This window comes from Podarcis cretensis (genome assembly GCF_951804945.1).
Source record: "Podarcis cretensis genome assembly, chromosome: 1".
NCBI classification, from domain to species: domain Eukaryota; kingdom Metazoa; phylum Chordata; class Lepidosauria; order Squamata; family Lacertidae; genus Podarcis; species Podarcis cretensis.
Window position 1 is genome coordinate 36,553,380 of NC_137170.1, and position 121,896 is coordinate 36,675,275.

General features: G+C 41.5%; 2 protein-coding genes and 1 long non-coding RNA gene across 4 annotated transcripts in view; 1 reads left to right on the forward strand and 2 right to left on the reverse strand.

The window, feature by feature from the left end:
- The window catches only part of AKAP6 (A-kinase anchoring protein 6), a 251,417-nt gene extending 231,359 nt beyond the window's left edge, over window positions 1-20,058 (reverse strand). The window contains exon 1 of the mRNA XM_079954227.1: window positions 19,948-20,058. The gene's annotated coding sequence lies outside the window, so the exon portion shown is untranslated. The remainder of the gene's footprint in view (window positions 1-19,947) is intronic.
- Window positions 20,059-62,665: 42,607 nt separating this feature from the next.
- On the reverse strand, window positions 62,666-102,526 carry ARHGAP5 (Rho GTPase activating protein 5). 2 transcript variants are annotated; one of them, XM_079954367.1, is made up of 7 exons: window positions 102,394-102,526; window positions 80,609-84,483; window positions 76,784-76,931; window positions 72,236-72,313; window positions 70,331-70,462; window positions 67,476-67,581; window positions 62,666-66,743 (listed from the first exon to the last, which is right to left on the reverse strand). In XM_079954367.1, the coding sequence occupies exons 2-7, from the start codon at window positions 84,308-84,310 to the stop codon at window positions 66,413-66,415; spliced, it is 4,497 nt and encodes a 1,498-aa protein (XP_079810493.1). In that variant the 5' UTR covers window positions 84,311-84,483; window positions 102,394-102,526; the 3' UTR covers window positions 62,666-66,412. The 2 variants fall into 2 exon arrangements, with proteins under 2 accessions (XP_079810493.1, XP_079810492.1); XM_079954366.1 differs by lacking the exon at window positions 102,394-102,526 and adding an exon at window positions 101,969-102,123.
- Window positions 67,588-70,112, forward strand: LOC307204479. The gene is made up of 2 exons (XR_013833709.1): window positions 67,588-68,297; window positions 68,763-70,112. It is a non-coding gene; the product is annotated as an uncharacterized lncRNA (long non-coding RNA).
- Window positions 102,527-121,896: the final 19,370 nt, after the last annotated feature.

Genomic DNA, 121,896 nt, shown 5'->3' on the forward strand with positions numbered 1-121,896 from the left:
GGTCCACACCTGCAGTTTGCATTTCAAAAAAAGAAATCCCATTGAAATATGATTTATTGATGCAATTTCCCAAATTAAATGCATCTCCTCTGTATATCTGATACAGTCAACATGAACCTAATGCTGATTTTAGGATTCCATTCTAGCCAGGACAGAACAAACTCTAGGGAATGAGAAGCAGGACCAGAAAAAAAGGTAATTGGTTCAATTCTTCTTCCGGCTACCAACAGCGCCCTTCTCAGGCACAGTACCCTGGCTGTGGAATGACTCCCCAGTGTCCACCCACCTCTCATGCTCCATTCTACAACATTGCTTTGGTGCCCCCTGCAGGGTGGCGCCCAGGGCAACTGCAGAGGTCACACTACCCTAAAACCGCCCCTGCTTTCTCCTTGCAACTCACTGCATCATCTGGTTCCACCAACGTACATTTCTAACTGAGCACTAAAATGCAGGCTTTCAAGTAGCTCAGTTCCACATCGTAACTAGTAGATGGTCTTTATTTGTGCTCCACTTGGTACAAATTACCAGCCGCATAATGTATCATGCATTTAACTACACATTGGTTTGACCTACCTGACACTGATTTCAAGCCTCTGAAAACAATCATTTGGTAAGAGAATACAAAAAAAAAAAACCCACTTTACATTGCAAAAAAAAAGTAAGTTAACTATAGCATGTGAACTAAAAACAAAACAAATTAAAGCAGGAAAGTCTTCATGCTAAGAAGGAACATTTTGGTTCAGTAAAAATCAGCTGAAAAGAAACTCAGTATGGAACTCTTATCTGACACCACTGAACTCACCTAATAATTATCATTATTTATTATTATTTATTGAATTTATATACTGGTCTATACCCGGGAGTCTCAGGGCAATTCACAGAACAAAATCAAGATATAAAAGCACAAAATACATAATAAAAATGAAAACAACAACCCAATAGCCCCCCCCCCCCAAAAAAAACACATTTTAAAAGGGCATAGGATGTAAATCAGATCAAACAAATGCCTGGTTAAAAAGGAATATTTTTTCCTGGCAAACCTCCCTGGGGAGATCATTCCACAGATAGGGAGCCACTGCAGAGAAGGCCCATTCTTGCATTGCCACCCTCCAGACCTCTCGAGGAGAGGTACACGAAGGAGGGCCACAGAAGATGATCTCAGGGTCCGGATAGGTTCATATGGAAAGAGGCAGTCCTTGAGGTATTGCGGTCCTATTGCGGTGTGAGTTCCTGCAGTGAATTGCCAAATAATGTGAAAGCCCCGACCCGATTCAAATCAGAGCTCAGCCATGAAGTTGGTGGCTTTAGGCAAGCCACACACTCAGTATTCTGCAGTATGGGAATACTACTGTTCTAACTTACAGGGGGGGTTAGGACCCTATTATAATGATGGTAAATATCATTGTGGTTAGCTGATAGATATTACAAGGGACATTTGAGAATACTTCATCTTCACAAAGAATAGTTCTGAGCTCACCACACCACAGAACAGAACAGTATTATACAGCTTTTGAGGGTATGCTAAGTCATTTAAGTTTCATAAACCTCTTAGAAGCCATCTTGGCATTATGCTGTACATATAAATTGAACATCAACAATAATGGAACCTAAAATGAGGCAGGCATATATTCAGCGCTGTTACAGTTAATGCAGGCATGGCTAGGGCACTTGCCAGTCGTAGAACTTAGCTGCAACAGAACTGGGCATTATTAAAGGAACAAAGCATTTAGGCTACATTCTGCTTTCTGTACCTATCTGTATTCGTACTGTCATCATCTGGTGAATACATTGTACATTGTGCACAGTCAGCTTGAGCTGCACACCTATATTGGTGAAATAAAGACAGACATAGAAAAAAAACTAACTTTAAAGGTGGCACAAAAAGCTCTAGATGCAGCTGTCTTAAATTTGTTGGCGTTAATTCCTTCCCGAGGGGCAATCATGTCTCCAAATTACATGCAGTTATGCAAGTGGAGTACAATATTTGGTTTTCTGGATCCAGGTCCAGATCACATTGGGTCCAGATTGATCCAAACCAAATCAGAGCTGGATCCATATTGCTGAGTCGGTCCCCAAATCAGATCTCGGAAGGGCCTTTCACAGCCCAAATCTGAATTGTTCCATGCCTAAGCGAAGCCAGTTCATTTTAATCTGTTGACTCTTTGCCTTTGTTTTAACAGTTACACTTGCTTGTACATGAGACCATATTTTGCTTTTTCTACTTCTTTTATTCTGGAGGACTGACAGGACACCAAAACGCCATTCGAAAAATACTTCAAAGATGCTGATGCTGCTCTGTGGAATAAGATTAGGGGAATCCCTGGCTTTGAGCCTGACTGTAATTGTTCGTAGCAAGGATTAAGCCAGACCTTTTGCCTTTTGACTGTTTCCCTGTTAGAATGAACATATGGTGTGTGAGATTTTCTTGTCTGTGACCCATCTGCCACTGACTCCTCTAATTGCAGGGCTTGCCTTTATCACCTACAGAAACTCCCCAGGGTTCTGGAACATACACAGGCAGAAATATTTGCTTTTCAAACCAAGGTTGTTGACTGGGGCTAATTTAACGCTCTTGAAATTAGTGCTATGCTGAAAATGTATTCTGCATTTTTTTTTTAATCCGCCAGTCTTCATCAGTTAAGATAGAAAAGAAATTGGATCTTAAAATTATTAAATGGAAGAGAGAGAGACACTGATGAGGTGCAGGGTTTCTGATGTGCTTACTTGACTTTTGAGCTGGTTGATGGTGTTTGTTGTACAATGATCTCACCAGTGGTTGGCACTCTGCAGCTTCCCTAGGTGCCCACATGTCAATCAAAGCCCAGAGGAAGACATCATGAAATAACTCCTCCCACTGGGCTTTCTTCAGATCAGGAAATGCAGTCATCTGTGGGGGCTACATAGTGCTAGATAAATTTTTACTGGAAGGAAAACTACATACAGCATGCTTGGCCACCTCAAAGCACAAAAATGTGACTAACATTCTGAAGAAAATTCTGAGGTACCCTGAGAGCGAGGCAGCAAAATGGGAGCCTCTTTTACAGAAAAAGAAACGGATACAGATTTCCACACACAGCTACTTGAAATATCCTGTAGGCAAAATAAAATAGCTTCAAAATACAACTTTTGGACACTAAAGAATGATTATCCAAGTGTTTTCTTTCATTCTTTTTTTGAATCATCAAGTTTGTCCATGTTGATAATTTAAAGATGAAACTTTTTCCATTTTCTCCCTTTGTGTGCTGAAAGGTTTTCCACAATTTTTAATAAAATTAAATAAAACCCACAAGTCTGAACCTTGTTTTACATGTTTGAATCCTGTGATTTTCTGTTTTATTGGTTTGTACATACTTTAATGCATTTACACATTGCTGTTTTATTTGTTTTAGACTGTGCATTCTTGTTTTTAATGTTTTAGTAATATATATATATTTGGACTATACACTGCTTAGAGATTTTTAAAATATTAAGTGGTTTATGAATGCTGTTAATCAATAGAGAAGAAAGGACAAATTTGGTTTACAGTAAGTAATCAGTTGTAATTCATTTCTGTGATAGCCATGATTTTATAATTTCTATAGAGTTTCATGAGACAAACAATATGTTTTCTCTTCTAAATATATGCCCTATAAACATGCAGCTCATGTATATTTGTATGTAAACAAGTTATGTACAGGCAATGACCGATTCACACATGTCCGATTGACACACGACTGTGCACATCACAGGGACCTGGAAGTGCTGTGGGGGCACAATGGGGTGAAGCGGGCTTGTGTGCACTCCACCAACGCATGCGGGGGTCAGGTACGTAACCCCCATGCATATTGGACATTGTCTGTACATCTGTGGGGGTTTTTAAATTGTTCAATGATAATTGCTTTAAATCGTTCTATGTATGTGTGTTGCTTAGGGATTCTTTGTTAAGCATCCTATCCATTCTTATTAATTACACAAACCAAAGGAAATAAAAACCTATTTATTGCCTGTTCCTATATGCAGCTTGTCCCATTATCGTCCCTCCAAAAACGTTTTAGCTTTTCAAAATGTACTGAGCATACCAGAGCAGAGGGGTGAAATTCATTTCTAAAGACAGGTGGCCAAGTAGTTGGTAAAGGTAAAGGTACCCCTGACCATTAGGTCCAGTCGCGGATGACTCTGGGGTTGTGGTGCTCATCTTGCTTTACTGGCCGAGGGAGCCGGCGTTTGTCCGCAGTCAGCTTCCGTGTCATGTGGCCAGCATGACTAAGCTGCTTCTGGCGAACCAGAGCAGCACAATTTACCTTCCCACTGGAGCGGTACCTATTTATCTACTTGCACTTTGACATGCTTTCGAACTGCTAGGTTGGGCAGGAGCAGGGACCGAGCAACGGGAGCTCACCCTGTTGCGGGGATTCGAACTGCCAACCTTCTGATCGGCAAGCCCTAGGCTCTGTGGTTTAGACCACAGCGCCACCCACGCTCCAAAGAACTTTGTGCATGGCTTAACAGTGAACATGAATGATGTTTGCATAAGCAATGGCACTTGGTTGACTGCCCCTGCTTAATCAGTGTCATTGCTTGGGTGGGGGGTTCATTTTCTTCCACTTGTACAAATTGTAAGCCAGATAGCAAATAGTATACAGCTGAAAGCAACGAACTATATATAATTCATTCTTTGGCCTCTGAAAAACATGCTGTACTAGTTTCTGGAGGCAAGTGAATTTTATATCACACATTAATTTGCCCTTTTTTATACTAGCATTTCATTATCACAAAGCAGGTATACACATTGGGCATTATCTCCCAAGCACTGCTGCTTTGCTATTTCCATTCTTTTCAATGGGATTGAAAGGAGGTCATTTGGAAGCAGAAGTTGATGGATTGCCTCCATTATGCTTAAAAAACTCCCCACAAATAATAATAAAAATACTAAAATCATGAACCCTTTTAGTGCTTTTTCATTCCCTCTCACTGCAGTCAAATGTCCTCACACAAGCCCTCGGGGTAAGGAAGAGAGCCATAACAATATATTTTATCTCCAACATGTGTAAGTGGCACAATGACCTGCAGTAAGCTGTGCTTGGAAAGGGACAATAATCTTATTTCATATTCTCTGAATAGGACTGGATTCCAAGGATGTATTTTGCAAATACACCAGAGGATTCAAAATGTACTATGATTATTATGCATTGCAAGAACAAAAACTATGCAGGGGTACCATTGCAAATTGCAAGCATCCTGGCAAGGTTTAAAGGTCTGTGTTTTGGATGTATTCAGAATTATAGTGCAATATAGATAAGCATTGCTTATTTCCATGTGTGTGTGTGTGTGTGTGTGTGTGTGTGTGTAACACATATCATAATAATATAGCCATATTACCAACCCACTTCAAAAGTCACTTCCCCCCTTTTAAGTAAATGGTTCTGTTCCTTTTGTATGTGTACCCAGTACATAAGCCTAGTTTATTGTTTATAACAACAGGCGCTTGATTTGCCCAGACATTTTGTACACCCCATAGATATATATTTTATATGAGTTTATGGTATAAAAAAGGAATCAAATTAAAATAAAATAATGGCATTCCTAAGCACTAGTAACTTTGCTTCAAAAATATTTCATTCAAAACCACAACTCTGGTATCATCTTACTCATTAATCATTTTACCCTTAAGCAACCAGGTTGCAATGAAATGGAAAGCTTTCAGCGCATTCTTTAATTCACTGAATGGAGTACAGAAAGGAGCATGAAAGAAAGGACCTATTCTTAGTTTAAGTTGTCTCTATACTAATGCACAGAGTGTGGGAAACAAGCAGGATGAATTTGAGCTCTTAATACAGGGTGGCAAATACAGTCTAATAGGCATTACTTAACCTGAATGGAATGTAGAATTTCAGGGATATAATCTATTCAAAAGGAATTGATGAAACAGGAAAGGAGGAGTAGCAGCATTATATGTAAAGGATATGCACACTTGTGAATAGATCCATGACTTGGAGCATGGAAGGCACATTGAGTGTATATGGGTAAAAATTGTAGGAGAGGGAAACAACAGTGACCTTACTTTAGGTGTCTGCTGTAGACTTCCAATCCAGACTGAACTTGAATGATGCCTTCCTAGAGCAGATTACCAAACATTCAAAAAGGAGAAATATAGTAATCATGGGAGACTTCAGCTATCCCAATATATGTTGGAACTCCAGCTCTGCAAGAAATTCCTCAATTGCCTGATTGACAATTTCATTTCCCATAAGATAAAATAAGCAATAAGGGGACTATTTATCCTGGACCTGGTCCTCACCAACAGGAAGGAACTGATTGATGAAATGGAAGTACTGGCAATCATGATAATGTCATCTCGGTTTTCATTATACAGAGGAAAAGCTGAGTGTAGTTGGACTCTGGACTTTAAGAAGGCTGATTTCAAAGAGCTTAAGGACCTACTGAGTGAGAGCCCATGGTCAGAAAAGGGATAGGAGTTTCTTAAAGCAGAAATATTGAAGGCCCAAATGCAGACAATTTCAACAACAAAAAGCAGGAGGCATCTAAAGAAACTGGAATAGCTGCATAAGGAGATTTTATATGAGCTGAAATTTAAGAAGGGCATGTATAAGAAAGGGAAGAAAGGGAAAAATCGTGAAACAATAGTATACAGGAGTGGCCAGCAATTGCAGGGAGAAGGTCAGGCATGTCAAAGCTCAGAATGATTTCAGGCTTGCAAGATAGATTAAAAATTATTTTTAAAGAGGTTTCTTTGGTTATGTTTGAAGCAAGAGAAAGAACAAGCAAGAAGTTGGTCCACTGCACGAATATGGAGAAATGCTTAACCAATAACCCCTCCCTCCCACAGACCCTATTCTGCATTAGCTCAGTTGGTAGAGCATGAGACTCTTAATCTCAGGGTTGAGGGTTCAAGCCCTACCTTGGACAAAAAGATTTGACTAGATGACCCTCGTGGTCCCTTCCAGCTCTAAGATTCAATGATAAACCTCTTGTTTTTATATTAGCAGCAGCTAATATCTCCATTGCTAGTCATTGGAAATCCAGCTTCCCCCCTCCCCTGGATTATTGGTTTGGAGGGGTATGGACTATCCCTGTCCAGATAGGGGCACAGCTGGGCCACCAACCAAAGCTAATGGAAGGTACTCCAGGCCACTTGAGCCTCAAGCGGCAGCAAAATATCCAGAAGTACCCCCAAGTACCCCCTATCCTTTGGACGGAGTGTAACCCCATCAAGAGGCGGCAACCTCCCTTCCATCCAGTCTAAGGAGCCACCCACCAACAATGCCTCAGTCTTATCTCAGTTTCGTGGCTCTTATCCAGTCCATTACTGAGTCAAGACAACGGTCCAGCATGTCCACTGCCACATCTGCAGATGCAAAGGAGTAGTAGAGCTGTGTGTCATCAGCATATCGCTGACAACGTACTCAAACCTCTCTCTAATGTACCAGTGAAGGCTTACTGCCAGGCAAGAGGTGGGAGAGAAACAGATTTTTTTTTTATTCAATTTGGTTGCTTTCTCTATCATTTGTTAATGCTGAATCAAATAGACACCAACCCCCAGTAGTCCAAATAAACATGTGCAGAGGTTATATGTCATTCAAATCTGGTACTATATGGTAAACTACTGCACAGTGCATCTACCTTTCAAGTAGCATTGCATGAAGAGTTCCCTTTCTCTCTTTAGTTGTGGCTGTTGTTGTTTAGTGTCAATGTAGCTTCGTAAGATGCAAGTGCCATCCACTTATTAAGAAACAATAGTCTTCTAAAGAAAGCAAACTGCTAATTTAGCAGGTTTTCAGGACTTGCTGGGTGTGTTTGTTTATTTTACAACGCCATGATTTAAACATTTTTGCACTTTTCAAAGGGACTTGCTGTATGTATCTTTACGTTTTATTTTTAAGTCATTTGCTTTCCTGTTCTCTCTGTCACATATGCATTAAAATGGCACTTAATAGCACTTTACATCTGTTCCTATGCTGATGTGGATACTGATGACTCTCGGACTCTCATTTTATAGCCATCTGGCACAAATGAGACACTCAGTCAAATCTTCTGACTATTGATGTAATAGCACCAGATTGAGCGCCTCTTGAGAACAAAACTAGTATAGGCCATGGACAGGCAGACTTGAGCCTTTTGGGATCTACTTTGTCTTGTTTATCAGAATCCTGAGACTCACCAAAGAGAGTCTGTAGCGGAAGACATGAATTTAGAATAAAATAACCTGGAGCCCAGGAATCTTATTATCTGCCCACATAAACACCCCCCCCCACACACACACACACTTCATATTAGATGTATAATTAAGGAAGATGTTTTGCTGTTGTCGTTGTTAAAAAACTAGAGAATCAGAAATCCTTGCTAATCTACTTCAAATCAACCAGCGATCTGACAGTAGATCCTGATCTTCCTCCGGTTTAGGGTGCCAGTCAAGGCATGATGCTAAACTTGAATCCGATTGTTAGGATGGCCAAGGTGTACATTTACATACTCACCACTAGAACTAGTTTAGAAGACAGGAACATGGGAGGTATTCAATAGTGTATGCGTTCATTGCATCTTTGCAAATAAGAAGCATTTGCAGCTTCAACTCCAGGACTGGAGAGATTCCCAGAATAAAACTTGGACCACCCTCTGTTTCAGCTTTCAGACAAGGTATGCAATCTCATCCCATTTAAAGCTTTACAAGGTAATGGACCAGACAAAATAAGTAGGAGCAAGTAGATATTAAGGATCCAAGTGTGACCACTGAATGTTTCAGGAGTAGAGATAGTCACCCAAGGGTTTTCTAGAGAATTCTATAGATCAGATGAGCAAAACAGAAATACAGAACAACTCAAGGAAAGGGGAGAAGATTAAGTGATGAAATTTAATGTACAATTAATGTGCTTAAATGCTTATAGAATTAATGGGAGTACATGGGAGCCAACTCCTAGGGGCCAAGGTCCCTTCAGGTCCCCCAATAAAATATTTGATGGGGCCGCACCCCAAAGCTGATGGGCATTGCCATTCAAATGGGGGGAGGGTTGCATGTGATCAGTTATGCAGGGCCCACCCCACTTACCTGACCCCCCACCAATATTTTATTCAAGTTGGCACCCCTGTGGGAGTATGTTACCTGTGTGATTTCTAGACTGTGCCCAGATGCACTTACGAAATGCAGTTACAAGCAATGATCTTTGCAATGCCTATTTGTATTGCTAATGCTGCACTTAGAGATGGGCAAATTTGTCAATTTCAGTTCTCCAAGTTTCATATTTTTCAAACCTTAAATTCAATTCTCCACATTTCTGCAACAAATTTACGATTGCTCCTTTAAATATCCTCCTGAAAAGTGTTTCCCCTTTACTTCTCCCAATAATAATAATAATAATAATAATAATAATAATAATTTATTATTTATATCCTGCCCATCTGGCTGGGTTTCCCCAGCCACTCTGGGCGGCTTCCAAGAAAACACTAAAATACAATAACCTATTAAATATTAAAAGCTTCCCTAAACAGGGCTGCCTTTAGATGTCTTCTAAAAGTTTGGTAGTTATTTTTCTCTTTGACATCTGGTGGGAGGGCGTTTCACAGGGCGGGCACCATTACCGAGAAGGTCCTCTGCCTGGTTCCCTGTAACTTGGCTTCTTGCAGCGAGGGAACCGCCAGAAGGCCCTCGGCGCTGGACCTCAGTGTCCGGGCAGAACAATGGAGCTGGAGACGCTCCTTCAGGTATACTGGACCGAGGCCGTTTGGGGCTTTAAAGGTCAGCACCATCACTTTGAATTGTGCTCGGAAATGTACTGGGAGCCAGGGAGCCAGTGTAGGTCTTTCAAGACTGGTGTTATATGGTCTCGGCGGCCACTCCCAGTCACCGGTCTGGCTGCCGCATTCTGGATTAGTTGTAGTTTCCGGGTCACCTTCAAAGGTAGCCCCACATAGAGTGCATTGCAGTAGTCCAATGCAGCTTTTGTATGCAGCTTTTACTAATGTGTACATTTTTGCAAGCAATTCTCTGGAATTTCCTCCCCACAGAGGAGGCATCTTCACAATATAGCTTTTGGCAAATGCTGAAGATGCATCTCTTTCCCCCGGCCTTTGACACCTGAGATGTGCGTCTTCAGGGCCCACCCTATTCCTGTGCTTGTAATTTCTTTAAATTGTATTAAATTCTATTAAATTCTGAATTTTTAATTGTTGTGACAAGTAATAAATTTAATACTAATAAAAATAGCAATAGTAATACTAATAGCTCACTGAGCTCCAAGCTAATAACTGAGAAGGGGAAATTTCAAGATGTTCAGATTGTGAGATTCTTGATTTGCAGTGTAAGACAAGCTACTATGGATGGAGAATAAATCTAAGAAATTAGCATGAATCAGTTCCAGGTAAGGAGTCAAGAATCAGGTTACAGGAAGTCTGGGCTAAATGCTCCTTCAGGCAAATGTTAACACTGTCATTAGTTGGAACTGGATACTACAGAATCCATCTTTTTAAAGCATGTGAACTCCCACTAAGCTCGTGGGAGGTGAGAAATCTACTCAGCAGCTGTTTCTAAAATGAGGACCATGGTTCCATGGGTGAAGAATTCCACAGTTCTCCAAGAAAAATATAGCCTTTGGTTCTTTTGAACACTGGCCAAGTAGAATGGGTGGAGGCCTATTGAAGCAAGAGCTTGAAATGAAACCATTGCAACTGCAGACGGATCAAAAGAAAAATACATTAAAAAAGAAAGAAAGAAAAAGAAAAATGCTGCAAGTCAAAGGAGCAACTTCCACATAGGCTCTGCACTAATGCTGCCGTTCCAGCTGTGCTGCATTCTTTGGAGCCCAGCCCAGCGCTTTTGGCTACCAAAGACAGAGAGTTTGAGTCATTTCTAGTGGACTGACCACATAGCTGAGACAAATGCATCTGTTTCTGCATGTTTTAAATGTCTCAACTACTGCCAAAGGAGGAAACTACTAGGTGCACCAGTCAGATACCAGATATGCATGATCAGGGCAGCAGGTTTGCTCCACCTTTTCTTCAGCAAGCTAAGCTATATGACCCTACCTCAACTGCATAGCTACCTAGTGTTTCTTCTGAGGCAAAATGTCATGGAAATCTTTACGGGAAAGGACTGTAGCTCAGTGGAGGAGCATTTGCTCTGCGTGCAGAAAGCCCCAGATTCAATCCTTGGCATCTCCAGGCAAGAATGGGAAAGACGCCTGTCTGAAACCCTGCCGAGCCTGTTTCTGTCAGTGCAGACAGCATTAAGCTGGATAGACCCAGAGTCTGACTTTGTATAAGGCAGCTTTCTGTGTTCCTAATTTGAGCCAAACATTGGGACAAGGGTCAAAAGGAACAATATACATTTTCCCAAAGGTGTGCAAACGTGGGTGTGGAGGAATGATTGTGTTGTCTGGGTTTTTAAATATCTCTATCCTCAGTGCTATTTTTCTAGAAAAAGAGGTGTTCTAACTCACCATGAACGGCTCCCTTGTTCTCTTATATAGTAGTACCTCGGGTTAAGAACTTAATTCGTTCTGGAGGTCTGTTCTTAACCTGAAACTGTTCTTAACCTGAGGCACCACTTTAGCTAATGGGGCCTCCTGCTGCCACTACGCAATTTCTGTTCTCATCCTGAAGCAAAGTTCTTAACCTGAGGTACTATTTCTGGGTTAGTGGAGTCTGTAACCTGAAGCGTCTGTAACTTGAGGTACCACTGTAATGGCAATGGCGCCCACCTGAGAGATGCCAGAACTCAGTTCCGGTGAGTGGAGGAGCATTTGCTCTGCGTGCAGAAAGCCCCAGATTCAATCCTTGGCATCTCCAGGCAAGAATGGGAAAGACGCCTGTCTGAAACCCTGCCGAGCCTGTTTCTGTCAGTGCAGACAGCATTAAGCTGGATAGACCCAGAGTCTGACTTTGTATAAGGCAGCTTTCTGTGTTCCTAATTTGAGCCAAACATTGGGACAAGGGTCAAAAGGAACAATATACATTTTCCCAAAGGTGTGCAAACGTGGGTGTGGAGGAATGATTGTGTTGTCTGGGTTTTTAAATATCTCTATCCTCAGTGCTATTTTTCTAGAAAAAGAGGTGTTCTAACTCACCATGAACGGCTCCCTTGTTCTCTTATATAGTAGTACCTCGGGTTAAGAACTTAATTCGTTCTGGAGGTCTGTTCTTAACCTGAAACTGTTCTTAACCTGAGGCACCACTTTAGCTAATGGGGCCTCCTGCTGCCACTACGCAATTTCTGTTCTCATCCTGAAGCAAAGTTCTTAACCTGAGGTACTATTTCTGGGTTAGTGGAGTCTGTAACCTGAAGCGTCTGTAACCTGAAGCATCTGTAACTTGAGGTACCACTGTAATGGCAATGGCGCCCACCTGAGAGATGCCAGAACTCAGTTCCGGTGAGTTCTGGCTGGGGGTGAAAGCCCCATTTATCCTCAAAAGTTCAGTGTGTGTAACAACATGTATGTTTCCAAATATCCTGCTGCGGGGAATTTATAAGGAGGGCACACCGCACCCACTCTCATGTTGAAGAAATGCTTACACATTTTGAGTAATAACTTTCTGTGCAGGAGAGCTATAGACTTGCTTTAGGAAGGAAGGAAGGAAGGAAGGAAGGAAGGAAGGAAGGAAGGAAGGAAGGAAGCTAGCTCAGCATCTTAGGCACCTGTCCAGGGAAATCAGGAAAACCCTCCACAGGCATCATGGCACCCCTGGGTGCCAGGTTTGGAACCCCTGGGTCTACAAGGATTCCAAAACTTTAATTTTCAGTTTTCTGAAAGCAAGAGAAAACACTGCAATACTATATGAAAAATCACTGTGATAGCCATGATGGAGAAACACAATGTGATATTAGCAAGATGTGGGGCGTGTACATTTTACTTTTATTAAACATGTTTAGTGTAATTACTATATTGCTGTTTTCTTCTCTCCCCCAGTCCTGTATTTAGAATTGAAGCAGTTCACAATTGGGAAAATAGGAGAGGAAGGGAGGGAGAAAGAGGAAGAGTTTTGTCTGAAAAGAGATAGGATAAAATATTCATTTGGAAAACATACCATATCTATGCAAAACAGACAGTGTTTGTAACGTCTTGTCTAAGAGACAAGATCCAGACATCGTCTGCTAGGTAGCTTGCTCTAACTTACAAGCTCTTTCTTGGACCTTTGAATGATAAAGGGCTGAGTCAGCCTTGCTAAGATTGAAACTGTCCAGGAAAGAGAAGTATTTCATCATTACATGAAAGAGGAACACGGTACTTTGGGATTCTCTCCCAGAAGCTGATTAGCCAGACTAAGCCACAGCTGCTGCTAATGTGTGTATGTGTGTCTGTGTGTGCACATGCACATGTATGAATGAGAACAGAGGAAAACACAGTAGGTGACAACTTTTGAAAGAGAAAGAGCTGGAATCAGCTGGCACTGGGGGTGTAACCTTAGGAGGAATGCATAAATTCTTCGATGATCTGCTGCCTGGTGAAGGAGTGCCTGTTTGCTCCCATTATGGTCTAGAGTGGTACCTCGGTTTACAAACTTTATCCATTCTGGAAGTCCATTCTTAAACCAAAACCGTTCTTAAACTTTTCCTAAAGAGGCCTCCTGCCACCGGTACCTTGGGTTAAGTACTTAATTCGTTCCGGAGGTCCGTTCTTAACCTGAAACTATTCTTAACCTGAAGCACCACTTTAGCTAATGGGGCCTCCTGCTGCCGCCATGCAGCCGGAGCACGATTTCTGTTCTCATCCTGAAGCAAAGTTCTTAACCTGAAGCACTATTTCTGGGTTAGCAGAAATTCTGTAACCTGAAGCACATGTAACCTGAGGTACCACTGTACTTGTAAATTTGTAAATAACACAAATATTACAAAGGATCACCTGCCATCCAGAGAAAACTAAACACCAGAACTACACACTGCTCAGAGGTTGTGTGGGCGTGGCCCTATAACTATGACAGACCCTCTAAGTATCCCTATTTTCCCGGGACGTCCCCAATTTAGAGAAGCCGTCACAATTTCTGATTTGATCCTGAAATGTCCCACTTTTCCTTAAAATGTCCCTTTTTTCATTGGATAAATTTTGGAGGGTATGGAGTTATCCAACCCCCAAGCAATCCTGTATAGGGAAGTTTTTAAAAAATGTTTAACGTTTTATTATATTTTCATGTACTGTATGTTGGAAGCTGCCCAGAGTGGCTGGGGCAACCCAGTAAGATGTGTGGGGTATAAATAGTAAAATTATCATTATGGAACAGGACGTCTCTATTTTCATCATAGAAATGTTGGAGGGTATGCTATGATTTTGGAATCGCCATATTGTTTCTTTAAAGAACCAAGATGAAGAAGATACCCCCTGCTGAAATCACAGCATTTCAGAAGACCTTTGGAGGAGATCTGCAAGCAAGCTTCAAAAGTCTTTAAACTAATTATTCAGGGAAGTTTGGAGGTGAAAACAGGGAAGAGGGGAAAACGTCATTTGGTTGGAAGTCACAAGGACTGGAAGCTAGAATGCAGGTTGACTTCCAGCCACTGGAAGTGGTTTTCACATGATGGAAGCCTGCAAGCCCTGGGAGCAAAACTGATAGGGGAGTTAGGAGGGCTTACAGGCATGTAGCATGAGTGGTTTCAATCTCCTTTTCATGCATTCTCACTTTTATTGCTTATTTGCTTTTGTTTTGCTTTTATTGATTGTTGGGGTGCTGAGCTTGCTGTTGTTGGCAAGGCCATCTTCTGAATAGAATTCTGCTCCTGTGATGCTGCTGCTGGAGGAAGTAAAACGGTAACTTTCATCCAAATCTGTTTTGGAGATTGACCCTCTGAAGCAGCAGAAGAGGTGCAGGGGGAGGGGGAGAATTATCTGCCTCTTCTGTCAGGAGCATCCTGTCCATAAATGGGACTGCAAAATGTTTTAAATAAGTATATTAATCTCATCTGGCAGATTACAGTTCCATATACAGTGGTACCTCGGGTTACAAACACTTCGGGTTACAGACTCTGCTAACCCGGAAGTAGTACCTCAGGTTAAGAACTTTACCTCAGGATGACAACAGAAATTGCACGCCGGTGGCAGCGGGAGGCCCCATTAACTAAAGTGGCACCTCAGGTTAAGAACGGTTTCAGGTTAAGAATGGACCACTGGAACAAATTAAATTCGTAACCAGAGGTACCACTGTAATGAACTGAAGCAGGCCTTAAATTAGCAGTTTGGATCCAAACACAAGTCAGCACAGGCCATGAATCAATGCAGGTGTCGGGGAGTGAGGCTCTCCACAACTTTCAGCAGATTGAAAGTAGTTTGGGGTCATACCAAGATCATACGATGCAAGCCAGGAGATCCTATGAAAGACACACTTCACCATAAGCTGAGTGCCCAGTTCAGATGCCCTCTCAATGCTTGGAAGAGAGTGCAGGCTTGTATGCTGTGTTCCCACCCCTGACATCAACATGCCCATCTAGCCCTGAGCTCTGCATGCTGGCTGGGGTTGATGACATCAAACAACATCTACAGGGTGGCAGGTTCCACCTTTAGTTTGGAGCAAACCAAACTTTGAAAACAATAAACCATAGTTTACCACAAACTAAAAGCAGAAGTTTATAATTTCCTCCATGTACATGAAGGAAAGGGAAGTTTTAGAGCAACATGTGAACCTCACTGTTGCTAGTTCTCGTAACTGTATTTATTTAAACCTGACTCAGATGATACAGAGGAATACAGCATGTTTTGCTGTTATGGCTAAACTAAGATAAAAGCATCGATCATCCCTAAGGAACAATGTATCTTTAAGGGCAACAGTAAACAGATGTTATGTAAAGAATGCTAGTGGAATGAACTAGAAAATTCCAGTTCTGCTATATATCCTTGCATCTTTTTTTATAATTATAATTTTCATTACTGAAGGCCTACAAAACTTGTCTAGCCAAATGACACCCATCAAAATATATGGCTGCTTACGTAAAACACCTGCTTTTTGCCAACACTCTGGAATTGCAGAAAACTGGCAGGATAGTCATGTTCCAGGCAGTTCAAAATGCATTTGGTCTGTTGAGTCATATGTTTGCAGATTTCCATTTACCGTAATAGAAATCAGTTTCTAGCTGGACATGCCCAGTCTAGAGAAGATGACAGTTCTCTGGACCAGTAATCCAAGAAATAAATTCCTAGCAAACAAGTTTTTTTTTAAGTTAACAGAGGAAGCTGCAAATTGACCTCTTATTTCAGAGCATCACTGTGTTACTTTCATGCTGATAGTTGCCAGATGAAGAGATTAAAGCATTTAGGCAATTTTCACCTTTCCTTTTAATTAATTGGTTAAAATAATTGATTAAAATAAAACAGTGCTATATCTTAATACAGGTGATATGATATTTAAAGAAGATAATTCTCTTATAATTCTTTTTTTTGGGGGGGGGTGGAGGAGACACACAGAATCTTCTATATATTCAGTCAACAGATGTGCATCACATAGTTCCATCAGGATAGAATAGCTTTTCCCATCTCAGAGGAAATTCCAATTAAAAACCCACACTTTTAGCTTGTGATTAATTCTACTAATTGTGATAATTAGTCCTTTTGGTTCTGCTAACATATGTTAACTTAATACCTACAAAGACAGGCTCCCATTTCTAGAAATTAGCACATCTTTTATCTTGAGCTTACCTGGATTCTTCTTATTTGGCCATAGGACTCATAACATTTATTTTAATTAAAATTACCGATAACATTATTAGCAAAGTAAAGGTTGAATAACCACAAATGCACCTCATTCTATAATATTTTATGCTGTCCTTGTGGCCCCAACAATGACTTTTTAAGAACACCTCAAGCTTTACTACTGACCACCTGAGTATTTCCATGTGTAAAAGAAATTGCCTAAGATCAAATACAGCAGTATGAAGAAGAAAAGTGTTACCTTCAGGACCAGTAAACGATCGGAAAGGACAGGATATCAGACTTGAGATCATTGTGTAAGACAGTTTGATGGATGCCAGGCTAATTGCTCCAAATAAGAGCCAGTTATTGTTCAGACCCTGTCATTATGCCCCACCCCAGCAGCAGGCAGCATCATGTTATTTCTAGAAACTTTCTACAGAAAGTGGCCAGCAATCAGTTTAAATAAAAACAAATGTTTGTTTTAAAATAGACAGAGAAATTAAAGTACTTGGCTCAATACTGGATATGATATCTTGAAGTTATTTTATCACCGATCTATTAGCAGTGGGTATTGTCAATGGGTAGGGACGCAGGTGGCGCTGTGGGTTAAAGCCTCAACGCCTAGGACTTGCCGATCGAAAGGTCGGCGGTTCGAATCCCTGCGGCGGGGTGCACTCCCGCTGCTCGGTCCTAGCGCCTGCCAACCTAGCAGTTCGAAAGCACCTCCGGGTGCAAGTAGATAAATAGGGACCGCTTACCAGCGGGAAGGTAAACGGCGTTTCCGTGTGCGGCTCTGGCTCGCCAGAGCAGCGATGTCACGCTGGCCACGTGACCCGGAAGTGTCTCTGGACAGCGCTGGCCCCTGGCCTCTTAAGTGAGATGGGCGCACAACCCCAGAGTCTGTCAAGACTGGCCCGTACGGGCAGGGGTACCTTTACCTTTTTTATTGTCAATGGGAAGTAGTGTCAAGAGAAAGACAATGCTTGAAAAATGAATGTGAATGTGTAGTGAAGACGATTGGCCATTTTATCACAGTCTTCTATAAAGTTTCTAGCGAATTGAGTCAAATAACTGTCTGTAAGTGTAGTGGCATTATGTAGCAATAAGGTCCTTCATGCAAACATGCAACTCTGCTTTCAGTCTATCAAGTAGAGATTCAGGAAGCTGCCTTATACTGAACCAGACCATAGGTCTAACTAGTTCAGTATTCTCTACACTGACTTATATGCTCCTTGTTTACAGAAACCTTTTCCTGCCTTGCCTAGCGATGCCAGAGATTGAATCTGGGATCTTCTGAATGCAAAGTGCATGCCCTACCACTGACCTATGACCCCAGTCCATTTGGCTACAAGGTACTTCACAATGGATGCACTCTCTCTCTGCTAGGGGAACCAAATTTATATTTCTGGAAAATGCAGCTTGCGGGGATTCTGTGGGGATGTTCTGTTTCTGACTATCCCCATCGAGTCTTACTTTGCTTAGTAGAATTCCAGTACTAAGTAGCATGCACTGGGCATCCTTAGTTAATCCTTCCATCTTGCCTGAAATTATTCTCAGTCTTTTAACCAAAAAGCTTCATAAAACTGGATGTACCCAGATGATGCAGGCTTGCTTTTCCCTAGACAATGTCTGCTACTTGCACATTTCATGTTTTTCCTCTGTCCCAGAGATGCACATCCACTGCTGTCAAGTGCTGTGGGACCGAGACAACAAGGGTGCTGCTTCCGAGCAGGTGCATCTGCTCTAAGAGCCAATTCTCAAATAATAACTTATTTGCCTGGGGTACATAATCCAGCCAGTAGCCAGACATTCCCTGTCTTGCTAACTCATGCCTTTTTTGCATCACCCGGTAGACCCCAGAGACTTCCTTTCTTAGGACAGTACAATGTCCCTTTTAAAACTGTCACAGTAAATAAAGCACTCCCTGATGTCGTTTTCCTGGTTTAAAAGGACAGATGTATACTTAGACCATGCCAGAAAACGCTCGGAGGTTACAGTGCAGGCGACCCAATTAAGATCAAAAAGACCCATTACAGATAATGCCAGATGAGGCCTTTGTGCTTATTACGATTATGAAAAACAATTAGCTCTTTCCTACGTTTTCTCGCTTATGCTTTGTATTAGTGTCCTCTTGCACTTTCGGCTGTTTGATCCAACAACAAAACTACCAGCAACGTCTATTCTTTAAAAAATAAGAACTATAATAAGCAAAGCAGAAATGGAGACCACTCCCTAATTCCTAGTGGACATATTGGTCAGCTAAACCAACACGTGTCTGGTATTTTCTTTACTTTTAACAGCAATAGATAAAACAATGACTCATCTAAACATTGGGAGACAATGAATTACTCTATCTCACCCACCCAGGTCCTACTGAAAGCTAAATGAAGCCCATGTTTTGGCTCCCAGGAGAGAGAGAGAGGGAGGGAGGGGGATGATTACAAAGCAAAAACATTGAGATGCCATCAATAAGGGCTCAAAATCACCCTGATGTTAAACACACAACTGACATTCTAAGAGAATATTTTGTTTTACCTTTGGTTAAGAGCCAGTTAATACAACCATAGTGTATACTTACTACATTTATGTAAGACTAGCAGGACCAAATGGGAACCTGGCTTTGCTGGCTACACCTTTACTGCAATTGCAGTGGAAGACTTGCTTTCTTTCCTCTAAGGAGTATACCCAAGAGTCACTAAATATTCCCTTCTACAGGTTCACAACAACATTCTTAGATGGGGGGACCCCATTCTCCTCCACGGATGGGGAGTTTTCATGCCTTATGGTTTATAAGCCATTAAAAAATAGCAGCAGAAAATCCCATTTAAAGTCAACGCAGTGCCAAGTGCTTATTCAGCACTGGTTAGCTTTTTTTTTTTTAACCTCCTCTCCTCCTATCAAAGCCCACCAGAGGTAAATAATGATTCTGCAAAACCCCCAAAGATTTTCAAAGATTAAGAATATAGATGCTCACTTCTCATTTCCAGGCAAGTGGCTGTGGACATTTTTAATATTTTTGAATCCACAACATAGGAATAAGCTATCGCTTCCTCACACGAAACCTATTGGAAAAGGTGCGCCACAAATTAAGGTGTGCAATTTACATACATTGTGGTCCGCTTCCGGAAAGCAGCTAGGTCAGTTACTAATATTTTGGGCTCCATGAGGCTCTTGTAGGCCTTTGTCTAAGCCTTTCTGCCTGAAAAATTATATTTAGACATGCAGCATCTTTCCTCCAAACCCATCCTCAGGAGGCAAAACTCAGACACTCTAAAAATAGGAGAGCCTCGTACAGATAAGGCAAGCGGCAGAGACAAATAAGAATAGGCGGATGTTTAACACTCACCATCTCCTGCTCACACCATCCTCTTTTGATGTTTACAGCACAATCTGTAGGATGCAATACTAGGAGGTGCCTTGTTTGACCTGCTGCATGATGCTGTGACATCAGTTCAGATGATGCAGCTCATTATGGGAAAGGCTGCTGTTGCCATGGCAACCGAGATGTGATAGGAATCCTTACTGCATTTCCAGGGGAGCCCAAGACAATACAGAAGGTTTTTAAAGAGACAGTAAAAAGGGAAAGGAAATGCAAGGGAGTATTGGGAAAGTGCAGTGTCATTGTATTATTTTTTTTAACCTAAGTATCGTAACAATATATTTATTATTCAGGGAAAATATTGCCTGAGCATTTCTCTCAGTGTGCAATTGCAAACTATGCACATGCATACATATTCAACACATATATTTTTTTAAAAAAGGTTTTTAATTGCATTTTTGATCTATACAAACTGTAATCCACCACTTTTTTTTTAACAGAGGAAAACATAAAATCCACACATTAATTCAGCATGGCTTATGAAAATTATCTTCTAAACATCACACTGTGCATAAGTTGTGCAAGCCAATTTGTGAAACACTGTTTACAGTGCTGAGGGCCCTTAACATGAACCAAGGTCTTTTAAATCCTGTCCTACACAAATTTGTTCCTATACTCTGATGCTTCTTCGAAATTCTATTTGCCAGTGTCTGCTTGGCGGGGTGTGTTTGTGTGGAAACTGCAACGTACATTTGGCAGCTATCCTGTGCCAGCTATTTTGCGAAGCTTTTTTAAAAATGGGGGCGGGGGGAGGGGGGGGAAGAAAGCTGTTTTCCCCTCTACAAGATGAGAACTTTCTAGCCAGTCAAGGGATGAAAACAAAAAAAACGCCCCATCATTTCTCAGCTGTAAGCTAACCTGCAATATCATCTGCATGCTGAGTAGCCTGCCTTTCATCTGTCTATCAGACAGACACACAAATGAAGATTCAAGGGAGGCTGCAAGCAATCTGTGTGCCTTCTGGGCCACAGTGGCACAGGCCAAGCAGGAGTACAGTAAACAGACCTTCCTTTTTAATTGTTGTGGTTCGTGATTGGTGGGGGGTCGAGGAGGGGGGGAGAGAGAGAGACCCATTACTTTCAGCACCTGGAGTCTATCTTCCATCTGAACATAGAGGGGAATGCAACTCATACTGGCTGTGTTGTGCACAATTAAAATAGAGCAGTGTGACAATTCACACTTAAACAAAGATGACACATTTCTGGCTCTTTGCCAGCGCTACTTAGATTAGAGAGGTTTTGGCAAAACTGCTTTTCCCATGCATGAAAACCCCCTTTCAACACAACAGAAAAGCTCTGGATTTTGTAGGCTTCATAGGCATATGCCCAAGAGAAAAACAAAAGGTCTAGAGAGCCTCTGAGCCTGAAGTATGCCACATAAGTTCATGCACCAATGTCTACAACCCTTGAGCACTTGTACTCCTGCATACTAAATTTGTGTGTGTCTGTGTGTCCTCAATTTGCAACTAAAATGCAAAGTTTCCAGCATAAGCTTAAAAGAGTAACTTCTCTAGGATTTTCATTACTTGTGAAGTAATGGGGTGGCGCTATGGTCTAAACCACAGAGCCTAGGGTTTGCCAACCAGAAGGTTGGCAGTTTGAATCCCCGCGACGGGGTGAGCTCCCGTTATTCAGTCCCAGCTTCTGCCAACCTAGCAGTTCAAAAGCACGTCAGAGTGCAAGTAGATAAATAGGTATCATTCCGCCGGGAAGGTAAACGGCGTTTCCGTGCGCTGCTCTGGTTTTGCCAGAAGCGGCTTAGTCATGCTGGCCACATGACCCAGAAAAACTGTCTGAGGACAAATGTCAGCTCCCTCAGCCAGTAAAGTGAGATGAGTGCCGCGACCCCAGATTCGTTCGTGACTGGACTTAACTGTCTGAGGTCCTTTACCTTTTTAAGATGTAAGATTAGGATACATTTACAGTGGTACCTCGCAAGACGAATGCCTCGTAAGACGAAAAATTTGCAAGACGAAAGAGTTTTTCGTTTTTTGAGTTGCTTCGCAAGACGAATTTCCCTATGGGCTTGCTTCGCAAGACGAAAATGTCTTGCAAGTTTGTTTCCTTTGTCTTGCAAGTTTGTTTCCTTTTTCTTAAAACCGTGCATTCAGGGGGTGCAGTTGTGACTTGACTTCGAGGAGCAACTCATAGCACGCGGTGTGGTAGCCTTTTTTGAGGTTTTTGAAGACTTTGGTGATTTTTGAAGCTTTTCCAAAATCCGTGCTTCGCAAGACGAAAAAACTCGCAGAACGAATTAATTTCGTCTTGCGAGGTACCACTGTAGTAGTCTGGACACCTTTAAGTGCACTATCAAGGTATAAGAGAAACTGTTGGGAGCAGATATGATCTTGACAGAATCAGGCTGGACATCTCTGGTGCTGTTTTATGGCCAAAAGCAATGTTGCAGCCAAACTCCTTACAGATTGTGTGTGTGTGTGTGTGTGGTTAGTTTGTGGCTATATCTTCCTTTAAAGGTTATAGCCAAAGAACTCAAACTGCGCAAGAGCAATTTTCAATTACACAGAAGGATTCTTTAAATGAACTATGGACATTGTGGCATGTATGAGATATTGCGTAAAAGTCAGGGACAAAAGAAAATTATTTATATATTTTCATTTATATCCCACCTTTCCTCCACAGAGCTCAAGGTGGTGTACATCATTCTCATTTAATGCTCAAAACAACCCCATGAGGTAGGTTCAGCCGAGAGTGTCCTGAATCCCTGGCCTACCTGGCAGCAGGTCAGTATGCCAAGCCCCCAGTCCAGGATCAATCCATGTTTCCAATTCAAAAGTTCAACATCCAAAGTTCAGGGTCCAAAATTCTAAGTGAAGCACAGTCCCACAGATATCTTGGAACATCCAAATAGAGGTCTTTCAACATGGGCAGTTGACCATACCAGTTCCTCAGCCCTGCTGCCCTTTTCTACTTTGCCTGCTGATTGCAGCATTCGGCCTTGATGAGACAAGTGACCCTCACCTGATGCAAGCCTACTTCAGCTGAGGAATCACATAACCGCTCCCAGAGCTAGCAAGCCCCACCTGGCCAAATAGTGAACTGGACTGTGAGCCTTTGCCTGACACAGCCTCCTGGAGTGCCCTGCCCACTGCTCCCTATGCCTCAGAGCCTGCCATGTTTGTGCTGACAGGGCCCCTGTGGCTCTGCTTATAGATCCTGCTGCTCCGGTTCCTGTGCACTGAAGAAGAGTTTGGATTTTATATCCCGCTTTATCACTATCCTAGGGAGTCTCAAAGCGGCTAACATTCTCCTTTCCCTTCCTCCCCCACAACATACACTCTGTGAGGTGAGTGGGGCTGAGAGACTTCAAAGAAGTGTGACTGGCCCAAGGTCACCCAGCAGCTGCATGTGGAGGAGCGGAGACACGAACCTGGTTCCCCAGATTACGAGTCTACCCCTCTTAACCACTACACCACACTAACCCCCCATCCCCTTGTCATCCTCCATCACCCTGTGAGTACTTCCAACACCAACCTCTCCTTCCTTGCCCCAGTATGTCCCAGTCCTGGCTACTACACCCCTCTTGGGGATCTCTTCCTCCTCTTTCCCCTCCCGACAGTCCTGCCAGTTCATGAGAGTTAACAATAGTAGTAAGAACCATCAACAAGTACAGTTTTGTTGTACTCTGCCATGAACTAATATCAAAGTGTAGAACCACCTGTTTCTAATGTAGCAGACTTGCCCTCAGGAGATACCATGGTGATGCATTCTAAAACAGGTTAAGTATTGTTTATTTGTTCATTCAATTTCTAAACCACTCTTTGTCAGTTATGATGCCAGTGTGGGCTACAATGTAAACATAAAAGCATTCAAATATTAAAATTCAACTAGCAATTTAAAACCAACTTTTTTAAAAAATGATCAGAATAGGACGCAGTGCCCGTTCAATTATTGTGAATCTTGTCAAATACCATGTGCAGGGTGTCACTACAGTGAAGGCATTACCCCACATCACCACCCCATGAGCTTTCCTGAACAGTGGGACAGTGACAAGGGCCTTCTTTGAATGCAACACTAAACTATGGTTTAGCACATGCACTATCAATGTTACTATGGTTTAGCACATGCCTTGGGTTTGCTTCTCATTTCCTTCCCCACTTCTCCGGAGTTACTAGTTATGTCCAAACCTAAATAAATTCTGGTTAGTTTAAACTATAGTTTGAGTTCAAACCAGCATTATAAGCCACCAACCAATTCTTGCCTGCACCAGCTAGAGTTTAGCCAAAGTTCTTTGAGTTTGGACATAATGAGGAACTTTAGTCAGTTTAAAAGTGAAAATAAATTCTTCTCATCTCATCATGGATGAGGATCAGGTAAGCCCAGATTTCACTACTGCTTGTGCATGCAATGCTAGTTTAGTATTAGTAAAAACATTTGCAAGGCACTTCAAGAACTCTGTGATAAAGCACATGGAAAAGCAAATGTAATAAAGAATAGGTTCTAATGTAGTGAATGATCTGATCCAGCAGGTGGTTGTGAAAACCAATCAAATCATCTGAGTTACATTTCGATTTAGAAGAAAAGGCTTTAGAGATTAGTCATTGTGATGAGGAACAAGAGGTGCTAATCATCATTACTGGGATTTCTTGAGGAGTCATCTGGTTCAATATAAAAAGACAGTGGGTGTTGAATTTCTGGGAAACATCCCTGAACTAAAAACAAGATGGTTCAGGCCAGTCTTTCATAACTTTTGCTTGAGGCAAAATGAGAAGAAAATGGAAATATACAGCCATGCTGAAGGCAGTTTGGGAAATGCTTATTGCATATCAAGCATAGTTTTGTATCTAAAAGTGTATGTCATGGTCTATATCAAATGCTTCGGCAGAGTTTAGTTTCACCTTTAAAGGATCCTCACTTAGCACTTAGCATGATCAGACCAGAGATCATGGCTGCAAACCATGGTTAGTTTCACAACAAGCCAATTTCAAACCATGGGTTATGAAGCTGGCTTGTTAAACTAGCCATTGATTGTTGCAAACTAGGATCCTATGGGTGCCAGTCACAAAATGGCTGTCCTGAGGCTATGGTATAACACAACATGGCTGCTGGGGGGGGGGTCTTGCATAACACACCACAGATGGCACTCTTTCCATCAGTGGGGAAAAGAACAGCAAGATTATCCCCTGTTGCAGTTGTTGTTAATAATAATAATATTTATGCATGTATGCCCTGCCCATCTGGCTGGGTCTCCCCAGCCACTGTGGGGGTTCCAAACAGAATATTAAAAACACAACAAAACATCAAACATTAAAAACTTCCCTAAACAGGGCAGCCTTCAGATGTCTCCTAAAAGTCAGATAGTTGTTTATTTCTTTGACGTCCAATGGGAGGGCATTCCACAGGGTGGACACCATTACTAAGAAGGCCCTCTGCCTGGTTCTCTGTAACTTCACATCTTGCAGTGAGGGAACCACCAGAAGGCCTTCGGCACTGGACCTCAGTGTCTGGGCTGAACGATGGGGGTGGAGAGGCTCCTTCATGTATACTGAGCCAAGGCCATTTAGGGCTTTAAAGGTCAACAGCTACACTTTGAATTGTGCTCAGAAACGTACTGAGAGCCAATATATATATTTCAGGACTAGTGTTATATGGTCCTGGCAGCTACTCCCAGTCACCAGTCTAGCTGCCGCATTCTGGATTAGTTGTAGTCTCCGCGTCACTTTCAAAGGTGGCCCCACGTAGAGTGCACTGCAGTAGTCCAAGCTACTGTTCAAAACAGAAGTGAGGCTTGGTATCTAATCCTGGCATCCACTGAAATGTGAATGTGTTTGAGAAGATCTGTTCGAAGTGGAGCATACTGAGCCAGTGCAAACCTGAATTGAACAGAAAGAGCAAATACTCTCTTATGAACTATGGATTTTTGAGGGGATATTATTTTGCAGGTGCCATAGTAGGTACAGTACTGGCAGGCAGTACTTTTGCAGACATCAGTGGCAGAACAAAGACTTGGTCTTGGCTGGCTGCAACCTCCATCCCAAAATCTGGAAATCTAGAAAACGCAAACTGATTGGCTTTTGACACAAGGCAACACTGATCCCTGTAAAATTCTGAAAAACATCTGAATCAGAGAAAGATAGCCTCACTGACAAAATGTATCTGACCTTCTGTTTTGTAATGTATCTGCTTATCCTTTTTTGCATAACTTTCCTTGCATAAATAAGGGGGAGTGTTTTGCAAAAATAAAAAGAAGAAGAAGGGCATTCTGCTCCTTACTCCTGCTTACATTATGCCCAGACACAGGTTGGATGTAAAATAAAGAGATGGGAAAGCAAGGGAAGTTGGAGCGGGCAAAGAATGCTAGCCCAATAACTCGCTGAAAGCTCCTCAAGGGAAAGGAACTTGGAGTCTTCCAGATGTGGGATTCCCGCTCCCATCAGCCCCAGCCAAAAGGGCCAGTGGGTGGAGAGAATGGAAGTTTTAATCCATAAACATCTGGAGGGTGTCAGGTTCCCCATCCCTGCTCTATATGTACAGCATTGCAATAAGCAGCAGCACATGCACACAGAGAGAGTATCAAATGTCCAGTAGCTTATCCATTATACTAAGCAGGACTCGGCTGACAATGTCTTCCTTGAGGCCCAGTTACTGGGAGAGAACTGAGGATGCATCCCAACCCAGAGTGTGCGCTTTTAGCAGCTCTACTGTGCAGTCCATTTCTGTCCAAAGTGCCTGCACCTCCAGACGGAACGATGCACAGTTGCTGGTGCTCTTTTCTCTCTAGACCTTAGGAAAGGCAGCATGTGGAATTCATTCAAAATGCTCTATAAGCAGCTGAATCAGCATCAGCATCCACAGCAGCAGACAACGGCAAGAAGGGTGAGAGGAATAAGTCACAACCCAAGAATCCTTCAGGGATTGCCGTTGAGCAAACAGTGTTGATCCTTCTTAGAGATCAGCCACTTGTCTCGAAGATTAATTGACTCAGCAGACCATGCAAACTGTTTATTAAACTATTCAAATGAGGCCCTTCTAGTAACAATGGCAATTGTGCCATATGCTTAAACACAAAAGAGAAAAAGACACAAACATTTAATTACTACGCAGCACCTAAATGTTGGTGTGCAGTTTATATTTTGGAAAGCTGTTTGCCTGTTTGCTATGCCTTTGAATGCCTATTAAGAGATGATAACCAAATTTTTCATGATGCTTCCTGAGATCAAGGAGCAGGTTTTCATCTATGTTTGGATACAATTGAGTGGCATCTTGAATTAAGATGGCAGGCTGAACCTTTAAAATTGGTGCTGATTTTAACCCTCGATTGCAAAACTGCAGTGATTTTTTTGGTTTGCAGCATCCCCAAGCAATGCTGGATACAAGGCTGTGGTTAATAGTAAGTATTAAATAGTAAGTATTAAAACTACTTCTTAGTTAAAATGTTGAGATCACCTTTCAAAAAAATAATAATCTGCAAAGTGATTTATCATACAACAAAGTGTACACAATGTGATGTACAATTTAAAAAAAAACCATTAAAAACCAACAAATTAACAATATTTCAGATTTCAAAACAAAATCATAAACAATCTCCACTAACAGGAAGCAACATAGAGAAATTGCAAAAGACACAGCCAGGCTGAACAGATAGCAAAAATATCAAAATCTTCATGGGACATAAATGTTTTGACAGGTCTCCTAGAACTATACAGTGAAGCAGCTGCATGTGACCCCTGGAGGGAATTCCCAAAATCAGGGGCCACTACTAAGAAGGACAAGTTTTGGGAGCTCAGAAACTGGACCTCCTGGAAGAAAGTAACCCTCAACAGATCCTCTAACTTAGCAGCTGGGCAGCTTCTAAAGGGAGAAGAAGGTGTTGCAAGAAGTATGCAAGCCAAACCCAGTCCTTATGGGGCCTTTAATGCATCATTCACATTGGCTTTTAAAGTATTCAAGCATTTTATCAGAAAGCTTTTGAAAGCATATTGAATGCCCCTTGCTAGATTGCCATAAAAAATTGCTAGGCAAGGTGATATATTTGGTTACATACATTCACCATTATAACAACGACAATGATTAGAAGTAGAGGCACTTTACATACCTGTCAGATAAAATTATTTATACGTTTGGACTTTTCTCTCTCTTTCTCTCTACAGATGTCAGCTGGCCAATAGCATCCTTGGTTCTTGCAAGCAGCAACAGCCAACTGCACAGTCAGCCCTTTCTATTTGCTGACATTTGCATGTACAATCAATGAGTTCCTTCTTGATGACAGTCGAATTCCGTGGCTTTAACAGCTGCCACCACCATGGGGCAGTGGCGTAGCGTGGGGGGTGCAGGGGGGGCCGGCCGCACCGGGCGCAACATCTGGGGGTTAGGGTTAGGGGGCGCAAATCCACGGGTTAGGGGGTGCAAATTACTTGCCTTGCCCCGGGTGCTGACAACCCACGCTACGCCACTGCATCGAACTCAGTATGGTCTACACTGACTGGCAGAAGCCCTCTAAGGTTTCAGATGGGGGACATTCCCAGCCCTACCTGGAAGTGGCGGGGATTAAATCTGACACCTTCTGCTTCCTCCTACCTCCCTCCCTCCCTCCCCCCCCCCTCTCTCTCTGTGTGTCTGAGAGAGAGAGAGAGAGAGAGAGAGAGAGAGAGAGAGAGAGAGAGAGGTCTGTGGAGTACAACGTTGTACTGGGTGCTGCTCTGAGAGGTGTCAAGGTGGCACCACTGACTAAGGAGCCGAACAAAGTGGCCAACCAACCTCAGCCCTGGCTTCTCCGCTCCACAGCAAGAGCAGTTTTCCGAAGCCCGACAGAGAAAGCGCAGTTTACTACATTGCAGAAGGTTGTGTCATCAAGGCGGGGCAACAGTCGCGGTCGCGCATCTGTAGATGTGCTGTGCAAATAGCCAAGACCCGAAAAGATGGACGCGCTCTGTAGGAAATAACTTTTTGTCCTATATAGCCTGGTAGCCACAAAATGCATTCATTCTGGAGTGAGTCATACTAATTTCTCCTCCCTCCCTCCTCTTCTTCCTTAGAGATTTTTAAAGCAGGTATTGGATGGCCATCTGTTGTGGATGCTTTCGTTGAGATTCTTGCAATGCAAGGGGTTCGGCTGGATGACCCTTGGGATCCCTACCACCTCTGCAATTCTATGATTTCGGTTAGAATAATGCGAATCATAATAAAGCCTCTTTTAAAAAACAACGAGGAGATTGTTGCATAAGTTTTTAATTATTATTTATCAATGTCTTTGAATAGATATCTAAAGCAGCACTTCTGTGCAAATTTACCTGGGAGTAAGTTCCACTGACCACCGTGGGGCTTACTTCTGAGAAAATATGCACAGGATTGCATCGCATGGGTGCAGGCCGTTATTCACAATTACTTAGCAAGTCCCATTGAACTCAACGGGTATTTACTTCTGAATAAACATCCACCGGATCGGGTTGAGCATCTATCTTCACGGTACCCCCAAAACCTTTTTGGGTTTTTTTTTTGCTGAACAAACTTAACACAATTACCCCCTATTTTATTTCTAGAGAGCTGCCTTTGTTATGCACGTGTACCCCAAAGTAAGTTGAGCAGGACTTACTCCCCCAAGTGTGTCTAGGATCGCAGCCCTCCATCAGATCATACATGTGTTCCTCGGAACTAAACGCCCCGGATGGCGTTGTTAGAGGTGGCGTGGTGGCAGTGGCGTAGCGTGGGGGATGCAGGGGGGGCCAGCCGCACCGGGCGTAACATCTGGGGGTTAGGGTTAGGGGGCGCAAATCCACGTGTTAGGGGGCGCAAATCCAGGGTTAGGGGGCGCAAATTACTTGCCTTGCCCCGGGTGCTGACACCCCACGCTACGCCACTGCCATGGGGCAGCTGAGTACTTGGATGTCACCCTCAACTGGTCCCCCAATTCACCAAACTAAATAATGGTTAGAATAAGGAGGTGGGATTTTACATATATGGCAAATTAAATATTCAAGAATGTGACAAAAGGAGAACGGGGTGAAAGATGTCTCACATGCAACAGCAGCCAAATGAGAGACACCTCAATAAATCCATTATCCATATGCCATCAGAGAAAACCAGGAGTGTAATGGTGACAAAACATTATCTGATGATAATAGGTGGTATCCCTAGATCAGAGGGATGTGGTTCAACCTGTTCTGAAAAGGCTCACACTCCCCATAAATGGAAAGGTGACTGTCTTGGGGCTACTTCTGAATCAGTTGCTGTTGTTCAAACCACAAGTGGCCTTGGTAGCACAGAGGGCCTTCCACCTGCTTTGGTTGGTAGCATAGTTGCAATTCTATCTGGACAGAGATCACCTAACTTCTGTTGCCTGTGCTCTGGTCTGGTTACCTCTAAGTCAGTTTACTGCAATGTGTCATCCATGTGTCATCCTTTGAAGATGGTTCAGATTCTTCACCTAGTACAGGTAGTGAAGAATTTAGTGGCCAGATAAGGTAATCTGAGCATATAACACTAATTCTGGCACATATATCCTGCCTACGAATTAGTTTTTGGACTCAATTCATAGTGCTGGTCTTGACCATTAAAGCCTTATGCTAGGGTTGTCATATTTCAAAAAGTGAAAATCCGGACACAAAAGTTGTTGTCGCTTGCTGTTTTTGAGCTATTTTGAGCTATTTTTAAAGGAAAATTGGCAAAAATGACAACATGGCTTGCCATATGTCCGCATTTTCCCCGACATTTTACAGATTTCTGCCTGGACACTGCTTCCAACTACAGTATTCCGGACATGTCCAGAAAATTCCAGACATATGTCAACTCTACTTATGCAGCTGTAGACCCTCATAGCTTATGGACCACCTCTTGCCATAAGAACCCACCTGGACACTGCTTTCATAATTAGGGACCCTTCTCCATGTGCCTCCACTGAGGGAAGTGTAGGTCATAGGATGTACAATGCCTACTGCCATGATCATCTGCTTTTAGGTACCAGTCTAATTCAGGCCTTTGGCTATTAATCTGGAGGGTAGTGAGTTAAGGGTGAGGGGTGTTGAGCCTGTTTTAGTGCACATCTTTTAGTGGGGTCAGCAGGATTGCCATTTAATAAATATTTTTGCATGAACATGTTTAGGTCCCATGCTTTATGACAGTTTTATACAGGGTTTTTAAATGTATTTTATGGTTTATGTTGCTTGGGGACGTTCTTCCCTGAGTGAAAATGACGCATAAATATTCTAAATAAGTCTGATCAAGCCAAAAACCATAAACATATCAAACAGTTTTGGAAAAGACGATGGAAAAAACATGCCATTTGGTTCCTAGAAAATAAGGACCATGATGCAACTGAGAAAGAAAGCCTTGTATCGCGCCACTCAATTCTCCTCCTGATTGCAAATGAGCAGAAAATGGCATCCTCTCATTGGTTACTGCTGATGGGAGCTGAGACTGCCTGATGACACCCCAGAATAGTATAAAGGGATTTTACGCATTATAGGAGGAGAGGGAGAACTTGACACAATAATACTATTTTCAGTAGCAATTACGTTCCCAATCCTAAGATGCTCCTTAGCTTTTATCTCTTTTATCTATGCCTATACACTACTCTCGTCTTTAATACTAGACGGAGAAAGCAGCAAAAGGCACGCTATTCCCTGAAGATATGATGTGCATTCATCTAGAAGAGCGCAGAGATGTTAACAACAGGCCACTTAAATACCCTTTCCCTCCAGTTCTCCTTTAGATCTTGTTTGTTCTCTAGCACTACTCCCTTATAAGGAAACAACTAGATGAAACATGAAAAGAGAAACACTTAATGATTCATTGTATTGGAGGCATTAGATTTGCTGCAACAACTTTCAAGATTTGTCTGGTTATATTACAAGTTTTATTTAAAAACAACAACCAGACATTCCATCCCCAGGTCATTTCCTGCACTCTTTTTACAATAAACATTATTTACGCAGTGACACTGAACTCAATTTTGCTCATCAGGTAGCTTTATGATAACTATTGAATGAAATCCAGGGATTTTTACCTGGAAGACGGATCCCTTTTACTTATTCCCACACAAGTCCCTGGACCTATGTGTCTGCAATTTGGCCAGTTTCTTACCCATGGACACATCTCTCATTTCTGAAATTTCCATCCAATTGCCCCCAAAACTCTAGGGAAGATTAAATAATTCCTTTATAACTCACTCTAAAATGGTAATGACTACCTTTTCAGGAAAACCAGTGCATCCAGCCTTGTGAATTTTGGCAGGATTCATGCTCTTGGAAGCATGCTCTTACTTGCCAAATTCATCCAGTTCTACCAAAATTATTTCTTTAAATAGACAAATGAATATTTTAAAGATGACCAGCACAAAAGCCCCTGTGCCTGCTTGCCTATAATTTTGCTGAATGTATCTTCTAGGCCACAAGGCCTACACATTTCACCCACTTCTGCCAAAAGGAAAAAAATTAAACTATTTTTCCAATAGTGGGGGGAGGGGCAATGGAATAAAGTACATTTTGACCTCCAAGTCAAATTGGGTTACCACCAGATTGTCTGAGTAAACTCAGATGGAAGAGCTAAAATGGAATCGGGACCAAATTTTATGGTAGACACACACAAATATTTGTATCATCCAAAATTGAGTGACAGCAAAGAACCAAGTGCTGGGTTCAACAAGAAGTCTGATTGTAAGTAGGAACTAAGGCTGCTATCAAAGAGTGCTTTCCATCAGTACAGTCTTCCCCAATCTGGTGCCCTCCAAATGTTTGAGACAACAACTCCAGCCAGCTCCAGTCAGCATGGAAAGCCCTCATTTGCAATAGGGAGAAACAAGACTCAACACCAGCAGAACTAGATTCACCTCTTTTCAGCACTTCTCAGAGGCTGTTTTGTCCACATGTCTTCTTCAGAGCCCTGGTTGCCTAAAAATGCCCGAGGAGAGGAACTGCAAGGAGATAAGGTGTAGCTACAGGGGGAGAGTCTGCAATCCTTACCTGTGAATCCCTTTTACTCCTTAAGACAACCACTCCCCACTTTCTATGCCTACTTTGGTTCAGACATGCGTATACAATTACATTAGATTTTCATTACAGTTGACATTGACAAAGCACAGATGACTTTGCAGGCTCCATTGAAAAGACACTGTAAGGAGGGGATAAACATAGGTGACTCAACCCACAGAGAATCTCACTTGCGTTATATACATCGTAGTTGTTCTCTTCCACTGAAAGGAGGGAAAACAGCTTTTCTAGAGGGGGAAAGTTACTTATCTTTTGATCAAAAGCATCCTGTGCTTTGCAAGAATTCCAGTGTGCATATGGAACAAGCTGTGAGAAAGGAATGTCGCCTGATCTATATATTTGCAGCAAGGGAGGGAGGTCCACTGGATCGACAGGAATAGCAGCAGATCATGCTATCATTCTTTACTTTTCCTGCTAATTTTTAGGAGTTAAGTGACACTTCTCCACAAGGTGGCAGAAAGACCACATGGTCAGCAAATGATAGTTGTTGCAGCCAGCCAGTCTCTTTTGAGGTGTCCCAGAAAGAGTCTGTAAAGAAATTATCTGTGCTGTGAAACTCTTGAAGCCATTTTCCATTGCACAATTAATGCAATGTAAGGATGAAATGGGGGGGGGGGATTCCAATTAAATCAAATAAAACAAGAGTTTAAAGGAGTTGCAAGGTCTTCATCTGCAAAGACTCTGTTCTCTCATGAGTAGTGCACACACTTTATATTACAGTACTGTTCCTCAAACAAATTGTAAAGAAAACTCAAAAGTAAATTTGCTTTAATCCCCCCCCCCAAAAAAAATCAGTTTTGCATACATTAAGTATTATTATTTGAAATATACTCAGAGTCGCAAAGTGATTTCATGCTCTTTATTCAGCTCATAGTGGTGAGGAGGAATGAATGAATGTCCCCTCAAAGTATCTGCTTTATATACATTATTTACACAATGGGCTGCACATGATTGGCTAATTCTGGAATTCTACTGTAAGCCAATCAGGTTGTGGATTCACCTATATCTGGAGCATGATTGGGTGGTTCCTGCCAACCAATCATACTGCTGCATTGTTCTAGGACCAATCAGACTGCTGCAATTTGGATCCTATTGTTCTAGGACCAATCAGACTGCTGCAGTTTGGATCCTATTCAACTCAGTACATAACATTATTATTTATGTATTTATCACATCTTTTCCCCAAGGAGCTCAACTATACATGGTTCTTTCCCTACCTCCAATTTATTCTTTCAATAACCTTCTGAGGTAGGTTAGGTTGACAGTTGATAAATTGCCAAAGATACCATGAGCTTCATGGATGTGTGCAGATTTGAACCCAGGTCTCTCCAGTTCTTGCCCAGTATCACCGCCAGATGACATTTACACACAATTTTTTGCAGGTGGTTTTGAAGTCCTACATGAAATTAAGTATTTGTTACATAGTTAGACAACAGACCCATCTGGCCCGACATAGCCAGTTGGTGCCCTCTATGTACTTTTGTGGAATGCCCTCTTTGGTAAGGTGTCTCTCTCTTATTATTAATGGAAACTAAACACATCCCTTTTTACTAGGGCATTTGGTAGCTGAAAGATACCTGGCACCCTTGAAATAATTAATCATGAGGTCATACAGGTTTTTTTATATGTTTTAAAAAAAATTACGTTTAATTTGTATTGCTTTAACTTCTTGGTGTTTGCTGCTCTGAGTTCCTTTGATAGGAAAGGCAGGATACAAATATAATAGAGAATAAAGAATAAAATATTTATTTCATAGAAATACTTATATAATGCAATGTCATTAAAAAAACCAAAGCATGCACATGCACCCATACACACACACACACACACACACACACAAGCACGGGTCATCTAGTCTAAACCCATTGCAGGAATCTTTTGTCCAACATGAGGCTCGAACCCACAACCCTGAGATAAGAGTGTCATGATCTACCCACTAAGATACATACACACACACACACACACACACACACACAGAGAGAGAGAGAGAGAGATCACCAGTTAGCTATTAGAAGAAATAATAATAATAATAATAATAATAATAATAATAATAATAATAATATATTATTTATGCCCCACCCATCTGGTTTCTCCAGCCACTCTGGGCGGCTTCCAACAAAATATTAAAATACAATAGTCTGTTAAACATTAAAAGCTTCCCTAAACAGGGCAGCCTTCAGATGTCTTCTAAAAGTCTGGTAGTTGTTTTTCTCTTTGACATCTGGTGGGAGGTCGTTCCACAGGGCAGGTACCACTATCAAGAAGGCCCTCTGTCTGGTTCCTTGTAACTTGGCTTCTCGCAGCGAGGGAACCGCCAGAAGGCCCTCGGAGCTGGACCTCAGTGTCCGGGCAGAACGATAGGGGTGGAGATGCTCCTTCAGGTATACTGGACCGAGGCCATTTAGGGCTTTAAAGGTCAGCACCAATTGTTTTTTAAAATACAGTGGTACCTTGGTTTACAAGTATAATCCGTTCCGGAGGTCCATTCATAAACCAAAACAGGTTTAAACCAAAGGCGCAATTTCGCCAATGGGGCCTCCAAAAAAAAAAAAAATTGTTCGTAATCCCAAAAAAATGGGTTGTAATCCAATTTCCCCCCGCAAACTGGGACATACCCTTCTGGGTTTGACATGTTTGTAATCCAAAACGTATGCAAACCAGACTGTACACAAACCAAGGTACCACTGTAATTTGAATAAGCATGGAGACAAAGAAAAGTTTTCAGCAAAGGTCAATATAGAAGATGCTTGCGGAAACTCTGTTCGAAGAGCATTCCACAGGGCCGGGCCAATGACCCTAAAGGCTTGGTTTCGTGTCGTTGTCAAATAACCGCACCGGCTCAAGGGACAACCAGGAGAGGGTCCTGCAGATTATCTCAGTGATCAAGGTGGGTTATAAGGGTTCAGGTGGTCCCTAAGCTAGACCTAGTTACTTCTGAGCTTTGTAAATTAATTCAGGGACCTTGAACCTGGCTTAGTAGGTTGGACCACAATTCCCATCAGCCCCAATCAACATGACCAATGGTGAGGGATGATGGGAGTTGGGCTCCAGCAATGTCTAGATGGCACCCATGTCGGATACCCCAATCTAGCCTATTATCATCATTACTTTTTTGTTACCTCGATTGGCAGCAGCTCTCCAATGATGTCCTTCCAATCTCTGATACCTGGCACTTTTATATTTCCCCCCAGAAGATGCCTGGGACTGAACCCAGCCCCTTTTGCATGCAGAAGGCTTTTCACTCAAGCTTTAAAGAATCCTCTATAATCCATGGAAGTCTCTCTGCGAGCACATTATCTTCAACTGAATGCATTTTAAAATGCATAATGGGAAATATTCTGGAAGGGGTATTATAGCTAATTGGCATAAGTGCATCAGAAAGAATGACTCCAGCAAAGATAAAAATGTGCTCACTCTGCTGAAGTGCGAAAGAACCCTCAAGGTTTGTTTCGTCATTTTCCATATCAATGTTAGTTTAAATAATTCACCCACTCTCAGCAAAGGAAATTAATATTTGTGCTGTCTCCGCCTCTCATGTCAAGGCAAGCTGTCATTTAGAATCATACCTACTCAGGATAACACTCTCGTTCATCATTGTCAAGAGTCTCAGAGACTTGATCTTTTCTGAGCTATGTCCCAGAGTAACCCTTCCACTCTGCTTGGAACTCAGTGGAAGAAGAGAAGCTAATTCATTCTCTCTCTCTCTCTCTCTCTCTCTCTCTGGTATATGATTGTTGCCCAATAACTTTCAAACAAACGGAATGTGTGTGTGTATTGTTAAAGGCAATAGCTAAAGGGAAATCCTTGAAATACTGGCATTTATTCTCGTGTTCCAGATGAAGAAAATCAACCGTAAGCTTTTGCAAGGAAACATACAGGCTTTTGAAAGCAAGCCCTTCTCATATGAAGATGCTTTTTCAAGGTTGAACCTGTACTATGTACGAAATGAAGAGGGCTGCTGCACTTAAGGTCTGTTTGCAGTCTTCCGGTATTCACAGCAAGTGCTGAACTAGATGAGCATTTGGCAGGGCTCTTCTTATGTTTAAGATTTAGTGGCATTCTGGACTGTGGGGAGCAATGGTCTACATCAAGGTGGTCCAACACACACACACACACACACACACACACACACACCTCAAGGCTTTTTTGTTGTTGTTGTTGTTGCAGCCCTCACGAACATTTGATGCCCCTTCCCGCAGCCCTCACGCTGCCTTCCCAAGGTCAGGTAAGTGATGCGCTGGGCTCTGGGAAGGTGGTGTGAGGGCTCTGACAGGGTCCTAGAGTCCTCCCACCTCTTTCCCAAAGCCTAGTTAGCACTTTTCCAGCTTTGTTGTTGTTTAGTCATTTAGTCGTGTCTGACTCTTCGTGACCCCATGGACCAGAGCACGCCAGGCACTCCTGTCTTCCACTGCCTCCCACAGTTTGGTCAAACTCATGCTGGTAGCTTCGAGAACACTGTCCAACCATCTCGTCCTCTGCCGTCCCCCTCTCCTTGTGCCCTCCATCTTTCCCAACATCAGGGTCTTTTCCAGGGAGTCTTCTCTTCTCATGAGATGGCCAAAGTATTGGAGCCTCAGCTTCACGATCTGTCTTTCCAGTGAGCACTCAGGGCTGATTTCCTTAAGAATGGAGAGGTTTGATCTTCTTGCAGTCCATGGGACTCTCAAGAGTCTTCTCCAGCAGCATAATTCAAAAGCATCAATTCTTCGGCGATCAGCCTTCTTTATGGTCCAGCTCTCACTTCCATACATCACTACTGGGAAAACCATAGCTTTAACTATCCGGACCTTTGTTGGCAAGGTGATGTCTCTTTCCAGCTTTCGGAAGAAGATAGGAGGGCTCTCAGACCTTGGGGCTGCAAGGAGGAGGTGGAATCAGTTGAACAACACCTTTGTTCCTGGGAAAGTCCACTAAAACATCTGATCTAGATCCCACTTTTTGTCAGGAACTTCTACTTTCAATTCACAGCTCATTTTTGCCCGCAACCTCTGCGGGAAATGGATTCCAGGCACTCTTGAGCCAAATAGGTGAACCATATAATATGCTGGGGAGACATTACTTAACACAAAATACACAGAGGTATTTTTTAGGCTTCAATCACTTACTCTGTCATTCACATGTGAAAAACACACAGTATTTCCTTATTTAGCTGCATTTGAAAAGCTAAGCACACAGGAATATTGCAACAGAGGTTGCTTTCTAATCTGTGATGTCATTAAATCTCAGTAAATCCTGCTGGGTGCTGAGCACACATAATGAATCTGCAGCAAGGGAGGAAGATTAGGAAAAGGAGGAAAGGAGTAGTTATTTTTAGCTAAGGAAACCCTTTGTCTTCCAGCATTAAAAGGTGCCAGATTAGCACCTGACAGCAGCAAGCCTGTGCAGTGCTGCCTGTGTTTTTTATTCCTGGTATACATCTGTTAAAAGAGAGAGAGAAAGAGAGATGAAGAAGTATTGAAGACTTCCAGTTTCATTGTCAAACAACCAATGCCTAATTCAATAATAAAGGTAAAGGTAAAAGGACCCCTGACTATCAGGTCCAGTCGTGGCCAACTCTGGGGTTGCAGCGCTCATCTCGCTTTATTGGCCGAGGGAGCCGGCGTACAGCTTCCGGGTCATGTGGCCAGCATGACTAAGCCGCTTCTGGTGAAACCAGAGCAGCACATGGAAACGCCATTTACCTTCCCACCAGAGCGGTACCTATTTATCTATTTGCACTTTGACATGCTTTCAAACTGCTACGTGGGCAGGAGCTGGGACCGAGCAACAGGAGCTCACCCCGTCACAGGGATTCGAATCGCCAACCTTCTGATTGGCAAGTCCTAGGCTCTGTGGTTTAACCCACAGCGCCACCTGCGTCCCCAATTCAATAATACTTTCCCTTTAATCAAAACTTTCCCCTTCTTCTTTTTCTTTTACAGATTTCCATCACTACCCAGAAATGTTCAGCTGATGTAGCAGTTTAAGGCTGTAAAATTATGGAGTCCCTGGTTGAAATATCACCCCTGCTGCCACCTCTTATCCCCAAAAGGCCCACTTACAGGATTGTTATAAAATTATTTAGACAGTGTATATCAAAGTTTCAAACACATAAAATGCATATGTCAACGTACCAACATTTTCATTATTTGTAGCACAGCTCAGCAGTCCTCTTAAGTAGTGGAATAGTTGTAACAAGGCAAGGATATCTTGAATAAATATCATAACAAGGAGGATCTAACTCATTTCGATAGACAAAGAAAACTGATTCTCTCGCTATTCATACACACAGTGTTAACCCTCAGCAATATAGTCATGTTAAGCCATGGAGTAAAATGAGTATATTTTAAAGCAAATTCAAACTCATTCATTTCAAAATAATTTTATCATTTTTAGGCCAGGGCGCAAGGGGTGTGGGGGAGGATGCACACTGTAAGCATGGGAAACTATTTTTATAGTAGCATGTGAAAAGCTTAATCCTGGGTGTTGCTTGGATTTAATTCCCTCTCCAAGATTTTTGTCAGCTTTATTTATCAGCGCAACACCCACACCAACATTCTCCCTGCCATGTATATTTTTTCTTGATGCTCTGTTCTAAATCAATATCTTATATGAGTTTTGAAGAAATTTGTAAAATAAATCTATTAATCCTACATAGAGAGAGCACTTGTATCTTTAAAAACAATGACAAAATGTCATTCTGAAATAAAAGAAACAAAAACAAGAAACTAGGAATGATTTTATTTGAATACTTGCACAATTTTATCACATTGATACAGACCTGGAAGACATTTATTCTATTGAAGTTTTAGTATCACTGCAGACCCGTGGATTAGAAATCTTCAGGTAGTGATGTTTGATGAATTTGATATTTGTAACTTCAGACACCAGCTGAATTTCACAGGCTTATGTGCAGATTGAAATACAGCTTTCCCGACTGATTTTGCAGTTTGTAACATTGTTTTCGGTTAAAAACAACAACAACCAACATCTATTTTTTAAAATACATTTGGAAACACCTACGTTGAGAGAAAAACAATTAAAATAAATATTTAAAATGTATTAAAAGGTGAATTTTCATGCCAATTTAACAAAGGATTTGCAGATTAATATGGAATGAATAATAGTGTGAAAGTGACATGAAGTGAAAACAGATGGTTGTGTGAATCCCTATGTTCAGATACTGTTAGCAAGAGACCCCAGTGCCAAACTAAAACCATATTAGGCGGTGGGGGGAAGTAATCAGCCATTAAAATAAAGTGCCAGGGTGCATAGAGGGTGCACCAGAATGGCCACTCTCCACCCCACCCCCCTCTGCCTGGTATCCATGTTAAATCCCCAAGGAAGGAGTAATGCAATGAAATAATAATAATAATAATAATAATAATAATAATAATTTATTATTTATACCCCACCCATCAGATGTCTTCTAAATGCCAGATAGTTCTTTATTTCTTTGACATCTGGTGGGAGGGCGTTCCATGGGGGGGGGTGCCACAACCGAGAAGGCCCTGGTTCCCTGTAACCTCACTTCTCGCAGTGAGGGAACCTCCAGAAGGCCCTCGGCGCTGGACCTCAGTGTCCAGGCAGGACGATGGGGGTGGAGACGCTCCTTCAGGTATACTGGGCCGCGGCCATTTAGGGCTTTAAACACTTTGAATTGTGCTCAGAAACGGACTGGGAGCCAATGTAGGTATTTCAAGACTGGTGTTGAGGGACTCCATGTGCTTTAATTGTATGGTGTTAAAGTAGTCTAGCCAAGCATTCTGTACCCACTGTTATATGCCATCCCAATCTTCAAGTGGACAGAGACTTCAGGAGTTCTAAGCAGTTTACCCAGGCCTCTGTTTCCTTAAAATGAAGGTCAGCAAAGACTGGGGTGTCCTTAAGCTATTTGGTTTTATTTGCACATATATACAACCTGAGCATAGGATGGAGGGGCTCACAGCATTAGCAGGTTCATAGATTTCGTTTCCCCTTTAAGTTTCCAGAGAATCCTCCCAAGTCCACCATAAGCTCAGAACAGAGCAAAACATGTCCCTGTGTATCTGGTTTTCAGCATCCCGCTTTTCCTTTCATACCAACATAACATTGTTCTTCTGCCTATTGTTCTTCTGCCTAATATCACAAAGCCACCAGCCAGGTGAGAAAAAGAAATGCATACCTCCTTTCCTGGAGATAACAATCACTTAGCTCATTAATTGAGATGCTGAGATACACTTAAGTAGCCAGCTAAGGCCATTGTCTTATAAAGAAACCTGTCTGATCGCTTCAGCAACCTCCTTTACTAGTTTCTAAGCCTTAGCAGATACAGGATCACAGGCCTGGAAGGGATCCAACAGTCCCATCCAAACTGACTCCCCAAACTCATGACGCTGCAATGACCAACCAGATGCCTATGAGAAGCCCACTGCCTCTGATCCTGTAGGTTGTATATAGCCATCATAACCAGCAGAAGCCATTGATGTCCTTATATTTGATTAGTTTCTGAACTGCAGGATTGCCATCTGGGGGTGAGGAAGAGGCCAACTAAATTCCAGAAGAAATTGTGGGGTAGTTATTTTGGTAGTACACATGAAATCTGTGTAGAGATGCCTGACCTCATCTATTATCTCATTAGCTGATGTGGTCTGAAATGCTAAATAGAATAGATAAATAAGACTATTCAACAGAATTGCAGTAATGCAGTGGCTAAAAAAGAGAAAGAAAAAAGTTAATTGTTTGTTAACTAACCTTATGGGACATTGTGTATTTGCTGACCATTAGAAGAGTAGCTAAATATACCATACAAAAGAGGCTTGGACAACATCCTGTCAAGGAGAAGGATCTCTGAAATCCACTAATACCTTGAACTTTAGCCATCTGTTAATGAGATACAGACCTGATCTGTTTAGTTAAGGAAGACAGCAAATTCAAACGCTTCTAAAAATACAAACCAAGTATTGCAAATCGCTTTGATCAAATGCTTTCTAAGCATTACAGCCTCACTGCTACTGAGGCATGGTTTTCTTTGGCCAAGCAGGACACTGACATAAGAACTTAATTAGCAGGCATAGACTAAACAGCAGACATACTAGTCTACCTAAACTGAGATACACCCAAGAATCATAGAACTGGATAGAGCACCAAGAACTTTTGTTTGATGGGGAGGAGGTCTAGCCACTTGATGCTTCAGGCAAGCCAGGTCTTTGATGTGAAATCCTGAAATGTATTGGAGAATACATTGTGGCAGTGGTTTTCAACTGGTGTGCTGTGGCGCCCTGGGGTGCCTTGAAGGATGGTCAGGGGTGCCGCAGGCAACACTGTCCATCTTTCCTTTCCTCCCTCCTCTGATGCCCTCACGCATCTCTGCCTCCCGGAGCCTTGCACAGTTGTTTATTGTAGCAGCCCTGGCTATAAGCTCCACAGGCAAATGGTGCCTCTGGGAGGAACCTCTCTTTGGGGCAGCGGGGCGGGGGGGGGGCGCAGCTGCTACTGCACAGAGAACACTCAAGGAGTGGGAAGAGGAGAGGAGGCTAAGGGAGCACTCCACAAGGCAGGGTGTTTGAAAAAGACTGCCAGCTCTTCAGACAAGAAGTAATATAACTGACCTCTTGAACCCCACAGGGGTGCCACAGAAAGAAAGACGTGGAAAGAAGCTTTCATCACACTTATACCAAAGACTGAAGTTGATAAAAAACAGATCAAGAACTACCGCCCTATATCATTACTTAATGTGGATTACAAAATTTTTGCAGACATTTTGGCAAAAAGATTAAAGAAGGTGTTGGTGGAGGAGATCCATAAAGATCAGGCAGGCTTTCTCCCGGGTAGGCATATATCTACTAATGTAAGGAATATAATTGACATTATAGAAATGTTGACAGTGAACATTAATACGAAGGCAGTTTTAATTTTTGTGGACGCGGAGAAAGCCTTTGACAATATATCTTGGAAATTTATGAAAAAGAATCTCCACGGGATGGGGGTAGGCCAAAGGTTTGAAAATGGTATAAGTGCAATTTATTCTGAGCAAAAGGCGAAGCTAATTGTAAATAATGTGGTTATGGATGAATTACCTATAGAAAAAGGGACACGTCAGGGGTGCCCAATATCCCCATTACTTTTTATATCGGTCCTGGAGGTCCTGTTAAATATGATTAGGGGGGACCAGCTGGTAAAAGGGATTCAGGTCGGAGCCAGACATTACAAATTAAAGGCTTTTGCAGATGACTTAGTACTGACCTTGCAAGAGCCAGACACTAGTACCAAAAGAGCTTTGGAATTAATTCAAGTATTTGGCCAGGTCGCAGGATTTAAGTTGAATAAACAAAAAACCAAGGTACTGGAAAAAAAATTAACAAATGTTGAAAGGGATAGATTCCAAGAGGAAACTGGGTTAGTGGTGGCAAAGAGTGTAAAATACCTGGGGATTAACATGACATCCAAGAATGTAAACTTATTTAAGGACAACTATGATAAGTGCTGGACTGAGATAAAGAAAGATTTAGAAATATGGTCAAACCTGAAGCTTTCCTTGTTAGGTCGAATTGCTGTAATCAAAATGAATGTATTGCCTAGAATGTTATTTTTGTTTCAGACATTACAAATTGTTGATAAACTGGACTGTTTCAAGAAGTGGCAGAAAGACATATCTAAATTTGTCTGGCAGGGCAAAAAGCCCAGAATTAAGTTTAAGATACTTACCGATTCTAAAGAAAGAGGGGGGTTTGCCCTGCCGGACTTAAGACTCTACTATGAATCGGCAGCTTTCTGCTGGTTAAAAGATTGGCTACTTCTTGAAAATGCAGACATTCTAGATTTGGAAGGATTTGATAATAACTTTGGTTGGCATGCATATATCTGGTATGACAAGGTTAAAGTGTATAAGGGTTTTAAAAATCATATTGTCAGGAAAGCACTATATAATGTTTGGATACGGTACAAAGATCTATTGGAAAACAGAACTCCCAGGTGGCTTTCACCTATGGAGGCTAAGGAGGTAAAGAAACTTAATATGAGAACCAATTGGCCGAAATATTCTGAGATTTTAGAACAAGAAGGTGGTGAATTTAAACTACAAAGTTATGAGAAAATAAAGTCTGAGGTACGAGATTGGCTCTATTATTTTCAAATAATGGAGGCTTTCAAACAAGACAGGAAAATTGGCTTCCAGGTGGAGAAATCGAAATTAGAAACAGAATTGTTAGAACCCAATACTAAGAATTTATCAAGAATGTACAACTTGCTGTTGAAGTGGAATACAATAGATGAGACAGTGAAGTCTGCTATGGTTAAATGGGCACAGGACATAGGTCATGACATTATGTTTGCTGACTGGGAGCAGTTATGGACCACAGGTATTAAATTTACGGCATGTAATGCCTTACGAGAAAACATTATGAAAATGATTTATAGGTGGTACATGACCCCAGTCAAGCTTGCGAAGATTTATCATTTGCCCGATAACAAATGTTGGAAATGTAAAGAGATGGAAGGCACCTTTTTCCACCTTTGGTGGACCTGCCCAAAGATTAAGGCCTTCTGGGAAATGATTTATAATGAAATTAAGAAAGTGCTTAAGTGCACCTTTAACAAGAAACCAGAGGCATTTCTCTTGGGTATGGTCGGCCAGTTGGTGTCGAAGAAGGATAAGAATTTCTTTTTGTACGCTACTACGGCAGCAAGGATTCTTCTAGCAAAGTATTGGAAGACACAAGAACTACCCACGTTGGAGGAATGGCAGGCGAAAGTGATTGACTTTATGGGACTGGCAGAAATGACCGGCAGCATCCGCGACCAAGAGAAAGAGACTGTGGAAGAAGATTGGAAGAAATTTAAGATGTATCTTAAGAATTATTATAAAACTGAGGAGTGTTAAAATGCTGAGGGAAAAGAAGACGTAGAATTGCAGCGATAATTGGGTTTAAATTTTATGGTGGAATAGAAAAAGAGGATGAATTTATATTTAATTGGGCAAGAAAGGTTGCTGAATAATGGTACTAAATTAAGGATGCAAAAAGGGAAAGGTATGGGGAAGTCCGGGAAAAGAGGGTTATGGAAATAAGGTTAAGAAAATATGAGTTTTTTGTTTGTTTGTTTTTATGTTGTTTTTTGTTTTTGTTAAAAAATTGGAAATCAATAAAAATCTTTATAAAAAAAAAACAGAAAGAAAGTAGTTGGTCAAGCGAGCCATAGACTAAAGAAATGTTGAAAACCTCTGCATTGGGGGCTTGAGAAATCATGCATCCTGTAGGGTTGAGCACCAGACTTGGGGCAAGTTAGCAGAGAGCTTAGCTTCTCCTCTGAAGCTTTGTGCAAACCAAAACTCAGTCCTCACTTCAAGAACCGTCTCAAAAATCTCGGAAAATACCCTTGTTGCTTCACCACTGGCACATAATGCCACAAAAATGTAATTATATTAATTCATCTTATTTCTCCCTCTCTTTCTGGGGCGGCTGCCTAGAAAATGAAGCAGCCTAGCTGAGGTATATTTCCTATATAGGATGTACGTTAATGGATATGCTCTCACAGACGCTTTTGGGCTCTTTCCGGTAAGGCATTGCTGAATAAAACTCTGACTAATTGGGAATTTGGTGTGAGTGGGAATTTGGTCCATATTGAACCATAAAGGGGAATTTTCTCTCACATGTGAAAGGCCCTCCCTTTTGTTCTACTACAGCACAGAGCAACTTATTTGGTTATCCTAAGTCACAGTAGTTAACTAATAAACCAAATCCATTAACTTGAGAAAGGAACTGGTGTGATACAAGATCCCAAGAATTGGAAGGGACCCGGGTTACCATCCAGAACGACCTCCCAAAAAACTCATAAATAAACGAATGAACAGGTGCAGGAAATGGGCAGCCAAAGCACTGAAAAAGCCTCCAGGTATTTCCTCCACTTTGGCATATAGAAAAACCAAAGTTATTTCCACAATGAGATCGCCCACTACAAAAATGTGCCAAAACATATACATTTTGTACTGTAACAGCATGATGTCATATTAGCCAGAAACAGCAGCCAAATGCTGGTTTGAAGTACATTATTTCCTCATTATGAGTGTTCTATGCATATTGCAGGGAGGGGAACACAAAACTGGATTAAATCAACGCACTTTTCCAGGCTTCCAGCTCCTTTTGGAAATTGGGGACGTTTGGATTCCTACAAAAGAAATTGTAATTTCCTTTCTCAGGCAGATTGAAAAGGGAAATCCATTACATATTCTCAGTTTGCTTTTTGGTTTGTCGCCAGCAAGCCTGTGAAAAAGCCCTGTCTATCGGCACACAAATTAAACCTCCCATAGCTTTCAAGACCTTTAAAAATGAAAGGCAAAAAGAGACAAGCCCTTAGCAGAGGGAGGATTAAGCAAACAGAAATTCAGTGTCTGAAAGAGCGCCCCAGTCATGATTTGGGCAGGATAGTTTGTGGAGTAAAGTCTTTGATAGTGACATTTGTTGTTGTTGTTTAAAAACTACTGGCACATGTTTAACAGCAGGGTTTCCAAAGAAAACACCCACATAAATATCTTCTTGCTGCAGGAAAACAGAATGAAAGGAATCCATGCAAATATAAGGGAGGAAGATGACATACAAAAGTTTAAATAATGATGCCTATTCAGCTTGGACCTTAACTGTTCTCTGTTAACGGGAGCAAAAGATGCTTTTAAGTCTATGAACAGCGGGTTTTTCCTAATACAGTGGTACCTCGGGTTAAGTACTTAATTCGTTCCAGAAGTCCGTTCTTAACCTGAAACTGTTCTTAACCTGAAGCACTACTTTAGCTAATGGGGCCTCCTGCTGCCGTCGCACCGCTGCTGCACGATTTCTGTTCTCATCCTGAAGCAAAGTTCTTAACCCAAGGTACTATTTCTGGGTTAGCGGAGACTGTAACCTGAAGCGTCTGTAACCTGAAGCGTATGTAACCCGAGGTACCACTGTACTGTTTAACATAGAAACCAGGAGATGGATGTAGAGAAGGACTCTCTTTGTGCAACATGGCTAAATTGGTTTTCTCCCCTCTCTGCCATGCTGTAGTTCCTGCACACACCCCAAAACCACCTCCTGATAAAATTAAACTTACTCTGGTTTCAGAGCATGGGTGTAGTAGCTGTTCCCCCAATCAAGGAAATACCATATTTTTCCATGTATAAGACGCCCCCTATTTGGGGGGACTCAAATTTAAGAAAATGGGGGAGAGTTGTTGAGCTTTTTGGGGGAGGATTGCCCAAAGTTGTTGAGTTTTTTTGGGGGGGTGGATTGCCTAAGGTTGTTGAGCTTTAGGGAGGAATGCCGAAAATCAGACTGACAACCGCTCGTGTATCCAAAGCACATAGCAACCAGCGTTCACACACCCAACTGGCACAGCAGCAGCCAATCCGAAGCAGCCCTTGCCGTAGCAACCAATCACCCACCAAATCACCGCTGACAAGTTCCTGCAACCAATCACCAGTTCCTCCTATGCACTATCCGTGTATAAAACGACCCCCGTTAGAGGAAAAAGAACCCTCGTCTTATACATGAAAAGGTAGGGTAAATAAAAATACTTAACTAACAGACCAACTGCACTGCAAATAACTTGGTTCTGCCCCCCTAACATAAAGCTACCCTCCTAAAATAAATCCTGACTACGCCTATGTTTCGGAACATGCTTACTTAAAGTTACAACACAACATTTTCCTGGGAGTAAGTCCTGTTGGACAGTAAGACAAACCTCTGATAGGATTGCACTGCACCTCATGCTTTTGCATATGCTATTTATGAACAGAGGACATGTTCTCACTTAGCTCAAAGATCATTTTAAGTTGTTCTTAGTGCTCCAAACGTACACTTTAAAAAACTGTGAAAAAATGTTTCCAGGGTGGTTTGATAGTCAATCTCTCTGACCAGGGAGCTCTGGGAATTGTAGTTTGTAAGTGGAACAGGTGACTCCCAACAACTGTAGTTCCCGTAATTCTTCAAGGGAAGTTATGACTGTTTAAAAGGGACACGGGTGGCACTGTGGGTTAAACCACAGAGCCTAGGACTTGCCGATCAGAAGGTCGCCGGTTTGAATCACCGCGACGGGGTGAGCTCCCGTTGCTCGGTCCCTGCTCCTGCCAACCTAGCAGTTCGAAAGCACGTCAAAGTGCAAGTGCCCAGAATTAAGTTCAAGATACTAACTGATGCGAAAGAAAGAGGGGGCTTTGCCCTGCCAGACCTAAAGTTGTATTATGAAGCCGCAGCCTTTTGCTGGCTAAAAGACTGGCTACTTCTTGAGGACACTGATGTATTGGACTTGGAAGGGTTTAATAATGCCTTCGGTTGGCATGCATATCTATGGTACGATAAGGTTAAGATTAATAAGGTCTTTAAGAACCATATTGTCAGGAAAGCAGTTTTTAAAGTCTGGACAAAATACAAAGACTTATTGGAAAATAAAACTCCGAGGTGGCTTTCACCTCTGGAAGCTAAGGCCCGAAAAAGACTCAATATGGAGGCCAACTGGCCAAAATATTGGGAAATATTAGAAAAAGATGGAGACAATTGGAAATTGCAGAGTTTGGAGAAAATGAAGGATAAAGTGCGAGACTGGTTACATTACGCTCAGATTAAAGAAGTTTTTAAAAATGACAAAAAGCTAGGGTTCCAGGTGGAGAAATCGAAGTTGGAAACAGAATTGTTAGAGCCAAAAACTAAGGTTTTATCAAGAATGTATAACTTGCTGCTGAAATGGAATACACAAGACGAAATGGTTAAATCGGTTATGATAAAGTGGGCTCAGGATATTGGGCATAATATTATGTTTGAGGACTGGGAAAGGTTGTGGACCACTGGGCTGAACTTCACTGCATGTAATGCTTTGAAGGAAAATGTAATGAAAATGATATATAGATGGTACATGACCCCAGTTAAACTTGCCAAAATATACCATTTGTCTGATAATAAATGTTGGAAATGTAAAGAACATGAAGGAACATTCTTTCACCTCTGGTGGACTTGCCCTAGAGTGAAGGCCTTCTGGGAAATGATTTATAATGAGTTGAAAAAGGTATTTAAGTATACCTTTACTAAGAAACCAGAGGCCTTCCTTCTGGGCATTGTCGGCCAGAAGGTGTTAAAGAAGGACCGAACATTTTTTATGTATGCAACAACGGCAGCAAGGATACTCATTGCCAAGAGCTGGAAAACTCAAGATCTACCCACACTGGAAGAATGGCAGATGCAGCTGATGGACTATATGCAACTGGCCGAGATGACTGGCAGAATCCGAGACCTGGGAGAAGAGAGGGTTGAAGAAGACTGGAAGAAATTCAAGATTTATCTACAAAAGTATTGTAATTTGGTTGAATGCTAAGAAGGATGCTAGATCATAAATAATCGCCTACCACTGAATTAGATTGAATTTGACGATAAGCGAGATTGAGGGAAACATAAAATTTGTGGAGAATAGATTAAATTAACTGAACAAAATTTAAGAATATAAACAAGATGATAAATTGCTGGAAAAAATTTATAACGATGTAAGTGGGAGTGGGAGATGCGAGGGAGTCCAAAGAAGTTCTGAAAAATGTGTTATGATTCATGTTACATTGTTTATTATTTTTGCATTTTGTATTCTAAAAAATCTTAATAAATATTTATAAAAAAAAAAAAAAACAAAGTGCAAGTAGATAAATAGGTACCACTCCAGCGGGAAGGTAAATGGCGTTTCCATGTGCTGCTCTGGTTTGCTAGAAACGGCTTAGTCATGCTGGCCACATGACTCGGAAGCTGTACGCCAGCTCCCTCGGCCAATAAAGCGAGATGAGTGCCGCAATGCCAGAGTCGGACATGACTGGACCTAATGGTCAGGGGTCCCTTTACCCTTTACCTTTTAAGACTGTTTAAAGTGGTGTGATATTGCTTTAAATGCATAGTGCAGAGAGGGCCTAAGACACCTCTGACTTTAAACAGTAATTTGGTTTGCACGTATGTGACTCTCCGTCTTCACTGGACTTGATTTGCCATTGAGATGTTCTGGTATCTGCAGGATAAGGACTAATACTTCCAAATCTCCTAGAAATGCTAAGTAGCATAATTTATTGAACAACCTGAAAGTCAACGAGAAAATATATGAAAAAGCCCAGCAGGCCTTTCATGTATAGACACACTGTCTGTGTTAGTTATGATATAAATGGAAAAGAAAGCCAGAATAGATTTTAGTCACTGTTTTTCATCAGCAATCGAATCCTCTTAAACACCTGATTTTAGTTACTTTTCCAATAAAAGTTACACTCTCGTTAGTTGATAAAACTGGCCAGTCCTAATGTTATTGCTGACTAGCTTTTGGGCTTTCACAAATTTATTTTAAAATGATTCTCTGTTGCTATTAGGGATTCCATCACGTTATGGGATTTTGCTACTTTAAGTAAGATTACTATGGCTACAACAAAGCAGGCAGAATCTGAATAGATTTGAACAAAAATTGGGTTGGGTTTAAGCATTTTTGGCACATCTTTTTCTCCTCTGGAGCTCTCCACAACCCCCCAAATTTGCTCCAGAAGGTCCCCCAACATTTCAGGGCTTTGGGAGCAGCTACAGGGGGGAAGGGAGAAAGAGGAAGCTCTGTTCCCAATTGTTGATGCCATGCAGGGGCGGAGGAAGGGGGGGTGAGGTGGGTGCGGGCCACCCCGGATGTCACCACTGAGGGGGGAGACAAAATGCCGGGTGGCACTCACCGCGGGGCCTGCAGCACACCTATGCCATGCGTTTCTCCTGGGAGAGACGCAGAGGCTTGGGCACATGCAGCCTCCACGCTAGCCAAACGGTCCGCCCACTGCCTCCCCCTCTAACTGTAGGGCGACTGAGTGGGAGGAGGCAGGAAGATGCTGGAGGCCCCACAGTGTGCCCCGTCTCTATGGGTGGCTTGGCCTACCCTCACCCTGCCCCTATAGGCAGCTCGCCCTGCTCCTGGGTGCACTGCCCCAGACGCCCGAGTGGCTTCCTCCACCGCTGGTGCCTGGGTGCTGGAAGGAAGTCCTGCTCCCTGTTGAAAGGCCCAGTTCCATCTGGGCTAGGGGGCAGGGCCCACACTCACTCTGAACAGCTAAAAGGCTCCTGGGAGGCCACCAGGACATTGCTGGAACAACTCTTGGGTTGGGGCAACTGGCTAAAATGTTTTACAATGCTTTAAATGGTTAAAATTTTGGTTCCTCTATTTTGTTTTTGTTGGGTTGGGGTTCGTTAAATGTTTAGTTGTGGTTGGCGGTTATCTTAAGTTGGGCATAACTGTAAACTGTTTATTGTTGCTGTTGGTTTCTATTGATTTATTGGTTTGTTTGTTACACACACACACACACACAGACACGCAAAACCAGCTGTCCATTGCACAAGGGGCCTGCCACAACTGGATATCACCCAATCTCTTGGTTTTCATCTACTCAACAAATGCATGCTACGCACTTGTGGACTGACTTAGAAATGCTCAAATCTCAAGACATCCATATTGGTATCACCCCCCCCCCACACACACACACCATTAAGATAAAAGGAACTTCAGCAGGGTTGGCATATTTCAAAAAGTGAAAATCCAGACACAAAAGCTTTGGGGGGGGGGGAGTTGTTGTTTTGCAAAATCTTGGAATAAATCGAAGTTTTTGAAGCTATTTTTAAGGGAAATTGCCAAAAACAACACCAGACGTATGACATCCCTAATTTCAGTTAGTTCTATCTGCTCAGTTTAGAACTTAAACTTCATGTGGCTTGGTTGCAATACACAATCCATTTTCTACCCAATACTCTTCACAGATTCGCTCGAAGGCAACTATTAAAGACCATCTGTTCAAGGCCACCTCAAAGCTGCAGTTTCTGGAACAGTGGTTGCCAATAACAGTAAAAAGTGCTAACAGGGTAGAAAGTTCAAATCGCATTGCAAATGCTTTTAATTTTATTTAATTTGCATTTTATTGGTTGGTACGTCCTAGAACCGCTGAATCCTAGTCATTTTCAAAGCAGTACAGGTTACCTGTGGTCTAGTTGTCAGCTTAAGTTTTCACATCAGAATAATAATATTTAAAACTTGGCATCAAGGGCTGATATAGCTAGGCACTTGTCAATGCTCTGCATCCCAATGGTGGTGGGGGGTCACTAACAAGAGACCTGGACCTGCTCCTTTTCATCACCATTGCAACCTGCTTGCCTGCCTGTCGATTGCATTGGCCCAGAGTGAATGAACAAATGAACACCAGTGGTGGTAAGGTGGGGCTGCCGCTACCTGTTTGTTCATAGGGTGTATCTGGAAAACAAGCAGGAAGTACAATCATGAGATAGTGGAGCAGGAGCAGCTACCAACAATGGCATGGAAGGGAGAGAATCTGTGGTATAGCCAGCCTCATATAACAAATATTCCTTAAGTCTAAATGCATGAAAGGGTTAAGACCATAGTGTAAGCTCTCCTGTCAGTCTTAGCTAGGTCACTCCTCCTCACCATGTGAACTCCTACGAGTAAAGAATTTTGAGTTGGTTTTTCCAAACTCAGACTGTCTGGCTTTGTGTTTCTATACAAATAATTTAGAAACTTTCCCCACTTTGGAGCCTAAGTTTTATTGCCTGTGTTTTCTGACTGCTGTATGGAAAAGCACATGAATCTGACCTTTGAAGAGTTTGTAAGTAAACTGCTTTTAACTTACCAAACATATGGTCTCTTTCTGTGCTAAGGGAAGAGGAGAACTTTGGAAGCAACTTAGAAAGGGATATTTTAAAGCTCTAGCTGCCTACATTTCCATGCCTTACTTAGCTGCACATCATGCGATTCTAAATCTCTGCCCGGGTTCTCTCACCAAAGAGTACTTGCCCCAAACCTAGATCTTGGCATCCAGGATTTCTCATTTTTCTACCTAGTTTTCCTTTAACCAAAAGGGAAAAAACCCAACAGAATCCCTGAAGCCACTAAGTATGGCATGCTAAAGACTCCTTCAAATCCTGGTGCTGGGGCTGCCCACAAGTTAACTTCTAAAGCAGGACCCCCCCCCCCGATGTTGTTGGGACTCCAGCCCCCATCAGCTCCAGCCAACATGGCCAATGGGAAACATGCACCTACAGGGCACTTCCATGGTGTCTGTGGGATCTTGTTCCCCCATTCCCCCCCCCAAAAAAAAAATTATAGGCTTGAAAGAAACCTTTTGTTGTAGACGATAGGTAAAAATAACTCAGAGAGTCCTGGACTGCTGTAAAAACATGGGTAAGTCAATCAGAAACACCGACAAACAAAACAATATGTTTCTGCAATGATTTTTATTTGTTTCATTTTCAGTCTCTGTAAAGCAGACGTCCAGTAATCTCCCCTTTGACATTGCCATCATGATCCTACTTATCCCCTCATTAGACTCAGTTACTCACCATCTGCTTGTGCTCAAAAAATCAGGAGGCAGGCATAAACTCCATTCTAATGTGCAAAGCAAGGTGGCATCTGTAGCTATGCGCACGGGCCAAGAGGCTATCTGGCTGCAACCCTGATATCAATTGCGGTAGAGAAACACACAGCTGGTGCCTCAAACTTGTTAAAAGAAGACAAATAACCTCTCCGTGTTTTTACTGGAGCTTATCATAAAGGCAAGACACACAGAGCAAATTTGCTCCAAAATGCAGAAAGAAGTCAGGAAAAGTGCCTGTTACAAACCCAATGGGCTAAGAATATGAGCGAAATATATTGGGCATGGTTATTGAATGGCACTCTCTTTTGTGTACTCTTTATGTGCATATTAAGAAAAAATTAATTAAAAGTATGCTCAGAAGAGTTGTGCTGAAATTTCTCAGAAGCTGCTTCGCTCAGAAAATTTGAGGGATTTTTTCCTCCTGGCCTCCCTAGGAAAAATAATATTCTCTGACTTTATTATTTCTGTGCCACTGACCATTCCCAGAATGACACTGGCAGAGCAATCCAAACCTTCCTTACTGGGAGGGGCAAGTGGAAGTATCCCTTTGACCAGTTCTCGCATTTTAGCTGCCCTCCCACCAGCTGCTACCATTTGAGTGGCAATGCCCATCAACTGAGGGAGGGAGCACAGGCCCCTCAAATATTTTATTGGGGGGTGAAGACCCCCTCAGTCCCTAGAAGTTGGCTCCTATAGTTAGAACAGCCTTTATCAACCTGGTGCTCCCAGCTGTTATCCAACTCCCCTCAACCCTTGCTGACATGGCCAAGTGTCAGCGATGAGGGTAGTGTAGTCTGGAGGTCATCAGGTTTGCTGGTGCTGATGTAGAAGCAGGACTGAGAAATGGGCAGGCCTTTGCTCTCAAGTATTTTAACAGACAAGTGTCCAATATCAGAAATACTAATTATTCACACTTGAGAAACCAGTGCATTTTAACCGAGCTGTTCAATCTGAGAACAAGCAAGAATCCGTTTACAGTAACATTTTTGAAATACCACAGCCTCTGCCAGGGATCTAGGGCTAGCTGACTTGGAGGCAGCCACAGCCAGTCTAGGACGGAGGAATCAGTGGTAATAATTCCCATGTGACATTTTAGGCAGGGGTGTGACTTGCTGAAACATTCTCCATTCTTGGGCTATTTAAACAGTAAAAGGAAAGTGGCGTGAATGCATTTTTTGCATTCCTGACCTGAGCTATTTAAGAGCTAACACTCTCCCTTTCTGTCAGAGAAAAGTGGGGTTATAGACTAAACAAATACACCTTAATTGATGGATTGGATGGCTAAAGAGTAATGGTGCTTGCCTCAAAACCTTCCATTAAGAGTTTGCTGAAGTTTAAAATCTTATCGGAGTTTATAAATTTAACAGCATCACTAAAATACTTCTTGGGTCCAAAATGCTGCAGAATATATATTACAGATTCCCGATCCTTCAGCCAGAAAGGGGGGGGGGACCCTATCATAAGCACACTATTAAAAACTAAGCTGTGATCTCACCATTCCCTACATTAAAAGACCCCATATGTAGGAGGTAACTCAGTGTGTGCTCTAGGAAAGTTTTGAGGGATGTGTCCTGCCCAAAATTCCTTTGGCATCACTTCTCTGGACTGCCTGCATTTCAGATGGTTAGACTGGAACAGGGCAGAAAACCTCAGGCTTGATGGCTGAATCCAGTCCTCCAGCTCTCTCTATCTGGCCCAGGCCACATTTCTCTCCTTGGTCATGTTCTTCATTGACCCTGCTTCATATCCTGTGTGCTTTTGTCCAGCTAGAATGTGAACTTCAATTCAGATAATGTAGGGCTGCCATATGTACAGGGATTGACGTCCAGGGGGAATTTCCAAAAGGTGGCATTTTAAGGTAGTGCAAGTGTTGCGGCTATATGGGGTGCCATGCTGCAAGGAACACCACAATGCTGTAACATGGAGTGCAAGAGGCAAGGGTGCTGAATTTTAGCACTGCACAGGGCACCACTAAAATTTGAGAGCCAAAAGTCCACCACTGGACCCACCAACCACTGGCATGTGGTACTTGAAATTTGCCCAGAACCCCCAGTGGGCCAGACAATGTTCCCACTCCTCTGCCAATTGTCTTCACCCCATCCAACACTAATTCTATGAATGTATTTTTCAGCCATGCAGTTCTACAACCTACTGTGAGACCCAGAACAATTTCACTTACCTCCTTTGTTTGACTGCATTAATTAGGCCTTAACTGTGCAGTTAGTGGAGGTTCACTGACAGGATTTCCCCCATCAGCTTCAGAAAATCCATTTTATCGCAACCCTAACTGCAAGTGAGGTCTTGGGGAGGTAGAGGAAATCATAGTTTTGAAATACTGGAACACAAAGCAATTGTGCTGAAGCTAGAAGTGTAACCCTAACCATATCCGTAACATTTATTTTGATGGTCTGCTATACATTGCCCATATGCAGTACTGAAAGCCTTTGCTTAAAAATGGGAACGTTTTCAAGAATTCAGCAGCACCACCAGCGGTTTTTGGCCGTGTTGCATTACATTAATATCAGTCTTGCTCTACAGATGTAGAATCATATAAGGAATATATGAACTCCAAAAAATGCCCAACAAATGAAGTTCTGATTCAAGCATCTCCAGCATCTGGAGTCATTAATGTGTTACTGCAGTGTGTCTTGACATATTAAGCCTATATGTCATTTCTCATGCATTTTTGATGGGACGAAATGTGGAAGAATGTAAATGTTTGCCTTGAACCCACCGTTTAATACCAGGGTATAATTGTCGCAATCCTGCACCAGCTGTTCTTTAAAGGCTGTTTTGTGACAAGGACAGTTGGCTCATGTTCCCGTTTCAGAGAAATCCAATGTAATATAAAATGCCAGCAATATTTTTGGTCCACCTAACCTTTATGCTCCTTACCACACTAAAACGGAAGCTAGAAATATTGCAAACGAAGCACTTCCCTTGAAATTCTATTGATGCTACAGAAATGAAACTTTCCTGAACAGGATATATATTCACTGTAAAGAACATATGCAAGAACTGAACATTTGGGAAAAAATGACATGAGTTTGCATCCATTGAATATATGCCTGTCATGGACAGGACAAAGTCATAGTCGAAATAAAACTAGACTGGTAAGTAGTCTGTTCATTATTTCTTCTTTGTGGTAGGAGGCAGGGAGAAAAGTATTGGAGCGGCATGATGCCATTTCCAATAGCCACACCCACACACTGCAGGTGAATGGAAGCACCATATGGAAACAGGTCTACTATGGCTTGGGCCATTTCTAGACAGCTTCTATTTTGGGGTGGGATTCAGTCACATACTGACCAATTCCGTTTGCACAACTGAAGCTGATTTGGAGCTCTCACGCAACAAGCCCGTTTCTCCCAAAAGATCGGGCTTTTTTGCAAGAAGGAAAGTGATGGGGAAATGCAATGTGAGATACCACTTGCTTTGACACAACATAGCCCTGCAAAGAAATTAAGAGTGGATGCTGATTAAATAGGCAGCATCACCTAATCACCCTGCTGACAAATTGGGCTGAATGCTCAGTAAGCAGGTCATCTGGAATGTGGGATGTACTCAGAAGGCCATCGTATTTGAAGTCACAGAAGTTCTCACAGGACCAAACTGGCTAGTAAATTTGGGCTAATGTGAGAGGATTTTCAACATGGTTCATCTTTCTCACTTGAATGTGAATTTTTGAAACAAAAAAGTACCAAAAATACTAAAATATTAAAAACTTGTCATGTGATGTTTTAAGACATGCTGGTTAAATTAATCTGAAAGATAAGCAGGTTCCAGTTAAAAATAACAGAGCACTGTTAAGTCTCACACTGTATTGTACCTAAGTATTAACCCCCCTATGGCACAGGGCTGGGTGAAAGAACAAAGCTTGCTAAAAACCACCTCAGGCTTGTCAGTATTTTAGCTCTATTAGCTGATATTTTAGCTCTATTAACTGCTACACTACACTACACTACACTACACTACACTACACTACACTACACTACATCACCTGTCACTATTTAGAAAACAATATATATTCTGTGGTGATTTCTTCATCTGGTTGACTAATCAAATAATAATAATACTAATACTACTACTACTACTACTACTAATAATAATAATAATAATTTATTATTTATACCCCACCCATCTGGCTGGGTTTCCCCAGCCACTCTGGGCAGCTTCTAACAAAACACTAAAATACAATAACCTATTAAACATTAAAAGTTTCCCTAAACAGGGCTGCCTTCAGATGTCTTCTAAAAGTTTGGTAGTTATTTTTCTCTTTGACATCTGGTGGGAGGGCGTTCCACAGGGCGGGCGCCACTACCGAGAAGGCCCTCTGCCTGGTTCCCTGTGGCTTCACTTCTCGTAGCGAGGGAACCGCTAGAAGGCCCTCAGAGCTGGACCTCAGTGTCCGGGCAGAACAATGGAGCTGGAGACGCTCCTTCAGGTATATCACACTCAGAATGTTTACTTTCTCTTACAATCTGTTCCAGCAGACTTAATACCTTGGTTAGTTTTAGACCTCACTTAAACAGGCTAGCGCTTACCTGTGTTAGTGTTTCGTGATATAGCCATCTCATTTTAAACCTGTTTCCTGCAAGCCATGTGCCATAAATATGGAGTCTATCAGCAGTGTGTACTTCACCAGCAGCATGCTGCCGCTTCCCGACAGTTCACTGCATGCCGTTAGCTCCTTTAAACAAACGCTCTCCACATATCACCAATTTGAAATTAGTCCCTGTAAAAATCTGAAGTCATATCCTTTTTTCTGAAACAGACTAAATCCTGCTCCATTTCCAAACACACTCAGTCTCAGACCTACAATAATATTTTAATTTGAGGAACCCTTCTCCCGCCAGGTTGTCTTATTTTGGCCTGTAAGGCAACGTTAATCCTGAAGGCAGCATTGCTCCACTGCCCTTGATGATATACTGTGTCAAGGTGCGGTGCTGGCAGATCAATGATTGTAAGTTGGAACACAAAGAGCACAAGCATTCATCCTCTTCCCAAGTGAAATTTAATTCTGTGTTTGTTGTTTTGCATTGACCTACCAAAGCCAGACAGTTCATAATACTTGCTAGTCAAGTGAAGACTTTCATAACTGCTTGTTTACAGTAGCCAATTTGTTATGCTATATATACTATTAGAATGTTTTGGCATGACATCTCAATAGATTAGGAAGCCATAATGCTTTCTATAGTAACCACTATTCACACCTTTTGAAGGAAAAGGCAAAAATCAGCAGTCAGGGGACAGTTACTGTCAAAGTTGCCACATTTTATAAAAATCATACAATCATCTAGCACTCATCTAGCACCTTGAAGTCTTGTGCAAAAACACAAGAGGCCACAATCTGCAAATATGACCAGAACCTGGCCAATTAGTTATATCAATATTAGTAGAATTACACCACAACATATTCCTGGAACAGACTGTGCCTTTTACATGCCAATTCCTTAATATGGTAGCCATCAACAGCAATATGTAATTGCATTGTTATTCATTATTTTCACCAGCCAATTTCAACATTACATCTGTCACCACAGAATGTCTCCTACGGAGCCTCATCCAAATAATGCATTCAGTGTCCTGACCAAATGTACTTTGGAGCAGCTGAGTTGCGATTTCTTGTCCAGGAATGACCAAACAGTTGCAAATAATAAATTGCTCAAACCAATTCAGTGCATATTTATAACTGCAATTTGAGTCGAAACATCTTATGCCCACTTTTCCAAGGCCACTGTGGTGCAGTGGGGCTGAAAAGCTGGACATAGGTGCCCAATCAACCACGAGGCTCTTGTTTGTTTGTTTATTATTTATCACCCACCCCTTTACTCTAAGGTCCCAGGGTGGGTATTTAAACAATACGGTGGTACCACGGTTTCCATACAGCTTAGTTCACGAACAACTTGTAATTCCAACAACGCAAACCCGGAAGTAGGTGTTCCAGTTTGTGAACTTTTTTCGGAATCCAAACGTATCCGGTTTGAGTGTTACACTTCCTTTTCCAGGGGCACACTTCTGTTTTGAGTGCCCCCGCTCCTGCTTGCACGGGAGTAGGAGCTGGATCGAGGCTGCTCAGCTGGAGAGGTGCAGGCTCCGTCACACTTTTCCACTGCGGGGTGCGTGGCTGCGTTCACCTCAACAGAGAAGTTTAAAGGAGCATAGCATGGCAATTTTGAGACAGCCCGACAGCTGCCTCAGCAGCAGTTTAGGGGCTCTCAGATGCAGCTGCCGGCCTGCCTCCACCTTCACCACCCCAGCAACTATTCCACCTGGCTGCCTTCAGGTGGTGCAGGGGCTCTGATGCTGAGGTAGAGGCTCCTTTAAACTTCTCCCTTGAGGGGAGTGCAGGCCCGGACCCCTCAATGGAAAGTGTGAGGGAGCCTGCACCTCCCCAGCTGAGCTGCCCCGATCCAGCTCCTATTCCCATGCAAGCAGGAGCTGACGGGGATCTCTCAGCTGGGAAGTGGAGGCTTAGCACTTCCCAGCTGAGTATTCAAAATTAAAATTGAAACTATCCAGAAAACCACAAAGGCAACGAATTTGCAACTCATGAAAAGCAGCAACGCAACAAATTGAAAAAAAGCAAACCAACCGCAAATGAATCGAAATCACAAAGCATAAAACAACACTGACCCTAACCCTAATTCTAATCCTTACCCTAACACTAACACTAACCCAATCCTAAAATTAACCCTAACCCTAACCCAGAAATGGTCTTGTTAGATAGTACAAATCATGCTAAAATTGCTGTTTTAGGGGTTGTTTTTAAAAGTCTGTAACGGATTAATCCATTTTGCATTACTTTCTATGGGAAAGCACACCTTGGTTTTGGAACGCTTTGGCTTTAGAACGGACTTCTGGAACGGATTTTGAGAACCAAGGTACCACAGTACTGAGATTTATACCACACTTTTCAATCAATTCCCAGGGCATCTTACAAGGAAGCAAAAATTACAATTAAATTTCACACACACACAAAAACCTAGCACAATTTTAAAACAGCAGCATGAAAGCAAACAAAGGTAGAAGCATGGAAAAATCAAGATTTGTCTTGGTAAGGCTAAAATGGCATTCCAAGCACCTTAAGGGGACATGAGGGAATGAACATATGGGGTGGGATTTCCCCTGAAGACACTCAAAGCAGCATAGATCGTGTTCCCTACCTTATTCTCACAATAAACCTGTAAGGTAGTTGAGGCAGAGTGCAACTAGTGATCCTCATGCAGGATTTGAACCTTGGTCTCCATTGTCTGGCCAAGACTCTAAACCACAATAGCTGTCTTGTATAAAGCATTACGTGTAAGTTCAATGTATGTGAAGATGCAGAGCAACAAAATTCTGAGTGCGCTGACATTCTAGCCACTATCGACACGTTTTCATTAAGAAAAAGGGTTTGAGAATTATATCACATCTTAGTAGTTCAGCCAATGTCTATGAGTTTTTTAGATTGGAAAGTAGCAGCCAATCTTTTTTTCAGTAACGGCTGCTCACACATTTTTGTGAACATCTGTACAGTGGTACCTCAGGTTACAAACCCTTCAGGTTACAGACTCTGCTAACCCAGAAATAGTACCTTGGTTAAGAACTTTGCTTCAGGATGAGAACAAAAATTGTGTGGTGGCGGCGCGGCAGGCCCCATTAGCTAAAGTGGTACCTCAGGTTAAGAACAGTTCCAGGTTAAGAATGGACCTCCAGAACAAATTAAGTTCTTAACCAGAGGTACCACTGTACACATAAGCATTCTGTACACATCAGATGCATGTGTTGAGTGCACCCTCCTACGACAGCATGTCATGTTCACCCAAATGACCCAATGTAAGGTTGGATGGTGGGGAGAACTCAGTAATTGTCCCCCCCCCCAATGCTTAAACAGAGAGGAAATTATAGATAGTACTTTTGATGAAGTGGAATTCAGGGCATACATTTCTTCAGTACATGCTGTAGTGAGCTTTCACAATTTTATGAAGAATAGTTTTTTCATGTTTTTATGAGACCAGAAAAGGGTTCCAACGAATAGCTTTTAACTATCAACAAGAAAACTACCGTGAGGTAATTTAGTCCACATGCATTTTCCAGTTGCTTGGGTTTGCACCCATTGTTGGCAACTACCAGGAAGTTGCAGGCAAACCTGAGTGCCCTGCATTCAACCAAAGCAATAATTCATTCCTTCTGTCCATTCAGATGAGTGAACTTTTGATATTACATAATATGAGTGAGGGTACCAAACACAAAGTAATAACCCAGCGAAAGTAATAACTAGGGAACTTGAGACTGATTTTCCTACTCAAAAAGACAGAGGGTAGATCAGATTTGAAGGGACAGCCCTCCCTATTCCAGCCAATGTCAATTTGCAGTTTCCTAAGTCCAGAGAAGGGAAAGCTGCCCAAGACAAGTGCATTTCTGCCATGAAAATTTGGGGGAAATAGCATGAGTTAGGCTAACACAGAATGCCAGAGAAAAATAAATAAATAGTGGCCAAACATGCAAAAGCTTATAAGCCCATGAGCTCCAACGACAAATTTAAAAAATGACATTTTTGCTTTACGTATCTATCAGTGGAGCCACTACTTGCTTTGTGTATAAAAAAAAAATTATAAAAGTCTAATTATCTTCAAAAGTCTGCTGATTTTTGTATCATGGTTATTTCACAAATTAAAATTAAATGAGTGGAAATAATTTCTTTTTGGTGGACGGACGCCTCACATATTGCAGCCTTAACAGAAAACAAATCTTCAGCAATGTGAAGTTTCAGTAGAAGTGTAAGAAATACATTCTAAAGGTTACATGCATAGAAGTCCTATCTTAGTTAGCAAGAATGGCAAATTTAAAGGATTTATGTCTGTCATGTTTTTTCAACAAGTTATCAGGGTAGCATATAACCAAAAATAAATCATATTTAGCCTGTAACCTATTGAGTTGGATCCAGACTTGCATAAAGCGAAACAGGTGTTTCTGTGGGTCAAATGCTATTTTCTGGCTGTTCTGCAGGGGCCTTCTATCTGCCAAAAGCCTGCTATGGAGAGTTGGGGAACACTCAAGAAAGTACGTGAGATGGTGCTGATAGCTGCTATAGGGAAGTGATTTCATAAAAAGCAGCCCCTTTCCTCCAGTGGCAGGAAGATCCACTAGATCTCAAATGCTTTTATTTGTGGAAGGGCAAGTTTGGATCCACTCCACTGTGTTCTCCTCTTCATCAATATACATATAAATCTTGCTCATCTATATTAAAAAGTAGATTTTCCTTTCTCCCAAATTGTCATACTACATTTAAATAAGGTAGCCTAAATCTGTACTGGAAATGCTTTACAATTTGTTAAAAGTGAATTTCAAAAATACCCATTGCAGAATTTCACCATTGTTTGCCCTTCAGAAGTTGAATATGCAACTAAACATTATACACAGTAGGCATCTTAATGTTTTATTCATTGCATTCTGCATACAGATAAGCTTCACCGATATTTAATTCACTGTAGCATTCTGTAGGTGGTGTGACAAGATTACATGAATTATAAAGAACTTTAAAAGTATATATATATTCAGCTGATATAGCATCACAGTTACTGTAAAAAAAATCACAATGGAAGCTAAGGCCTAATTTTTAAAGTTCTCCAATTAGTTCATTTCTTTACCATTTTAAAGAGAGATTAGAAACTAAACTCCAGTACCTCAAAAATAAACAAGTCAATGGTAGTTTCTAGCGACCAGTATTCAAGTAATGCAGAAAACATACAATGAGAAAAATTGTTGCTCTTCATTAAAGTTGTATACCTATTTACACTATGTTAAAATCCTTAAAGTTGAGTGTAATGTAAAAATAATCTGTAAAACATCATTTAATATAAAATACCACTTATAATGTATTATGTGTGAGACTAAACATACTCATAAAATGTTCAAATACGCATTAGACACACAACAGCATGATGCTAAGCACAGCTATTTAGAAATAAGTCCCACCAACTTCAATGGGCCTGACTCCCTAGTAACTAAGCTCGGGATCATAGACTAAGGCTATAATCCATGTCACTGATTCTCAATGGAATTTGCTCAAGCACAACTGTGCCAAGGACTGCAGCCTAAACTGTTTATTTCAGAAACACACAGAAAATAACAAAGGTCAGTATGAAGCATGAGGAAATCAAACTGACAACTGTTGAGCACTGTTCACATTACTGTAACTGACCAAATTCACAATATCAACAAATTGTCTAGGACCTGAAACATGGGGGCAGGGAGTAAGCGATAAAGGATTGCTTCACTAGCCAAAATGAGCAAGCCAAACTGCGGGATGAGTAATCATTCTGTGTAGGTCAGCTGTTTACAACATCTATGACATGCATAGGATTCTCACAGATTCTGAGGGGCACTTGGCCTCCAAAGACCATGTGTGTCTGATTTGCCTCCTGTTTTCCCTTAACAACCAAATGTTTTAAGCGGGTATGTGTGTATGAAAAGCTGCTAAAGCAAAAAAACGACAGGCAAAAGAAAAGCGGGTTGCTGAAAGCCTTCAGAGTAGCATCCGTAGCGCTTTAATTTCAACGTAAAGATCACAGAAGGAGCAAGTAGGTGACACATGCAAGTATTTTCCAAAGTGTTAACAAAGCTTGCAACCTAGGGGCACCATTGAGTTTTATGTAGCAGCAGGGAGTGCTAAAGTTGCCTTCAGATTATGGGATATGCAGATACAGACATACCTGTGCATTGTTGTATGCCCTGTGCATTGCTGTAAGGCTGCCTTCTCCACCCCAATGCTCTGCAGGTATTTTGGACTACAACTGTCACCATCCCTCATCATGCTGGATGGGGCTGATGGAAACTGGAACCCAAAACATCCTGGCAGGCACAAGGTTGTGAAAGGCTGCTTTGATGTGACAGCCATGACGGTGGATCATATTCTAGGCCAACTAAAGAACAGCATTCTAACTGGTTATAGGGTAAGCAGAAGTTCCTAACAAAAATAGGTTGTTTCAAATAGTTGTCTATAACGACTTGAAAACAAGTTCTGCAAACCTATCTGATAGGTAATAAAATAGTATATCAACACGGTGAACTAAATTACACTAGCTACAAAAAAATGGAATTCTAAGTGGAAAAACAAATCTCAACTCTCATTCTGTTAGACAAATTCTTTAAATGGATATGAATGAAAAATGTAAGCCTACTTGAAATAGAAATAAGCTTTTTCTGTACAGTTTGATGCTTTTGTTTAAACCATCTATAGTAGAAAAATAAATTCTTTAGCAACCTAGAAACAGTTTATAAAACTCTTGAAGTTTAATTTTTTTTCTTAACATGCCTATGTTAAACTGATAGCTATAAATAAAAGCTATTTAGACAAGAGATGTAATGTAAAACAAGTTAATGCTACTACGTTTATAGGACGAAATTTTATTCTTGTATTTATATCCTGTGTGCTTTGAATTTGAATAGAGGGTTTTTTGTGGTTGTTATTTAAAAAAGATAGTTGCAAGAATATAACACAAATATAAGATAATTTATAATATACAAATACTTAACAGCAGCCTGTTTAAGGAATCTTAGCTAGAATGATAAGCCAAGTCATAATTGGAAGTACAATACCTAGGACATAACAAGTGAAAAAGGCAATTTTTATTTTTGAGAAATGGAGCAAAACTCTTAAGAAACTTAATTCTTAAAATGAAAATGCAGATCAATTCTTAAGAAGGTTGAAATTCAAAATTGTTCTACTTGCTATATTAGATAGCAAACTGAATGAAAATTACAATAGTGTCTATAAGGTTTTCCCATCTACTCAAGATATCTCAGCAGCTGAAGAAATCGGGGTTGTTGATTTTTTGAGCAAGAAAGAAACTCAAAAAATATTTTTAGGATCTGCAATAATTTGTTGCATGATAATTAGCCTTCTATCACATTTACTGAACACCAAAGATTAACCAAGGATGTTTAAATTAAGCAGCATTCTTTTACAGCAAAACTTGTACCAATGTAAAAGAAAAATAATTTTAAAATGGTGCAAAAACAGTAATTTTGAATTTTAGTACAACAGATCACAGAAAGAAAACCACATGAATACATGTATCATTTTATGTACATATTAAGATGCTTCAGTACCCAAAGTATTTATTGCTATATATTAGCAATGCTTTTTTATACCTTTAAAGGGCCACAGAAAAATATATATAGCGTATATGTTAAATTTAAGTCCTAAATAGTTTGGTTTAGCAAGTTTACACTACAACAAAATTTTCATTTATGTATGAAAAGTTATATAGCCTTATATGAAAATGTCAAACTATTTTCTATATACTAGATGAATTCCCAGTGGGAAAAATTAAAATTTCTAAAATATATTAGATTAGGTTTACAAGACCATCAATGATCTTTCAAACATGCAGCTGTTTACAGAATTAACAGTATTACAAAATAAGGGAAAAATAGGTAATAGCAACATTTTTGCACAATGGTTAAACTCACTTTTACAATAAGCATGTCCTTGGTATTGTGCTGTAAGAAAAAATAATTTTATCAACCCCTCAAACAAAAATGTCCACAGGTTTCTTGAAGAGAAATGGAAGGTACAAGAGTGTGGTATTTATAACAGTACAGCTTATGCTCTTTCTGAAACAAATTGTACTGTAGCATAAGTAGTTTGGAATTTACAAATAAGATACAACTCTATTTTAGCTGTCCACAGCAAAGGGTTAAATGGGAATGAAACTGCCAGGAAAAAAGGACATTAAATAACAAAAACAGCCCTAAAGCAGGCTGTAAGCATTGAATGTTCCATAAATGATTTATTTAATCATTACATTTCTATAGAAAAGTTTTATTCACAATATATTGTGACAAACCGTCACAGGAATGATAGTGATTGCAATAAATGTTCATGCAACAGCAGCTTTGCACTTTAGTTATTTCTGGTTCTGTTTTTTTAAATTAAACCGCTCCAGTCATGCTAATCAGATAATTTTGACCTGCAGTGTTTAAGAAACAAGGAGTATAGTATGACTACAACAGAAAGGTCTGAGCTTGAATCCAGGTGTTGTCATAAGTACTATCGTTGCTTTTGTATCTTGAAACATGCATGTCTAGTTTTCCTTTTCTATCCAATGCCAAGCTGCCTACAATCATCTTCTTTTTGCTATCAGTTGTTATATTTAAATAATCCCAAGAGGATCTGCTTGCAACTGGGGTTGTATCAACTGAGGTTGTAGAGGTGGCGGTAACTGTAGTGGTATGATGGGATCCACCATCTGCACTGGGTTGGAAGGTGGAGGCTGGTGTGTCACACTGTCAGAGGTTTCTAAAATTTCTCCACTATAAAAGAAAAACTGGCACTGTTGAATGAATGTCTCTATTACGGACTGAAGGATCTTGGTGGTTGATAGAAACTCTCTGTTTTCAAAATCAGGTCTCATTAATGTTGGCCAGAAACAGATAGATAAGTTATCTGCAGTCATAAGATTGGTTCTGCTTTGTTGACTAACCCTACAATAAGAATAAAAATGTTGAAAGCATTAATTGTTCATAAATTAAAGTTAAGAAGATAAAAGTAAGTGCATTTAGAAATACTCCACACAATTGCTTTAAAACATCCAGCAGTAGCAACTTTTAGATATAGGTTCTGGTTAAACATTACATCCAGAATGCAAGATGAAAGAGAACTAGTCTTGGACTTGTGTCTACCCACACCCATTCTCCCCAAGTGAACATTACTACCACATACAGTTTTATACAAGAACTCCATGGATCTGCTTTGTATCTGCATGGATTGCTAGATTGCGGAGATCTATTAACATCTACCCAGAAAGAATGGGCTGGTGTTAATAAAACACATCAAAACCCATAGCTCAAAAACAGAAGTAACAGTTACTTACTACAGTACATATCCACATACATCCATACAGAACACTAGACACTAACAATGTGTTACAGGAATACTGCAGACAAGGCTTTCTTGTGGTGTTATCAGTTTTCAAACCAATGTTGCATGTGCTCATGTGTGTCACTGGCATATCATAGAACAGCAGTTTAAACAGGGCAAAATGGTATAAATAACTATTCCTTATAGATATTAATGAACAGTGCAATCCTCTGCATGTATATTCAAAAGTAAGGTATGCTGAGGCCAATGGGATTCACAACAAGGTATAAGTGTACAGGACTGTAGCCTAAATTCTATTAGCAATCATTTAAATAGATAATTTGAAAAACAAATACCTGTTCAGATGAGTTATTACATATCTGAAGACATCGTAATTCACTGGATGGAATTTCTTCACAATTTCTTTTAATTCATAGAGCCTCTCTGTTTTATCAAGGATTTCTGCAGAAGAAAGGATTTTTTTGCCAAATATTGAAAAAGGCTTTGAATGTGAACAGTATTAACAAAATTGTGAAGTTAAACAATGGCCATCTGCTGATCAAGTATTCTATGCTGTCAGTTTCTCACCCTCCTTCCTCATACAGTGGTACCTTGGTTTAAGAACAGCCCTATTTACGAACTATTCAGTATACGAACTCTGCAAAACCAGAAATAGTGTTCCGGTTAGTGAACTTTACCTTGGTCTATGAACGGAAGCCAAATGGTGGAAGGGCACCAGCAGCGGGAGGCCTCATTAGGGGAAGCGCGCCTCGGTTTAAGAACGGTTTCAGTTTAAGAACCGACTTCTGGAACGGATTAAGTTCGTAAACTGAGGTACCACTGTATAGGCTAATTTTGAGAGAGTTGAGAGAGAAAGAGAGGCAGCAAGAAATGCCAGGGACTGTTTCAATTTGAAAATGCTCAAAAGTAGAGTCCCTCTCTCAGAGACTTCTAAAAATACAGCAAAGCAGTGTATACCATACAGAAGATACAATGAAATTAAAGTATCAATAAAACATTTTAAAAATCCTTAAGTACTGGTTGCTGTAAAATAAATTCACTTTTCAAAGGCGCATCTACTAAACAACACTGTTTTTAGGTGATTTCTTTAAAAAGGCAGGAATGATTCCTGTTGAATCTGTACTGGCAGGAAGTTGCCAGGGCCTGCCACATTATAGGTCCTGTCAGGGAACTGCCATCGGTTCAGGAGGGAGAGAGGAAAAGCCAGATGGATTACAGAGAGCCCCCAAAGATCGTGGAAAGATCCCCCAAAGATCCTCTGCGGGGGAGAGTAACCACGCCTCCAGTGGAGAGGAGCTGCAGGGTTCGGAGGAGGCGAGGCGTTTCCAGGACACCTTGCCTGGGCAAAGCGGGAAGGGGAGAGGTCCACCGTTACTCACACCCTCCTTGCACAGTAAGGTTTCGCGCCGAGAGGGGAGGCGCAGACTGGGCGTCAAGAAATTACTTTGCTGGGGAAAGTTTAAGCCCCGCCCACTCACGGATTCTGCCAGTGAATGAGTCAGCCACGGGAGAGTGGTGCTCTGGACAGATAAAGTTTATTTTGCACCAAAAGCAGGCCTTCACAGCTGAGCAGGGAGGTATTTGCCTGCTTGCTCTCAAGCAACCCCTTGGAAACCTAACAGGTCCTTAAAAGTATTTTGGGCCCAAGTTGTTTGGGGTTTGGTGCATTAACACAAGAACTCTGAACCTGGCCCAGTAGCAAACTGGCAACCAGTGCAGCTCTCTCAGTAACTGGGCAACATGTTGCCAGTTGCCTCCTCCTGTGTGCAGTTTGGCTGCTACATTCTGCACTAGCTGCAGTTTCTGTAAAAGATACAAGGATAGTCCCACATAAAGAGCATTACAGTAGTCAATCTTGAGATTACAAATGCATGAATGAACATGTATTAAATGCTTTTATTGATTTATAGGAAGGCAGTACTGAAGCCACAAAATATTTTTACAGCATATTTTTTAGAGAACAAGCATATAGACAAGCGAGTGGATTCTCAAATGCAGGTAGCAACCTGGATTCTTGCCTAGTGATTGGTGGGGCTGAGAAAGAAGATGCTCAACTGGTACTCCAAATAATGTTGATAGGTTTTTGTGGGTATATCCAGGCAAGGGGGCAGGCAAGTTTCATAAAGTTTGAAACTATGTGTACAGAATTTTAGAACATTTATTCACAGTGGAAAGTTTCACAAATGTGATTCTTATTCATGGATGAATGTATTAATTTGTTCAGACTACAAAGCCTATTAGAAATCTCTCTAATTACCACACTCACTATTATAAAATGGCTGCATAAGTTATCTTTACAGATAATTTACAGGGAACTGTAAAATTCAGCTTTGTGGAAGAGCTGCTAGCAATATTTTTTAAATGCTTTAGTAGGATGCGCTTTACTAACTCTTGTTTTTAGTAAAATCCCTGGGAACTGAAGTCAGCAGTAAGTTATAAAGGATGTTGCTTCCTCATGTAATTCTACATTTAGCTATAAAATGGCAAAGATCTGTGCTTTTAAACAGCATGCATGGTTTTTTGCATGGGTGGCAGAAGCTTTACACATATATTCACAAGCACGTCTATGCTTTTCAGAGAAGACAGCTGGGAATGCTACATGCTTATAGTTTTCTGAAGTGCAGCCACTATGTTTTATATAGCCGTAATAGAGAGACAACCATCACCAATGAATTTTACTTCAATATTTATCACTATAAGCAGATTTTTCTATTTATTGGAATTTTCCAAAGATATTCAGAAACAAAATATATTCCAGAAGACTGGGAGTGGGTTCCACTCACTGAACACTCCTGCTAATGGAAAGACAATTTTAACCAATTTGTGTTTCCCTCATGAGCTACTTGCACCCACAGAAGTAAAAAATCTGCTCTGCAGTGGAGAGGGGGCCTTTGGAACAACATGGGAGATGGCTTGGAAGGCTGCCAAGCGAATAGGAATCAGCAAAAATAAACCCCCTGACTTCTATGAGCAGAATCCTCTACTGCATTGCTACTTCTTTAGCAAACAGCATGTTCAAAGACAACAAACAGGTTATCATACCACAGCTATCTGAAGCAGCATAACACATTCCTTTTAGAAAGTGATCAGTATAACATCTTACAGTTATTTCAATTATTTAAATTTTCCAAGACTTGGATTTAATGTTTTAACCAGTAAAACACGTGCCACCAAAAAAAAAATTGCTTACTTGATGCTTCAACTAATTCTGGATGCAGTGAATAAGGAATTAAAGGATCTGGTAGATCTGCAAAGAAAGCTTTCAGAGCTCCTGCCACAGCATTTACTGTCACATCCATAGATTCCAGACTGATGTTATGATCTGTAAAACAACACAAAACAGTATTTTATTAATGAGAGCCATAACTACACATTTCTAAAAATGACGTACTGAACTATAAATACAAATCAGCCATTCACTCAATTTAAATTACCCTGGAATAATGGGCTATTGTAGACTTGTCTGCCATAAGCACTGATCATAATTATCAATATTATAAATCATCTATTCAGATGTTATGAAAATGAGAGACTGCCCTGGGGTTTTATACACTCACACACCAACCATAATCAGCATTATCAGAATTTATCCCCCTTTCAGAGTTAGGAATAGGGACTATATATTCTTACACCATGACTAAGGCTGAAATCCAACATTGTGCAAGCAGACATCTGCTTATACAATGGTACTTTGCATATAGATTGCTGTTCCACAACCCTACTGGATCTAATTTTGTGGAGAGGGGGCATGGGAGGGAGGCAGAGAGGAACACTAACTCCCATCACATGAGAAGAAGTTCATTTTGCTGAGGCATGGACACCACTGGATGTTAGCCTAATTTATTTCCAAAGTTACACACTCTATTTATTTATTGTGCAAGTAAACTCTAACCTGGTACTTGAGAAGAAAAACCTTATGTTAAGGTGGAAATGGATTATTTATCACATCATCAACCTTCACACTTAAAACTGGTGAAGGAGGAGGAAACCACATATTCCAAAGTTATAGGATAACTTTTAAATAAATAATATAGTATATAAGACTAAAGCACTGACTGCCTTCTCTCCAACTCAAACCTTCTCCTTTGCAAGCAATACAAAAAGTGTATTTGTGCTAAATTACAAAAAAATTCACACAGTTACTAATTTTCTGATACCAGAACTGTTATATCATCAAAGTAAAATATTTAGGATACACAAATTTGGTGGAGAGTTAAACCACAAACCTGTGCATCATTAGTAGAAGTGCAAGGTTTTGAGACAACATGAAAGAATTATCATTTTTTGGTAAAATGGAAAATCTGGAATAAATTACTGATTTATTCATCAAATCAGGAGTCCACAAATTAAATGTCCCCGACGGCCAACTATGATTTGTATTAATTAAAAACTCTGCCCCACTCCATATTCAAGGGTGGAAGTTTTGACTGAAACACTTAAATAAAGTACAAAGCAAATCTAATGTCATGTTAAGTTTTGCAGGCACTCAGAAGCAGAAAGTCTTCCTAATCTTCTGAGCTCAGTAACAGAGAACAATGGTTTGAATGCAGAAGGTTCCATGCCCAATTTCTGGCATTTTGAGGGAGGCCTGGGGAAAACTGTCTGAAAGTTTGGAAATCTCATTTCCAAAGAATGAATCCGCTTCACTGTTAGAACCAAATTGACAGTTGTTACAGTAAAATTATGTTTTACTACCTGTACAGCTCAGTTATAGATCAACCACTCAGAATTTTTTGGGGGGACAAGTAGGAAACGGAAGGGGCGGGGTTTTATTTAGATGTTGCTGTTTTTTGATAAATTATTGTGACTTTCAAATTGAATTGGCATATTTTACTGTAATCAACTTTACTGTAATCAACTTGTAGAAAAGCAGGCTACAGATCTAAACAGTAAATGAACAAATTATACAATTACCACACTGCTTACCACTGCATGTTCTCAATACATTAACAGGCAAATCATAATTTGTACTTCATATAACTATACAAATGCACACTCTCCAGCTTCTATGATTATCTGTTTGGAATGCAAAAATTAGACTGCAGGGTTTGATACACCAAAAATTATTTGTGATATGCATCATATCTCCCATTACCTTGATCAAATTGCTTCTGAATGTTGTCTTGATCAGTTTTATTCCCACTAACACGATAGAGACCTTCAGTACATAGACCTTTGGGGGTGGAAAGCAAATGTCACATGGTGATATTTTGCAAACGAAAAGTTATTATTTAAGCATAAGCAAAATTCGTATTAAAATATCTATCACACTCATGAACATGAGTTCAACAAGTAGCCTGTTGAATACTTTACTAGACGGCCTCTGCTATAGAGCAGCCTTCCTATTCTCATACAGAGGAGGGGTCCATTTGGTTATTATGCCAGATGTAGATGAGAGATAGAACACTCCATCCCTCTTAGAGCACTCTACTCACATGCCTGCATGAAACTCCATCTTCATATTTGCGTGTAATTCCTTGTTGCCTGCAGCTAACAGGCTAGGGCTTAAATGCAAGACTTGCACTATTGATTTCTTCAATTAATATGGTTTGATTTCTTGTATATTTGCAATCCTAAGAATGCTTTAAGGAAAGCAACCCTCAGCTTCAATTCAGTGGGGATTACTTCAGAGTAAACAGTGGTTGTAAAAACAGTAAGCTAATTCTAATTCATAGTGCGATTAATCATCAGACTTTTAAAAACAAAACATGCTCTACTACTTGCTCTCACAAAGTTTTATATTTTAATCACCATTAAAAAAGGAAATGCATACATAATTTACAGTCTTAACGACTGTTATGAATAAGCCCTCGTGTCAATGTATGTGATTTGAATTCCCATAATCCCTCTTCACTTCTTCAATCCCACACCCTAACTCACATAAACCTAGTTAAAGGCTTGATACAAGAAAAAATAATTGTCAGCATTTACTGGAATCTACAAAGTCTTTTAGCAAAAACTTAACTAGCACGGACAGGTGCTGGCATTGTAATGCCCCACAAGCAACACTCTTGGCACAGTTTTTTGGTCAGAGGTCAGCAGCCACGTAAATATGGCTTTTGATATCTCCTTGCAAATTACAGATGTTAATGTTCTACTGAATCATGTGTACCAGTCCTTTGGATCCTGACAAACAGACAATATGGTGGCTAAATGCTTCAATACTGGAAGAAGTCACAGATAGTGTCTATGAGAAAGTGGCCTTCTATAAACATAAGATGGGAAATTCTCTGATATCTGAAATGTCTGAGCACCGTGTTGGTCTGGACCACCAACTTTTCTGCCCCACACTTCACATTCTCTCCCTTGTACACAAATAACATGTTGTATTGGTTTATAATGATTTTGTTTGTCTTGTTTAACTGTATTTGGTTATGCTTCATTTTGAAAAATTCTAATAATTAAAAGAACTACTCAAAGAATAAGCCACCTCACTTTACAAATGCTCCTAACTCAACACATATCATATGCACTGAATCACAAAAGGAAATACAAGCTTCATGGGGAAAAAAAGCTGTCAAAAACTGAACACAGGATAGATAAAAAGATGCTTTTTAAAAAAGACTTTTCTTAAATAATTACTAGGTGAAATATTCCAGATAGTTAACCTCTAATGTGAGTCACAGTATTATAGAATTGTAGAGTTGGAAGGGATCCCAATGATCATCTAGTCTAACCCCTGAGAGTGAAGGGAACTCCTAGCATTGGAAGGAGATGGGGGGCATTCCACTGAACAAGACTAAATTCTAAATGGAATGCATTACTTGGTATACCATCCTTAGAAAACTTCAGAATTGGTAGTTATTTAAATGTTAGCTATTATTGCAAGTGTAATAATATAAATGCTAGTTTTCATGCATTCTGAATGTTATTAAAATTACTGACTACTTAAAAATAAAACAATGGAGATAAAGGTTGCTGTTAAAACACTGCTACATAAGTTAGTAAAAAGGTAAAGGTAAAGGGACCCCTGACCATTAGGTCCAGTTGTGACTAAGCCACTTCTGGAGAACCAGAGCAGCGCATGGAAATGCCGCTTACTTTCCTGCTGGGGCGGTACCTATTTATCTACTTGCACTTTGACATGCTTTTGAACTGCTAGGTTGGCAGGAGCAGGGATTCGAACCGCCGACGTTTTGATCAGCAAGTCCTAGGCTCTGTGGTTTAACCCACAGCGCCACCCGCGCCCCCCACATAAGTTAGTATATGCTATCAAATTGAAAAACTTTGCAAGGAAATCTTGTCCAAAACCAACAAAGTGCGATCAGCACCTAAGCAGCTTGAATTCTCAAAATCTAAATTAGCACCTGGGTCAATTGATGACTACAGCTTAATCCCAAATGAAAACTGATCCTACAGAACACTGTTAGAATCACTGTGTTACTTTTTGCTCAGGCCTAGAAGCCAACAAACTGAGTCCTGGGCTGTATAAATCATGCTACCTATGAGTAGTGTAATATATTACATACAACAAGTGTACAATCTTTGCTCCTATACACAGAAATAGTTGAGCTGCCCACTCATTCAGTTATTCAAACGTAACATTTAACGAGTGCACAATGCAGCATACTCAGGTTTACTGCCAGCTAAAGGAAACTATTTCAGCAACACTTATTAAACGAGTCATTGAAGCAATTCCCTTTTACTGGCAACAAGGCAAGACATGCTGGGTCTGCTTTACTTCCTAAAACAGTTTCCTACCGAGGTTTACAATCAATGGAATGAGCTGTGACTGAAAGAGGAATGTTTGTTCATTTTGGCCTCTGTTATTCTTAGAGAAGGTATTGTTTAATTTGATGTAGACATTCACATCACAACTCCATACATGTTTACTCTGAAGTAAGTCCTATTGAGTTCAATGAGACTTACTTCTAGGTAGGTCTGTATACTGGTATCCATAAATGTATTGAATGTTTATATATGAAATAAATGGGGGTTGGGAGGGAACAAAATCTAAGCCACTTAAAAGATTATTTCAGCTGAATTTTTTCAAACCTGCAGCACCTGCTTCAGTCTTGAAGGCATTGTACAGTACTGATATAATTTAATAAGCAGGGTTGCATTCTTCTTATAGCAAAAGGGGAATGCTGTTTGTGCAATGGGACTTGCCACCCCTTCTCCAACTTTAGCATACTGCACCCCCCCCCAGCCTTTCTTGAGTTTGGGGGAATACTCGGGAAAGATCTGGGCTGCAGCACAAAGGGTGGGGGAAGCTGCTCCTTCATGAAGTGGGGCTGAATTGTTGTAAAAGTTCATCAGTAACATCTCTTCATTTCACATTATTTAGCTTTTATATAGCACTTTAGAACAAAGGTAGGCAGAAGACAGAAATCACACTAATCCTATAGATCCCAATTCAAGTTTCGTTGGAATCTTGCATGCTTACATTTGCATTAACAACATGTTTTAAAAGTGATTTTTCTGTATGTTAGATTTCAGTTTTTTCAGCAAACCTAAGTCTGTGGTTGAGGCCAACTGAGCAAAGTCAGGGAAATGTAGTCAGGTAGGGAGAGGAGACCACAAGACAACAGAGAAAAGACCATCAGCAGCATGTACAGGAGTAGAAGAAATCTGCCCTCCTCCGAGTTCCATATTCCAGGAGGCATAAGAACATTAGAAGAGCCTGCTGGATGAGGCCCATGGCCCATCCAGTTTAAAATCCTGCTCTCACAGTGGCCAACCAGATGCCTAAGGGAAGCACACAAGTGGGACAGAAGCACACTGCCACTAATAGTGGAGGCAAAAAGTATCTATCAGATTTAGTCCAGGTTATTTTTCATGAATTTGTCTTATCCTCTTTTAAAGTCATCCACACTGGTGACCATTACTGCCCCCAGTAGAGGTAATGTCCATAATGTACTGCATAATAAATGTACTGCATTTAATATTCTCTATCCACTTTCCCTATGCCATGCATAATTTTACCCACTGCTGCTCCAATCAAACCCTTGATCATTTTGGTTGGCCTTTTCTGAACCTTTTCCAAATGAACAATATCCAGTTTGTGATGAGGCAACTAGAACTGTACAGTATTCTAAACTGTCACACAGTAGGTTTGCACAACAGCACTGTTACATTGGCAGTTTTATTTTCAATTCCTTTCCTATGATCCCTAGCATGGACTTTGTCATTTTTTACATCTGTGGCACACTGGGTGAACATCTTCATAAAGCTATCTATTCTAACCCCAAAGTCCTGTCCAGAGTCAATATGATTTCAGACCCCATGAGCGTATATGTGAAATTAAGGGGTTGTTGTTTTTTAAGTCCAGATATGTATCACTTTACACTTGTTTACAATAAATTGCATTTTCCATTTTACCACCCATTCCCTGAGTTTGGAGCACTCCACAATCTTTATTTTTGTTTTAGTGACCCTAAAATTGTTTTAGTGACAATTCAGTAGCATCAGCAAATTTGGCTACCACATTACTTACCCCAACTCTACAATATTTATGAACAAATTAAAAAGCACTGATCCTTCAAGGGTTTGCTTTGGTAAATATGTGAAAGTATACAGTCCTCAGCGCACACTTGTTATTTCTGTTACCACATAGTATAAAATGATGAGAAGCTAACAAGACTTTTATAGTTAGCTACCAAGAAATAGTAAAATGTTATTGATGCTCCAACTTGTGTCCTACCTGTGTCTTCAATGAAATCCACACACTTCTCAACAAAGAGTGGTATAGGTTTTTCAGGTGTAACCAGATCCTGCAGGGGCATTCCAAAGTAATTACTTTCCCAATTTCTACGAGTTGGTGGATTAAATGTCTTGGTTTTCTTTTTTTGCTACAAGAAAACAACAGCATTCTTAGCCAAGTATGTCACTAATGATAGTAAAAAATTAATAATATCTACATAAAATCATACCTGTAACAAAAGAATCTTAGTAACAGAACTAATTTTGAATATATTAATTTATAATGTATTCAATAAAGAGAGCAAACAAGCTTTTCAACAATGTTAAAATCTTTCTGCACTCAAATTCATACAAGATGATAAAAAGCTACGCAACATATGGGAGGCTAGCTTTGATTGTGTTGTTTTCTGAAATTCCTTTTTTTTAAAGTTCCTTTGTAATATATGGAATATTACTTAGGTATATATATGGAAAGAATGGTAATTTTCTATATTATGGTTCAATGTAAGTATTTTCTTTTTTTAATAAGAAAACAATAAAGGGTAAATTAAATGTTCAAGAATAGGCAGAAATGCCCCCACCCCCTAGCTGCAGCATCTTATGACTGTCTTATCTAAATTGCTGGGCAACCTAGCAGGTAACACTGGGTAGAAAAGGGCTCAATCTCAGATTACAGCATTCATTGTTGAACAGTACAGGAGAATCTGTGGGAAACGTGGAAATGACTATAGGAACAATCCTGTGAAAATGTGGAACACTTTGTGAAGAGCTCGCTTGAGGGAAACTGGACAACTTCCAAGACTTCTGGACTTGGAGAACTCTGGCACTTGCAGGATTCTGTTAGCAACTGGACTTTGCACTTGCTACATAGACTTTGTTTCACTAAGGACTTTGTAAACTGGAACCATCTCTGGGCTCAAAGAGTGAAGACATCTTGTAGCAACTACAAATAATGTGTGTATAGCATGTGCATGTGCATGTTTGCCTAGTAAAAGCAATCTCAATTACACAGTTGCTTCCTGTGCTGTGCCTAACTGCTCAACTGAATATCCACAATACATAGCACTATATGCTTTGGAATACCATATTTAAACTTAAGGGTTTATACAACTGTGGCTTAAGCATCAAGGCGCAATCCATTTTTTGCCAGTTTCCATTTCCAACTGAAGCCCAACAGGCCACTTCTTAAAATGTTTATGACATATCTTTCCTTCTGTGGCATGCTCTGGCATGGCCTTTCAGGACACAAACAAGCAACAGTGGGGAATCTCCCCTTGTGCAAGCAGAATTTCACTTGTGTGCCTTTGGATCCAAGCTCCTATTTCTCAAGACCTACAATGCAAAACACTAAATAGTATGTTTCTATGAGGTGTGATAGCTCCATTCAGATGGGAAATACTTTAAACTGGTGAAGATTAATGATGGTTCCACCTTTTTTCTTTCCCACACTGTACAAAATTAAGTGTCCTCAAACAAATTAACAAAATGACAAGACAATATTAAGCTGTTTATAGTTAACCACAATGATAGCTATTTTAGAGCAAAAAACTATTTACAAAATTTCCTGCGTTCTCTATAATAATACTGTAAAGCAAGCCAACACTATATCCATTGCACAGATCTGAGGTTAATAAATGATGTCTTGCATTTAGGCCAACATACTATTCACCAGCTCACATTGGCTTTCTTTTAGAAATATCTGCACAAACATTTTCCCATTTTTGTGATTATTATTTTAAAAGCTTCACTCTTTGAAATGATCACACCTACTCATTTTGTTAATGTTGTAAGAAAGGGCATCATTCAACATTACTGTTTGGTACAGGAACTGAAGGAGAACCATTTTGTTGTACTCATGTGGAAAGATCTGAGGCTCATAGAAGATGTTGAGGAGCCTATTGGTAGCTGCTGGGAGATTATCTCACATGGCTCAGAATGGCATCGCAGCAGCTACCACTAAACTAAACTCATATTTGACCTTTTTTGCATTTTGCTAGGCTGTGTGTCAATTCTGATGTTCGTGCAAAGATTTGCATGAACAATTTCTTAAACTACTGTACAAGGCAGAAGTCAGGATAGGTATTAATGACATGCCAGGATTTCATCCTAATTTTTACTCAAATAACCTCCTCAGTAAATCATTTGCAAACCAATTGCCCTCTCCCTTTCCAGCCCTGGGAGGAGCGTGGGGAGCATTTGCGTGACACACTACACACTGCAGCCGACACACTAACATGTCGTGAAACACAGTTTGGAAAGCTCTGGCTATGGGTTACAGAAACTTTGTAAAATGTGAAAGTTTACAAGGAAGTAGTAATACACCAGGTTGACTCCATTTCTTAGGCAACCAATAACCAGTGGCTGCTTTTTCCACTGCTTGAGCTGAAGCAATTTCTGCAAGTAGTGTAACAGCTGTAAAGGTTGATTTCAGTATTTTATACAGATATCCTTCTAGTATCTCCTACTCTATCAATGCTGTCCAGAAAACTTTGCCCAAAGAACTTCTTTTATATAAGGATATAATCAGTACCAAGACAGAGCAATTCTATAAAGCAATTCTAAAATCTGACAGTTTGCCTGCACTATATATACTTTTAGAATTATTACTCTAAACAATATTTAATCTTTTTTAAACTGCTTCTCCGTGCACAGGAAATATTAGAAAAACCAGAACTAATCCCCACGAAAGTCCTTCGGGGCCAATATCTTTTCAAAACTAACCATACAAGCTACTAAAACATGTAGAAAGCTGGCAAAACGTTTTATCTGCAATGCACACTTTTATTCAGTAAAGTTCTTCAACTGCCTGTGTCAAATAATTATCTGAAGAGACAGCTAAATAGTGTTATAGGCAGGTTTTGATGCAGGGGTTCCTCCCTGCACAGTACTCTTTTGCATACAACACTCTTTCCAAAAAGTGCGATCACAAGAGTTTCACAAGTTGATTGCCCAAAGATTGCACAACAACCTAATATGCCCAATGACAATATACATCTATATAACAACACTGTATCCTGGTTATGTATAAGACTCACAGCTGGCCACTGCCAGGACAACACAACACTGGACTAGATCTGATCTAACACAACACAAGACCATAAAGGAATAGCTGATAATTCACAAATAACTGTATTACAATTTGAAGGGAACAGTTTCTCCTCCCACCCTTTCCACATTCAACATACAAAGTTCACAAAACAGTTATTTCAAATGTTGACCTCACTGACATCTGAAACGCTACATATTTATTATCTTTACAATGGCCAGTAATAAAGCACTGACTATGCTAAACCTGCTGTGCACTGAATACATGCTGCTTTCTAATTAAAAAACAAATCAAAAACCTGAGCCCGACAACAGCAGTGCATTCACCAATAGGAGTAACATTATCCTAGTCACTAAAATATGCCAGTCTGAATAGCCTTCTATATAAATTTGTCAAATCTAACCAGAAATATAGCTGACATTCCTAGAAAGATTCTGCGATATGAAACAAAGGCATTGGGTTGTAACCAAAACTGCATGAGCTGAAACAATCTATCCCTACTCCCCACTCCCCTTTATACCTCTGAAAAGCTTCTTCAGGCATCAAGGGGACCTACCAAACAAAGCACCCTGAATCATCCAAGGAAGAGAAGGAAAATCACCCCAAATCAGACTGAGGACTCTTGTGTCCCTTTGATGCAAGATCCCTCCATCCAATTTTCCTTGGGGCCTTTTCCCAGCCAGACAATGCAATCAACATTTGATAAGGCCAACTTGCACAACTCCAAAAAGAACTTAATGCATCGTTAAAATAAAAAAGTTAGTTTAAAAAATGTCTTACTTTTTTGTCTTCTTTTACTTTCTGAGTTTTCTTCTTCATCTTTTTGTCATCTAACTCTTGATCTGATGTAATAGCAGGGTTATCAATGCCACCTTTCCATGTTTCCACTGGGGACAGAAGGGGATCTTCTTCACTGCCACGATGTCTTCCTTTTCTTTTAGTTTTAGATGTTGTAAAAGCTTCATCATCACTTGCATCTGAATGTGCTCTCCTATAATAAGATTTGGCTTTGATGAACAGTGTTTTAGATTTGTATTTGTATTTTGAAGGTCTTCTTTCGCCGTGGGTCTTTGACATTCTGTCAGGAAATCCATTTTCTTCATCTCCTTGGGTATTATTTATAGTAAATGAGTTTCGAATTTTAATCATGCGATTCTGACTATCATCTGGAATTGCGTAGATATCATCAGTAACACCTCTGTGCTTGAAAATGGTGTCTATAGGTTCTGCATAATTATCAGATTGATCAAGATCATCAGATGGTGCCAGAGTTGTTCTAGTTTTTCTTGGCTTGCCAATACCTGCCTCAATAGTTTTTAACAGGTTTGGGTCTAGTTTTTTCACATTGGGCTTGAGTGCAACTGGTTTTGGCTTTATTGGAGGAGGCACTTTATGGTTGCGTTCATGATCGTGACAGTTAAGTGGTGTGCTATGAACAGGGTATTCATTACCTTCCAAATCGAATCGATCTTTTGGGATAAGCTGTACATCATCCCCCATAGGGCTGTAAGGAGGTGGGGCTTCAGTATCATCTTCTGAATCTGGATAGTAATTGTACGTAAGAGCACCTCCTCTGGGAGAATGCAGGAAAACATCCTCAGTTGTATGTGTTGCCTCTCTTGTACTATCAGACATATAAGAATTTTCAATCATGTTTTTCTTCTCTAAAACGTCACTGAAGAACAATGTGAAAACCTCAGTCTGACGATGATATTGAGATAAAGAATACAGAGCTGTAAATTTAGCTGTAATCTCAGTAGCTATATGTTCACCTTCCGTCATTAATTCTTTGATAGCCTCAATCTCAAAAAAGTCTGCCTGACTATCAGTAACAGCCACCAATTGGACAGGAATCGTATCTTGTACTTCTGAAAGAAATGCTCGAAGCATTCCCATAGATGCCTTCCGTTTAGCAGAGTAAACTAGTATATACCCATGAACAAGTTCATCTTTTCTTACACCAATTGAAGAATGATATGATAATATTGTTATCTGTATTCGCCTCCGTTTTTCACCTATAATTTTATCCAGCATGAGGGAATTATTCTGGCCAGCCTGAGCAGCACTACAGGAATGAGAGTCAAGAAAGGGTGAAAGAATAAGATCTACACTGAATGGATCTCCACACATGGCACACATTACAATTCTCAAATCAGCTTCCGAAAGGTCTTTAATTGTAGGAACGGGACTTACAACATCAAAATTGTGTTTAACTGCTTCCAAAACTCCCCGCAAAGCTTGTTTTATTTGAGCCTCATTAAATTTACGTGGGTAAGTACCAGCAGGCACATCTATAAAAGGACACTGCAACTTGTTTGCCAATTGCTGTCCTTGGTGTCTCAAAATCGGCAAGTGCTTGCTAGCACTGTCTCTTTGATTAGCCAGTATTAATGTAAATGGAAGACTGGCCATATATTTGTCTCTTCTTATCTGAGATGCTTCGGTCCTGATTTTAGTGATCGACTCTCCAATAAAAGCGAGTGATTCAATTGAATTAAACACACAGAAGCATCCATGTGGTTTGAAGGCAGAAGTCCATAAGTGACTTAGAAGATAAGGTGACTTTGCATCAACTGGCCTAAGATCAAGTTCATATATCTTTCCATCTAAGGCATACTCGTCATCCGTGGATTGAGTCCGAATCTCATTTGCCAGCTCTTGTGCCAGACCATCTTTACCCAAAATGAAAATATTAACTTTATCAATATTGGCACTATCATGATATAAATTTAAGCGACCGTGGTCCAATTGCAAGAGGCTTCTGGCAAGCAACTGTTCTACTTTAATGTCCATACAGTTTTGGCCACTGAGACAGGTTTCTTTAGTGGGATGATATACAAACCCTATGTGTTTTAATAGAAGAGATTCTCTATCAGGTGCAAGTTTCTGTAAAGCTTTGTATCTAGGCTCTTCACTCAGAACTGCATGAATTTCACTCATTTTATCAGAACTAGGTGTTGCATTCAAATCCAGGTCATAAAACAGTTCTGAATGCTCAAAGAGCATTTCCTGAAATTCCTCTTTGGCTTTTTCAACAATTTCCCGTTGATGTCTACTATATACTTCTCTACTATCTGCCTCTGTAATATATTTAAAAGCTTCATCCTCCATTACAAAACACATAACTTCTTCCCAGGGTTGCCCAGGAGAAATGAACTGTATTTTTTCAAGTGTTTTTTTGAACTTCTCCTTCATTTCAACTCTCCTTTTTTCTGATATTAGATGCTGCACGTGGTTTTGATAGACTTTTTCCGCTTCTAGCGTGCTCAAAAGGTCAAATGGAATTCTCCTGTCATTCACTTTATCTATGTGATCAGTTTCATCCCAGGGTGTTTTCTCCAGCACCACAAAACATAGTTGGAAATCTGGCCTTTTTTCCATTAATTTCAAAGCTTCAGACCAGCTCAAATGCTCAATCTCTTCAAGATTTGACAGAAGTGTGTTAAAAGCTCTTGGTAATGTATTGATGTATTCATCTCTTCTTTTTCTTATATGCTCTTGCTTAAGCTGCTCTATGTGTTTTGAAAATGTATTTTTGGCCTTTTTTGTTCCCTCTAAATTAATGTATTCTTCATAATCTGGGTGATTTTTCAGTTTATTACTAACCGTTTTCCAAGTGGCATGATAGTCTCTCACAGTCTGAACAAGTTTCTCAAATTTATCCGTTGAAGTCACAACAAGTTGCCTCTGTGTTTTATAGGCATCCAGATAGGGAATTATTTTAGGCTTACCCCGGGTTTTATCCATCATTTGTACCAGTGCAGTAAAACACGTCTCAACGTTGACATTGAATCTTGCTGATGTTTCTACTACCAGAAGGTTCTTCTTATTTGAAGCAAATGCCTGAACCTCTCGTAAATAGTGTTCCACACATTCATCACATTTAGTTGCTGCTATTATTATAGGCTTTTTAGATTTTGATAGCTGAACATAGAGGTTATTCACAAATTTAAGTTGGTCATCAAACTTCCTATTGCATCCTTGACTTACATCAATGCATAATAAAAATCCATCAATGTTTAGCTTCCCTTCAGGCATTTGCTTTTGCTCAAAGTCTTGCTCCAATCCAAGCTGATCTGTGCAAATATACATAAGTTTTTCTGCTGACTGCAATTTGGTTGCAGCTGCACGCTTTATATATGGTTGTAAGTTCGTACTCCGATGAGGCAGAAAAGTCTGATCATCAATGAACTCAGTCTGTTCAATAACATGAATCTTGCAATCTATTCCATCCTCTCCACATTGTGTTACGTCACCCCAGTACAAAAAGTGATCATTATTAACAACTCGTCCACCAAAGTCAATTGTGCTAAGCACAGAGGTATGTTCGGGGTAATATTCATCTGCTTTTGAACGCACAAATCTATTGCACAAACACGATTTCCCAACTCCACAGTTCCCCTTATCCTTTTCAGTCCCCGAAAGTCCAATCACACTAATAGCATAGGAAGGGGGACGAGGCTCTTTGTTCTTTGCCATCATAGTGTTCTTCTCATCCTTCTGTAGTTACCAACACAACCAGCTGTAGTGTTCATTCTTAAAAGTGCTTCTACACACTAAAAATTTATCTCCAATTTTTTAAAGGTATTTTCAGTTCTTCTTGGATTCTCATGCTTGCAATAAACTTATATGTTCAGATCAAGTGGTGCATATTTCTGAAAGGGAAAGAAGAAACACTCTGTTAATTACAGTTACCTATAGGTCTACTTTCAATGTTTCAATAAATTCAAACACACACACCTGATGCTTTTAACCAAGTTAGATATATAAAAATGGGTATGTAGCTCACATGTCCACACTTAAATGCACCTTACATGCATTTAGTGCTCTTATTTTAAGCACATTTACATGAAGAACATGTTCCATCAACATCAATGGCACTTGCTTCCAGTTAAGATCCCTGATCAAACAAAGGCAATCCAAGGAAACATACACGCAATTATATGTGGTCCAGTGTACTGGGGTCCAAGTAGGATTCTGCTGCTCAGAAAGAGTGGTCAATACTCATCAGTGCACTTATAATGCTTATACAATAATAACATGAACCCTATCCTGCAATAATTAAATAACCAATGTAAAGCTAACCATCCACTATGAACTTGTCTGGGAAGATAGTCACATAAAGCAGAATGAACGCAGACAGTTTCAACACACAAAGCTCTTTCTACTGCAATATTGCACTGATTTCAACTGAACTTATTTCTAATTAACGGCATTTAGAAACGGAACCTAAAATATGTTTAAAACGCATATGCTTCAGCATGGGTGATTTTTCTCTCCTTTCCAAACAATGAGGTTTCAAAAGGCAGAAAGTTAGCAAAATAAAATTATTATTTTTAAAAAAAACACTTCAAACAGAAACCTGGGGAATATATGAATAATTACAAACATTTAATAAATCTAACTTCCAAGTGTTACCAAATAAACAGTATGATGACCAATGACATCATTTGATCAAAGTATAAACCTCCACAGGAAGTGTGTGAGGGGAATGGAGTTGCAGTGATAACCTCCTAGCAGTGGTGCTACATTAACTGGGACAGGGCAGGAAAACGTGGACACAAGGTTGGGGGAACTCTGGGTGGAGATGGTGATACCATTAACCTTGTTAACACCTCAGCCCACCTACTGCCATTCTACTCCCATCCCCATGTGCCTCTGCAAGACCTCACATAACTGACTCCATAAATAACAGATTATTAAAAGAGTCTGATGTTTATGGAATGAAGGTGCTAATATTGATAATGATATCCAATACCTCAGTGTGTATATTCATCTAAGTGGTAACTGTTTCCACATACTGGCACAATTCCACAATGTGTGTTTACACAGGGGCCCCTTGTCAACAATGACATTTGAGAAGCTCTACTGTTCATTGAATTGCTTCTCCAAACTATATTTAAAGTAATAATCCTTAAATATATGTCAGTCCTTTCCCCCATAAATTCAGAAGATATTACAATTTTCTGTAAATAGTTCTCAAGAAATGTTTTCTCTTTCCTGCTCCTCTACCCTTAAAAAGAAAAGTTAACTAATATGCAATGTAGAGAATAATTTATAGGATGATTATATGAATTAGCAATAAATATTTTCCATATCACAGGGACGCGGGTGGAGCTGTGGGTTAAACCACAGAGCCTAGGATTTGCCGATCAGAAGGTCGGCGGTTCGAATCCCCGCAATGGGGTGAGCTCCCGTTGCTCGGTCCCTGCTCCTACCAACCTAGCAGTTCGAAAACATGTCAAAGTGCAATTAGATAAATAGGGACCGCTCTGGCGGGAAGGTAAACAGCGTTTCCGTGTGCTGCTCTGGTTCACCAGAAGCAGCTTAGTAATGCTGGCCACATGACCCGGAAGCTGTCTGAGGACAAACGCTGGCTCCCTCGGCCTATAGAGTGAGATGAGCGTGCAACCCCAGAGTCGGTCACGACTGGACCTAATGGTCAGGGATCCCTTTACCTTTACCTTTCCATATCACTGAAAACAATTACAAGGAAGTATTTATAATAGCACAGAGCAGCAATTTTTAAAACTATTGTACTGTAGACCACTGTCCTAGTTTGCTTGCTCTTACTAATCACAGAACCTATGTAATGGCACTTGACAACTATTCCAAGCTTCTTCCTAATTAAAATTCAGGCTCCTCTGCATTCTGATGCAGCTGTACTGCACTCTAAATGCAAAAGAATGAACACAAAGGGGACAAGAAAAGGGGTGAAATTATTCTAAGCAGAGGATAGGTACTGTTAGTGACAGAGAAAGGGACAAATCTGAGATGTTTTAGCATTCAAAACATTACTCAATGTAGATTCCTATAAATACAGCCATAGCATTGAAGGTTGAATGAGTGACTGAAGGACAGTGACTGCTCCCCAAGGCAGCTGCAAAGAGAGCCACTATTCAACTTTTACTAACCCTGCTGAGGGCCAACTAGCTCATTCTTTTATTAAAACTGATCATTCATGAATCAATTATGGAAACCCATACCCAAATAATCTGTTCTATCTGCTGATTTTATTATAATGCACCAGAGATAAGAGAATGAATGAACAACCAAGCACTGCTTAATAGATCAGTGGGTCCAATGGACCCCAGTTCCCATGAGCTAGATTCCATTCACACAGCACTCCAACTGGAGTGAGGAATGGGAGGTACACCTTGCATATTCCTCTTTCCCCCTAGAGTCCTCTGTATCTCCTGAAAATCTTCTCCGGAAAGTTCGGAGACACTCCAGAAAAGTGTGAGGAGTGGTGCCAGTATGTCGGGGGGAGGGGGCTACTGGTCCTTTCCATTTGCAAAGGGCAACCCTAAACCCTCTATGCTTAGCAGCTTTGAGCTACCTTAGAAGTAGGAAAGCAGGACAGAAATGTTGAAAATAGAATCTTCATGTGTGACTTTTAAATTGAAAAAAAAAATGCTGAGTATCCACATACGATAGGATCCAGAAAAGTACATGCAGAGCTCTTCCAATCCTTTCCCTGTTGTAGACTCCCATGTTTCACAGCTATCTGAATTTAAGAATCAGTGGACCTTCTGGACAGAACATGGGATGCTGCAGTGGAAGGAAGGGAATCAGCAGAATTCAAGAGTCCCCCTGCACAAGTAGAAATACTTTTCTGATCACACATGGTACCTCAGCATCCAACCCAAGGAGTTGCTGTTTTTTAAGTTTAATTTAGTACATGTGTTAATTACTTATAGTGGACATAAGCAAAGATAAGTCGTAAGATTGAAACACCAAATTGGTGTTTTAATTTGGTAACCTGACTCCAATAATATACGGTACCTATGCATATATGCCGTAAACAAAAACTTAGAGCAAGTCTCTAATTGACTGAGAGCATACACCTATCAAAACCAATGTCCTAAATTATAAATACAATAAAGCTAGAGTCAAGAATTCAATATGTATCTCAAGTTTTTTTTTAATTTCACCACAGCAATTCCCACTGCCAAGGCAGGAAAATATTGCTCAGTTTAAAAACCATCTTGCCTCAGTGGCTGCATAAACCACTGCACAGAAAACATACACTAATGAGTACTCAGTGCTCATCTGCACAAACATGTAACTTCTTTTGATTGGGGCCCTTATGTGACCCACATTTTGGTTCATTCTCTCCTCTCCTAAAATATACTGAGTCACTGGCTTAATAATAGTTTGCAATCAAGACTATCCTTTGTATTAATGATATACATGGTTAATTTTAATCTAGTGCCTCAGCAGTTGTCTACTGGGGTACTCAAAGGCTTTTTTTTCTTCTGAAACAAATATTTGGAGAACAGTTACTGTTCTGCTTGAATCTACATTTGAAATCATTTTTTCCTAGAGAAACTTGCTTGATATTGTGTTTTCATGGTTCAGAGACTAATTGCCATATTTATAGTGAGGAAGGACAGATGTAGTTTCCTGCGTGACAGATGGCCTGGTGACCACGGAGGACTGTTTTGTCTTCCTCTGTAGAATGGAGTGTTTTTACTGAAACATATTCCTCAGCCTCCAGCAAGGCATAATTTACTCATTCCTGCTCTCCTGTTGTAGCACACAATCTGGATTATGTTGGTTAATCTGCTCAGAATATCTGAAAGCATTCCAGTCTGGCACAGTTGTGATATGCAGTTTTCTTCTTAACCCTCTGACCTTGAAAGTTTAAGGGATGCTCCATATATACCACCCCAAACGTGGTAACATAAAAAATGCAAATATCCTTTAACTATCACACATGATTTGCTCCTTTAGCAAGCATCCTCTTTGGCCAGTCTAGTGTGACGCAGCTGCTACTCCCTTTCAATTCTCAATTTGTTTGGGCCTTGCCCTCTATACACATGTTGTGGGGAGAGCCCAGAGGCACTGGGCATAAAGAAGAGGCAGTAGATATATCTGCCTCACATCCAGTACTGTAAAGAAGCAAGCTGGGACACACAACCATCACACATTTCCTTATTCTTAATCAGAAGAACTGACACTCAAGTAGTCAGTGGCAGCTGTCTCACATACAGTTTTCTATTTACAGAACAGAGTACAACTAAAGCTGCAACTCATGTCCTTATTTTTTATATCTCAAGGACAAGGCCCAGAAGAACTGAGAATAAGGAAATCAGGGCCAGCTGAATCTGCCTCACAATTACTGCTGGGCTCCTGAGGGAGTACCAGGTAGTTAGAATGGCTGCCCTTGCTACTTGCCAACACCAGTCCCCTGTGCTGTTTGCCAATGCTATTGGTCACCCATCAGGGCCTAAGCAAGATCCAGGGGAGAATTTCTTGGAAGAAGAAGCATGGAACTCCATGGAGAAATGCAGCACAGCTAGGGACTAGGAAAGGCATATGCAAACTCGGCCCTCTAGATGTTTTGGGACTACATCTCCCATCATCCCTAGCTAACAGGACCAGGGGTCAGGGATTATGGGAGTTGTAGTCCCAAAACATCTGGAGGGCCGAGTTTGCCTATGCCTGGACTAGGATGAGCCCCACAGTCATAAGAGAGCCCAAAATTTCAAGTACTATGGACATCTCCTGGGCCTCTGGCAACCCCTCCAATCACATCCAAATCCTGCCTTTGATTCTCCACCACAAGCTGAACAGCAAAGTCAGCAGTGGACCCAATGTGAAGTCCAGAGTAAGAGTGCACATTTGACTGCCAGGAGGAGGGTCAAAGAAGATTTATCTGAGAGCAATAATCTAGCAGAAGTCTGTGAAAACGGACTGGTAATGAGGATGTAAAATATAATTAGGAAATGAGAATCAGTGTAGAGTAGTGGTCAGAATGCTAGACTAGGACCTGGAAGATCAGGGTTCAAATCCTCACTCAACCATGAAGCCCACTGGGTGACTTTGGGCCAGCTGCTGTTTCTCAGCCTAACCTACCTCAGAGGGTTGTTGGGAGGATAAAATGGAAAGGAGGGAAAGTGTCATATCAGTGCCACATAAGCTCTTTGGAGAAAAGATGGTACATACATGTATGTATGTATAAATAACTATAATTATCTCCATCTCTCCTATATTCATCCTAGTATGATAAGTCCTGAGCAAGCTCCATCTCCCCTTCTTGTTCTATTCATCTACCCCAATAAGTCTTTATAGTAAGGGGAATGTTCTAGGGAAACTACTAGGGAACCTTGCCCAAGACACTATCAAACCAGGTGCTGTCTATCAACCATAAAAATGGGGCTGGTGAAGGAGTGAGTTTCATTTCCTAGCCTACTGAGTTTCTAACCTTCAAAATGTTTTTCTAGCCTGTTTTTTACTCATAAGAAGGATTTGGCAAAGGAGGGATGAAGCACTTGGTCCATCCTTTGTCAGCTTCTCTTATGAGTAAAAAGCAGGCGTGTAAAATCTTTTGTAGACTAGTAATAAGGCTGAAATACGCAAGAAAACACAAGTTTAAGGATGGGGCGGTAGTGGCATATCACCCAGCAAAGAATAGTCGGATATCTTGGTTTGACTAAGTACAGCTAAAATAAACTGTATTTTCATACATAACAGGAAACTTTAGATGAAATCAATTCTGATTGAAAGACGATTTTTTTGCTCTTTTCTCTTATGCCTAGAGAGGGAGAAGGAATGTGACTCTAAGACTCACCATGGCTCATTTGTGATAATTTAAACCATGATGTAGATGCTTGGCTGGTTTAGATTTCAATTTATTTTATAACATTTTGGGGTTTTTTGCTGCAGCAAAAAATCTCAAACAATGTGGCTTTCACCAGTGCAGACAATGAGACTACTTGTGACCACAAGAGGGCACTTTTGCAAAAAACAAAAAAACACCACAACATGTCCTTCAGGAGGCACTATTACAGCATGTAAAGGCAGCTTTGGGGACAAGAAAGACAGGCATATAATCAACATGTCAAGCAGCACACTGGTACCTGAAAATGTGTTGGAGACTATTCTCTTGTGAGATATAGGTACAGAAATAGAAAGAAGTCATGAAGGATGGCATATTCCAGCATGAGTAATCAGTAGAATGATGTTTGAAAAAAAGCAGATATAGATGAGGCAAAAAGAGAGTAAAGTCGGTAGTAAAGCTCCAAGACTGGGCATCTTGAGTGAGGAATACGCAACAGGGATACAGAACAAAAAGTCTGTAGTCTAAACCATAAACTAATCACTTTTAAAATAGGTAACAATTCTGCTTTTTCTGAATGAAAAGCAGTCATCATTTGAATCACGGCCCATCACTGTTTCCTACCAACTGTTATCCCTGCTCCTGACTGATATTTGCCACCAAAGGTTCTATTTACTCTCAACAGCACAGAAACCAACTGGAAGTGATGTTCAAGCACTTCTCTTATGTTCCCAAAACAGCAGGTAGCAGTTATTTTGGATAAAATGCAATTTTTGAGTACTTTTCAACAACCCCAACCCCAAGTACATTGCAATAATCTTCTTTCTAGCATGGTTGACACAGGGCCACTTAAATACTGGCTCCTCGCTGCTGCTTTGCTCCTTCCCTTGTGCAGCTAGCGAAACAAACCAAGAAAGTTGGCTTGCAATAAACATTAGCAAGACATGGGTGACAATGGCAAATCAGCTATGCATCCAATAAGAGAGCTCGATCTAGGAGTACTCCTAAATATTTAACTGATTGTTAAAAGCAAGTGTTTTATCTAATCCAGAAAAGGACATCAACTACAGAGTCAACAGACCTCCCCATCATCAATATATTCAACTTCTCTGGACTGAGTTTCAGTTTATTCCCCCAAATCCAGTTCAACAGAGACCTCAGACATCAGATCAGAACAACAATTACTTCATCTGGACTAGATGAAAAGGTGTTATCAAAATACCAGTTATTAATGTCACTAGCTTTTAAACCCATATGAGTGTATCCAATGTTATGCGAGCAGAAGGGCAAGGTCATGAAACTGACCTTTCCCCACCTCTTCTTCTCCCTGTAACCCCCTGATCTGCCTCATCTGTAAATTTGGGAAGGGGCTACCAAACATTGTGGGCTGTTTTATAGGATTGCAGTGCCTGGCGTGCTCTGGTCCATGGGGTCACGAAGAGTCGGACACGACTAAACAACAACAAGTGGGAGACAGAATCATCCGATACCTGAAACCTAGTGAAAGTGGTTCAAGATTCGTCCACATGATTTAGGGCAGGATTGTCCCTCACCATATTGTATCCCAAGGGGGGTTGAGTTTGCAGCTCTGCATCTATACACTTAAAAGTTCCTCTGGTAGCCCTCTTTTTAACCATACATTTTGGAGAAACAGTTTATGGGCGAAAGGCTTGATTATCAATTGTTTCATCAACATTTTGTTGCCCATGCTGTTGTATTTGGATCAACCTGGACTGTAACTTAGCTAGTTTGGTGAGAATGTCACTTTGCTCATTAACAGGAGATGCTACACTAGAATTTGTTGTCTTGGTTGCCAATGGAGTTTTACAGAAGCCACTTGTTAAATTCCCAACTCCTGACATTCAAGGTCTCTAAAATAAGTCTCAGTTGTTAGTAATGTGTATTAAGCATATAGGATGAGCATATGAGCACAATCATAGTTAGCAAGGAAGCAGCATCTACTGAGAACAGGTCAAAGGCTTTCCAAAGGCCAGTTTCCTTAGGAGCCTTTATTGATTGAATCCTTCTGAAAAAAAGTTACTGAGTCCTCCCTCCAAGGTGACCTGTAGAAATCTAAAGAAATTAATTGTCATAGATAATTCAGTCACTAATTAAAAATTCCCCCCTTTCCTTATGATATACTGCAAGTTGATGAGAGTTGCAACAATTATCTGAATATGATAGCTGATGCAAAAATTGTTTTCTAACCAAACTCTAGCCATATTTTAAACTGACCATATAAAACTTAGGGCAACATCACCTTCACAAGAAAAGAAGTGTGATATATGAATACTAATTGCCCAGTTCCTCGGGGGAGGTCAGAACCCCAAGAACTGCATGCAAGGGGAGGAGAGTAGGATCCTTCCATCTGGAAAGCTGTGATGTTGCTTGCAAAGGCAGAAAGGCTGGAAGAGTGTGACACTGAATTCCACCCATAAATGTAAATTCATGCAAAGACCACCATGAGCAAGTGAAAAACTTGTACATTAAAGCTGCACTCACACAATCAAAGCCCTGCTACCTGCCCCTTTGCTGCAGCTTTTCTCTTCACACAAGCTGCAAAGCAGACTAGGAGGCCAGAGTTAACTAGAGCTTCCTGTTACATGAGTAGCAGGAATTATGGTTAATGGCTTCTAAAGAAGCCAACTTTCTTGGTTTGTTTCGCCAGCTGCACAAGGGAAGGAGCAAAGCAGCAGCAAGGAGCCAGTATTTAAGTGGCCCTGTGGCAACCATGCTAGAAAGAAGCCAAGAATATAAATTGTTGAAATGATCACATACTTCACTAACCGTCTTCCTCCTATGCATTACTTGCTGAGTAAAATAGGAAATAATTTCTTAGAATTTATCAATCAGAGTGACATTAATTGTTCACCAACACTGTTTTTTTTAAAAAAAAACAACAACCTTAGATGCCACCGACTAATTCCTAGGTATAAGTTAGCAACCAGGTACAAGGACTCAGTCATACAGCTATTGCAAATATGATGCTTAATGAAGCCTAAGCAATTGGGAGGAAACTGCAGAACTGCATGCTGTTTCACTTATCCTACTCTTCTGAAGAACAATTTTTCCCTACCAAGCTTAACCACAGTTAATCATTATATCAGCAGCAATGTTAGCTGTGAAGAAGACTAACCAGATTCCTTATTAACCCAAGATGTAGATCTACATACTAAGACATTACTGTATGTTTTATTCAAGCAGACCACAAATACTGACCGATCCATGTTAACTTTTTCAGGCATTAACATGATTGATAGGACAGTTCTAGTGTCAAAAAATGCAGTTTGGGAAACAGGCATTTTGCATTTATAAATATGCTGATGATTTTTGCTTTGTATTAAATAAAGTTTTATTGGCTTAACAGGGAGAATATGAATGGCTAGACCCAGATTAAATTGGGTCATGGTTTAGTCTCACAGAAATCAATGGTGTTTAAGTTTGTTATAACTAACTTGTCCCATTGATTTTAATAAAACTAAAACGTGACTAACTTCCTCTGAATCAAGCACTACAATATTTAACCCGATAGCTTAATCAGAAGCTTCTGTTTTATTCTAACATGAGTGACCCATATTTGAGCTGCTGGGTATTTCAAAAATTCAGTTTTCAAATGAAACAACAGCCACGTTCAGGCATGCAAACTCTGTATCAATAGACAAGGGCACACATGCAAGTCCCATCCTTAACAAACCCAACTGCATCAACTCTTAATGCTTAATTCTCTGCAGAGAAGCTGAATGAATTCATTGCAACAGTCCTCATAGCAGAAGGTGGAGGACAGATCTCTGTGCCCCAACTAACTTTTTATAAGAATGGAATCCGAAGAACTGAGGCCAAGGGTGGTGACAATATACATGTTCCTGGCCTTAATGTTAAATTACAAACTTACAAATCACCATGTCTGAATGGCATTCACCTTAAAGAACTCAAATGTGAAGTTGCTGATCTTCTAACAAAAATATGTAACTTGTCCCCTATATCAGCCTCCACACCAGAGAACTGAAGAGTGTATAATTTAACTCTTTTTTAAAAAGAGGATGCAGGAAATTACAATCCAGGTATCTTAACATCTGTTCCAAGAAAAAAATATGTAAAGCATAATTATAGCGTTACCAGGCATATCAAAGAACAAGTCATGCTAAAGCAGAACTAGCATGGCTTCTGCAAGGAAAAGCTCTGCATCATTTTTAGAGTTCTATAGATAGGATTGAGTCCACTGATACTGTATACTGTACTTAAGACTTTCAAAAAGCATTTGATAAAGCACCTCACCAAAGACTCCTAAGTAATAGACTTAATAAAGGTGCTTAAAATTATAAAGGTAAAGGTAAAGGTACCCCTGCCGTACGGGCCAGTCTTGACAGACTCTGGGGTTGTGCGCCCATCTCACTTAAGAGGCCAGGGGCCAGCGCTGTCCGGAGACACTTCCGGGTCACGTGGCCAGCGTGACATCGCTGCTCTGGCGAGCCAGAGCCGCACACGGAAACGCCGTTTACCTTCCCGCTGGTAAGCGGTCCCTATTTATCTACTTGCACCCGGAGGTGCTTTCGAACTGCTAGGTTGGCAGGCGCTGGGACCGAGCAGCGGGAGCGCACCCCGCCGCAGGGATTCGAACCGCCGACCTTTCGATCGGCAAGCCCTAGGCACTGAGGCTTTAACCCACAGCGCCACCTGCGTCCCATGCTTAAAATTATGCATGAGTCTAATACTAAAACCTGGGGCCATCCTATGAAGGTGAAAGTTGAAACATTCAAGACAGAACTAAGAAAATGGATTCACTCCAATGAGATTAAGTGATGGCCACCAATCTTGGCAGTTTTAAAATATTAGACCAATTCATGGAGAACAGAGCTATCAATGATGACCATGGTCTACCTCCACGGTCAGAAGCGGTGTTCCTTTGAATACTAATTCCTGAAAACTGAAAAATAGGGAGAGTGCTCTCTTGCCTGCAGACTTCCCATAGGCATCTGGTTGGCCACTATCAGAACAGTATGCTGGACTAGATGTGTCTTTGGTCTGATCCAACAGGGCTCTGTCTTAATCAAAATCTCCCTACATCAAAATATAGTTGTCAGGATTCCATTGAAAGGAAGAATGCAATTTTTAAATTGTGGATATAGCTATAAAATCATCTAGGGCTTTTACTACTGATTCCCAGTTCCCTGTTTGAGTAGCTTGGGATTACAGTCTCCCCACCACCCCTGATCGCAAAAACAAAAAAAACCCTTGATGGAAGCTGGGTTCTTGGCTTCGCTGCATGCTGGGTCATGTAGTTTCCTTCCTCCTGTTTGCACAGCAATGAAGCATTCCCCCAGTGTTACATTGTGAATCCTTGCTCGTGACACCTATTGACAACACCATAACCCCACCAGCAATATGGCTGAGTGGCATTATGCGTATATTTAGTTTGTGCAAATTCAACTCCACAGCAGGACATCTGTCGTTCCTGCAAGAGTGGCAAGGAACCCTTTTGTTTTCCTTACTCCTCCATCCCTCTGTTAGGATCCCATCCACCCATCCAAAGGTCCATTCCAACCTTTTTCTTCTCATCTCCAGGACCTGCAAGCCTTCATCTCCCTCCCCCCACCCCACTGCCACCTCTTCCTTGTTGTTTTTTTATCATTTCCTGGATTCTTCCCCTTGAGGAAAGCTCTTTCCCCCAGCCAGAGAGGAGCTCTCTAGGCTCATACATGGAGGAGTGGGGGGAGGCAGCAGAGAGACTAACGAATGATATGATCCAGTGGGAACCCAGGCCACCCATTGGCACTTCCACATCTTTGCCAACAAGTCGTGATACCTCACAGCCAGAACACGGAAAGGTGGAGAGTTAGTCACACACATAAATCACTTTATGTGTGATTTAAGGAAATGCTGGCTATACCTGATGTAAGATTTGATTGTAACATATTCCATTTCCTTAGTAATCAGCTGTGGCTGCCTTCCACTGTGCAAGCCCCCATCCCATCCCACCCCTAGAACTTGTGCTGGTTAAGAAGATGACAGGGTGACAGAGCCAAACAGGCCCACTACACAGCATACTGTGTCTGGGTCAAGAGCTGTAGAGCAGGTGACTTTTCTTGCCACCCTTCTCTATTTCTATTTGGTGTCCTCCTATCACAGAGAGTTGGTAGGGGAATAAGAAGCAGGGAGAAAAAAGGTGCTGCAGGATGCAGACTCCCACCAAGATTGTAACATATTTCTGATATGAGGAGCCCAAGGCTTATAGGTGTGAAGGGCCTATAAAGGGAACCTGTCACCCTCCAGACATTGCTTTGATCAGTCCTGACCTTTGGTCATGTTGGCTAGGGCTGATCGGAGTCCTGCACATCTGAAAGGTGACAGGTTCCTAACCCCTGGCCTAAGCAGTATGTACACATTGAACATAATTGCCATCAAGCATAATAAAATGTCTATCATTAACAAATGCATTCATGGACCTTTGACCTGATCAAGTAGGGCTCTTCATATTTTCTTCCCTGTGTGGAGGTCTGTGGGCTTTTATTCACATTTGTTTAAATGCAAGAAAAATATATCACACTATGAGGGAGCCTGGTAAAGCAGGATCCTTATTCATGCAAGGCATTTAAGCAAGCCTAAAAAGAAATCCTCACATATCTTGCCCATTTAACATGGAGGAAGATAGAAACAGAGCACCAAGAGCTGCTGGAACACTGGGAGCAGGGTTTGCATGCCCTTGCTCTCTACCTACACATACAGCATTCACCTGTTGAGGCAAATGTCTGAACACACCTACTGTACAGACACAGTTTTTGACAGCAAGTACATGCAAAACACAAAGGGACGCAGGTGGCGCTGTGGGTTAAACCACAGAACCTAGGACTTGCCAATCAGAAGGTCGGCGGTTCGAATCCCCGTAACGGGGTGAGCTCCTGTTGCTCGGTCCCTGCTCCTGCCAACCTAGCAGTTCGAAAGCACGCCAAAGTGCAAGTAGATAAACAGGTACCGTTTCGTCAGGAAGGTAGACGGCATTTCCGTGTGCTACTCTGGTTCACCAGAAGAGGCTTAGTCATGCTGGCCACATGACCCAGAAGCTGTACACCGGCTCCCTCAGCCAATAAAGTGAGATGAGTGCTGCAACCCCAGAGCCGGTCACGACTGGACCTAATGGTCAGGGTGCCTTTACCTAATGGACCCTGACCATTAGGTCCAGTCGTGGGGTCCCTTTACCTAATGGACCCTGACCATTAGGTCCAGTCGTGACCAACTCTGGGGTTGCAGCACTCATCTCACTTTATTGGCTAAGGGAGCCGGTGTACAGCTTCTGGGTCATGTGGCCAGCATGACTAAGCCTCTTCTGGTGAACCAGAGTAGCACACGGAAATGCCGTTTACCTTCCTGACGAAACGGTACCTGTTTATGCAGAACATAGTCTGAGTTAACGAATGGTGCAGACCACAGCCAGAGTTAACGAACTGCAGTAACTGCTGCAATTCATGAGCACACATATCACTAAATATATTTGTACACAGTAATGTTGGAATCCAAAATGTTGTTCCCAGGTCCATCAGTGCTAACCACTACTGGTAATTTGCTGGCTGCTCATCCATTTTCTGAATGCACTGCACAAGGTGAGACAGCCCCTCACTCTTTTCATAACTTTCCCCTGCAATGAAGGTAACTTGAAGGGAGAAGGATCCCATTTTGTGTCTGGCGTGAGAACCCAGCCTACCCTACTCCATGTGTTTTTGCACACAGAGAATTTAGGAGGGGGTAGTCTCATCTTTCACTTCTTATCAGGCTTTGGATTTAAAAACAACTTTTTTAAAAAACCCTCTGTTTGAGTTGCTCTTGCTGCTTCCAACCTTCCACCTAAACCTAGCAAGAATAATCATATCCTTCTTCACACTAAATATTGGTGAAAGTTGGAAGTAGCAAGGAGAAAGCCTAACAACATGCTGGGAAGTAAAATCCTGACAAGTCTACAGTGCAGAATGCTGCAAAAAGACAAAATACTCAAGCTCACACACTGACTTGTGTGACCTCAACAGGTTACAGATTTCATTACTCAGTTTCTAAGCTTCAAAATATTTGTACAGCAGATTCACAGTGGAAAAACTCAATGCTTTCCCAATTATTGCTTCCATATCTAATGCAGGGAAACCAGGTCACTTAATCATGTGTGAGCCACACATGATTAATAGTGTTGTGCAAATATTATGGGAGTTTTTTTGCTTTTTAAAAGTTTGAATCAACTATTAAAATAAGGAGCCCATAAGTTCAAAGATACTGATAATTAGTATAGTTTCAAATGTTTTGTTTATATCAAGTAAAAAAATAAAAATCAACAAATGAATTATTTGGATTAAAAGCAGCTTTTCAAAATAAATATTATCAGTTTCAATGACTACATATTGCCAATGTAAGTGTTTGAGCACACTGTCCTATTAAATATTTCATAACACATTGTCAAAGCCCTTCCAACAATATAAGTACTCCCTGCAGGAGAAATTCGTTGTATCATTTGATTTACTGTGGATATATACATTGTTGTCAAATATACAAAGAATCAAAGTAGTTATTTCCTTCTCCTTTCATAAAGTTAGGGTTTAAAGTAATTAAGGCAACTAACTAAGTTATAAATATTAAACACCTCATATTACAAACACCAGCTAACTTAAATAATGGGCCAGCTCATTTGATAATATTAAATAATTTTTGGTAAGCCTGACTATTTCAAACCTCTCTTCTAATGAAACAGGTATTAGAAGTGAACATGAACAGCAAGGTTCCAAGATGTTTCACAAACCCATCAAAAACTTTACTTATACCAGTGTTCCATAAAGTGTACAGACTTCTTATAATAGTATCAGAGAAACAATGCAACAAACCCTTAGTAAATGCACCAAAACAACTATTTAAGAACTTTTTGATGAAGCTCTGTGTGTATGTGTACATGTACATGTATATATAAAACATGCACATGCTTAGGAAGTGAAATCTTATTACATTCCTTAAGATCGTGATCTGTTAAAAAGTCACACTAGACTATTAGCAGACTAAAAATAAAGAACTCATCTAGAAATAACAATACTGAATCTTCAATACAGGTCTTTCACTACACTGTTCTGATGTTAGTGGTTTATGGACTACAGAGTATATTATTACTGATTAAAATAGGCTCAGTGGGGGGAAAGATGTGATGAGTTATAAACAGAAAAGAAACAAAATAATTCAATAAAATTTTACAACCTGAAGATTGAATAAATTCTTGAAACATATTTAAGATACTGAATGATTGTATTTGCACTACTCTACTAGAACTCACAGAAGGAAAATTTTGTACAAAGAAAAATGCTAAAATGGTCTTGCAAGTTGTAAATAGCATTTGCAAACCAATCCACAAATGAAGGCTGAATACCTGGATTAAGCTTTAAATCATACTTATATATGTATGTATATGTAAAAACAACTATTTCCTCTAAAAATGTGAAATCTAATGTTGCCCAGGTAGATCACCAATGCAGCGAGACCTCTTCCTCTCCCCAACAGCCCCACTTTCTTCAATCTGCTCCTCAATTCTGGAAGTGGATTTTGATAGTGAGCAGAGGGCTGCAGGAGGAAGGGGAGGAATAGGTCCTCTTGCACAAGCGGAAGTCCACTGCTGGTGAATGAACACGATTAATTATCACTCATAATAACCATTTACTTAACTCATTAGATGCCAAACAGCTAATGGTTTTTAACATTAAGTTAGAATTAACTAGTGAAGCTTAGAATTAACTAGTGTTTACTCCAAATTTGGGGCATATGACAGAGTATTTTAAGAGCTGAAGGCTACAAACCTACACATACTTGCCTGAAAGTAAGTCCCATTGAATTTTAGTGTGACCTCTGAGTAAACATTACAGGATTGCATTGCAAGGGGGCAATCCCAAGCATTCTTAAGATTTTTTTAACTCAATGGGACTTTGTAATCATGCTTAGCCTTGCACTATAACTGATGTATCATGACACTAACTTTCACAGGCAATAGTCTTTATACAGTACTCACAACTAACTTTACCAATTAAAAACTTGTGGACTGAAATCGTTAATATTCTGAAACAAATATATACTACATAAAAGAAAATAAATACATATACTCAGTTGTAAAAAAATTCATAGTTGCCCATGCCAGAGAGATTCTATTATGAACTCTCCATTCATTTTTAAATGGTGATCACAAATATGAATTCCATAATTCCTTTCAATGAAAACTGTCTAAACAGGCAGCTAAAATGAATGTGCAATTGATCCACAAATGTTTGGATCAATTGTACTGCCTTTTTTATTGTGCAGTGTAGACTTAAGAAATCTCTGCCAATTGCAGTATCTAAGCAAGAGGGAAAATACACTAATTATCTCCAAAAGCCTAAACTTAACATGCACACCCACCCACTGGCCTATTTTAGTCTGGATTTAAAACATTTCCCACCTACTTTTCGGGCAAATCTGTGGCACTGGAGTTGCTGAAAAACCTCATGCACAAAAGGACATATGGGAAGGTTTCCACACTTTCCCCTTCTCTTCACCCTCCCACTGAAGTTATTGTGCATCTTTCCCACGTCGAACTGTCACTCCCAGACTCCCATCTAGAGCTTTTCCTTGACAAGAGGAAATCCGGGGTGGGGGTGTTTTTTTTTGTTTTTTACAAAGGCAAGAAAGAACACGAAAGAACTGCAACCAGCAACACACACAGCCCCCGCCTCCCACCGCCGTTTCCAAAAGTCCTCCTATCCACCCTATGGAGTTGGGAAGGGTTGGAGGGGGAAGAGGAGCAGGCCACTCGCGCCTGAGAGGAAAGTTTGCTATGGCGAGATGGGGGGGGGGGAAGAGGGAGAAAGAGAGAGACGACCAGAAAGAAGAGAAACAGGGGGTGGGGTGCTGGAGAGAAAGGCAAGAACGGAAGACCTACGGTTACTATTATTATTATTATTATTATTATTATTTTAAAAAAGCAGAAAGAATGGAAGGGGGGTCAGGCAGAGAAAGAAAGGAGGAGGTAGGTTGCCCCTTTCCTTGCCGTCTCATCTCCTCCTCCTCCTCCTCCGTCGCTGGGGGGGCCGTGACCAGCTGGCAGCAGCCGCCGCCGCCGCCACCAGAGCCTGGTAGAGCAGGCTCCGACCCTCCCCGCCGGCTCAGGCCTTCATCACCTGTCTGGGACCAAAGCAAGCAGGGGAGGCGTCCGACCATTCCCTTCCCCCTCCCCCCCCCTCCGCGGGGTGTGCAGGTATGGAGCAGACTCGGACGAGGCAGGAAGGAAGGAAGCGAGGAAGGAGAAAAGAAAAGGCAGCTCCGGTCTTCCCAGTTCTCTCACTCACTCACTCACTCACTCACTCAGCAGTTCCTGCTGCTGCTGCTGACGGCGGCCCCATCCCTCCTCGGAACTGGCGGCAGCCTCCACCTCTCCGGCGGCGGCTGCAGCAGCAGCAACCGCCCCGACTCCCGAGCCCCAGCGCTGCTGCTGGCGGCGACGGCGGCGGCGGTGCGGCAGCTGATGGGGCTGGGTGTAGTTGTGTGGGGGGAGGGGGGTGGGAGTTGGGAAGGAGGAGCGGTTTCTTCCTCCTCACCTCAGTCTCCGGCTCTCCCGCGGCACCATTCCCGGGACTCTCGCTCAGCGCCGGCGGCTCGTCGTCGTCGTCCCCTTCCCGGACCCGCAGCTCCCTCAGAAGAACTCCCGGCGGCCTGGCCCCATCTCTCCTCCTCCTCTTTCCTCCTCCTCCCTCCCTCCCTCCCTCCCCGGTGATCTGGGCTTAGTAATGGCGGCGGCCGAGCCTCCCCGGCACTGGCTTCGCCGACGGAGCCGCTCGCCCGCCCGCTCCCTCGCGCTTACGCTCCGCCGCCGCCGCCCCCCCTCTTCTCTCGCTCCCTTGTTTCCCCCGCCCCCACCTCTAACTTTACCTCAGCAGCTTTTCCCTGCCTTTCCCTCCCTCCCCCCTCCTCCCAGTTCTCGCCCCGCTGCCGCGGCTCAGCGCGCGCGCCCCCGAGGCCTTACCCGGGCTTTTGCGCGTGCGCGGCAGAAGGACCTTGTGTAGAGAGACGTTTCCGTTCCTTCCACGGGGCGGACGTCGCGAGGCTCCTCCGGTGAAGCCCTGCCCACGCGCCGCCGCTGCCGCCGCCGCCGCCATGCGCGCGACACAGCAGCCTCTCGGGCGCGAGCCTGGCCGGGTTGTATGTGCGTGTGTGTGTGTGGCCGAAAGCGCCGTCAGGAAGAGGAGGAAGGGAGAAAGGAGGCGGTCCATAGTCCCCGCCTCAGCCCCTGGGATTTTTTAAAGGAGTGTGTGGAAGTAAAGAAGGGACATTTTGGGACATGCACACACACCCCGCGCGCGGTTTATGTCCTTGGAAAACCTGTGGTGGCATCCTCGGCTCTTTTTAAGGGAGGGAGTGGGCGAGCGCATCGCCTGCGAAATGTGCCTGCGACTGAAGAGAGGAAAATCCAAGTGGGCAGTTAACTAAAACTCCATACTTAAAACTCCAGTCGCTCCGAATTAATACCTTTTTTATTATTATTAATCTAGCCATCCACCCAAGCGTTCAGGACAGCAACTGCAACAGGAGAAGTGACTTAAACAAGGCTAGCCGATAAACTGTTACCAACATGGAAAGGGGGGTTGAACCTTCCCATCTGAGCTTAGCTCGAGAAAAGTTAGCAACAAGTGTATGAGGACTTTGGGCAAAGTGCCCTCTGGCAGCTCCCCTCCTTTATTGGGGGCGGGGGCAGCATATTAACCTGGCAGGAAGAGGAGGTGGAGTCAGCCATGGGCATAGCCAGGATTTGGGGGGGGGGCATAACCTCAGTTAGCTTTGTATTTTTAATGAATTTTCTTGATTTGGGGTGGCAGCTGCCCCCCCAGACTACACCCATAGAGTCAGCAGTGTGCCAGGGGGCCAGGATGTGTGTGTTCTTGAGCAGTTCTGTTCTGAAACTGAAGTGCCCCAAGACTGGATGTGTGGTTTAACTTGCAAGGAGAGCAACAGGGAAAGCCCCCTGCGTTGTGAGACAACACTGGTGTAAGCTGTAGGCATTTGCCACCCACAAACTCCCAATTAATTCTGGAGTCCAATGCCGTGTCTAATACAAGTAACACCTACTTGGCCACTAATCTCCCACTGAGAGTATATGGTTCCTAGGCAGATATCAATTTATTTGTAAATTTTCTTGCACATTAAATTCTTGGATTTCTCCGTTGATTTCTATGCATGGCTTTCACTTCCTTTCTTGTGGCCATTAAAAAAACCAACTTCTGTCTATGAACCACAGTAACCTATCCAAACAATGAGAGAATTCTTTCTTCCCATTTTATATTTGTGTTTCTTCCTCTTTCATTTTCTTGACATGCTATTCCATTCCCACCCACCCCCCACAGTTACTCTACATTTCATGCTCACTGAGCATGCATGCTCAGTCGGGGGGGGGGGGAGAAGGGTTCTACCTTAGGGTTTTCCTGCTTATGTTTTTTGTACTTCTGCAAACCTTATCATTCCTCAGAGTCTGTCAATACCCCTTGTGTTGGGATAGTGTTGTTTTGGCTACATAAGCACTGACACTGTCTCCTGAAGATCAGAAATAGAATATTAGGTGGAAATACTGCATTCCATGGAGAGTGTTTCAGCCTAGCCTTCTCCTGACACACTAACTTCTCATGTGCAGATAATATTTAACATGACAGAATGTTCAAATACATTAAATGTACATTTATAAGCAACAGGTCTTCCTGCGTGCCAGAGAGTAGCATGCAACTAGATGGTTGGTGTTGTCAGCTTGTTTCCCAGGGAGAGATGGAAGAAAAATTCTTTAAAAAGTCCCTCCACCACCCAGCATTATTGGAACTACAATATAATAATAAGTGCATGGGATACTAGAGTCCTGTGTATACACATCTTAGTTCTGGATTCAAGGAAGTGGAGTTGATATGTATCAACCATGTATGAACAGAGAAACCAATACAAAACACCTTCACTTGCAGATTTCTTTTGCTAAATCGCTATTAGATTATTGAAATTAAACCAATCAATGGGAAATATGTGTTGTTCCCTTTCTCTGCCAGAGGCAAAAGAGCACATGGCACCCTGTCCCCTCCACCAGCTGCATACATACCATGCATTGAAAGTACATTTCCCTCCCACAAAGAATCCTGGGAACTGAAGTGTGTTAAGGGTGCTGGGAATTGTAGTTCTGTGAAGGGTAAGTGACAGTAGCCAGCCGCATTATTTTGGAACCTAGGGCACAAAAATACCAGAGGTATGTAAGTGGAGATGTTTCCTGGTGTTACTGCCCCCACCACCAGTAAAAATGCAGTAATAACAAATTAACAATTTGCTGACATTTCATGACACACATAATTGCTGCCTGATTCTGCCTAATGGTAGGACCACCCTGTCTCTGAGAAAGATGTGACAATTCTTGGTGAAATGTTTGCAACAGCAGTCATAATTAAAATTAGATTAATGTGTTTATTTAATGTTGTACTTCAGAGATAGTGCAGAATAAATTTGAAATTCCCTATCCATTATTTGCAACACCAATGTTATTCTATTGTGCTTCCTTCAGTTGCATGGGCTGTGTGCTTTTACCTGTTTGTTCTACTGCTTTTGATTTATTTACTTTGTATTTTCATTTTAATTGTAAGTTGCTGCAGGAAGAGTGTACTCTTGAAGGTATGAGATACAAATCATGTAAACAATTAAATCCAGGGGTGTACCAGTGGGATAGGATAATTATCTCTGGAATTGGTGCTACCTAGTCAGTAGGGACGCAGGTGGCGCTGTGGGTTAAAGCCTCAGCGCCTAGGGCTTGCCGATCGAAAGGTCGGCGGTTCGAATCCCTGCGGCGGGGTGCGCTCCCGCTGCTTGGTCCCAGCGCCTGCCAACCTAGCAGTTCGAAAGCACCTCTGGGTGCAAGTAGATAAATAGGGACCGCTTACCAGCGGGAAGGTAAACAGCGTTTCCGTGTGCGGCTCTGGCTCGCCAGAGCAGCGATGTCACGCTGGCCACGTGACCCGGAAGTGTCTCCGGACAGCGCTGGCCCTCGGCCTCTTAAGTGAGATGGGCGCACAACCCCAGAATCTGTCAAGACTGGCCCATACGGGCAGGGGTACCTTTACCTTTACCTTTTAGTCAGTGCCATCATTGCACGTGATGGAGGTGTGGAGGTATAACTAGCTGGGTACAAGCTACTCAAGTGCAATGGGCAAGGCTGTAGTTGCCGTGTACAAGACAGGCAAGGCTGGAAGGGAGAGGATGGAGCTATAGAATACTGGTAGCATTTACTCCCATGAAAGGATGTTTGTCAAAAATCCAAGTGGCAACTCCAGACACATGGAGCTAACATCAGGGAATATCTCCACAGAGAAAACAGTGATCACAATCCACAGCCATGCAGACACCACCCCACAATATCAAAGTGTTATGTGCAATGATACTCTTCTCTGCAGTGTGTAGGGAAATCAATGCAATATTGATGGGATTGATCTACAATGTCACCTTGGCATTCTCCCAGCATTATTACGGTGGGCCCCCAGTTTCTTCACTGCTCTTCCAATCTATGAGGAAAGGCTCCAACGATAGAATACAATTTGAATGGCCAACACTGACCATATGAGAGCGTATTATAGGATCTTGACTAGACAGGTTGAAAGATGCAAAGGTCCAAGAATAATCTTAGTAGCACATATTTTAGATGGACTTCCCAAATGAATAGTATTGGGATCCATGCTTTTTAACTTGCTTGTTCACAATCTAGAGCTAGAGATGACTAGTGATGTAACCAAGCTTGCTGGTGAAGAACTCCATAAAGTTCTCTTAGTAAAGTGGTAAATGCAATTCAATGCAATTCAATGTAAGCAAGTGTAAAGGGTGCACGATGCAATGGGGCAAAAATAATAATAATTAACATACACCACTACTTGGATGCGAAGGCTGACAGGAAAAAGACTGTGGGGTCATAGAGGATAGCTAAATGAAAATGCCAACCCAATGTGTGGCAGCTTTGAAAAAGTATAACGTGCTAGGGATTATTAGGAAAGGGATTGAAAATAAAACTGCCTATGATAAGGTAAAGATAAAAGACCCCAGATGGTTAAGTCCAGTCAAAGGTGACTGGTGTGCGGTGCTCATCTCGCTTCTTAGGCCGAGGGATCTGGCACTTGTCCACAGACAGCTTTCCGGGTCATGTGGCCAGCATGACTCAATCACCTCTGGCACAATGGGACACTGTGACAAGTGCTAGAGCACACAAAACACCGTTTACCTTCCTGCCATAGCAGTACCTATTTATCTACTCGCACTGGTATGCTTTCGAACTGCCAGGTTGGCAGAAGCTAGGACAGAGCAATGGGAGATCACCCTGTTGTGTGGATTCAAACCTCAGTGGTTTAGACCACAGCACCGCCCACATCCCCATAAAACTACCTATATCATAACACTGTTATCTATGGTGCAGCTCCACTTGGAATACTGTATGCAGTTCTGGTCTCCTCACCTCAAAAAATATTGTAGTGTCAGAAAAGATTAAATAAAGGGCAAGCTAAATGATCATGAGACAGGAACAATTCAATTATAAGGAAAGGTTGTGGCATTTAGTTTAGAGGAAAAAGTAAGATGATACAGGTGTACAAGATTCTACGTGTTGTGGAAAAAGTACATGGGGACCCCTCTCATAATATTAGGAAAAGGCTACCAATAAAGCTGAATGTTGGCTAATTCAGTACTTCATACAGCTTGAAATTTGTTCCCATAAGATATGATTGCCACCAACTTGGTTTTAAAAGGAAATTAGACAAATTTGTAGAGGATAAGGCTATCCATGATTAGTGTCCATCGCCTGTCAGAGGCAGTATGTCTCTGAATAGCAGTAGCTGGCTATCATAAAAGGGGAGCGTGGTTACACTCAGGTCCTGCTTGGAAGTTTCTGGTTGGTCACTGCAAGAATAGAATACTGGACTAGATAGGCCTTTGATCTGACCCAGCAGAGCTCCTCTTAAAGGATCAGACTGTAAGGTGCTGAATTTTTTGAATAAAGTTATCTTTTTCATATTTTGACCTAACACTGTTGAGGGCATAGGTCAAGAGAATACCTTTCACCATTTATAGCACAGGAAAATATGCAGTATACATCTTGCTTCATAACAGTGATTTACAAGAGAAGATCACTGCCATCATTTAATCACTGAATGATTTACTTTTCCAATGTACCGCTTCACAATGATTTTGGCAACTGTGATAACAGAATGATGATCACTCTTTCTCCATCATTAATCTTTCTAGAGGAAGAGTCAATATTTGCTCAGATAAAACCCATGGCTGTACCTTATTTAGGCGTCAGTGGTGTGGAGGCACACTTCAACACAGAAAATGAAGGGATGGAAAGAAAGTGTTTGAAGAAAGCAACTTCAGTTTTATGGAGGTTCAGACAAAATGCTAAATGGTATAAAGTAAAGTTCACCTGTATTGCTGATTCTCAGGTATGGATTATGGTTGCAGCAAAACTGTATGACTGACCTCATGCTGGCATTCCACCATTTATTAGAGGTCTCTGCTATCAAAGCCCAGAATATGAAGTAACAGAACCATTGAATTATTTTACAACTCTGTCTAGACTAGATTCTGCTGCCAGTCAGAGCTCTTGATGGAGTTCCTCGATTGTGTGCTACTGTGGTACCTCAGGTTACATACGCTTCAGGTTACATACGCTTCAGGTTACAGACTCCACTAACCCAGAAATAGTACCTCGGGTTAAGAACTTTGCTTCAGGATGAGAACAGAAATCATGCTCTGGCGGCGCGGCAGCAGCAGGAGGCCCCATTAGCTAAAGTGGTGCTTCAGGTTAAGAACAGTTTCAGGTTAAGAACGGACCTCCAGAATGAATTAAGTTCTTAACCCGAGGTACCACTGTATTGAGCTTCCACCAGATCTATTGAGCAGAGGATTATTTTCTTTATTTATGTAGTGATATCTATGCACATGGCACTTAACAAAAAACAATAACAGGCTCAACAGATCCCTCCCCCCAGGAGGCGTACAATGGAGGAAGGAAAGAAACAGAGGCATGGATAGGCAGGGGAGGAATTACCTCAGTTACACATACTTTGGCTTAGTTACAATATGGAATTGGGGAATGATCCAAAGGCTTCCCAGAAAAGGTGCGTGTTGAGGAAATAAGAGTGATCACATGGAGATTTACAGCCCCACTTTCCAGATACAGCTGCATCTAAGCATATGCTAATAGTTCACGGGGCATCCGAAGCATTCTTTCCAACCACTTGGTGAAATCTGCTTCCAAATGCTGCCTGCCTCTGTGTAAACGCAATTGGACTCCCCCAACCCCACAGAAGTAGTGCTCCATTCCTCATGCTAAGCCCTTGGGAAGATAAAACTTCCTGTGGGCAGGCTGCCAAATGTTATGACATATCAAGCCAATACACGAAAGAATTCAATTGGAGAAGTTATTACACATTTGTCTGAAATATACTCAGAGTCGCAAAGTGATTTCATGCTCTTTATTCAGCTCATAGTGGTGAGGAGGAATGAATGAAAGTCCCCTCAAGGTATCTGCTTTATATACATTATTTACACAATGGGCTGCACATGATTGGCTAATTCCGGAATTCTACTGTAAGCCAATCAGGTTGTGGATTCACTTCTATCTGGAGCATGATTGGGTAGTTCCTGCCAACCAATCATACTGCTGCATTGTTCTAGGACCAATCAGACTGCTGCATTCTGAATCCTATTGTTCTAGGGCCAATCAGACTGCTGCAGTTTGGATCCTATTCAACCCAGTACATAACATTGTCATTCAGATTTTGTAAACTTTACAGGAACTAGAATGGCCCTTTATGATTGTGTAATGCCCTCCCGCCCCCTAAGCAGGGCTTGTACAGACAATCCCTCTTCCCAAAACACTACCTTAGCTGTAGCTTTGATCTTACAGCAATTGTGTTAAAACTGTTCAAAGTGATGGAGGGGAAGGAGATAGCCTTGCTATTGGGGGTATATGCGGGGAGAAACAGAAGTAAAAAACAAAAAACCTATGGAAATGGTGGGGCGTTGCTGCGGGAGGGGGTAGTGGTAGCCTAGCTTGCAATAGCAGCTTTCTTTCAAAGAACTATATGAAGAAGAAAACCAGTTTAAAATCAAATCTTAAAACTTGTATACCAGAGATGCACAGGCATGGCAAGTGCATGTTGTGTCTCTTGTCAGTGATATCATGGGCACTATCCAATACATGCCTGCAGCCATGTACAGATAGCATTTTAACAGCAGCAGAGGCATTGGGTTGAGGAGAGAATTGCATTCAGTCTTAGCAATGCCAATCTGCTGTGTGAGGGCTAAGAATAGGAAAACAGAGGCACACCTGTGGGAAGGACTTTTCATTTCATGTATCTTCATTACCCTGAAAAGGAATAGACGTGCAAGCCAGACACGGGTGTGGCAGTGACGATGCATTAATTTATCAATCAATTAAACTGGAGACCTTGCAGTCATGTTAGCATAAGGAGCAACAACCTTGTAATCTGGGAACAGGAGGATCCTTGAGCACAGTAAAGTTGTATGCATGTAAGACATTTGCTCACCCAACATTAGATCACTCATATATCAGCAGAGTCATGCATCTTTACCTAAACCTTGCAAAGGCCTCTTGCGGAGACCTGCAATTATTTGGATGCAAACTCATAAATATGCTAGGTGTACTATAATTTTTATAGAGAGAATAGTCTCAGAGGCAGAAAGCTTTGTAAATAAACCTTTCATCTGTTATTGAATCAATCAATGAGACACTATGGGAGCTGCTAGAGGGGAGATTAGATTTATCACATGAACACAAAAGGGGCTTGTGAGAGGCAGATGCCAGCAAAAAGTCTCGGAGACAGAGCATGAAGGAGGAGGCTGACTGCTGCTGCGCCTGTTACCATTCATGCTCCTCCTTCCCTCACTGCTCTCAAGCCATTCTGCTTTGAAATGCATTGATCTGCTTGGGGCAGCACCGAGGGGAGAGGTTGGGGAGGAGATTATTTCTATGATGGCTTTTTGTAAAATAATTGGACAGTGCCAGAACACTTCAGCACCAGATGCCTCAGGGATATTTGAGAGTATGGAAAATGGGGGAGAGAGAGAAAGCAGATTCCTGGTTATTTTAAGGCTACAATAGATTTCTCTTTCTAAAAGGGAAAGGTGCGAAACGTCTTGGCAGAAGTGGTGAAAAATATTTTGACACTAGTGAAGATGATTGCAAACAATATGAAGCAGCAACAAGTGTATCTAACATTAGTAAGCGCCCGTGGTGACAAAAATTCCTCAATTTGACACACACTTTGTGGATTAAAAATCTGCATAAACTTGAAGGGGGATCTTTAGAATTTATGAGAATTTGTTGGCAGCTGGAAGTTTGCCAGGCATAAAAAGAATACACACACACACACACACACACACACACACACAAATATGTTAATATAAGTTTGAGTATTTTCCTGTGGTGTTGGGGTTTTTTTTAATAATAAAAAGTTACACAATCAGCTATTCAATAGGTTAAGGGTTGCACCTTTTATGTGAGGGGTTTGTTTTGGAGCACTGAGGAAAACAACATGAGGATTTTCTTCGCTGATATTGAGGTGCTCCACTTGCAACAGGACTTTGTGGAATCTGCACCACTGAACTGAGCAGGATCTCTCAGTAAACTGCATGTTTATGAACTAAACAACATCAAAATTCCCTGAATTAGCAAACATACCATTTTCACTTATCTCTTTTCAATTGAAATTAAATCAATTTGACCATAATTGGAATGATTTTTCAAGGTTAAATTTTGCAATTTCACATTTTGGAGCTAAGGAGAAGGCTAAACGTCACGTCAGTTTCCCTATCATATCACAGCAGCATCCCAATCCTAGTTATGATCTTCTGCCCAATCAGTAGCAAAGTTAACGGTACAACAAAAGCTATTGAAACCAAAGCTAATGTAGCATCTGGCAAACCTGGTACCACCAATTAATCACAGCATTGCACACCAACAATACATGTAATTGCCACACACAGAAAGCACTGGCCTCAATGCACAACAACAGCTGAGGAACTTCTTGCTATCATCTAACCAAAAATACACATTGACACAATGCACAACCATGCTGCCAGAAAGGAGACCAAAACACCTTCCTACCTGCACAAACTGCTACAGATCTGAGGCCTGCATTGAGAATCCAGAGGCAGAATCTCTGTATTATATTATAGTCTCCCAGGGACCAAGTCCCTATCCCACACACTCACTTCTCTCCCTCCCTGTTCCTTTGTGGAAGGACTTCAGACATATAGCCCAGCTCCAAGGGAAGTAATGTGGAATCATAGCTCAGTGGAATAGCACCACTTTCACATACAAGAGGTCCAAAATTCAAAGGGTTTGTATCTTCAACTTCTTTTATACCATTCAGCCACAGACCCTTATGTTCATTAGGATAATTCCCAGTTTCCAGTGGTTACTGCCTCAAAACATATCAATTTTCCCAGCTCCACTCCACTTGATTTTGGCTCATCATACCTACAGTAACCAGAAGGAAAGGGTCAGAAATATGTTGAATATTGGGAACCCCTCCCTTCCTGCTGGTCCTCCTCCAGAGGAGAGGCCAATCTTATACTCCAATGCAGCCAACTTGGGTGGAGAAGGATGAGGGGGAATGTTTAGGACTCTTCAAGAGCTTGGACCCTAACATCCCTTGAGCCCTGCAGTCCCCATTCCTCCAAAAACCTTCTGCAGGGAACCCTCCAGAGCAACATGGGGGCTGCAGGGGGGATTAGCGGAAATTTCCTCCACCTCCCACCAATGGAAGCATCTATTGGGCTGGTGCCCATTCCTTGAACAGAAGAACTTCTTCTGTTCTGAAATATACTCGGGGTTGAGAGTGGATTTCATGCTCTTTATTCAGCTCATAGTGGTGAGGAGGAATGAAAGTTCCCCCACAATATCTGCTTTATTATTTACACAATGGGCTGCATGTGATTGGCTGATTCCTGGATTCTCCTGTAGGCCAATCAGGTTGTGGATTCACTTCCACCTGGAGCTGGATTGGGTGGCTCCTGCGGACCAATCATACTGCTGCATTGTTCTAGAACCAATCAGACATCTGCATTCTGAATCCTATTCTTCTAGGACCAATCAGACTGCTGCATTTTGGATCCTATTGTTCTAGGGACAATTAGACTCCTGCATTTTGGATCCTATTCAACTCGGTACATAACACGTTCACAAAAGGGCAACTCGGGACTCAAGCTGTCCATTTGGATGGAAATGTTAAAACAATGTTCTATCCTTTGCAGGATTAACATGCTGTCATTAGAGGCAGAACCAGCCCTGTGTGCACAGAGGCTTTTAACTATGCTCCTTCCTTGCCACAACCCAAGTCTGGCTGATTTGCCCCTTGAGCTGGTGGAGTCTTGGCAGCTCAACAGTATTGCTATGCTGATCATTTCTTCCTCTTCAGCAGAGTGTTGTGCTTCAGTGATGCATGGAGTTGTGGAAGTGGTCCTGTCTCGCCCGTGAGCATAACCTGAGGACAGGTTCTCTCTGTCTGCTAGGCTGCCAGACCACAATAATTTGGAAGGCGGCTCCACTGCACTCAGCGGGACTGCTTTCCAACTAAATGTGTTTAGGATTGAGTTATTAAGCGTTTTAGGCACCATTACATCATATCTTTATTTAAGAAGCTTGGAGGCCTTAGAAAATGCCTGGCCATAAGACCAAAAGCATGTTGCCCAGCATGCAGGCATCACTATTCTTTTTAAGTGGAGAAGTGCTGGAGCTGGCCAGATGTTCAGCATTCTTTCTGTTTCTCCCTGATAGGTCATGGAATGAGTAACTCTCTCTCCCTCCCCACCCCCCGGCCTCTCAGTTCCCCGGAAAACAAAAAAAAAAAGGTAAAATGTGCAAAACATTGGTTTTGTCTTTGATGAAATGCCTAGATTAAATCAGATATTCTTTCCCCAATCAGCACTTCTATAAAGCAAGGGAACAGTCCCACGCATGTATAGCTTGCTCCATTTTCAGTTTTCAGACTTTCTGCCACAGCAAGTCTTTCTTCCCCAATTTGAGGCTGCTTCTAGTGTAGGAAGGGAGTTTCCACAGCCCAGACTCCGTCCCAGAAATTGCTGAAGTGTAGGCTGATGTAATGACATGAATTTCACGTCCTGGGTTTCAAGGGACGTAACGTTTTCAGACTTGCCTGGTAATTGATCAGAATGTGTTGGAATACATGCTGCGATCCTATGTGTATTTGCTTGGAGTTAAATCCTGCTCCATTTAGCCAGATTCAATTTTCCCAAGCAATCATAGAATTCTGCTGTACAAAGAGAATATTCAGACCGCTTTCCCAGCTTCTTCCCAATGGTCCAGCCAACATGCCACCACTGTTGCGCTCTGTTACTGTACATGGCCAGTGACATCCAAAAATGATGTGGCTGGAAACTTTCTGTGATGTTTAAATGTATGAATTTAAACCACTGCATAGAGACTTTAGCTTTACATCAAGATGCAAAGTCCAGTTAAGTTTCTTCCTTTGTCAAAATTATTTTGAAGCAAATTATTCTTTTGGTAATAATTTACATTAAAATTCCCAATGTGGATAAATTTCCCACTTTTATTTTAGTGATTAGTTCTATTTATGACGCAATCCATCAATTGGTAAAAAGCACAATTTTGCTCTTAAATATTGACTGCTTCAGTGCAGTTTAGAGTCAGGGAAGCATAACAGATTTTTATAAGCTACATCTGCATCCAAACGATGTACAACTGTGCTTCACACATTCCTTACCAAAGCTATCATCACCTTTTCTGCTTCATTCCTTTGCTTCCTATTGTGCTGGAAGGGAAAGATGATTAGTTCAGAAATGAAATACATTATACAGTAAGAGAGGTTCCGCGAAGTCAGAACAACAAGGAACCTTTATTTTCTTTTAAGAAAAATATTTAGCAATGTTTCAGCACAGCGGGAAGTGCAAATTAGAACAACCTTGGAGTGATTTATTAGTAAATGCATTCCAAGATATAAATGAATCATGCATATCCTTCCCTGGAACTCATGATGTCATTTTATTTTCATGTTGTTTTAAAGAGGAACTTCTTTGCTTCTTCTTTTTTTTTTTGCTTTTTTTTTTTTGTTACGAAAGCACTCTTGCTGCACAGTAATAATTTATTTTTCAAATGGGCCGAATAGTCCTAAACCCCAGATCAACTGGATGGAGGAGATTAGAACTGAGTGCAAGTGTTCCTCCACCAGGAAAGAGTTCCACTGGGTCATGTCTGCTGCAGAAGGCCCTGCTGGACCCACAGAAAGCTCTATGAGCATACAGCAGATCTATAGCTGGAAGTGTTCCTTCTGGTGGTAGTTAGCACTGGGCCCCCAAAGTAGGACATTCTTGGGGCAAGGCTCAAGGGGAGGGGGGGAGGCAACTGTGCAACGTAAAAAAGAGGTTAGCCTGCTTCCACTTCCTGCCCAGACCAGTGCAGTTCAACAAGGTGTTGGGGTAGAGTTGGCAGAACCCTCAGGGTCGACTTTGGGTTAGATTGAGGGCACAAGGAGAAGGGGACGACAGAGGACGAGATGGTTGGACGGTGTTCTCGAGGCTACCAGCAGGAGTTTGACCAAGCTGCGGGAGGCGATTGAGGACAGGGGTGCCTGGCGTGCTCTGGTCCATGGGGTCACGAGGAGTCGGACACGACTAAACAACTAAACAACAACAACCATTGCCATGCTGCCAAGGTAGCAGAAGGAGGGCTTGAATCTCTCGATAGACAAAATCACCTTTGAAAAAAGTTTTTTTATAAAAAGTTTTTTTTAAGAAGACTGTGTGTGTAGCTTACAATCTTCAGTTCATCAGAAGGCAGCTGCAATTATTGCATGGGCTCTCTGGGGTGTCTGCCCTCTTCCTCTCCTGCAATTAGCCTCCATCTCCAGGGCTCGGTGGTAGGAGGGAGTGCAGAGAAAGACAAAGAACTGGGCCAGGCTAAAGAGGAAGAGACTATGCCTGCATGCCTGACTCATGTGTTAGACTTTGTGCTTTTTATCTGAATGACATGCTCTCACTGACTGCTTAATGCTTAATGTGCCATGCTTAATGGCATCACCGGGGCCTACCCCCTGTGACTTCACCACCCCAAGACATCACCAGAAGCTGCCCCTAAGACTCAGGTTTGGGCCCTGAAATCTCAGGGTCTAGGCCACTCCTGACCTGGCAACCCTATTTTGAGTGGAGGGGGAATCAATTGTTGGTGTTTATTTCTGTTTTCGTAATAGGACTGCAATGTACTTTAGTCTCAACTCGCTCTGTCACACTCTCACACACAATCTAGATGGGTGAACCTCCCTAACCCCACAAAAAAATAAAACCAGACACACACACATTGGGACTGGGGATTCTATAAACATCTTAGAAATTTGCTAGAGCTCCCCTTCAGAACTTCCATTCTATTGCTTGCTTGGGGGGACATTGTTATGGACTATTTCATACACATCCTCGTTCTGTAGGAATGGGAATGGGTTTTGGTGTCACGCTTCTCCACACTGATACATAAAGCCATTTAAGCAGGGCTGGGGAAGCTTAGGCCCAAAGGCCAGGTGTGGCCCTTCAGGCCTCTATCCAACCCCCAGAACGGTCTGGAGTCCACACCACTCACCAGTCCTGTTCCAGGCACTCCTCAAGTGCTTTTATTCTGGCATGCGTCCTTGAATTGTGACAATACCTTTTACTTGCTAGACGGAGAGAGAGGTGTGCACACTGACTTTTGTTTGGCTGGAATGTTTGTAGAGGAGGCCAACTAAGTCACCCAGCCTTTCTCAAACTTGGCTCTCCAGATGTTGCTGGACTACAACTCCTACCATCCCTAGCTACCAGGATCAGTGGTCAGGGATGATGGGAGTTGTAGTCCAACAACATCTGAGGACCCACAGGTTGAGAAAGGGTGAACTCACAACATGACGACGATTAAACTGGTTTAAGTATGTGCTGATTAGATATTAAGCAGAAAGCTCACACCATCTTGCATCATAGCGATGTTTTACTTAACTTAGACTGCTGAATAAAACAAGAGTTGTTCAAAATGTTTATTGTAGAAAATATGTCAAACTCTGTCATAAAGGCATCATAGTAGGGTTTTGTGTGTGCGTACAGTGGAGGAAAATACACCAAAATGTTCCAGTATTTCTGGCTTCACTCCAAAAACAACAACAACAAAAAACAAGCACAACAACTGGTGGGTTTGATGTCATAGTTCATATTATAACTAAAATGAGTCCAGGGAATGGTGTAGGGCAGTTAAACTAAAAACTAATAAAGCTAAGCTGTCTGTCTCAGAGACTCTTCTCGCGTTATCTCTGTGGTGAAGGAGCAGCTGCTACATGTTCCTTCCAGCAGCCAGATGACATCAGAAGCCACAAGTCTCATGTCAAAAGTCTACACTGCAGCTCCTTCTCACCCCTGTGATGTTTAGCTGCCGTAGGCAAAGCATCCCAATACTGCGCATGCCCACACATCACCACGCCCATGCATATCCGGATGTCCACTCTGCCTCCACTATTGCGCCCATGCTGCTGCCAGCCCCATCACCACAACTGCACTGCAAGGGTACAGTGGTGTGGGCGCAGTGGCAGGGGTGAGGGCAACAGGGCAGTGTTGGTGGTGTGGGTGAAGACCCAGCAGGTCAGGCAGCAGCACAATGGGGGGGGGGGATCTGCCGCCTGAGGCAAACGGTTTCACCTCGCTTACTGCACCCTTGATGATGATCATGTGGGTGGGGAAGAACCATTTTGTGGACTCTGGGACCCTGAGGAAGTTCTAACATTAGCTTCAAAGACGTCGGCCGCACACACGCTTCTGTTTACTTTACATCTATTGCACTCCCTCCCACTGGTTTTTGAATTGGCACTGCATATTAAGCTAATAATATGTACACAGCTCTATCCTGGAAAGGCTATCCATACCACAATGTTGCATCTGAAGAAACACTCAGTGGAGAAGTTGGGTTGTAAGTGGGAGAATTCTTGAAAGTTCTGGGTAAGTTGCTCAGAGTTCTCCAAAGAAGAGCAGGATACAAGTACAATGAAGGACTCGGTAAGATAATCAATTATGAAAAATGATCGTTTTTCCTCAGAGATGATAATTTTCTAATTATTGGTGAATATTGTCAATAATATACAGCCAGCATGATTAGATATGAAATTTCAGATGTTTCAGGTAATTCTTTAATTCGTTTGCTTTACTTAATCTGCCTTGTTCTGCATATAAATCATGTTTCTTTTCCAAGTTGTTTTTCTTTACACTGGTATGTGATCATTACAAATTTGGCAACATGATAGCTCTGGAGGATTCCCACAAGATAATAATTATGTCATTGTAACACAATTTCCTCAGATGTTCATTTTTATGTCAACATCCCTGTTTAATTGCAATGATTTTTTTATTACAGTAACAGAAGTCCATGTGTGTGGTTTCTCTGCTTGATTACTTATTGTCTGCAGTCGCGGATTCTTTGAAATAAAACAACCGAGTGTCACATTAGTGGAGACTCATGGTTCACAAAGTGTAATGAACCTTTTCTTCCTTTCTGAAGCCCTTGTGCAGAAATCAAGTAGCATTAACACCATTATAGTTAATATATGGGGACAAACCTCGGTGTTCTAATATTATAATGTTTTTAAAAAGCTTTCGTGCAATTCACTAATGTCAGTTAGGAGCTAACTACATTCTTAGGGAGTATTAAGCCTTCATCCCATCACAAACCATTAGCATTATCCCATTTACTGTGTCTGCACAGAGTCTTGCACTAAATCCAAATCATCTCAAGATAGTGAATGAATCAGCCCCCTCTGTTTCTTCAGGCTACCTGGTCAGGTGTGAGAAGGGCCTGGATACTTCCCCGAGCTGAGAGAATAATGCTGGTTACCGGTACTTCCATTAACTGAGCTGGTGGCAGTTGATCGCCCAAAGCTGATAGGACCTGGAGCAACTGGCTATTAGATTGTACAATTTACAACTACAACTAATCCAGAATGCGGCAGCTATACTGATGACTGGGAGCACATAACACTGGTCTTGAAAGACCTACATTGGCTCCCAATATGTTTCCGAGCACAATTCAAAGTGTTGGTGCTGACCTTTAAAGCCCTAAACAGCCTCGGTCCAATATATCTGAAAGAGCATCTCCACCTCCATCGTTCTACCCGGACACTGAGGTCCAGCTCTAAGGGCCTTCTGGCAGTTCCCTCACTGTGAGAAGCCAAGTTACAGGGAACCAGGCAGACGGCCTTCTCGGTAGTGGCACCCGCCCTGTGGAATTCCCTCCCACTAGATGTCAAAGAGAAGAAAAACTACCAGACTTTTAGACAACATCTGAAGGCAGCCCTGTTTAGGGAAGCTTTTAATGTTTGAGACAGTACTGTATTTTAATATTGTGTTGGAAGCCGCCCAGAGTGGCTGGGAAAACCCAGCCAGATGGGCGGGATATAAATAAATTATTATTATTATTATTATTATTATTATTATGCTGGAGATTTGTTGCCTCTTAAATAGACCTGGGCTCTCTTGGTAGTGCTCCTACATAATGTTGAAGCTATAGGGTCTAGGAAATGGATTTCTCTACCTGACATTCACCTTCATCTAACAATATGTCATCCTTGTGTAACAATGTTTTTCAGGGCCTCATGCAAGGAACATGCCATAACGCCCAACCTAAAAAATAGTCCTGAAGACATGTCACCTCCACCAGTGTGGATTGGGGAATAGCCAGGAAACTAAGGAGCTGATGCTCAATAAGACAGACATAGAGACCATTTTACAAGAAGATGTGCGCTATTCCTGAGGTCTGCCTGGGGCTCTGGAAAAAGGAAAGGCTAAGCCAGCCCTGATCCAAACAAGATTAGAGCCATTTCTGCAGCCTACAAAAGTACTGAGTCAATGTGGTCAGACTCACTCAATATGGTCACATTTATTCCCCTACTCCTTCAGCTACAACTCCGATGCTGCATTCTCTTTTGGAGAAGCAAGAACTTGTTGCAACAGTTGACTGCATTGTATATTTTTTTTCAAGGAGCTTCAAAGTGGGGTGAGGGGGATTCTTAAAATATTGTGGAAAAGGTAGCCCTTTCATGAAAACACTACGAAATGGAATGCTAAGTCTTCAGGTTGCAACTGATCACTGCCTCCATTCAACACTTTCAAATTAGTGTCGGAATATAGCGGCTTCTAGTTAATACTGTTGTAACATACATATGGCAATGGTGAGTCCAATCCACCAGGAGGTTCTCTTGCACTCATTCCCTTACTGGCTATGTTCTCCCTCTTCTATCCTAGGCAGTATGTCTTGCTTCTGGGAATCACAAGTGGGAAGGGGGATATTAGGTTCATGTCCTGTTTCCATAGACATCTGGTTGGCTACTATGATGATTACCGTATTTAACAGTACACAATACCAAACAACTACTAACAGTACAAGTCATGTAATCAGAGAATGCTTGCATTCTGTGGACCGGAGCATAGCTTGCTATGCTCCTATTTTAGTGGTATTTTTGAAAGCCACAGTTAACGATGGCCTTGCCTTCAACCATCTCATTCCCATTGTCCCTTTCACTTTACCACAATCTTTGGTGTGAGTCAGGCAAGCAGAATTTGACCCCCTAGTTCTAAGGCTGACATGATGAATTTCCAGGAAAGAGAATGTAGCACACATTTCTTACGCTATTCAATCCTGGCTGAGACATAGCCAGCCATTATGACGTCCATCTCCATGTACATTCATTACCTTACCAGTACATCCCAAACAAACAGGCTTTCTGTTAGCGTTTGTTAGCAAATGAAGGCAGAAATGTGCACACGAAAGTAAACAGAGGACCTTATGGCACAAAATTTCAGTGGTATTTAAAAGATCCTAAGCATAAGGCAAACCTTATGCTACAACTGGGGTTCAGATGTGCCACTTTCTGCGTGAGTCTCTCTTAACCCTGCATCCCAAGGTTTGTTAATACGATGTTTTCCATAGTGGGTAGAAAAAAGAAAAGAAAAAATCTGAGCTTTTTTTAAAAAAAAAACAAAAAAAAAACCTGAGCTTCTAAACCAGGATAATGCTAGCTCTGACAACCCAGAAAGCAACAATTTATGTGAAACCAATGCATTTAGAACCTTTCACAGTAGATATATTCTGCCTGGAGAAAGCACACATTTTGAGCAGGATAGACAATATACTGAAGGACTGAACTCTCTTTTCTTATTGGATTTCTTGCAGTTCCTGTAACTTACAGAATTCATCAACTTAAATTCATCTTTCTCAGGGTATAGAGATGGCTGGAATGATATCGATACATCTGTCCTCAGTATTCCAAGTGTAAAGCATTATTGCTAAAGCATAACTGAGTGTGCAAACCTTTTCATGCTAATCTTTTAAACTGTGCATTATCAACACTGTAATGCTCATAAATGAATGTATACATTAGAACTCAGCCAAATGTCTTTTGGAATTTTATTTTATTTTTGCTCTGAACGTGGCAGAGCAAAAGGTGGGAAGGCAAAAGGAAATGCGGGGGAGGGGAGAAAAGTCTCACATTCTTGGGATATGATGGACTTACTAGGAAAACGACAGGACCTGACACCATCTGCCTTGTGGGAAGGAAGATGAGAGTGAGGCAGGCAGGCAAAGAAAAGATCAGAGTCCATTCCACTTGTATTGTGCCCCCCCGCTGCAAACTTTACATTGCATATCGTTGATATGCTTTGGTATTTTGAAATTGTAAGCTGCCTTTGGTGCCTTGACAGAAAGGCAGCATAATACATTAAATTTAAAGAAAAGAAGGCTTTTTAATTTTAATTTGCTTATTTCACTGCTCTACCACCCCACACAACAGCAAAACTGCAACACTAAGTGGCTGGAGGACTGCAGTTTCCCTCCACAATCCTTTCTTTGAAACAACACACTGTCATTTCCAGAAGCATTTGTGGTGGGGAGAAGGTAGAAGACTCTACTTTAGTAGAGCCATAAAGGGGGGGGGGCATTCTTGCTTGGCTCTAATTTTTACCTCCTCTTGGGGTGCTGATTGGATGGGGAAACCTCAACTATTGGTTCTGCCTACATGGAATGAGTAACATGGGTTCTGCCCGGACACTGAGGTCCAGCGCCGAGGGCCTTCTAGTGGTTCCCTCGCTGTGAGAAGCCAAGTTACAGGGAACCAGGGAGAGGGCCTTCTCGGTAGTGGCACCCGCCCTGTGGAATGCCCTCCCACCAGATGTCAAAGAGAAGAACAACTACCAGACTTTTAGAAGACATCTGAAGGCAGCCCTGTTTAGGGAAGCTTTTAATGTTTAATAGGTTGTTGTATTTTAGTGTTTTGTTGGAAGCCGCCCAGAGTGGCTGGGGAAAATTATAAATAATAATAATAATAATAATAATAATAATAATAATAATAATAATACTTATTATTATTGTTATTATTATTAACACAAGGTTGCCATGTGAGTTATCGTGACAGGA

Bases quoted from the DNA above. Each gene is read 5' to 3' on its own strand.
- ARHGAP5 (XM_079954367.1), bottom strand. From the start codon at position 84,310: ATGATGGCAAAGAACAAAGAGCCTCGTCCCCCTTCCTATGCTATTAGT. The intron at 67,582-70,330 runs GTAAGCAATTTT...TTTCTTCTGCAG, and splicing joins AGAATTAGTTGAAGCATCAA to AAATCCTTGATAAAACAGAG. The intron at 66,744-67,475 runs GTATTTGTTTTT...TTCTTATTGTAG, and splicing joins GTAATAACTCATCTGAACAG to GGTTAGTCAACAAAGCAGAA.